The sequence below is a fragment of the Carassius gibelio genome, chromosome B25, assembly GCF_023724105.1.
Source record: "Carassius gibelio isolate Cgi1373 ecotype wild population from Czech Republic chromosome B25, carGib1.2-hapl.c, whole genome shotgun sequence".
Taxonomy (NCBI): Eukaryota; Metazoa; Chordata; class Actinopteri; order Cypriniformes; family Cyprinidae; genus Carassius; species Carassius gibelio.
This window is the reverse complement of record NC_068420.1, coordinates 20880367-21024545: the sequence shown is the minus strand read 5'-3', so window position 1 is coordinate 21024545 and position 144179 is coordinate 20880367. Positions and strand designations below refer to the sequence as shown.

At 39.4% G+C, this 144179-nt stretch overlaps 11 protein-coding genes and 3 long non-coding RNA genes across 19 annotated transcripts; 8 read left to right on the top strand and 6 right to left on the bottom strand.

The window, feature by feature from the left end:
• Nucleotides 1-8620: 8620 nt before the first annotated feature.
• On the bottom strand, nt 8621-34157 carry ankrd27 (ankyrin repeat domain 27 (VPS9 domain)). The gene is made up of 29 exons (XM_052598018.1): nt 34006-34157; nt 30307-30429; nt 28054-28164; nt 27800-27956; nt 27517-27671; nt 27258-27317; nt 27122-27175; nt 26978-27043; nt 26776-26852; nt 26545-26672; nt 25564-25645; nt 25320-25452; nt 21475-21555; nt 21086-21210; nt 19953-20035; nt 19737-19852; nt 19546-19638; nt 19117-19314; nt 18932-19012; nt 18780-18881; nt 18334-18378; nt 18112-18231; nt 16771-16965; nt 15531-15650; nt 15246-15419; nt 12861-12957; nt 12642-12708; nt 12266-12317; nt 8621-10051 (listed from the first exon to the last, which is right to left on the bottom strand). The coding sequence occupies exons 2-29, from the start codon at nt 30406-30408 to the stop codon at nt 9839-9841; spliced, it is 3087 nt and encodes a 1028-aa protein (XP_052453978.1). The 5' UTR covers nt 30409-30429; nt 34006-34157; the 3' UTR covers nt 8621-9838.
• Nucleotides 10893-12250, top strand: LOC128014442 (uncharacterized). 6 transcript variants are annotated; one of them, XR_008183549.1, is made up of 5 exons: nt 10893-11028; nt 11309-11369; nt 11555-11679; nt 11745-11979; nt 12039-12250. It is a non-coding gene; the product is annotated as an uncharacterized LOC128014442 (long non-coding RNA). The 6 variants fall into 6 exon arrangements; XR_008183547.1 differs by having other exon boundaries at nt 11309-11429; XR_008183550.1 differs by lacking the exons at nt 10893-11028; nt 11309-11369 and adding an exon at nt 11095-11149.
• Nucleotides 34158-45650: 11493 nt separating the features above from the next.
• On the top strand, nt 45651-50251 carry LOC128014437 (uncharacterized). The gene is made up of 7 exons (XR_008183541.1): nt 45651-45689; nt 45988-46040; nt 47395-47464; nt 47879-47938; nt 48056-48115; nt 49041-49234; nt 49865-50251. It is a non-coding gene; the product is annotated as an uncharacterized LOC128014437 (long non-coding RNA).
• Nucleotides 50252-66829: 16578 nt separating this feature from the next.
• LOC128014422 (histone H4) lies at nt 66830-67228 on the top strand. Its single transcript, XM_052598008.1, has one exon. The coding sequence runs from the start codon at nt 66870-66872 to the stop codon at nt 67179-67181; it is 312 nt and encodes a 103-aa protein (XP_052453968.1). The 5' UTR covers nt 66830-66869; the 3' UTR covers nt 67182-67228.
• A 5883-nt stretch (nt 67229-73111) lies between these two features.
• LOC128014392 (histone H3-like) lies at nt 73112-73540 on the bottom strand. The gene has a single exon (XM_052597975.1). The coding sequence runs from the start codon at nt 73522-73524 to the stop codon at nt 73114-73116; it is 411 nt and encodes a 136-aa protein (XP_052453935.1). The 5' UTR covers nt 73525-73540; the 3' UTR covers nt 73112-73113.
• Nucleotides 73541-75460: 1920 nt separating this feature from the next.
• Nucleotides 75461-75973, bottom strand: LOC128014398 (histone H2A-like). Its single transcript, XM_052597982.1, has one exon. The coding sequence runs from the start codon at nt 75920-75922 to the stop codon at nt 75536-75538; it is 387 nt and encodes a 128-aa protein (XP_052453942.1). The 5' UTR covers nt 75923-75973; the 3' UTR covers nt 75461-75535.
• Nucleotides 75974-77387: 1414 nt separating this feature from the next.
• Nucleotides 77388-77845, bottom strand: LOC128014413 (histone H2B). The gene has a single exon (XM_052597998.1). It carries the CDS (start codon nt 77805-77807, stop codon nt 77433-77435), a length of 375 nt encoding a protein of 124 aa, XP_052453958.1. The 5' UTR covers nt 77808-77845; the 3' UTR covers nt 77388-77432.
• Nucleotides 77846-78717: 872 nt separating this feature from the next.
• Nucleotides 78718-79100, bottom strand: LOC128014429 (histone H4). Its single transcript, XM_052598016.1, has one exon. The coding sequence runs from the start codon at nt 79041-79043 to the stop codon at nt 78732-78734; it is 312 nt and encodes a 103-aa protein (XP_052453976.1). The 5' UTR covers nt 79044-79100; the 3' UTR covers nt 78718-78731.
• Nucleotides 79101-79556: 456 nt separating this feature from the next.
• Nucleotides 79557-82304, bottom strand: LOC128014443 (uncharacterized). The gene is made up of 2 exons (XR_008183553.1): nt 82191-82304; nt 79557-79863 (listed from the first exon to the last, which is right to left on the bottom strand). It is a non-coding gene; the product is annotated as an uncharacterized LOC128014443 (long non-coding RNA).
• A 4481-nt stretch (nt 82305-86785) lies between these two features.
• LOC128014420 (histone H4) lies at nt 86786-87166 on the top strand. The gene has a single exon (XM_052598006.1). It carries the CDS (start codon nt 86841-86843, stop codon nt 87150-87152), a length of 312 nt encoding a protein of 103 aa, XP_052453966.1. The 5' UTR covers nt 86786-86840; the 3' UTR covers nt 87153-87166.
• An 869-nt stretch (nt 87167-88035) lies between these two features.
• Nucleotides 88036-88496, top strand: LOC128014414 (histone H2B). The gene has a single exon (XM_052597999.1). The coding sequence runs from the start codon at nt 88077-88079 to the stop codon at nt 88449-88451; it is 375 nt and encodes a 124-aa protein (XP_052453959.1). The 5' UTR covers nt 88036-88076; the 3' UTR covers nt 88452-88496.
• Nucleotides 88497-89918: 1422 nt separating this feature from the next.
• Nucleotides 89919-90428, top strand: LOC128014397 (histone H2A-like). The gene has a single exon (XM_052597981.1). The coding sequence runs from the start codon at nt 89967-89969 to the stop codon at nt 90351-90353; it is 387 nt and encodes a 128-aa protein (XP_052453941.1). The 5' UTR covers nt 89919-89966; the 3' UTR covers nt 90354-90428.
• Nucleotides 90429-91184: 756 nt separating this feature from the next.
• Nucleotides 91185-91865, top strand: LOC128014388 (histone H3-like). The gene has a single exon (XM_052597970.1). It carries the CDS (start codon nt 91335-91337, stop codon nt 91743-91745), a length of 411 nt encoding a protein of 136 aa, XP_052453930.1. The 5' UTR covers nt 91185-91334; the 3' UTR covers nt 91746-91865.
• Nucleotides 91866-103996: 12131 nt separating this feature from the next.
• On the top strand, nt 103997-112964 carry LOC128014350 (piggyBac transposable element-derived protein 4-like). The gene is made up of 3 exons (XM_052597860.1): nt 103997-104433; nt 109207-109293; nt 109461-112964. Exons 1-3 carry the CDS (start codon nt 104210-104212, stop codon nt 111028-111030), a joined length of 1881 nt encoding a protein of 626 aa, XP_052453820.1. The 5' UTR covers nt 103997-104209; the 3' UTR covers nt 111031-112964.
• Nucleotides 112965-144179: the final 31215 nt, after the last annotated feature.

The window sequence follows — 144179 nt, the reverse complement described above, 5'->3', positions numbered from 1 at the left end:
AACCATAAACCATAACCATATTTCATGTTGGATCAATTTAACACATACTTGCTAAATAAAATTAATTTAAACCAATAATAATAATAATGATAATAAACAAACAAACAAAATATTACTGACCCCAAACTTATTCTGATCAAATGACCAAAATTGACAAACATACCAAAATATAAGTCATTATTCAGAAACTTCTGGTGCGTTGTACTGCTCAAATCTCACCTACACTTGCACATATTCAGAGATCTTGTGCCACATATGCAAACATCATTGGTTCTTAAGTATCTAATTCTCTTGTCAGATATGGAAAATTTCACCAAATTCCTATGGTGCTTTTTTGGTCTCTTTTAGAGACAGTCTCTGGCCATTATGCCTTACATGGAAAAGATTAGCATGAACACTCTGTGAAATACCTCCTTTTGTGTTTCACAAAATTAGGTAAGTCGAATGCTTTTGAGAAACATCAGGGTGAGAAAATACAAATGTGTGTACATTTTTCCATGTGTGCAATTTATTTATTTATTTTTTGGCTATTCCTTTCCAGCCATTTAAATGTCACATAGCCCCCATGTTTATGTGGAAAAAGCCCAGAAAGTTAGCTGGTGTGTTGAAACGACCCTGACACTAAAACACACACGCTGGGCTGCAGAGGTTCATGCTGTCCTGTCTGCCCTCATGAGTGTGTACACAGCCTTGTATTCTTGTGTATGTGCCCCCCGGCAGAATGCCATGGCTGGCACTAAATTAGTGATTAGGGACCCTCTCCTCCCTCTCCCGCCTCTCTCCAGAGACGCCCCTAGACTGGACATCTGGATGCATCAAGAACTGTCACCTTGTCAGGGAAAGTTTTCTCTCCATCCGCCAAAACTTTCGTCAGTCCGTCAGCTGGTCGTGAGGGGCCGTGTGCTGCTTCCAGTTAAAGCACGGTCATGACGGATGCGGGGCGGGAGGGGGGCCGGATCCGCAGCGGATGACATTTCTGACGGCTCCCCCTCAAATGAGCATCTCTGCTGCTGTCAGTGCAAGCCTCGCCCCCCGGCAATGACTGTCAAACGACATGCTCACAGCCGCACAGAGAGGTAGCCTATCACGGAGACATGGGCCACACACACACACACACAGACACAATGGTTTTGTTGATGGCTTCTGTGGTCAAATGTTTATGCGAGCAGGCTTTACGTTACAAGGCTAATCATGTGATCTGTTGCAAATGCTTTATCCCTGATGAAACAGTGTTTGAGGTACTTTCACAAGGTGTTAAATCCACACTTCTCTTCTCCTCTCCAAAGTTTTCCTTTTGGAAACATTTCCTTCTTGTGTGAAGATATTTCAAGAGTGAAACTGACAGCTAAAAATGTGTGCATGGAATGGGGAAAAGGAACTTAAAGGAACAGTTCAACCCATCGAGTCCATCGTAACGAAAAAAAAAGACTCTGGGTCCGTCGTAACAGCAAGACTCTGGGTCCGTCGTAACAGCAAGACTCTGGGTCCGTCGTAACAGCAAGACTCTGGGTCCGTCGTAACAACAAGACTCTGACTCCATCGTAACAGCAAGACTCTGGGTCCATCGTAACAGCAAGACTCTGGGTCCGTCGTAACAACAAGACTCTGAGTCCGTCGTAACAGCAAGACTCTGGGTCCGTCGTAACAGCAAGACTCTGAGTCCGTCGTAACAGCAAGACTCTGGGTCCGTCGTAACAACAAGACTCTGACTCCATCGTAACAACAAGACTCTGAGTCCATCGTAACAACAAGACTCTGAGTCCATCGTAACAACAAGACTCTGAGTCCATCGTAACAACAAGACTCTGAGTCCGTCGTAACAACAAGACTCTGAGTCCATCGTAACAGCAAGACTCTGAGTCCATCGTAACAACAAGACTCTGAGTCCGTCGTAACAGCTAGACTCTGGGTCCGTCGTAACAGCGAGACTCTGAGTCCATCGTAACAACAAGACTCTGAGTCCGTCGTAACAACAAGACTCTGAGTCCGTCGTAACAACAAGACTCTGAGTCCATCGTAACAACAAGACTCTGAGTCCATCGTAACAACAAGACTCTGAGTCCACCGTAACAACAAGACTCTGAGTCCGTCGTAACAACAAGACTCTGAGTCCATCGTAACAGCAAGACTCTGAGTCCATCGTAACAACAAGACTCTGAGTCCGTCGTAACAACAAGACTCTGAGTCCGTCGTAACAACAAGACTCTGGGTCCGTCGTAACAACAAGACTCTGAGTCCGTCGTAACAGCAAGACTCTGAGTCCATCGTAACAACAAGACTCTGAGTCCGTCGTAACAACAAGACTCTGAGTCCGTCGTAACAGCAAGACTCTGAGTCCGTCGTAACAGCAAGACTCTGGGTCCGTCGTAACAACAAGACTCTGAGTCCATCGTAACAACAAGACTCTGAGTCCGTCGTAACAGCAAGACTCTGAGTCCGTCGTAACAGCAAGACTCTGAGTCCGTCGTAACAGCAAGACTCTGAGTCCGTCGTAACAGCAAGACTCTGGGTCCGTCGTAACAACAAGACTCTGAGTCCGTCGTAACAGCAAGACTCTGAGTCCGTCGTAACAACAAGACTCTGAGTCCGTCGTAACAACAAGACTCTGGGTCCGTCGTAACAGCAAGACTCTGAGTCCGTCGTAACAACAAGACTCTGAGTCCGTCGTAACAACAAGACTCTGAGTCCATCGTAACAACAAGACTCTGAGTCCGTCGTAACAACAAGACTCTGAGTCCATCGTAACAACAAGACTCTGAGTCCATCGTAACAACAAGACTCTGAGTCCATCGTAACAACAAGACTCTGAGTCCGTCGTAACAACAAGACTCTGAGTCCGTCGTAACAGCAAAACTCTGAGTCCATCGTAACAACAAGACTCTGAGTCCGTCGTAACAGCAAGACTCTGGGTCCGTCGTAACAGCGAGACTCTGAGTCCATCGTAACAGCAAGACTCTGAGTCCATCGTAACAACAAGACTCTGAGTCCGTCGTAACAGCAAGACTCTGGGTCCGTCGTAACAGCGAGACTCTGAGTCCATCGTAACAACAAGACTCTGAGTCCGTCGTAACAACAAGACTCTGAGTCCGTCGTAACAACAAGACTCTGAGTCCATCGTAACAACAAGACTCTGAGTCCATCGTAACAACAAGACTCTGAGTCCACCGTAACAACAAGACTCTGAGTCCGTCGTAACAACAAGACTCTGAGTCCATCGTAACAGCAAGACTCTGAGTCCGTCGTAACAACAAGACTCTGAGTCCGTCGTAACAACAAGACTCTGAGTCCATCGTAACAACAAGACTCTGGGTCCGTCGTAACAACAAGACTCTGAGTCCGTCGTAACAGCAAGACTCTGAGTCCATCGTAACAACAAGACTCTGAGTCCGTCGTAACAACAAGACTCTGAGTCCGTCGTAACAGCAAGACTCTGAGTCCGTCGTAACAGCAAGACTCTGAGTCCATCGTAACAGCAAGACTCTGGGTCCGTCGTAACAACAAGACTCTGAGTCCGTCGTAACAACAAGACTCTGAGTCCGTCGTAACAACAAGACTCTGAGTCCGTCGTAACAGCAAGACTCTGAGTCCGTCGTAACAGCAAGACTCTGAGTCCATCGTAACAGCAAGACTCTGGGTCCGTCGTAACAACAAGACTCTGAGTCCATCGTAACAGCAAGACTCTGAGTCCGTCGTAACAACAAGACTCTGAGTCCGTCGTAACAACAAGACTCTGGGTCCGTCGTAACAGCAAGACTCTGGGTCCATCGTAACAACAAGACTCTGGGTCCGTCGTAACAGCAAGACTCTGGGTCCGTCGTAACAGCAAGACTCTGGGTCCGTCGTAACAGCAAGACTCTGGGTCCGTCGTAACAGCGAGGCTCTGGGTCCGTCGTAACAGCAATACTCTGGGTCCGTCGTAACAGCAAGACTCTGAGTCCGTCGTAACAACAAGACTCTGGGTCCATCGTAACAACAAGACTCTGGGTCCGTCGTAACAGCAAGACTCTGGGTCCGTCGTAACAGCAATACTCTGGGTCCGTCGTAACAGCAAGACTCTGAGTCCGTCGTAACAGCAAGACTCTGGGTCCGTCGTAACAGCAAGACTCTGGGTCCGTCGTAACAGCAAGACTCTGGGTCCGTCGTAACAGCAAGACTCTGGGTCCGTCGTAACAGCAAGACTCTGGGTCCGTCGTAACAGCAAGACTCTGGGTCCGTCGTAACAGCAATACTCTGGGTCCGTCGTAACAGCAAGACTCTGGGTCCGTCGTAACAGCAAGACTCTGGGTCCATCGTAACAACAAGACTCTGGGTCCGTCGTAACAGCAAGACTCTGGGTCCGTCGTAACAGCGAGGCTCTGGGTCCGTCGTAACAGCAAGACTCTGGGTCCATCGTAACAACAAGACTCTGGGTCCGTCGTAACAGCAAGACTCTGAGTCCGTCGTAACAGCAAGACTCTGGGTCCATCGTAACAACAAGACTCTGGGTCCGTCGTAACAGCAAGACTCTGAGTCCGTCGTAACAGCAAGACTCTGGGTCCGACGTAACAGCAAGACTCTGAGTCCGTCGTAACAGCAAGACTTTGAGTCCGTTTTAACAACAAGTCTCTGATACATCGTAACAACAACGCAAGGCACGGCAAGTTTATTTTTATAGCACATTTCGTACACAATGGTAATTCAAAGTGCTTTACATAAAAGAAAGTAAAATAATAATGAAGAAAAAATAATTACAAAAATAAAACAAGCAATTTTAAAACTTTTAAAATGATTAAAACATTTACTTAAAATGAATTTAAAAACAGTTAGAAAATGATTTTACATTAAAAGAAAGAAAGAAAAACAGTGAAAATATAGTGCATTCACTCAATTCTATGATCATTTCCTTACACTTGTGTTGTTCCAAACCTATACGACTTTCTTTTATGGAACAACATTTCTGAAGAATGTTGGTATTCAAATCTAATTTTATGAGCCATATAAAATCTTCTTAAACTGCACTGACAAGAACAACCAACACATTGATCACAATATCTCCTTTATAAACCCGTATATGCCTGGAATGACTTAAAACCAAGCAGATTTTCTATGACAGTCAACATTATGTGACAAATGCTGTCAAAAGGGAATCTTGAATATATTCAATCTGGAAAATTCTTAAAAAAAAATAATACATTAATTTGGATTAGATACAAAATAAAAACTAATATTCTTACAGCCCATAACTGAACATATTTAAATTCATACTGAACTGATATGGAATTCTGCAAAAGTCTAAGATGGATTTTCCAAAGCCTGAGATGAATTTGACATTTAACTGTTGAAATTAGCATAACGTCAAGCATAACACACTGTGACTTAGATAAGATTTAACTAAATTCCCCTATATGTCTTCTCAAAGTTCCTCAACAAATAACATGCAGAAGTTCCAAATTAACCATAAATAATAGTGAAATGTTTTATTTTTCTAAAATGTCTTTACATGTCAATTCAGCTCCGACCCAATCAGAGCCCCAAGGGTTTCAAACTTCCCCCATTATAACTGAGCTAAACCCGATAAACTTCACTGGATCTATGTGTCTCTGTCATGTTTGCTGGGGTAAACACGGATGGGACACATGCCTTGAGACCGGACGAGCTGCCAATACTCCGGTCATGTGACAGTGACTGGTGTCTCTGCACTGAGATCTTGTCAATATGTTGACATGTTGACATGCTCTGCTCATTTCCCTACATGAGGCGGGTAATTGTCACGTAATTGTTCTTCTTTGCTGCAGTGTTTTTCAAAAGGTATGCTGCTGCACTTCCATTTCCCATAAGAATTAACACACACACACACACAAATGTATATGCATTTATCCGAAATGACTTTTTATCTAATTTATTTTTCATTTCAAATGCATGCACATGTTTGTTTATTTATTTTTATTTATTTGATGTTCATGACTTATTTATATTTTGTTCTGTCTTTCTTTAGATTTCAACGTAATATTCAACAATTCAGATGTAATGTAGTTAAATAATAATGCTATTAATTACTAGTGTTGTTTTATTATAAATGGGTGTATATATCAATTCACATGTATGTTTTGGTAAAAATGCTTAAAATCGTCTATTAAAAAAATAATAATAATTAAAATATTATGAATGATTTATTGTGATATGCTCTCTATGCTGTGATAACTGAGTTCAACTTTATAAGTATCCAGGTTGCTCTTTTAGTCAACAGCACACAAGGCTCTTGTGTTTTCACTGAATTGTAAAGTGCGTGTGTGTGTGTGTGTGTGTGTGTGTGTGTGTGTGTGTGTGTGTGTGTGTGTGTGTGTGTGTGTTGCTGCAATGTAATACTGCCCTCCAGTGGCTGTTTACTGAGCTTATACATGTTTTCTGAAATATAAAATAAGGTCTATCCTATTTTCACTGTTTAGGACATGGAAATATATGTTAGGACACATATATATATATATATGTGTGTGTGTGTGTTACGAGAATCCAAAATTATAATTTGAAATTGTGACTCTTTTCAATAGACAGATAGATAGATATCTATTGTGTATATGGTAGGCTATTTGTCATTCATTATTATTAAATTAAATCACCATTTTTTCTCCAAACATTTGTTATAATCAAATAATTCAAATAATTATTTGATTAAAAAAAATACGCCTTTACCAGAGAATCGAAACTTGACTTACATTTAAATATTAGACATTCAATATCAATCAAAACACATTTAGGTTAATGCACAATTGTAAAACAAGTCTTATAATAAGCCACCGATACTACAGAGGTGTTTCTCTGCTCGTGAGTTTCTCTTGTGACTCACTTCATCTGATATCTGCTCAGTGTGTTAACTGATGAGATATTACTCACCTGCTCTCCATATTCAGATAAACACACTCCCCATTTCACCGTTCCTCCACCTGAAGATCACCCGAAGCGTCGCGAGCCAACACCTTTTCTGTTTAGTGTAAGTCTCTGTGCTGTTGATGGATGGCTGCCTGTGAAGCCGCTCCGCGATTAATAATGTTAATGACTACACTTCCCTACATGTCTTTCATTAAATCAAGCGGCCTGTAGTTCCCCATCAGCAGCAGCACGAGCCGGACACACCGGCGCCGTTTTGGCACGAGACGAAAGTTTTATATGTGTAAAGGAGCGATCCATTACTGCTGCAACAGGAACACTGTCCCCCCGAGAGACAGATCACAACCGGAAGGAGATTCACGACTTCAAGAGTTTTTGAACATTTTGAAGACTCTGCAACTTGAACTGTAGGCTACTTCTGTTATATACAGCACACTGTAGCAGGGCCGCGGGAAGTAATTTTGAACAGGGGGTGCTGTGAATTTATTTTTTTATTTTTTTTGACAAAAAACCTATGAGCCTATAGGCCTAATTAAAATACATTTTAAAAATAAATACATTTAGATTTACTACTTTATTGTCATATACACTTCAGTGCACAGCCAGCCAGGGTCTGAAACACACAGACATCAGTTCTCAGATATGCGCAATGCGCTATTAATCTGAAGCAGAAGCAGAATCAGAAATAAAAGTTTAATAATCGAAAGAAAACGAAATAATTACTTTCATTACAATTTCAGATAGCCTATCCGTACATGCAACTTATTTAGATACAACAAATAATATTACAACAAAATATAATATTAATCAAACTTATAACGCTATAACTTATAACACAATAACGCTAAAACAATGCAATCGATTTGGTCAGCTGGCTTGAGTCACTGCACGTTTATGTCACACGCAACTCTATTAACTCCAAAATCTTTTTACGCACACCACAAGGAAATAATCTCTGACTATTTAAGCAATTTGTTTATTGAACAGTTCTCCACGTCCACTACGCAAAGAACACACGCACAGTATAAAGCTTTCTGTCTCCATCTCCAACCTTTTTACACAAACCACAAGGAAATAATCTCCGACTATTTAAACGTTATTTAACAGTTCTCCACAACCATTACGCAAAGAACACACGAACGAAATAATACTCTCCATCTCCATCCCCACCACCTTACAAAAATACTATAGTGTACTACTTACAATTGCTTGGCTAGTCAAAGCTGATCCCACACTTGTTGCCAAAAAAATAAATGTTACAATCGCGGCAGCACAATGCTCTTACCTGAGCTACATGCAGGCGGGGTGCCCTGGTTACAGGTGTACAAATGTCGAGGTGCGCTGTATTATATAAAGATGGATGTATTCTGCATGGAACGAGCGGGAAACCTCGTTACTCGGCGACCAAACCTGCCTGCCTGCCTGACGTTGACAACATAACTTCCGAACCCGTGTTGATTAGGCCTCAAAATATGAAATTAAAATCCAAAATATACGTAATAGCCTACGTGTGTCAAAATCATTTTCTAAAATATTCATAAGGAATTTAAAAATTGTGCAAAATATTTTAATAGGCCTACATTGTTTTTTAATCTCCCTCTCGTCACTAGGGGGTGCTGCAGCACCCCCAGCACCCCCACTTCCCGCGGCCATGCACTGTAGTATGCTATTATTACATCGTGGACACAGTAAAGATGTATAGACAGACAGACTGATTGATAGATTAAAAAAAAGGTTAGTTTGTGTCCTGTTGATGTCAGCTTTAATACATTTCTTTATTGTTATGTGGTTTTATTACATTATGTTGGCACAAATTAAATAAGGCACATTCACTGCAATGTTACACAAAAACGGTTATGGAAACATACAAAAATAATTGCTCTCTAGTTCTTCAGATTGCCACAAAGAACTGTTACATTCAAAGACACATCAAATCACAAACTAGCTCTGTTTTATTTCATGGTCAGTTTGTGTGAAGATAATATTTAATGACGTCCTGCCCAGCATTAATTCTGTCCCCACTAACACACTCCTGCAGCAGAAAATGCATTTACACCCGCCACTCAAAATGCAATCAATCAGGCTTCATGAGCTCAGCTCCTAAAACCAAACCAACAGAAAACCTGCGAGGGAATAAAGTGCATGATTTAAACAGAGCCGTGGTCCGTAATACTGCCCTCCGCTGACCCCCACACACATCAGATTTATTCCTAACTCTGTATGCTTACACAAATGCAACCTTTTCAGCATATGCGAAGACAATTGTCCAAAAAAAAATAAAAAAATAAAAAATAACTTGGAAATAGGAAAGACACTAAGAGGGTGAAAAGAAAAAGAAAACAAAAACTGCCATCTGACTTTAAGAACAGCATCTAATGTTGTGAAAAAAAAAGAAGGGTTTCCATTACTAGTTGCCTACACACAGAGATGTAACAACTTACGTTTTGGAAAAAATATGAGGAAAACTAATATCTTGCTACACAATTGTATCCTTAATTATCCCTTTTTATAATGTGACATTCTGAAAATTAGAAAGTGCTCAAAAAAAAAAAAAAAAAAAAACTTTCTGTAGTTTTTGTAAACGTCTCCCTTTAACCTACATGCTATAAATGAAGCAAGTTTCCGAAGTCTCTTCAGACAGCTCAAATATCGACTGCCGTTTCACCCACCAGTGCTGACACATGCTAACTTTTTCTATTTTGTGATTTAAGAGCATCATTTTTAAGTGGAATATTAAAAGCAACTTCCTCTTTCTGATTTCCACATTCAGACCCTTAAAACCTCTAAAACTGCATAAACCACAAGCATGAGAAAATGTTGAAAAACCTTGAAAAACAATGACAGTTCTTGCATATTCAAGTCAATAAAGTTTAGATCGTTCAACACTGAAATACAATAAAGACCAGGATGAGGTGGCGGAGCTGATTTAGTAATGATGGATTTATATTTAGTCTATTAAACCGGTTGACCACCATCACAACACAACATTGTCCATTTCTGTGGCAGCGGTCTCCCCATCGTCTTCCTCCTCCCCGTTGGGCTCCTGCAGCGAGCGCTGGGTCAGGTCCTGGCTGATGGTGTGGCAGCGGGTCATGCTCCTGCTTTGGGCGCGAGGCGACTGAGGCCCGCTGCTGTCCACCGTCTCTCCTCTCACCAGTCTGCGTCTGTCACTCTGACCCTCCTCTGTCTGAGATCAACACGCCAATCAGCGCTCAGGTGAGCAGGAGTTTTACAGAAGACTAAACTAAACTAAAAACAAAACCCTGCTATTGAAAGACCAAATCATTTTCACATTTTATTATCCAAATATTTACTATGGTTGGAAATGATTATTGTGGCTTGAGAATTAAGTCATGTTTAGGGCTGGTCCGAATACCATTTTTTGAGCTTCAAAGCTTCAGCTGTCTAACCATGCTGAGAATGGGTTTTAATCGTGCAGCACCTTACCAGGCTCACATGGAAATACTGTGGAAACTGTAACCATACCTGACAGTCGTTAGAACCGTTCGGCCCGATAGTAAAACAACAGCTATATTCAAGTGCAAATGAAGACCATTTTACAGGGGATGACAGGTGTAAAAAATTAAATAAAAAATATTAAACATGTTATTTGACTGCCTTTATTTTCGAATGCCAACCCACTCAACGAATATTCAAATAATCAAATATTCTGGTCCAGCCCTAGTTACGTTTTATTAAGTTAAGTTTTAAGTTAAGTTAGGGTAAGATATGTTAAGTTAATTTAAGGTACATTAGGTTGAGGTAAGGTTAGGTTAGATTGAGGTACACTAGGTTAAGGAAAGGAAAGGAAGGCTAGGTTAGGTAAGGTCAAATAGGTTAAGTTAAGATACGTTTGATTAAGTAAAGTTAGGTTAAGTTAAGTTAAGTTAGGTTAGGTTCAGGTAAGGTAAGATAGGTTAAGTAAAGATACGTTCGATTAAGTTAAGTTAGGTTCAGGTAAGATAAGATAGGTAAGGTGAGATGAGGTAGGTTAAGTAAAGATAAGTTAAGGTGAGGTAGGCTAGGTAGGTTAAGGTATGTTAGGGTAAGGTAAAATAGGTTAGGTGAGGTACGTAAGATTAAGGTAAGGTAAGGTAGGTTAGGTTCAGGTAAATTAAAATTAAGTTAAGATGCATTAGATTAGGGTAAAGTAAGGTAAAGTAGGTTCGGTTCAGGTAAGTTAAGTTAAGATGCATTAGATTAGGGTAAAGTAGGTTAGGTTCAGGTAAATTAAGTTAAGATGCATTAGATTAGGGTAAAGTAAGGTAAAGTAGGTTAGGTTCAGGTAAGTTAAGTTAGGATGCATTAGATTAGGGTAAGGTAAGGTAAAGTAGGTTAGGTTCAGGTAAGTTAAGTTAAGATGCATTAGATTAGGGTAAAGTAGGTTAGGTTCAGGTAAGTTAAGTTAAGATGCATTAGATTAGGGTAAAGTAAGGTAAAGTAGGTTAGGTTCAAGTAAGTTAATTTAAGATGCATTAGATTAGGGTAAAGTAGGTTAGGTTCAGGTAAGTTAAGTTAAGATGCATTAGATTAGGGTAAAGTAAGGTAAAGTAGGTTAGGTTCAGGTAAGTTAAATTAGGATGCATTAGATTAGGGTAAGGTAAGGTAAAGTAGGTTAGGTTCAGGTAAGTTAAGTTAAGATGCATTAGATTAGGGTAAAGTAAGGTAAAGTAGGTTAGGTTCAGGTAAGTTAAGTTAAGTTAAGTTAAGATGCATTAGATTAGGGTAAAGTAAGGTAAAGTAGGTTAGGTTCAGGTAAGTTAAGTTAAGATGCATTAGATTAGGGTAAGGTAAGGTAAAGTAGGTTAGGTTCAGGTAAATTAAGTTTAGTTAAGATGCATTAGATTAGGGTAAAGTAAGGTAAAGTAGGTTAGGTTCAGGTAAGTTAAGTTAAGATGCATTAGATTAGGGTAAAGTAAGGTAAAGTAGGTTAGGTTCAGGTAAGTTAAGTTAAGTTAAGTTAAGTTAAGATGCATTAGATTAGGGTAAAGTAAGGTAAAGTAGGTTAGGTTCAGGTAAGTTAAGTTAAGATGCATTAGATTAGGGTAAAGTAAGGTAAAGTAGGTTAGGTTCAGGTAAGTTAAATTAAGATGCATTAGATTAGGGTAAAGTAAGGTAACTAGGTTAGGTTCAGGCAAGTTAAGTTAAGATGCATTAGATTAGGGTAAAGTAAGGTAAAGTAGGTTAGGTTCAGGTAAGTTAAGTTAAGATGCATTAGATTAGGGTAAAGTAAGGTAACTAGGTTAGGTTCAGGTAAATGAAGTTAAGATACATTAGATTAGGGTAAAGTAAGGTAAGGTAAAGTAAGGTAAGGTAAATTTAGTTCAGTTAGTACACAAGTAAATAAATAAATAAATAAAGTAAACAGATAAATATATAAGAATTATCTGGAGAATGGTACCTGGTCTAATACTCCTATCGTGGTCACTGCTCTGTCAGTCCTCTTCAGACTCCTGTTAAGAGCAAAAGCTTCTCATAAACATTTTGAAATGATATTGAGGAAACTTAAACTTAATCAGAAAATGAATGATCACAATTATTGTTATATATAATTTAACTTGTATTAAGGAATTATGCATCAAATTACAATACAGTAATTTATGATAATATTTCACAATATTACAGTTTTCACTGTGTTTTTGATCAAATAAATGTAGCCTCAAAAGAAGAAGAAAAAAAACATTACAAAATCTTTCAGACCAAACTTTTGAAATGAAGAGAAGATATTTTTTTCTCTATGTTATGTTAATAAAGTCATTAATTGACAGTAAATGTACCTGTGTTTTGTGTGGTCTGTGTCTTTTCTGCCACTGCTGGGACTCTCATGCGGTTTTACTCTTTGAACTATTGATTATGTTGTTGGAGAAATAACAGAGCTCAGTTTAATTATGCAACATAAATTCATAATGCAATGCATATCATATACTATGTTCATCATAGCCTGCTAGATCCTTGAGATGAAATAAAACTACAAATATCAAATATCGGATTCTTACCCACAATGCCATCTGTTCCTCTGGAGTGTGGTTTAACTGGATGAATGTCCGGAGCATCAGCAAAGACTTTCTGCAGGAGTCTCTGAATTTCTGTATTCTGAGGAAACATAAAAATACAGACAAATCTTTTATTTTTTCTCTCAAAATGTAGCACATATTTTAACACTATTGTAGTGTTAAACTGATCAAAATACAGGTTAAACTATTTATTTCTTCTTGAAGTTTTGTGAATATGTTTCATTTAGGGTAATGCATGTCACTGTAAAGTTTCAAAGGCTGTACAGGGCTTGCCATGACTTTTGTGTTGGGGTCAAACTGACCCTCCAGTGGTTTCCCTGCAATATGTCGAAAATCAACACTTTGAAAAACACTAGAGTCAAAAAAAAAAAAAAAAAAAAAAAAAAAAAAATACATGAGACATTTAAAATATTTAACTCAATCTAGTTGAGGTTCACAGTATATATATATATATATATATATATTAGGGGTGTAACGATACGTGTTATTCGTATTGAACCATTCGGTACGAGGCTTTCGGTTCGGTACGCGGTACGCATTATGTACCGAACGGTTCGTTGGACTAATTCATTATATTTGGAAAATAAATTAAAAATTGTGAAAAATATAATGATATGCATTCAACAAGGTAGCCCAATAACCCAAACGACGTAACAGGCAACGCCCCTGACACCCCCGAAGAAGAAAAAAAACACCAACATATATGTTTATGTCAGGCTACTCAGTCAGGCACCTGCTCACTCAGTACGCGCTGAAGGCTCGTTGAAAAATGGCCAATGCGTTTAACAGACCAGAAATAGAATATCCTCCAGTAACCAACAGGTCTGGTGTTTGGGTGTACTTTACCAATCGATCGGGGCATCAAAACAAGCACGGGAATCAAAATGGACTAGTACTGTACTGTGTCTGAATTTCCTGAGCAGTACGATACAATTAACAGGCCTGCACGTTATTAGATAGAAGAACTGTTATAAATAGAACGTATGCACGGGCAGTTTTGAAAACACCACCTACTTTGCTCTTGGCATGGTGCAGCGCAAATCGGGTTGTATCTGAAGGGCAACACTGAGCCCACGGTCCAGCGCCGCGCATACCGCATCCTGTGTGAAAGACCCTTTAGCCATTTTGCAACGAGCCTTCAGCGCGTACTGAGTGAGCGAGCGCATTACTCTGTAGTGTAAAACGCAGGTTTTAAGAACATGCTTAATATTATTAGCCTTGTTACAATATTCCTTCATGAGCCCATTTCAGCCAGACCGTAATTCCTGCTTTGTTCCAAAAAACATAAGCCCTATAGTGAACCGATTGAGTAAAAACACACTCAATATAAAGAGTTAGAGTTCCATATAAAAATACATACGAAATATGTCAAAATATCCACCTTGGAAATTATGCTTCGAAAAAACTGTCAGTTATTTCTTAAGTGAAAGTAAACAGTTGAGGAAAAAAATGGGTTATGTATTATATTGGATGCGTTCATCTTCTCTTAAAGTGACCGCGACTAATTTAGCTGCTGGCTGCTGTAATGTTAATCCAAGAAAATGAAAATGAAAATCACTCACTGCTCTTGACTACTTTGTAGTTTTAACAGTCAAACCAACAATTATTTAGACACCAGATATATTTTTTGATATATATATAGCAAAACTGTAATAATGTGAGAAATGTTGAAGGTGTCTGAATAAATGTAGGTTTGATTGTATATTTCATTTTTACATTGAAGACTATCCAGTGCTATTTTACATTAATTATTTAGTTTCTGTACCTTGACACCTACAAACTTGAAAAAACCTTAAACATTGTGTAAATAGCATAAATAAATAAAAATAAACGAACATACAATTTCAAACAGGGCCCACTGGTAAAACCTTCACCGGGTCCCCGCTTGTGCAATGTGGAAGTAGTTTACAGCTTTTTCAAGCACTTTGTGATGCATTTTGGAAACAGGAGATGTACATTTCTAATGCACCACCTAGCTTGATAAACCCCTTCTCAAAGACTTACTGTTTGTCAATTTTATTTGGGTAACACACATATTCTGAATGCTTTCGGCAGAATTTGAATGAGCCATTTTAATCTAGATTAATTTCAAGATCACAGTGAGATTAATCTAGATTAAAAAAATAATAATCTATGCCCACCTCTAATATATATAAAATATTGTTTTCGGTTGCTCGTTTTTTGGGAAACACAAATACTACTTATGCACTTAATTTAAATTTTCTAAATTATTCATTAGAAAAGTTTGTATTCAGCATTTACTGATAAGCAAGAGTCCAGCTACAGGATTGTTATCATAAATAAATGTGTATAAGGTTTGCAGCTGCGCGCACACACACACACACACACACACACACACACACACACCTGCCCGGCGGTCTCGTGTGCACAGTCGAGGGCGGTCCGCTGTCTCTTGTTGCGCATGTGCACTAAAGCCCCTCTGTGCAGCAGGAGCTCCACCAGCTGGACGTGTCCCCCTCTCACCGCCTCATGCAGACCGCTGTTACCCTGATTATTAGCCAGATTCACCAGCGCACCGCTCTGATCCACATCACGAACGATGCAATATGGATGGAAATAACAAAAATACAAATTACATTTCTGTACATTAGAAATATATATGTCAAATATATATATAATGTAATATAACACCTCAAGCAAAATGGTGGCTATGTCCAGATTTCCCTTCAGACAGGCAAGAATCAGCGGAGTGTTTCCATACTGGTCTTTCTTGTTCAGTTTGGCATTACACTCCAGCAGAGCAGACACCACCTGTAACACACACACACCCTGTTTTTTCACCCTGATATTTAACTGTTGACTTTATGCAGTGTTGACTATACTAACAGCATAAGAGAGCTATCAATTTTAACAAGTATAATATTTTCAAAAACAACAACTTATTTAAGTTAACTTTAAAACCATCTTCACCTCAACACATTATAATAAAGGTCTTATTTACCTGTGACCTTCAGCAAGTAGGAAATATACAGAAATTGAATAAAGATATCATATCGTATTTTAGCTGCTATTACTTTAAAAGCTGCTGATGAACATGACACAAATCATGTTTTCTCCCAACCTTTAACATATAATTGTGCTTTAATGTGAAATGATATAGAGCATTTGTGCATGTAACCGAAGAGCACGTGCTACGAGCACAGCTGACAAGACTGATATATGGCCTGACAACATCTCATCTGATTTGATGCGGTCATAAAGACGCTCTGTTACTAAATAAATTCAATTCTTGTCAAGAAAGAAAGAGACAGAAGCAGCCGCTGTGAGTGGGTTGGCCAGCCCTAGCTCCGCCCCTGTGTTAACTGCGCTAAATATTTCTTACGCCGTAAATCACACTCGTTTTGACAGCACTATATAGATGGATGGATGAATAGATGGAGAAACAGGGTTTGTACAGATTCCAGGACTTCAAGGACTATTTTTTGTTTTGTTTTTTGTTTTAAATCGGAGATCTCACTTCTCAAACAATATTTCTATCTTTCAAATTCTAATAAACAAACTAATAAAACTAAACTGTACAAACAAAGTGCAGCAAAAGAAAAGCATGTAACGACTGTGGCCACTATAACATTTAAAAGGATCCTACGACAAAGTTATCGTTTTTCTTATTGAACCTGATTTTATTTCATGAAAAACATGATTGACCTGAAGAATGAAAGCTGTATAATACACTTGAAAAATTATGAAAAAGTCAAATTCAAGTACTTCAAAAACCTTGTACCAACCCTGGATAAAGTCTTAGTCTTATTGACCCCAAACTTTTAACTGAAGTGCACTTACACAAATTAATCTGCACGATGAGCGATTAGATATTAGCAAGCTAGTGATGTTGTCATGAGAGCTGGTCTGTGATTGGTCAGGACTTGCGCACCTGTATCTGGCTGTTCTGGCAGGCCAGGTGGAGCGGGGTGGCGCTCTGATTGTTGCGAGCGTTGATGTTGGCCCCGTGGCGGGTGAAGAGAGACACCAGAGCTGTGTGTCCGTGCAGCGCCGCCACATGGAGCGGAGTGAAGCCGTCAGCACTGCTGTTCACACCCACACCGTCCGGCTGCAGGCGGGCCGCTTTCTGAACACACACACACACACACACACACACACGCACACGCACACACACACACACACACACACACACACACAACTACAACAAGATGCTTCTAACATTCATATGAACCTACTTTTGTAGATTATATTAGAAACCGACTGCCTGTGCCCCCAGGGCTGTCAGAATGGCTGAAAACTAAATTACAATTTTGTGTTTAAATGTTATCAATATTCAAATTCTATACAAATTTGAAAGGCATAATTTAATTGGGGGGTGGGGTTGTCTTTTGGCTTCCCTCCTAAGGCCACAAGAGGGCGCATCGAGCAACATATTACTAATGCACATACAATAACACAACTAGCTTTAAAAAAGTGCATAAAGTTTAAATAATGTTTATAAACCATATATAATTACTTCAGTTGCTTAAACAATTAGAAACTAAACAGCATCATGTATGCATGCATAGTTTAATACAAAGGTCCAAAAATCATTTTCATTTAAAAATGTGATTGTAGTTGGATGGGGTAAAAAAAAAAAAGTTGAACAGATTTTTTTTTTAGTTGAACTTGCATTAATTTTACATGGCTTTCTAGACATGCGTGCAATGCTGATAGAGGTCAGTCTAGAAAATATGCGTTCTGTGTGAACAACATCTCATAAACAGGATCTTCACCGCACTGATGTTCTCTTTTCCCCCAAAATGTTGAATAACGCAGCAGCGCCACACCTAGTGGCTTCAACTGGACAGGCTGACAAAAAGCATTAAAATGAATTGTCCCTTACATTGTCATCGCATCTTATGTGCCACTGATAAGGCAGCCTGACGCACACCTAAAACTCAAATGCAACGTTTCTGCATTTGAATGTATATTTTTATTCTAAATTTGACAAATATTCTATTTTTAATTCTATTTTTTATTTGATGGCCCTCCTGGGCGCTAAGCCAAAACATTCTTCTATTACATTAATTTTGTTGAGAACTTAATTTAGTGTGTATAATCCAGCTAGGATTTATCTGTTCTGCATTTTATTAATATCGTAATAATAAGTAATGTTTTAATGTCATGTAATTTTTTATAATGTAATAAAAAATAAATAAAAAAACCTGAAGGCTATAGTTTTGATTTATTATTTATTAATAAATCAAGTGTTAAATGAGTGTGTTGAGACCTTCTGTGCAGGTTCACAGCTGGGGCACTGACACAGAGGATGGCACAACACTGTCTTCACTGGCACTGAAGCTTCCTCGTCCTCTGGCTCCTCATCCAGCCAATCCAACAGATAACGCACCTACAGCACACACACACACACACACAGTCATTCTGTGTTCTTCTTCTTAAAGCAAGACAGAATCCTCTCTAAACAGGTTTATATGACCTGAAATGAGCTCACCATCTGCACATCTCCATCAGCCACAGCTCTCAACAACTTCTCCACCTGTTCACCAAACACAGCACAGAGAAAACATTACACCGCTGTAAAAATGACAATTTTCTCCAGGTACGTTAACTGTTACATGCTTATATGATGATAAAACGTCAATTTAACTTTCGTTTTCAGTCATTCTTGGTGCTGAATTTCCCTCCGAGCAAAGCTTGAGAGTTAAAGACATAAATATTAGCATTGCAACCTTTAGTACGAAAAGAAATTGTAATGACCACATATTTGTTTTTCTATTATTTTCGCTATTTATAATAAGACTTAAAACATAAAAATACGTGTTTGAGATGCCACTTTTGCAGTCATTTGTTGTGGTGCTTGATTTCTTATTTGATTTCATCTTGTGTTGTAACAGCAGAAGTGTGATGCTACAATCTGTCCTCCAGGTGGCGCTGTACCTCTTTGTGTCGTGTGCGCTCGGCGTCCGGTGGTGTGGCCTCCACACTGAGAGAAGACATACTGGACGCAGTCCAGGCCAGCACAAAATCATCCACCCTTCTCTGTTGCTCAAGATGTTTTGCAGCTCGTCGGAATGGCTTCAAAATCTGACTGCCAAGATATCTGAACTCACCTCGAATCCACTTTCCCTTTTACTGGAGTCATTGTGTCCGCGCTCCAACAACGACAGAATCTGTAGCACAGATAATACAACATCATTCACTAAATTACTTCCTGCTGACACTAAAACGAACCGTTTGCGTGTGCGAGATGCCGTTCAAGGCACGTGACTCTTACCTTGGAGTTGAGGGCACAGTGTAACGGCGTCTCCTTGGCTTTGTTGTGGATGAGGGTTGATGCCCCGTTCTCCAGGAGCACCTCCATGATGCCCTCGTAGCCCCAGCGAGCGGCGATGTGCAGCGGCGTGTCTCCCTTATCGTTCTGAACGTTCAGTCGACAGGAGTGCAGGTCGAAGTACAGCAGCGCCTTCACACACTGAGATCAACAACCAAATAACCACAGTCCATCACTATTTTTAAGACGCAAAATAACCCACTTGTAAGCTAAATGTTCACAAAATGTACTGATTTCTATTAAAGGAGTCATGAACTGAGAAACCAGAATTCCCTTGATCTTTTTTGACACCGTATGATTTTATAGTACACTGAACTCTCATATGAGTTTCAGAATGAAACACTTTGTTGTTCGAAAGAAAGAAAGGCTTACATCTTCGTGGCCGTACATGCAGGCCAGGTGTAGAGGGGTGTTTCCATTGTTATCCTGAGCATCTGTGTTTGCCTTGTAATGCAAGAGCAGCAGCTACAAGAGCAATCAAACACCAATTGAGGGACAATGTAATAAGATTACAGTTTTAATTATGCGATAAGAAATAGCGCAGACTGAGGTGAAGATCTGACCGTGACGCCCTGGAAGCCCTTCTGGCAGGAGAGGTGCAGCGGTGTGAGCGCGTGATAATCGGTGGCGTTCACCACAGCTCCCTTCGACACCAGCAAATCAATCAGCAGGGACTGACCTGATCACAGGCACAACACCAGAGCCACAACAGTTACTCATCGACTCCGTGTTATAGCTACAGAAACTACAGACAAGAATATAATGAAGTCAATGCGCACCACAAATAGCAGCAACATGTAGAGGAGTGTAGCCTCTGTCATCCCGAGAGAATGGAGTGACGATGGACGGGTCGTTTAACCTCCTAAACCAAGAAAGACAAGCAAAGCAAAACTTTAATAAACATTGCGGAAACTAGGCCTACGTTCAAACTGCACGCTTTCTAATGTATTCAGCCTGTGGTGGTTATCAGCCCAACACAACAATTTTATTACTGTATCAAAAAGGGCTGCACGATGTATCGTTCAAGCATCGATATCGCGATGTACGAATCCACGATAGTCACATCGCAGGATGTGCGATGTAGGCTATCGTAGTTTAACTGTTATTCATTAACTGTACGGGCGAGAGAAGAGAAGCGCGAGAGAGAGAGAGAGAGAGAGAGAGAGAGAGAGAGAGAGAGAGAGAATGCGCGCATATTAATCAATTGACACAATGGTGTCGATGTTTAAATCATTTAAAATGAGAATGTAAATCTGCTCACCCCATTTTTATTTGTAAGAAAAAATGTTATTCGATTTCGTATCGCAATATATATCGCAGAAAAATAAAATATCGCAATGTCATTTTTTCCCAATATCGTGCAGCCCTAGTATCAAACTAAATTGGACAGCAAAGTTGAAGAGATGTACAGCTGTGATAAAGCCTGTCCTTTACTACTATGTGATTGCATTTAAATTGATTATTTGATACAATGCACTACTGTGCATTTACATGTTTTGACATTTGAAAAATTTTTTTTTAGATAAATCTGTAAATAGACTAAAGCCTGTCCTTTACTACTATGTGATTGCATTTAAATTGATTATTTGATACAATGCACTACTGTGCATTTACATGTTTTGACATTTGAAAAATTTTTTTTTAGATAAATCTGTAAATAGACTTTTAACCTTTCCTCAAGACCTTAAACCTAACTATACCAATCAAACCTGACCCTAATCTTAACCGGATCCCTCCTCAATAGCAGTGAAAGTCTATTGCAATTTAACATGAACACAATGGGCACAATGTACCTAACAACTCATTATTTTATTAAGTACGTAGTATTCACCCAAGCTAGCTATTAGTCTCCTGATATGAAGTGGGACCCAGTTGAAAAGCGATAATGTTTATGATGTTTGTCAGCACTGACCCTGAGATGTGGCGGTCGCAGGCGTCACAGGAACAGAGTGGGTGACATAACTTCCTCCCGTCCTCCTCATTCTCACTCTCGCTTAGCAAACGCTTCACCTCGGCCTCATTTCCACTCACAATGTGCTGCCCATAGACACACACACATACTTCGTATCAATTGAATGATTTATATACTTAATATATATACAATCAGGAACCAATTTTGAGACAATTTAGTTTTTCTTAACTAGTATAAGCTCTTAGCTCAGATAAGGCAATGGTGTCTCAGTGAACAATTATGAGAAACAGCCTTTGGTTTCGCAGGAAAGCTTTTACTATTAGCACTAAATATAATATTCACAGGAAGTTGAAACTGGTTACACAAAGAGGCATTGCAGAAGTGCTCACCTCAAACAGCTGGTCTATAGGTGTGGCATTCTGGGACAGCAGGTCCACCTTGTGTCTGAAGGACAGTCGATCTCCTGACCCCTACGGACCAAAGCGCACATTCACAAACAACAGATATGCAGCACTGGGAGGCGTGTGTAGTACAGTATGTGTCAGTTTTGCCATTCATTTGAATAATAATCTAGTGAGATTTCTGAATGCACAAGCAGCCGGTGCTCCACGCAGAGATCTGATCTCACCATCATCCAATCTGTCTGTTGTTACATGAAGAAACTGATGAAACTAGGGTTGTGCCGATAGACGATAATATCGTGTATCGACGATCTCACGGGCTGATGATATGATGATTTGATAAATGACCATATCGCCCAACACTAGATGAAACTGAGACAAACTGAATCCATTATTACAATTAAATGGCAAAATTAATGTTTGGAAATGTAAACTGATATTTACTACTGACACACTACAGAAAAAAATATAAATAACTGGCTTAAAACCTCTTTTTGGGGTGAAAATACTAATGTATAATACTAGCTTTTTTCCTCTCTTTTTTGTTGTACAAATAAATGCATCTTTGCTGATTTTTTTCATGCAGAAAGCTGAGCTCATACGTCATTCCCTGTGAGCGCAAGCTAGATTCAAGCGATCATTACGTTTTGATTATGGATATTTTTCTTAAACACATCAGTTCACTACAGGAGGACCTTGTTCACCCCCCGGAGCAGTGGGAGGCACTTTTTATTATGGATGGATGCACTTTATTTCACTTCTTTGGACTGATGCACTGCAAGACCTGCTGAATGCCATTGAACAGCTTAAAAGATCAAAGACAAATTTTAATATAATTCTGACAGGATCCGTCATAGTCAGATATGACTAGGATGTCTTGAAGGTGAATGATTTATGGGCTAATTTTCATTCTTGGGTGAACTAACCCTTTAAGATCTCACCTGAAAATAAAATGCATAATAAAAAATAAATAAAAAATAATAATAAAAAAAAGGGAACAACAGAAAATTTATTCAAATTAATTGCCCTATTTTACAGACTCTTCATAAAGTATAACCTACTAACTAGCAATACACTGCTTAAAAATATATTTGTTCAGAATTGAGTTTTACTAGTTAAAAAGAACATGTATAAAATTTAACTGTTAAAAAAAAATGGTGTAAATGTTCAATGAAATCAATGCTTTATTTAAAAATAAATATATTTTAACATTAGACATTTTTTTTTAGTTTACTATCAAATCTAAATGACCATTTCAAGTCATATTCACAATCATTTTTTGTTGAGATGGTCCGAGTGTGTATTCTATGCAGTTTTGCGTTGTGATTACATAATGACGTCATTGTGCAATGACATCACAACGTTATTTAGCAACTTACAGCAACAAACTGTCCTGCCTTTAGCAACAGAAGTAGTTGGCAACACTGGGAGGAAACCCCCAGGGAGACCTCAGTGCTTCTTTTCCTTGACAGTAGCAGATTTATAAATGATCCTTCATTACGAATGTGGGAAGATGTTTGTCGCACATATCACACTGCTACATGTCTTGTAAAAACTCATAAAAATGTTAAAGAACAACTGACAAGTAACACTGTTTCAGTGCAGATATTCCTCTCAGTTTGAACTTTGAACCCTGGCTAACGAGCTTGTGGCTCATTATTAGAAAGCAATGTTCTGTAGTTTATTCAGTTCTCAGGTCCTTATAACGGCTTGCAGTTAAATTTAGGATTGATTTTAAAGTACTTTTACTCGTTTATAAATCACTCAATGGCCTAGAACCTAAATACATAGCAGATGTGTCTGTTCACTGAATATAAACCTAACAGAGCACCAGTGTTGGGAGTAACGCGTTACAAAAGTAATGCATTACAGTAATTTATGACTTTTTCTTGTAACGCAGTAGTGTAAGGCATTGCTAATTAATTTTCAGTAATATTTTACTCGGTACATTAAAAGCGTGCATTACAAAAAAAAAAAAAAAAAACCTTTGCGAGACCGCGAGATTTCATTAATCTCCCTCTTGTTGGTGTAACTTTGTTATTGCGTGACATAGTCCAGTGAAGGCGGGTTTTACAGGAGTGGCGCGAGGGATGATTTCTGCCCCTGCTGTGCTCGCGAGTCGCGCTTGCCAGTGGAAAAGCGGCTAATGAAGATGGCAGAAGACGACTGTACATTCACGAGGTGGTAAGCAGTTAGGCTATGTTTAGCCTATATGTTCAGTTCTGTGGACTAAAATGACTGAGGCTAAGTGGTTGGTCCACCAATTGCACTTTATACTAAGCACAGCCTAAGCTATGTTCATCATGTGCACTTTGTACATGACAGTTTTGTGTTGTGAACCTCTTGAATTCAAAGAGAATAAAGTAAAACAAATGTGCATCTTGTCATGGCATTAGAGTTTACTTATGTTGTGTCTAATATTAATAGACCCAAGCTATTCACGGATATTGCCAGATAATAATTTTACCTCTACCATACTTTTAACAGACTTTAATTATTTGTGATTTTGTCTGTCATCCTTTTTTTGTCTTGAGCCTTCACTTTGCCAATTATATTGCTATATAGTTAGTAGCCTGGATAGCCCACAGTCATTATGGAACATCAAATTGCCTTCTACTGGATGTACAATGCTCTGTATTACATTTTGTCATTTTAGAATTTTAAGTTCTACCTTGTAGTTATTTTCGTGAAAGTAACTCAAAAGTAATACAGGAGTAATGTAATGTATTACAATTCTGAGACAGTAATATTGTAAGGTAAAGTATTACATTTAAATAACAGTAATAAGTAATCTATAATGTATTACAGTTTGGAAGTAACTTGCACAACACTGCAGAGCACTCAGATCAAGTCAGTTAGAAATACCAAGGGTTCACACAAAACAAGGGGAGTCCTCCTTTAGTTACTATGCCTCCCGCAGCTGGAATCAGCTTCCAGAAGAGATCAGATGTGCTAAAACACTAGTCACATTTAAATCTAGACTTAAAACTCATCTGTTTAGCTGTGCATTTATTGAATGAGCACTGTGTGATGTCCAAACCGGTTTAAACCTTTTAAATCCATCTTAAATCATTTCTAAAGTTTATAAATTCCATGTTTTAATGCTAACACTTAACACTTTGAATTACGATTGTGTATGGAATGTGCTATATAAATAATCCTGTCTTTCCTACAGTAACCAGCAACAAGCTCCCTCCTCTGCTCATCGAAGACATCTTCTGCAGCACTAAACGGTCTCTCGCTGTCAGTGCTTGTAATGATTTCTGCGTCTTTCTCTGACCGTTTTAAATGCCTCCACACTGTTGAGTGTACTGTATTATAAAAAGTGTGTTATCTCTCACTCTTCGCTGGTAGCTATTTGATTGTCATGTCATTGTTCAGGACAACTTATTCAGTGTTTTTTTTTCTTCTTATATTTTTATATTCATATTCATGAATTTATTTAATACACAAGTTTCACAATTTGAGTTGAATTACTGAAATGAACTTTTCCACAACATTCTGATTCATTGAGAAGCGCCTGTAAGCTGTATTCTATATATAGTACCAGTCACATATTTGGACACATGAATGGGAAAGTGTCCAAACTTTTGACTGATACTGCACTATTATATACGCAAAGAATATGGGCCGATATATCGGTATCTGCCTTTTCTTTTACTCCCTAATATCGGTAATTATGCATCATTTATTGTTACTTTAATACTAAGCATATGTAACGTGCAACAAGGACACCTTAAAATAAAGTGTTTTCATTGATCCTTTAACCTCTTGTTGCTGTATTTTGAGGAGGATTCAGTCCAAACCGTGACGGTCTCAGCCATATCTCTTACCAGAGCGCTCGGGGTGAGGTTTCCCTGGCTGATGTACTCCACCGCAGCCTCAAACGAGGTGAGACAGTAACTCAGCTCATCCTTACTGGACTTACGGAAGCGGAAGTTCTTTATGTAGCTCAGATTGGCCATCCTGAAGAAAACATGAGGATATTAGCAGTCTGCATACAGCTCTAAACAGAGACTGTTAAAGATATTTCATTAATAAGTCACGGTGCTGCAGAAAACACAGCACTCGACTCACCAGTTAGGGATTTCTGTTTTGATTAGCAGATAGAGAATGACTAGCAGGAGATCGTCAGCACACATGGCCTCGATGCTCACCGCTGGAAGAGACACACAGACGGTGGTTTTGGTTTAATTAATGAAGCAACTAATTCTTTATTGTTTGAGCATCTAACAATTTTATTGCACAGTGAATGTTTAACCAATAAAACAAAAAGTGAAAACAAACAAGCAGATAAATCCTCTGCAAGTAGCCATTTTTAGCTTTATCTACATTGGGTGAATCTCTCGCAAACGATGTATTCATTCATTTATTTTCTGTAAAGAAGATGAGCCTTTTTCAGGAATAAAGAGATTGTTTACATTACTATCATGACAATTAGCCCTTAATAAAATGATTATTTTAAATTAAATTCTGCATAAATAAAATACAGTACAACCATTCTTCTTCACTTCATATTATTATTATTATTATTATTATTATTGTAGTGATAAGTAAAATTATTTATATTATGGTATTGATGATAATAATAATAATAAAAAAAAAAATAATAATTAAAATAAATAAATAAATAAATAAATAAATAAATAAATAAAATAAAAAATGTCTGGACATGTTACCAACATTTGTCAACAAGGCTAAACAAGGCATAATGTATGGCCTTAGTAAAATATTTCCTGAGGAAAACAAGCACTGAACAACATAAAAATGAAAGGTTTTTCTGTTTTCCTTCAGTGCCTTGTTTTGGCAAAATTGGGGAAATGACTAAACAAGCTGTTTGACAAACAGACATTAGGAGAGCATTCCTCTAGTTTACACATACTGCCCGTGTTGTTGTTCTGTCTTCTGAAAACTGAACACTGGGCTGAAACAGAGGCCTAACTCTTCCTAATCCAGTTACAGGAGCTGTGCAGAAGCAGTCCACTTAACATGAGGTGGTTTAGACAAACACAAACACACACACACACAGATAGAAAGGAAGGTTTGCGGTCACAGCACCTGTATCTCTGCGTCTGGTTGACTGCATGATGGTTAAAATAACCTTCCTTATGCAGAGCAGTTTCTGCTGGGGAGACGTACAGCTGTTCAGCTGACTCAACTCCCGCTTAGCACGAGGAATGTTTATACTATGAGAGAGAGAGAGGTCACAGATCATTTAGTGATATTCTGGACTCAGGTCCCTCACACGCTGTTAGTCTACAGCTCTCTAATAACTCAGAAATAACCCACCTGAATTCTGACTTCACACCAAGCTCCTTCTGCTGCAGATCCTGCAAGGAGCGCGTCGTTTTGTTGAACGCCGCATCCTGTCGAGACAAACAGTACATTAATAAAGGGAAGTATTGCATCACCGTGTGATCCCCGGCTTTTACAACAGCCATACAGGGAATTATGAGATTTCATTTAAATAAACAAACAAACAAACAAGTACCCGACTTGCTTCAAGACTCCCCACATAACTAAAGAGTAGATCATGGATGCCATGATGGATGTACATCTGAAAATGGAAGAAAGAAGTGATAAAAAACCAAATTGGGCAAAGTTATACATTTTAAAAGGTCATTTTTTAACTGACCTCCACTGCTTGTTTGAGTAGAGTCATCTGTATCTCCTGTCTGGCCAAAATCTTCTGAAATCGAGACGTTTTACATGATAAGCTTCAGTAAAGAATCAGTTTTTATTTAAGTATTGAAGTTCATAAAGCTGCGTACCAGTCGAGAGTCCCTCAACAGCAGCTGAAGACATTTTGTGTAAAGGGTATTTACAGAGTCCTGAAGGATTGGGGGAGAAAAATAAATCAATGATAAAATACAAAGTGATGTATGCAGTGTGATTTCCCCCCCCCCTGGTTATAACTGTTATTATAATTATACAATAAGCTGTATCTGGCTTTTAAATCAAATGCAAAGGCTCTGATCAACACTAACGTGGATAAAATAATAATGATGTAATGTGAAGAGTTTCCCTCACTATTTGATGTCGGAGGCCCTTCCTCTCTTGTTCTTTAAAGGAGTGGGAGAAGGCGGCCACAAGCTTGTCCAGTTTTTCAGCATGGCGGCCCAGAAACTCCCTCACATCCTCGATACTCTTCAGACAGTACGGAGCAGAAACACTACTCAACTCCTCTAAAAAAGGTGAAACAAATCATTAGTCAAGCAAACAATACATTTACATGATTCCACCTCTTCCTAACCAGGCATGTCACATCAATAAATCACTAGTCAATCAGTTTTTGATCAGTCTATTCGGTCACCAGGGCTGTGGTCGGCGTCGAAGGGCCGTGCGATGCACAGTATGCTGTAGGCCTGCTCTTTCTCATTGTAGAAGGTCTCCTCGAACAGGATGGGGACAGAGGTGGGATTGGGAAACCCTGCACCCAGCCGGACCTGGTTATTGTCTATAGACACTTCCTGGAAGATACGTCACAAAAAACAGCTGTTGGGTTACAGACGGCATCCGGACGATTCAGGGAGAACTTCTGTGAGCCTGAAGGTGGGATTTACACACCTTTCCATCCAGCGTCTGGTAACCCTGTTCGGCAGGCTGGAGCACGTACCCCTCGAACTGAGATGCTGGGAAAGAGCCCGCTGGTAAACTTCCACAACACGGCACCAGAATCTAAAACAAACATCACACAATGAATAACAAAACCAGCTAACGAAGTACGAGGATGCATTCTACACACAGCCGTTGTTCACTGAGAAGCTGTGCGAAACCACGATCATATTTTGCGCTGCTTTTCAGTGAACAACGGCTCTGTGTAGTTAATGCTGCTCCATGTGAAAGCGCGCAGGTGATGGAGATTTACCGCTGATTACACACCTGCTTTACTTACAAGATGTGCATTAAATAATGCATGTGATTTATCATGAAGCCCTAGTCAGAAAGCTCTCGGATTTCATCAAAGATATCTTCATTTGTGTTCTGAAGATGAACCGAGGTCTTATGGGACGCCAATGTTCAATAAATAGCAATATTTGTATATAAAACACAAATGGACATATGATTATGACGATATATATTCTACATATGTTTTTATGCAGCTCGTGGTATTGGTAACAACAAAGGATGTTTATGACGAATGCCTATTATAGAATCAAAATCCATTTAAATCACAATCAGAAGTTAATATAAACACTTGACGATGATTTAAAGTGGGGTTTGGGCAAAAACATTAATAATTACATACATTTGGAAATGTAGTTTGATGCTAGTTGTCCCTCATCTAATTATATTTTCAGATGTATTCTTGTGAACAATTAGGATAGTCTGTGTTTCTGATGAAGAACCAAAAGTTATTTATCTTAATTTAATGCTGCATATTGAGCAGTGAACAATGTAAAAGCCATATACGAGACATGGGCTACATAAGGTTAATATGCATTGCTGGTCGGCGCCACCTAGCATGAGAGCGTGAATTAGCAGAAATCAGTCAAACGTTTCTGTGTGCTGTATGGGCAAACAATGGTTATTCCTGCTTTGGCTTTGTTCAAATCTATTTTTATAGAGTCCTGAATTGAATCCTAAAACCTGGAAATGAGCAGCTTGGTATTTCCGGTTCCATTAACCCAACCTATTCTTATTTTTTATTTTTTTTTGGTTAAGAGTCTATAAGGATAAGGTCAACTGAACACAAGCTCAATGTGTTTTGTTCTAAAACATAAAATACACAACTTATACCACACTTTTGAGCTTTTACATTTCTCAAAAACAAAAAAATGTTGAGACGTAAATTTTTGTCATGGCATTTTTGTCACTAGTGTGCTTTTATAGTCATTGTGCTCATACTCACATGTCTGTATTCTAACTAATTTTCTAATTAGTAGATTTTGAATAAAGATTGAAAGAGTTGTCAGAAGCTTAGGTTGGCAATACAGAAGTTTGTTTATGGTTTAATTTGAGTTTTTAACTTCTGGCAATTATTTTTAGACTTCAAAACTCAAACTTCTGGGCAAAGAGCATTTTTGCTTCAAATCAAAAAAAAAAAATCCTATTGGCTTTTTGTCGAGGTAACCAGGATGTTGCCAATTCCAGGTTGGCACTCGAAAATATGCCATAACTGCTGCACTTCGTTAGTGTAGCAAAACAAAAAAAGTTACTTCAACTTGTAAACATAAAAATTAGGGCTGTGCAAAAAATCGAATGCGATTTTCATGCAAATGGGCAGGATTTGTTGTGAAAACCTGGCAACCCTGATCTGAACGCACGTGCTGGAGATATACTTCTAATTACAGAGGCATCTTTACTAATGAGATGTGCATGAAAATCACATTCAATTTTTTGCACAGCCCTAATAAAAATTTAATTTGCTAAAAAATTTACTTGCAGATTATTGATGCATAAAAGCAATATCACAAACAATTGTGCTGATATCCAGAACAACAGAACATGTTATATGGTGATATTTTAGGTCAAGTTTAAACACTGATTTAAAATGTAGTTAAATCCGAGAGTTTTAGAATAAACCCCAAGCATAATATTGTTATCATTACTTGGTTAACAGAACCTCTAACGTCTCCTAACATAAAACAATCAGTTCATACACACACAATCTCTTTCTGACCACATGTGAACAGACCACAGTCACATGAATGAATACATGACTAATTATGTTCCACAAATAAATCTGCTCATCGTTTCAGTCGCCAAACAAACAAACAGCATTCACTTTTGCTGTCTGAAAGCTGGAAATGTGAAGGAGTTGAAACAGTATTGCCGTTAAAAAGATATCAAACGTGGAAATGTGGAAGTGAGACTCACAATGCCATGGAGTTCTGCCACCCTGCTGCACAGATCCGGCCGGTGTTTTTCCAGGGCCTGGTAAAAAGGGTTCTTCAGGATATTCTCATCATACACAGCCATATGTGTCCCGCACTCCAGTGCCTTAGAGAGACGACAAAAAGAAATGCATCAAGAGAAAGAAAGACCTGAAAACATGGCGAAAAGGAATTTTAGACAAGTCAAAGGTTGTGGGGGATGAACTAAAGTGGATTAGCATTTCTAACCATTTTTGCCCAGCTTACGTTTTCTCTCCTGATTGTATTTTGAACTCTAAAAAGCGGTTTTATTTGTCCGTTACAATCTAAATTGAATTTAATCCAAATATTGAATGGCGTTTGTCAAAACAAGCGTGACTTTGACTTATGATCGTTAATACTTAAAGCATAGTGATTTGAACAGAGCCCTATCCATAAGTATTAATGCCAAGATGAATATTCAGAACAAAAAATGTGGTGCAATAAAGACATTAGAATAATAAGTTTTTTTTATCTTAATTTAAGTTTTATCAGAGGTGTTCTACTCTTTATGCAAGTAATAGAGTCCAGTTATGGGAAGACAAAAAATAGACTCTTACAATTGCGACTTTAAATCTCGCAATTCGGACTTTTTCAATTGCGAGATACAAACTCGTCAGAACTGTGATTTTATAACATGCAATTCTGAAAAAATAACAACAACAAAAAAACAAAAACAACTGCAAGATGTAAAGACGCAACTGCGGGTAATTTTTTTTTTTCTATTGCACTGGAAAGCAAACAGGCCAACCAGTAAGTTTACACTAAGTCACATGATCAGAGCTGCTAGGGTTACGTACACCTTCGTAATGACACCAGCATTGTGCCAGTCAGTTTTTGAGAGACAAGCAGCCCTTCTCACAGGTTATCGTGACACATTTCTCTACAAACAGAGAGATTAAACAAGGCTCCTTCCTCGCCCTCTCTTCTTTCACTCGCTGGCCCATCAGATGAATTTCAGCTGAACTCATTATGGCATCCTGAACATTGAATTAACTTCAAAACACGTACAGTAAACATGACCGTATCCATGAGGAGGCCGAGCACACCACAATAAACTTTATTCAGGCCGATGATGAGGAAGAAGACATTCACATTTAAAGCCACACGTTTCCACCACAGTTTGAAATTAGTCTTCATTTCGCTCACAGCTGCATTTCTGAGCTAGTCTTGGTTTAGCATCTCACTGCAGGAATTCCCCACGGTGTTGTGAGTGGGAAATAATACACAGTCTATTCTGCTCACTTCCTTAAAATGCAGCTTGCGCATTACGAACAAACAGACTGTAGACTTAATATCACAAAACACGTTGAGAATACGTCCAAGACATCAAAAAAAAAAAAAAAAAAAAAAAAAAAAAAAAAAAAAAAGCATTATTAACAGATGAAATTTAAGTTATAATCAAACAATAGGTAAAAACATAATAGCTGCCAAAGAGTCTGCCAAAGTCTTACTCACATATTTATGGTGGTTAAAGAGAGTTCGCGACACCAGGAATAATTTTATCTTTAAACCCTTCAAATGACGGATAAGGAAGAGGAGAGCCATGAAGCTGGAGAGGCTTAGGGTGTCCAGACGAAGATTAAAGAATCACATGGCCGCTCTGAGAGGTCAAGGCCAAAAGTCTGATAATATTCCACCCTCCACCCTCATTCTGGGAATCATGGGAAGATATCCCAGATGACTGTCTGCTGAAACCCTGAAGAATGTGAAATTTGCCATGTGATCTGCTCCTCCAGGCCATAACAAACTGGGTTGAGGGGGAACCACACTCCTTACAGGGAGTTCAGACACAAAATTGTTTTCCGCTCAACATTAAACTGGGCCATGGCTCCCAGGTATTCAATACACTGGCAACTAGACATGCTTTTTCATATAAAATGATTAATATATTAGCTTGACCCAACGCCAAGCCACAAATGATCCAAACCGAACCATTTATTTAATTTAAAATGACAAAACTGAAATCAGTAACTACCGTAACATTATATGACATGTGATTTTGCTGCTCTCAAAGGTCATTTGGCTGCACTGCAACAAACACAGATTGTTCAAATGGATTTATGTATTTGCATTTTTAAGTAAAACGCGGAAATTGTTGTCAAAATTCTGTCAATAATTGAATCAATCCTCTTGTCGTTTCAACGCTGTATGACTTTATTGCATCTGTGTAATGTAAAAGAAGCCTAATGTGAGAAAAGTCGCAGTGCTTTGTCCATAGAAGGCGACTGTAATCAAAATGTACAATGCATCGCAACATCTCCTTTGTGTTCTACAGAGTGTCATGCAAGTTTTGAATGACACACGGGGGGAATAAATGACAGACTTTTCATGTCTGGGTGAACTATCCCTTTAACATAGGCTGCCAAAATTGTGTAAACCTCAAATGGCATGCAGAGTCCCACAGGGCTCTATCTTAGGACCCATCTAGTTCCATGTCTACATGCACCTAAAACAAACAAAGTTTAGGCACATGACACTCCAATCAACCTTTATCTCAGTTCCCAAGTGACTACAGTCCCATAGACTCTACTGAACAAGTCCCTCTATGGAGCAGATCTTAAATAAATACAACCTAATGGACCTCATAGATCACATGTGTCAAACTTAGCTCTTGGAGGTCCACTGATCTGGAGTGTGTGGCTCCGACACACTTGCCTGGAAGTTTCTAGCACTCCAAAAGAAATTGATTAGCTGGTTCAGTAGCATTTGATTATGGTTGGAGCTGAAATTTTGCAGGACAGTGGGCCTCCAGGAGCGGAGTTTGATATCCCTGTTGTACACCATCAAGTCAAAAAAAAAAAGAAAAAAAAAAAAAAAAAAATCCAAACATGCTGAGAACAGACCAGTTAAGACTCATTAAAATATGTTCTCATATACAGATTTATATAACTATCCACATTAACACCCTGTATATTTCTTAGATAATTTTCACTCAAAACTTAAAATGTTTTATTATGATAAATAATGTTGTTTCACAGTAATAAAGCAAGCTGAAAATATCAGAAGCTGTTTCAGTTCATAACAATCAAGTGCAAATAAATACGACTAACGTAATATTACAACCTTATGTTCATATTGTTCAATCATAAATACTGTATTAATCATAAACACTAATATTAGTTAAAATCCATATTCTAGAAATTCTGATAATATTTTATACAACATAACACAATTAAATAAAACAATAACATCAGAAGATCGTCAAACAAGAGCATTTGTTTAGTACCTACGTTTACATATTTATGTATTTGACAGGTTCAGTCTGAAACCCTCATCTGAGGCTAACGCTGATTCATATCACATATAATTGGTCTTTTAACCCTAACGTTACGTGTGATAAAACATGCTATATTTCATGACAAACTATGGAAATAGCAACCGAAGCTAACTAGCCATATACGCAAATCCTATTAAAACAAAAACAGCATGGGATAAATGATTACACAAGAAAGATATGTGTTTATATGTGATTATTTGTGTATACATACACGTTTCGATGATGCGGAATATAAATATTTACGATATGAGTGCTAGCATTAGGACTCATTTTCTGTCAGTGCCCGAGACCTGCTATTGCTAACAGCTGTGAAACAAGAAAACAGGCACACTGAAGATTTAACCATATAACGCCGTCATGAAAAAGAGAGGAGATTAAGCTTACCTCATTTAATTGTGTACAGGGTGGTAAAGTGGTAAACAGAGCATTTACTGGAGTTTGTCAGCGATCCCAGGAACATTTCAGACAACTTATCGTCAGCAGCACAAACTGATGATTACGCTGAAATGAGATCAGCCAATCAGGGATGATCTTGGTGACGCGTTAACCAATCACAAAGCGTCTTTCAGTTTGCAAGCGTGATACAGGAAAGCGTTTTGTTTAGGTTGTGACAAATCTTTTAAAAATTATTTCAACTAGTGAACGGACGCACATACCTAAAACGACTGAATTGTGATGATAAAAACTACAAATACATCAATACATAAAATCGCTGGGGAACAGTACTTGAATGGCTTGGCATGAACGCACACACACAGCAGCTCACTCTAGTGGCAAACCTTAAAACCTGCGCATATTATTAAAAATATTATCATTTATTTAAGAACTACTCAAATAAATCCCTTTTCTTTGTAATCATGACGAAAATGCATAATTTCTATTATGGAGTAAAAACAAACGTAACTGTCTTTATTTAATATATATTTTTCTTTATTATTTTATATTTTATTATTTATATATATATATATATATATATATATATATATATATATATATATATATATATATATATATATATATATATATATATATATATATATATATATATATATATATATATATGTTCTTTCATTACATTGTTTATTTATTGCATTATAACTTTATATGCATACACAAAGACACACTCAAAATACAACTGAATTGACTTGCTCTTAAGTAACATACTTTCTGTTTCAGATTTAATTGAACCCAAAGGAAAAGAGGCAGTGGTCTGATGCAAACCAGATTTAGAAAACCTGAACCGCTGGAGCACGTCTTAATGCCATCAGACTTTTGAAAGTGATGTTAAAGATTGTAATGCGTTTGTCCTGTTTGCCCCACTTTGTTTACCTGTCAAATAAAATAAATTGAATCAGCTGCTGGGAAAAGTGTCAACATTGCTCAGAAATTTTAAATCTTGTTTCCATATTACCTTAGTACATCATATAACATTATTTTATACTGACAAATCAGTTTCAGTTTTTTGTTTCAACAACAATGATTAAGAACCTACAACACATTAAGATTGATTAAATGATATTACCAATGGACGATTTTTGTTGTTGTTGTTGTTAATTCCAATATTGATTCTGTAGGGAAATGTAAAGTTAAAACCCAAGGACCAGATATGATGAATGAAGACCAGAATTGATTCTTTCAGTTTCAGTATGGTTTGTTACTCACACACTATGAAGTCATCATCTTAGAGAATAGAAGTGCAGCATAAAGCAGGACTCTTTAACATCTTATAAGCACATATATGTTTACACATTCCACTCTTGCCATAACTTGATTAATAGTCAAACAAGAAATAATGTAATAATGGCAACTCGGCATCCACTCCTTCAGTCCCCCGTTTTAGACCAATGTGGGGTCCGATACCCCACGTCTGGTCTAATAAATGAGGTCAGGTGTAATAATGCAGGCTGTTGGTCAACTTAAGCAGGTGCATATACTCAACATCTCTGGTATACTGTCTGACATTTCTAGTAATAAACATTATTTTGTACAAAATACTTCCTATATACATTAATCTACTTACTTAATCCCACTATTTCTGCACTTGCACTAGTCTTTCTTCACATCTTCATGCAGTGAATCATTCTGTGTGTCCTTCTACCTGAAAAAGTGTCCTTCATCCATGCTTTCATCGACATACCATACGTCTCTTTCTTCTTCCAGCTATTTCACACTTACCCTCTAAAACAAAACATTTATCCAAAGGCCTTGAGACTAAATTTGCATATTCATTAACCAGATTCAACAAATCATTAAAGAAAACCTCATGCACAGTAACTAATTCATTTTCATGACCCTTTAGAAATAAATTTGCCTTATTTGTTTTCTTTTTACATGTCTTATACAACTATGATGAATTTTGGTTAATTTGGTAAAATAAACTCATTACATAAACTCATCAAATACAGACATTGTTTATAACCTAAAGATACCCCTATTTTATGAAAATCTATCTTTTCGATCCATGGTGCAATGAGAGGGATTGAAAATCCAATATACACTGTCACTCCCCCCTTAAAGACCATTTTGGTGTTAAAAAAACACAATGGTGATCTAACCAAAAATAAAAAAATAAACACTGTTTCTCTGCCGTCAAGTCTAAAATATTTACATTTACCATTTAAATAACAAAGTGTTAACTTGTTAAAATGTAGATGAATGTAGAATTTAGGCATGGATTTTAAACCCATTATGGACGGCAATCTTAAATTTCACAAATCCAAATCATATAAACACTCTTAAACATATTAATCCAGAGAGTGATTCAAATCAGCGTTATAAAAGACGAAAGAAGTCATTATTACCCGTAGCAGACAGAGCTGGATAACCCATCCTCTTAAAGCTCGTCCCATGTTCGGCATTGTCTTTTCATTAGTTTCACTCAGAATTATCGACTTCTTTAAATTAATTTCACTTAACACATCTGTAACAATAAAAAACTCATTCCAGAGGTTAGTGACTCAATATACACGAAACAGAAACAGAAGTGTCCCCCAAAATATACAGTCATCCTCATGCGTGCACACACTTAACACATACATTGAAAACAGCTCCTATTCAAGGGTTGGGTTTGGTGTTAAATCGGAAGGATTTTAACTTACAACATTTCTGTAGGTTTTACCTTTTCTGTACCTAGTCTCTTATCTAATCTCAAAGTTTGCCTGTTCATTAATGATTTTTATTTAGAGAAAAACCAGCTGGTTGTTTTGGTCTTAAAATCATTGCTCTGTTTTGGTTACTCTTGCTTAGCAGGCCGATAAGAGAAGCAGAGCACCATCCCTGCCTCCACTCAAGCAGTCTCTCTCTTACTGTGCAAAATATGATTTATTATTATTTATTTATGATAGTTTTCACCAAACTTTAATTTAGACTATAATATCAAATTCATGACAACATATAACCCTTAATCATTCAAATAGGTTAAAAATGTCAAAGTTTTTTATATCTTAAATCTCAGTTTAGACTGCCTCTTTTTCCTCAGGGTGTGATCTCCTGGCATAGTTGCATCAAGTTGTGGACACTGGTCACAACAAGTCATCAAGGAATGCGGTTGCTGGTGATCAGGTCTGGAGGAGCTCACATTTTGGAGGCAGATTGCTGTACTTCCTACAGTTCCCCAGTGGCGATGACCCCTTGCCTTAGGTTGTCCCCTATTGGCCATAAGAGGATCTTACCCGTCATTGAGAAATCATCTCATGAACACTGGTAACCGCTCTTTCCCTTTGCAACATCCTCGACAGTCTTCTTCCAAAATCCAGTATTTCCTGCAGCTTAAGAAATGTGCACTCAAGAACCACGAGAGCCATTGACACAACCTACTAGTGTTAAAACATTGAAACAGGTTAATCAAACTAATATTTAATCACTAAAATAAATTGGATATCTTCAAACTATCGTGCTGAGATTACTCAGTGAAATTATTTTTCACACCGGTCCATTCAGTGTAATGTTCTGTTGCTTCTGTAGCTGCAGCCATCAGGCCCTGTGTGATGGGGGAGACTAAAAATAAAACACATAAGTTAATGGTCATAGAACAGATAACAAATACAACTGTTTAACTATTTAAATTTATTACATATATAGCTCTTGGTCTGTATTATGATTTTAAAGACCCCATGTCTCTTCAATTGCTCCTTAAATGTTATTTATTATAATTTTTTTCTTAAAGGGGGGGGGGGGGGGGGGTGAAATTAGTTTTTTACACTGTTAAAGAGTTGGATTCCCATGCTAAACATGGACAAAGTTTCAAAAATTAAGTTGTACGTTTGAAGGAGTATTTCTGTTCCAAAAATACTCCTTCTGGTTTGTCACAAGTTTCGGAAAGTTTTTTTCGAGTATGGCTCTGTGTGACGTTAGATGGAGCGGAATTTCCTTATATGGGTCCTGAGGCACTTCTCCCGGAAGAACGCGCTCCCGTATAGCAGAGCACTGAGAGCACAGACATTCACTGATCAGAGCGAGAGCGTCGCAAAATGTCACAAAAGGAGTGTGTTTTTGGTTGCCAGGGCAAGACAACCCTGCACAGATTACCAAAAGAGAAACAGCATTAAGGGACCAGTGGATGGAGTTTATTTTTACAGAGCATCAACGGAGTTGTGCAAGTGTTTTTGTTTGTTCCCTGCATTTCGAAAATGCTTGTTTTACAAACAAGGTCCAGTTTGACGCCGGATTTGCGTATCGTTTATTTCTTAAGGATGATGCAGTCCCAACGAAAAAGGGTCACGATCATGTGTTGGAACCGCACGTCCTGATTTTGCCAAGTCCTCGTTGTCCTGAGACCAATATTTTTTTATGATGACCCTGGGACAACAACTGCCTCAGCCAATCAAAGTTTATGACGTCATCACTATGTGCGCAGTGCAGAGTCCGCCAAAATAACAGTAACGCCCCTCTTACAAATTCAAAGAAAAGAAAAACTGTCCTGTATCTGCAAGAACCGTGATACCAGAGAAGATAGCAAGTAAAAAGGTAAGACCACAACTTTTTAATTTCTCCTATAAATTTATATCAGTATATTAATGATAGTACAATTCATATTTCTTTTTAGATTATTTTTACCACCGAAGTTTTAACGTTAGTTTGCATTGGAAAGTTAGCCTAAATAAAACAGTCTGATAAATGTTGTTTTTACATTTATTTCATTTTTTTTATTTTGTCCCAAACTATAAAAAGGCTGCGATTAAATAGTGGCCGTATTGCGATCTTATTTTCTGCCGGTTTAGCGCTCGGACTGCCGCCACCACAAATTTTCTTAATATTTCTCTCGTTAACATGTAAAGTTACTTCACTGTGCCATTGTCCATTTCCGTTTCGTTGCGTCCAGTAGCATTCAAAGACAAACGTCCGAAATGCAGAACAAAACAGCGCTAGTTTGCTCGCCACACGAACCATTCAGCTCGGTCCACCATCAGACAGTACTGCAATTCGCTGCGAGATCCAGGTAGAAGCGATTTATTACTGATCTATTACTGTAATAATCCGTGATCACTGATTTATTCTGTTACATATGAATATGATGACCTCAAGTCATTACTGATTTATTCTGTTACATATGAATATGATGACCTCAAGTCATTACTGATTTATTCTGTCACATATGAATATGATGACCTCAAGTCATCACTGATTTATTCTGTTACATATGAATATGATGACCTCAAGTCATTACTGATTTATTCTGTCACATATGAATATGATGACCTCAAGTCATCACTGATTTATTCTGTCACATATGAATATGATGACCTCAAGTCATCACTGATTTATTCTGTCACATATGAATATGATGACCTCAAGTCATCACTGATTTATTCTGTCACATATGAATATGATGACCTCAAGTCATCACTGATTTATTCTGTCACATATGAATATGATGACCTCAAGTCATCACTGATTTATTCTGTCACATATGAATATGATGACCTCAAGTCATCACTGATTTATTCTGTCACATATGAATATGATGACCTCAAGTCATCACTGATTTATTCTGTCACATATGAATATGATGACCTCAAGTCATCACTGATTTATTCTGTCACATATGAATATGATGACCTCAAGTCATCACTGATTTATTCTGTCACATATGAATATGATGACCTCAAGTCATCACTGATTTATTCTGTTACATATGAATATGATGACCTCAAGTCATCACTGATTTATTCTGTCACATATGAATATGATGACCTCAAGTCATTACTGATTTATTGTTACATATGAATATGATGACCTCAAGTCATCACTGATTTATTCTGTCACATATGAATATGATGACCTCAAGTCATTACTGATTTATTCTGTCACATATGAATATGAATATCTCAAGTCATCACTCATTTATTCTGTCACATATGAATATGAATATCTCAAGTCATTACTGATTTATTCTGTTACATATGAATATGATGACCTCAAGTCATCACTGATTTATTCTGTCACATATGAATATGATGACCTCAAGTCATCTCTGATTTATTCTGTCACATATGAATATGATGACCTCAAGTCATCACTGATTTATTGTTACATATGAATATGATGACCTCAAGTCATTACTGATTTATTCTGTCACATATGAATATGATGACCTCAAGTCATTACTGATTTATTCTGTTACATATGAATATGATGACCTCAAGTCATCACTGATTTATTCTGTCACATATGAATATGATGACCTCAAGTCATCACTGATTTATTGTTACATATGAATATGATGACCTCAAGTCATTACTGATTTATTCTGTCACATATGAATATGATGACCTCAAGTCATTACTGATTTATTCTGTCACATATGAATATGATGACCTCAAGTCATCACTGATTTATTCTGTCACATATGAATATGATGACCTCAAGTCATCACTGATTTATTCTGTCACATATGAATATGATGACCTCAAGTCATCACTGATTTATTCTGTCACATATGAATATGATGACCTCAAGTCATCACTGATTTATTCTGTTACATATGAATATGATGACCTCAAGTCATTACTGATTTATTCTGTCACATATGAATATGATGACCTCAAGTCATCACTGATTTATTCTGTCACATATGAATATGATGACCTCAAGTCATCACTGATTTATTCTGTCACATATGAATATGATGACCTCAAGTCATCACTGATTTATTGTTACATATGAATATGATGACCTCAAGTCATTACTGATTTATTCTGTCACATATGAATATGATGACCTCAAGTCATCACTGATTTATTGTTACATATGAATATGATGACCTCAAGTCATCACTGATTTATTCTGTCACATATGAATATGATGACCTCAAGTCATCACTGATTTATTCTGTCACATATGAATATGAATATCTCAAGTCATCACTCATTTATTCTGTCACATATGAATATGATGACCTCAAGTCATTACTGATTTATTCTGTTACATATGAATATGATGACCTCAAGTCATTACTGATTTATTCTGTTACATATGAATATGATGACCTCAAGTCATTACTGATTTATTCTGTTACATATGAATATGATGACCTCAAGTCATCACTGATTTATTGTTACATATGAATATGATGACCTCAAGTCATCACTGATTTATTCTGTCACATATGAATATGATGACCTCAAGTCATCACTGATTTATTGTTATATATGAATATGATGACCTCAAGTCATCACTGATTTATTCTGTCACATATGAATATGATGACCTCAAGTCATTACTGATTTATTCTGTCACATATGAATATGATGACCTCAAGTCATCACTGATTTATTGTTACATATGAATATGATGACCTCAAGTCATCACTGATTTATTCTGTCACATATGAATATGATGACCTCAAGTCATCACTGATTTATTCTGTCACATATGAATATGATGACCTCAAGTCATCACTGATTTATTCTGTCACATATGAATATGATGACCTCAAGTCATCACTGATTTATTCTGTCACATATGAATATGATGACCTCAAGTCATCACTGATTTATTCTGTCACATATGAATATGATGACCTCAAGTCATCACTGATTTATTCTGTCACATATGAATATGATGACCTCAAGTCATTACTGATTTATTCTGTCACATATGAATATGATGACCTCAAGTCATTACTGATTTATTCTGTCACATATGAATATGAATATCTCAAGTCATCACTCATTTATTCTGTCACATATGAATATGAATATCTCAAGTCATTACTGATTTATTCTGTTACATATGAATATGATGACCTCAAGTCATCACTGATTTATTCTGTCACATATGAATATGATGACCTCAAGTCATCACTGATTTATTGTTACATATGAATATGATGACCTCAAGTCATTACTGATTTATTCTGTCACATATGAATATGATGACCTCAAGTCATCACTGATTTATTCTGTTACATATGAATATGATGACCTCAAGTCATCACTGATTTATTCTGTTACATATGAATATGATGACCTCAAGTCATCACTGATTTATTCTGTCACATATGAATATGATGACCTCAAGTCATTACTGATTTATTGTTACATATGAATATGATGACCTCAAGTCATCACTGATTTATTCTGTTACATATGAATATGATGACCTCAAGTCATTACTGATTTATTTTAGACTGCTTCGGGGATACCGCGGCGGAGTAACCCAGTACCTTTGTGATTCTTCATAGACATAAACAGAGAGAAGTAGTTCCAGCTACAATGTTCTTCCGCACGATGCAAGCAGTTCTGTTTATTAACCGCTAGAGCGTCAAAAGTTCCCTACTGCAGCTTTAAATGTATTTCAACTTTCAGTTCAATGTAACATCTTGGAATCCAAAATTCCAGATGGATCTAAGATATTACAGTTTGCTCAAAAAAACTTTTCCTCATGATTATATACTGACCTATACAATATAATGAGATAAGATCTATCATTAAAAACTGTCTGTTACTTCTGTATTTAAAGGGCACCAAGTGACCAAGAGCACACAATGGAAGGTATGATTTCACTTAAGGGGGATTGCTTCTCCATAACCTACATGATAAGGAACTTATTTTACAGCATGTTGTTATAAAAATACCTTTACAATGTATTCAGATCTGCATTTCCCATATTTATTGTTAATGAAAATTAGTGTGGTTGCAAAATGTGTCATTTATTAATTATTATTCATCTGCGTAGATAAGGCATTAAGGTGTCTCCAAAACAAGAGCCCAATATTCACATTAGGAAGTGTGGGGCCATATGACATTCAAGTGAACAGTTTGAACACTTTAATGAGGGATGAGCAAGTTTCTGACGAGGTAAATTATTATCCGTTATAAATTCTTACACTTATTTTCTGTCACGTATTTCCTACCACCAAAACAAGCCACCATGGCCTACTTCTAGAATTTAGCCTTCAAACATGTTTTCTGTTCTACTCGTCCACTGGAGTTCTGTATATTTTTAACTAAATATTTTTTTACAAAATGTATTTGCTTGCCGGGTTAGTTTTTTTTTCTACATAGTTAAAGAGTATGAAAAAGGACTAGTGATATAAATGATTCACAACATTTCTGTGTGACAAAAAAATAGAGCAGTTATTTTTTTTACTTATTTATTTTAAATCTCACATTTGTCCTTGAAATATTCAGGTCATGAATTCCATATGTGATATCCTTAGCAAGGTAAGTGAAATTTTATCAGCAATTTCTTGAAGAGTACACCTAAATAATGATAATATTAATAATAAAATAGAAATTAATGATACACATACGAATATAATTTTAAAGCTGTACAGTTAAGCTTGATTTGTAACGTTAATATATTCAACTCTGTTGAAATGGAAAACAATATTTTGTTTTGCCTTAAAACAGGATCGCCCAGGTGTTGTACATATCAATTGTCAGGCCCTCACGAAAATACTGGATGGATCTAAAAGGGCAAAGAGCCACTATTTTCTCAAGGTATATCACTGTTATTTATTTATTTATTTATTTATTCTTTTTTAGGTATTATATTAATGAATAGCTTCTAGGCTAATCAAAGCATCCTGATTCTGTAGATGATTGTCACATGCACTTCTCTAAATCAACAGAACAACATTTTGGAAAGGGCAACAGAGGTGTTTGGAGTGTATCTCGAGAATGGCAATCATTGGAGCTTTTTTGTGAGTCAAACCTTTTTGAGGATAAAACATTTTTGCATGTGGATTCTATTTTATTCTTGCCTAAAAAAAAAGACATATAGCCCCCATATAGGATCACTTATTTTAATAGATATGTCTACCTCTGCTAGCATAGAGCATAGACATAATGTGCAACATAGTTCAGGTATATTCAGTGTTTCCCACAGCCTTACACTCTATTCGTGGCGGCACTCCGCAAATTCATTTTCTGCCAACAGGACACGCTTTAATAGCAGGAGAGGTAGAAGTTTCACCGGTAACGGCTCCAGTAACAGCAGCTCTGAGCTCACAAATGCTGCGGGAAACCCTGAAATTTCTAAACTTTCAACAAAAAACAAAAAAAACTAATATATATTATTACATGTTCAAATTATGAATAAAATGTTTCATATTATTATAAGCTACACCACACATTAATCCTTTTGTTCCCCTTAAATGTTCCTGGTAATAAAAATTACTAGGTCAGTTTAGCCCCCCTTGGCTTCAAACTCTTAAGGCAGGGTCTTCAATTGGTCTGGGAGGGTCACTTACCTGCTGAGTTTACCAACACACCTGATTAAAATTTTCTTGTATGCCTAGTGAGACCTTAATTAGCAGGTTCTTGTGTATTTAATTGTCCAAACATGCAGTCCTGAAATGCTCAAAGTTCCATGCTCCAACATACAATTAAACTCACAAGAACCAGGTGCATTATTTCATGTTATCTATATCAAATGTCTATATCATATCTATTCAAATGAGAGATCCTATATGGGGGCTATAAAATGTTTGTCATTCTTTGGTTTGCCACTGAATTTCAGAGGGCTGGTGGCTTCATTACCTCCTTCCAGTGCCCTGTAATACAACAAGAAAGAATGCGCCTGGTTCTTGTGAGTTTTATTGTATGTTAGAGCTAAACTTTGCAGGAAAGCGGTTCCTTTGGAGACCTCTGCTCTTAGGTGTTAGGATCATATAAACTGGTGCAATTTCCTGCTGGTGTGAGTTGTTGGAGCATGGCACTTTGAGCATGTCAGGACTACATGTTTTGCCATAAGGCAGAGTGAATGGTATTGCATTAATTGTCTTATGGTTATTATAACTTCATATATTTCTGTTTTAGCATTGCAATGTTGACAGAAGGTGCATCACCTACTTTAATTCACTTGGAGAGACAGAGTGGCAATGCCAAGCAATTGCTCAGCACTGGTCGTAAGTATTCATTGTTTTGTTTAAAAGTCTACTTTAAGTGCCAATTTATCTAAAATGGCAGTACCTGCTAGTACTATAATTAATTTTCCAGCTGACCCGATTTCTAATCAAATGCCTCACATCCACAACTCGCATAGTATCCAGTATACAGTCCCACTGGTGCACAATTAGTTCCCGTGACTAGCACAAGTACTCCTCACTGTATCTTAAGTTTGTTATTAGGACACACAAAAAAGAGTAGATTATGACAAAATGTTTATTTTGAAATTAATTGTTGGAATTGTATGCTAGTGGCAATTGTGATTTTGTTGATTACAGTGCATTTGCAGCCTCAAGGGGAGTAAAAGGAGAGTGGGACCTCAAAACCACAAAACATAATTTGCAAACCGATTCAGTGTCATGTGGTATCCACACACTTGCAGTAAGTTATCAAGCGTAGATCATTGCATGCATGTTTTTTAAACAAATTAAATTTAAACTTATTATCATACATAATCTTCCTTTGTACATGGTTTTATTAAAGTGCCAATAATTGTCAGATTCTGTAGTGACAGATAGGTTTCTCTCTATCTTATTTTTATTCTTTAAAAATGTTTGTCTTCCTTTAAGTTTGCCACTGAATTTCTGAAGGCTGGTGGCTTTATAACCTCCTTCCAGTGCCCTGTAATATAACAGGAAAGAATGCGCCTGTCCTCACTTTTGTTTGAATCTTTAGGTATGTGCCTTATTGATGGAAATGTTTTAAATGGGTATTATTATACATTTAAAAGTTCAGAGATTTGGCCCCTTGCCATATTTATTGCTCATTTAAAACTGTTGTTGAAGGATACTGGGTAATCAGATCCTCCATGGTCAGTCAAATAAGTAAAGTAACAGGCCACTGTTGAATAAGTAAATGTATATTTATTCAATCAAAATAAATTAATAAAAATCTATAAACCAAAGTGCATATGCAAGCAAAAAAAAAAAAAAAAAAAAAATTAATAAACACTTTTTTTTGTATATGTTTACAGATCGAACCAAAAAATGTGGAATTTGTGCCAAAAATATTTCAGGAAGAAAGAAAGTAAGTGCATTTATGTATGTATATGTATATATAAGTTATTTATTTTTTGTATATTTTTGCTGTCGTTTTAGGGCCACAAATCTACTTATAACTTTGCTACATTTGTTTGCCATTTATACCTTCATTACCTCGATTAACTGAATTGAACTCATCAAAGCTGTAGTTTTGCACAGTTATGTGGGATAGCTTTAAATAGTCTCTCTTATGGCACTAGGACACATATATCTCAAACTTTACGAAAATCAGGCAAATACATTTTTAAGTTAAGGTTCCGTATTTCTGCTGATGTAAGTTGAATAAAAAAATCATAATATGCTTCTGGTAGCTGTGCTGTAAATAAGTACAGTCAGGTCCATAAATATTGGGACATCGACACAATTCTAATCTTTTTGGCTCTATACACCACCACAATGGATTTGAAATGAAACAAACAAGATGTGCTTTAACTGCAGACTTTCAGCTTTAATTTTAGGGTATTTACGTATTTAAGAGATTTTTAAGGGAAAGAAGTGGAATGTTATGCAATGGCCAAGTCAATCACCTGACCTAAATCCGATTGAGCATGCATTTCACTTGCTGAAGACAAAACTGAAGGGAAAATGCCCCAAGAACAAGCAGGAACTGAAGACAGTTGCAGTAGAGGCCTGGCAGAGCATCACCAGGGATGAAACCCAGCGTACGCTGATGTCTAATTGATCTCCAGACTTCAGGCTGTAATTGACTGCAAAGGATTTGCAACCAAGTATTAAAAAATGAAAGTTTGATTTATGATTGTTAATCTGTCCCATTACTTTTGGGATGTACATATACAAACTGTTGTAATTCCTACACTGTTCACCTGATTTGGATGTAAATACCCTCAAATTAAAGCTGAAAGTCTGCAGTTAAAGCACATCTTGTTTGTTTCATTTCAAATCCATTGTGGTGGTGTATAGAGCCAAAAAGATTAGAATTGTGTCTATGTCCCAATATTTATGGACCTGACTGTATATTACACATAACCCTTTCACAAGCTCGCCTTCCGAAAATTGGACCCTTGACATATTTCTTGCTCATTTAATACTATTACTTTCCATTATTTATGAATTACATGTGTATTTACTGTATGCATATGGATTCACACTGTATGAAAGTTTAAAGTCAGATGATCAGTGGGTTGAGTTAAGTGTATTGACTGGGTAATTTGGGTCAATGTATAGAATATAATTTTTTTAAGCATTTACTGTATTAAAACCTTATCAACAGATTGTTAAAATAATCTATTTTAGCAGCCTTATATATATATATGAGACTTGTATACATGAGGTTCACATCCCTATTGTATATGTGATTTCACTGTATTTTGTTTTAACAGATGGCATGTACCTGTGGGGCAGTGCTGCATGTACTGTGTGCAGCCACACCCATGTGCTACATATGTCAAGGTAAAACTGTATTTGAATTGTCTCATCAAGCATGCACATACGGTACATTAAGCAATCTCCTTTGTCCTGTTATCAATGCACATACAATGAGGGTATACATGGTTCCCTAACAAGTGGCAAATGTGGTTTGATTGTCTGTTTAATGAGTAAATCTAAGAAGTAATGTCATAACAGAAGTGAACTCTACTGCATGGCTCTTTTATCTCAACAAATGAAAATGTAACGCAAAAATGCAATTAGTATTTTTTATTCACATTCACATGCTCATTCACTCATTCCAGTAACATTAAACACCAAAAAGGTTTTGCACTCATCTTGTTTTCTTTATGACTGTAGTGATGTTTTTATGCACTAGTCATAAGCACATTTGTTGTAGGTGATGTCACAAAATTTTGTGTATAACTTTCTATACAGAAGACAGCAACCCATTGGCCCAAATCTCTTTGCCTGCATCAGATACTGCAGCACACTCAGGTAATTATATATTATATTAATGACTTTTTTGTTATTGACTGGTTGGATCTCTTGCACCAGTTGTTATGAAGTCTCATTTAGATTATCTCTCACATTTATGTATTCTGTTTAACACAGCTGACCCAGACGTGTTAGTTGAGACCTCTGGATCTGATGAAGGCTCTGCACTACAACAGGGTAACTTTTCTAATTCTTGCATTTGACTGACCTAACTGAACTTTGGCTAAACATCATTTGCACTATTACAGTCACTTCACCTGGGATAGCCATTTTCCAAATTAGTTTTCAATTCATATTCGATGAGTCAGTGTAAACACTATGCACATTTGCAGGCCAAAACAAGGCCCTAGTTCTCATATATGGTCTGTTTGTTGTTATTTTCTCTAGTGGTCAACCGATATATCAGTCGATATTTGTCATTTTTCATATCAGAAATCATGTCAGAAAAGGAGTGTCTGAGTTTAGTTTGTTTGTGTTAGACACAAGTATTGTTTGTTTAGAAACAGGTGTTGTTAGCTAGTAATCACACATATTCTGACATATTTTTGAACAGAAGAGAAAGTTATATCCATGTTGGAGGCCATAGGTAAACCTGTGGCCTGTTGCAGCGAGGAAGAGATGGAGGAAACCAAGGAGGAAGAGAGGCATAAGCACAATGGAGAAAGACATAGGGAACACGAGGGAGTGCAGGAAAAAGAAAAGAAAGTGTATAAAGTTTTAGGAAGGCTAACAGCACAAGGAAAGACCTACCAGGTAGATGAAGATGAGCTGAAGAGAAGAGTCAAAGGAGAAAACATGTCCACAAACATGTTCAGAGCGTTAATAAGGGTTTGTATTGCCTACATTTACGTATAAAAGCACAAAAGTAGTTATAAGATGTAGTGGCCAAATAAAATAGTTTAAGGGCTGCAAGTTAATAAGAAGCATAAATATCACTGTTTTTTAAACGCAAGGTGCATCATCTTGGATTATTAGTGGTCACAAATCATACACAGTTTGCCACATTGCCTCTTATGGCTATTTATAGAATACATGAGTGATATTTAGAAAGCTCTCTGCTCACATGCTTTGCATCTGTGACATTGTACTTGTTTATACATAGGTTGGCAAAAAAGATGTTCCACCCAATGTGCTGCAGCAGCCTAGAAAGGCAAAGACAAAGGTGACGATATTCAGCACTTTAACAGAGGGAGAGGCGGAAGACCTTGCCAAGGGGTTTGGAATGGCACTGACCAAACATGTGCCAAAAGACCAACTACTTTCTGGGATACCTGAAGAGGACATCCCAGCAACACTGTAAGTATGTCTGTGTAAGCTCTCTTTCTTCCTCTGTTTGGTATCATGTCTTATAATATATTGGTGGCTGCACCTTTATTTATTGGCTATGAGGAAAACATCCAGGAGTGAGTTAAGATGTGACACTGTATATCAGTATTTATTTTCCCAAAGAAATAAGAATTATTTATTGTATTCAGCCTGACATCCTTTTTGAAAAATAATGATTTTTAAACTTATGTCTGCTTTGCTGAACATTTAAATACATTTTAAGGATTGGGCATCTTGAATGTTGTTTTAATGTACGACCAATGGCAAAAGTTCCTTGGTTTTAAGGGCCATATTTACTAAGGGTTTAGCGCAAACCCTCTTTTGGCATTAAAATCTTACTGAATTTAAGTTTTTATTAGCACACAGTGAAAAAATAGCACTTTTTGTAGATGTTTTAGTTGTTTGTTAAAATTAACTGGCCTAATGTGCATTTTATTCTTACATTACCATTGTACAAACCTTTTTAGCCTGTCAACTAGTCCCTGTATCAAGAAGTCAGTTAATCAACTAGAGCAAAAAATTTAATGTCTTTTGTGATTTATAACAAAAAACTGATGATAGCAGCTCAAGTAACATGTACATTTAAATATTGTTTTGCAGGAGGACCATTGAACAAATGAAGCTTAATGTGCAAAACCTTGGCCCTGAATCAGAGCTGGATTTGGCCACTCACCGCTTTGGACCTACAGCAGCTGATTTTTTCTTTTCCTTTTTAGAGGACTGTATGAAAAAAACTCAGCACCCATAAGGGGCACACATATACTAATGTGGAAGTCACATCATACAAATCAGTTCAGATTTGTAAATAAAAACAGGAAAGTTCAGATTACTTGATCATAATTTGATTTTTATTTCATTCTAGACAAATACAAAATACAAAGTTTTATTTTTGTGGTCAGTTTTATAGTAAATATATATTGGATTACTGAAGGTAACAGAGATGTATTAGATAACAAATACAAAGTTTGATAAAAATGGCAAAAATATGCACTTGAATAAAACATTTCTTTTAAACTTTATTTGAATTACTTTTTTGGCCCACTGTTTGCTCTGCGTTTTCTTCTTGACTTAACAGGAAAACTTGATGTGACAGATGTCCTTGTTTTTGAGTTTGTTTCTCTGTCTGTCTTTCTTTTTCTTGTTGCAAACAGTGGATGTATTTTACGTGACATGTCCGCATCACAAAGTCTCCCAAATCCATTAATGTTCATACTTTCTTCTTTTGTTTGCACTTCTAGTTCATTCACTTTATGGGCAATATCCTCTGGAATTCTCTCCCATGTCTGTAGAATCTTCAGTACGCTTTCCAGTTTCCTGATAGTTGTACGACGCATATCTTCATATGCACTTTCATTCTCAATTTCATTTTGTATCGGCTCTACTGAATTGTTCATAGAACTTCTTGATTTTGTCTCAATCACCTCATTCAAAAGTCCCTTTGCAAGCAGTAGACAAGCACATTTTTTATGGTATGAGAAAGTACAGCAGTCACATATACTTGTCACAATACACGGTTTTGATGCTGCTCTTCCAAATATTTCAACCTCTATTGTTTTTTTGAGGCTTTGCAGTAATGCTATACTTATTTGTTCGAATCAAGTTATTGGCATGGGCCTGCAGTTGTGTGTCCATGTCTGGAAAATTCTCAGGACCACAGCAAGTGAGAAGACTTAATAAAAAGAGATGCTTACACGTATGTGCCCTTTTACCAGCTTCACAACTGCAGAACTGTTCTGCAGGACACACACAGTAAACTACATGTGGATTATTCTCAGATGGAACATTGTATACATATGTTTCTTTTGAAGCTATGGTAATTTTCATGGCCCATCCATTCTCTAGCATCCTCTCAGCAGATTGCTTTATTTCTTCCATTTTGCATTTCAAAGGGTTACTGACCCTCCCAACAGACTGCAAATCCTGTATTATATTGAAGTACTTGTCAGTCTTGTTCAGCAGCACAGCAATCAAATGATCCAATCTACGATTGCGGATGCCACAGAGGAATTGGTATTTTAAACGGTGGAAGAAACTATAAGGGGGAAAATTTGATCAGAATGAAGTGCAGCAACAGGTTGGAATTATTACAATGTACACTTTTGAACAAATTAATAAATACTCAAAACACTACACTAGCTTCCAAAATACACTAGCAAGTCCAAAAATACATAATGCAGTAAACATGCATAAAAATTATAAATACCGTTCTATTAGATTGTTTGTGTCAGAGTCTCCATGCTTATAACATCTTCCGAAGTTAGACCACAGATGACCAATTGTCTCCCAGTGGTTCCTGAAGTACTTGCAGACATCTTTTAAGTTCTTAAACTGGCAGTGAAACATCTCAGATTTCTTCTTAAATTCATGTTCCTGTAAAAATGGACAAGGAAAATCATGTTTGACGTTATTAGTATAAGAACTGCAGACCTATACCCAAGTGTATATATATATGCCTTATGTTTTATACTTTGTTGTTTACCATCTTTAGAAGTTACTAACCAAACCAATTTGTACTGTAACATCTACCAAGTAGCAAGTTTGGTCTAAATATGCTAAACCATTGCAGAAATATAGCCTTGAGTCCAAGTTTGCATGCCCTTCTTCGAATTTGTTTGCATGTTATTCAAGAATCGTTGGGTTTATCAAAAAGCTTCTGATAACTTTTTTTTTACCAGCATAGTCTGAAGATTATCTGATTTGATTTTCTAGAAAATTGGAGCAACCATTTAAGGGAAGATTAGTTGTTGTTGTTTTTTTTGGGTGGGAAAAATTACCGGGAAAAAAATTATTTTATGGAAAAGGACATAGATAATTGCACAATTACATGATGGCACCAACTGAATTGTACTGAGCCAAGGAATCAGGGAAACAAATAATTTTGTTAAGAATTTATATTTAGCATAAACATGAATTTGTACATGTGGTGGCACTGTAAAGTTTGGAGACATTTACTGCAGTTAATGGTGAAACTGTCCTCTATCAGTGTGGCAAATTTCATAACTTTCCCACAAGCAGTTCTATGGGTGACCATAGACTCAAAATCGGTGCTTGACTCCTAATTACACAATCTGTGTAATACATATAGCCATGTGTTTTTAGACATCCTGTGCAGAGGATACACTTTGCTGTGCACTAGATTAAATATGGTACATTAATTGCAGTTGCTATGTACTCATTCAGGTGATCTTTGGTTGAACTGACCCTTTAAGAAACTGAGTATACCCAAAACAGTATTGAAACATTTATTGTATATATTAAAAAAACTATATTAAACATTTTAATTTAATTTATTCATTTCTGTTTGTATTTACCTCGGAGGTACAGGAAATGTTGGTTTCAGTTCTTCCAGTGCCAAATGAAGTGTCTCTTGCTTTTCATTCCCCAAGATGATATAGGTAACAGGGATTCCATGACCATGACTGTCCCTGACAAGTAATGTAAATAAAGGAAAACCGTACTGGTTGACACCATGTGTCGCATCCATAAAAACAATATCTCTTCCATATTCTTGAAGGTTGTCTCTCATGGACAGTGTTTGCAGAACTATGACAAGATCTGTTTGAGGACTATAAGGCTGATAAAAAATAACATAGTCTTTAAAAGGGCCCTCCAGAAGGCGTGAGGTACTAGTGGCATCATCTTTGTGTTGCTGATTTTTTCGCATCATACATGTGCGAATATTTTCAATATCTTTTGGGGTAACAAAATAAGCTCGGTTGTTGAGATCAGTATGTCCTTGTTCTTTTGACCACTCATGTGATTTTAGGAGAATTGTGTCTGGTTTAACAACAAGAGATATTAAATCCTGAATATGCTTGACTAGCTCTTGACTAATGTTTTCTAAGTGGCCCTCAGAAGAACTTGATGGGTCATGTCCTGAATGAATGGTGTAAAGCCTTTCGACTATAACCAGTTTGTTGAGCCAGTCTGTCCTCTTTTTAAAGGAAACATAGGCCTTGCATCCTTTGGCACGTCGACTTCGTTGCGTGCATGCTCCAGACCGTTTGCATGAAAACAAGAAATATCCATTTTTTTGATTTTGCAAACTTGCAGAATTCACAGTCCTGAAGTTGGCATCGTTGGAGGTGTTTATAGTAGTGAGTCTTTGCTGTATAAATGCACAGGCATCTAAATCCTTTTCTAAAACATGGACTGTTATATCAGTCTCTTTTTTGTTTCCTTTAAAGCGCTCCTCTTTGTAGACCGTTGTTTTTATGAATTCCTCCATCTCTGATGTCGAAATCTAAAAAGCAAAGGGACCCGAACAATTAGACTAAACATCAATAATGTCAAGTTAAAATCCATGATAATCTCAAGAAAACAATGCAATGCTTACTGTAACTTCTTCTAAACAGATTTAAAACCGTAATAATACATTAGCATTCATATGATGACTTTAGGTCATATTCATATGTAACAATAAATCAGTGATGACTTGAGGTCATCATATTCATATGTGACAGAATAAATCAGTGATGACTTGAGGTCATCATATTCATATGTAACAATAAATCAGTGATGACTTGAGGTCATCATATTCATATGTGACAGAATAAATCAGTGATGACTTGAGGTCATCATATTCATATGTGACAGAATAAATCAGTAATGACTTGAGGTCATCATATTCATATGTAACAATAAATCAGTGATGACTTGAGGTCATCATATTCATATGTGACAGAATAAATCAGTGATGACTTGAGGTCATCATATTCATATGTGACAGAATAAATCAGTGATGACTTGAGGTCATCATATTCATATGTGACAGAATAAATCAGTAATGACTTGAGGTCATCATATTCATATGTAACAATAAATCAGTGATGACTTGAGGTCATCATATTCATATGTGACAGAATAAATCAGTGATGACTTGAGGTCATCATATTCATATGTGACAGAATAAATCAGTAATGACTTGAGGTCATCATATTCATATGTGACAGAATAAATCAGTAATGACTTGAGGTCATCATATTCATATGTGACAGAATAAATCAGTGATGACTTGAGGTCATCATATTCATATGTGACAGAATAAATCAGTGATGACTTGAGGTCATCATATTCATATGTGACAGAATAAATCAGTAATGACTTGAGGTCATCATATTCATATGTGACAATAAATCAGTGATGACTTGAGGTCATCATATTCATATGTGACAGAATAAATCAGTGATGACTTGAGGTCATCATATTCATATGTGACAGAATAAATCAGTAATGACTTGAGGTCATCATATTCATATGTGACAATAAATCAGTGATGACTTGAGGTCATCATATTCATATGTGACAGAATAAATCAGTGGTGACTTGAGGTCATCATATTCATATGTTACAGAATAAATCAGTAATGACTTGAGGTCATCATATTCATATGTGACAGAATAAATCAGTAATGACTTGAGGTCATCATATTCATATGTGACAGAATAAATCAGTAATGACTTGAGGTCATCATATTCATATGTAACAATAAATCAGTGATGACTTGAGGTCATCATATTCATATGTGACAGAATAAATCAGTGATGACTTGAGGTCATCATATTCATATGTAACAATAAATCAGTGATGACTTGAGGTCATCATATTCATATGTAACAATAAATCAGTGATGACTTGAGGTCATCATATTCATATGTAACAGAATAAATCAGTAATGACTTGAGGTCATCATATTCATATGTAACAGAATAAATCAGTAATGACTTGAGGTCATCATATTCATATGTAACAGAATAAATCAGTGATGACTTGAGGTCATCATATTCATATGTAACAGAATAAATCAGTGATGACTTGAGGTCATCATATTCATATGTAACAATAAATCAGTAATGACTTGAGGTCATCATATTCATATGTAACAATAAATCAGTGATGACTTGAGGTCATCATATTCATATGTAACAGAATAAATCAGTAATGACTTGAGGTCATCATATTCATATGTAACAGAATAAATCAGTAATGACTTGAGGTCATCATATTCATATGTAACAATAAATCAGTGATGACTTGAGGTCATCATATTCATATGTGACAGAATAAATCAGTGATGACTTGAGGTCATCATATTCATATGTGACAGAATAAATCAGTAATGACTTGAGGTCATCATATTCATATGTGACAGAATAAATCAGTAATGACTTGAGGTCATCATATTCATATGTGACAGAATAAATCAGTGATGACTTGAGGTCATCATATTCATATGTGACAGAATAAATCAGTAATGACTTGAGGTCATCATATTCATATGTTACAGAATAAATCAGTAATGACTTGAGGTCATCATATTCATATGTAACAAAAAATCAGTGATGACTTGAGATATTCATATTCATATGTGACAGAATAAATCAGTGATGACTTGAGGTCATCATATTCATATGTAACAGAATAAATCAGTGATCACGGATTATTACAGTAATAGATCAGTAATAAATCGCTTCTACCTGGATCTCGCAGCGAATTGCAGTACTGTCTGATGGTGGACCGAGCTGAATGGTTCGTGTGGCGAGCAAACTAGCGCTGTTTTGTTCTGCATTTCGGACGTTTGTCTTTGAATGCTACTGGACGCAACGAAACGGAAATGGACAATGGCACAGTGAAGTAACTTTACATGTTAACGAGAGAAATATTAAGAAAATTTGTGGTGGCGGCAGTCCGAGCGCTAAACCGGCAGAAAATAAGATCGCAATACGGCCACTATTTAATCGCAGCCTTTTTATAGTTTGGGACAAAATAAAAAAAATGAAATAAATGTAAAAACAACATTTATCAGACTGTTTTATTTAGGCTAACTTTCCAATGCAAACTAACGTTAAAACTTCGGTGGTAAAAATAATCTAAAAAGAAATATGAATTGTACTATCATTAATATACTGATATAAATTTATAGGACAATTTAAAAAGTTGTGGTCTTACCTTTTTACTTGCTATCTTCTCTGGTATCACGGTGCTTGCAGATACAGGACAGTTTTTCTTTTCTTTGAATTTGTAAGAGGGGCGTTACTGTTATTTTGGCGGACTCTGCACTGCGCACATAGTGATGACGTCATAAACTTTGATTGGCTGAGGCAGTTGTTGTCCCAGGGTCATCATAAAAAAATATTGGTCTCAGGACAACGAGGACTTGGCAAAATCAGGACGTGCGTTGGAACCACATGCGGTGAGTAAAACTGCTTCAAATATCTCTGTGTTGTTAACTTAGCTATCGGCGCGTAAGCACATCAAGTAAACAACATGCGATGTTGTCATCAAACTGCACTTTCCACATGTACAGCTTAAAAAAAAAGAAAAAAAGACGACATTAAGTGTAACTTAGTCATTTTCCAAAACCGCTAAGCAAATATATACAGTTTCAGTACATACCACATAGAGACGCCGTTGCTGATGCTGCTCTTGTTAAATTTCATCCTCTGGATCTGATTCTGGATCATAAATGTACGCTGAATCTGACTGTTAGCCATGGTTTGTTTTGGATGATGGTTTTTTCCTCACGGTAATGTCACAGCTTCCAAACGCTCTCAATGCAAAAGCCTACTGGCGCTCGTGATTCTTTAGCTCCGCCCACATGTCACGCCTCTAGGCGCTCGTGTTTTTCCGGGAAAAAACGGTACAGACTATCTTTCTCTTATAAATATAATAAAACTAAAGACTTTTTGGAGTTATGAAGGATGCAGTACTACTCTATAGGTACTCAAGATTAAGAGGAGATTGAAAAAAAAATGAGCATTTCACCCCCCCTTTAAATGCATTGGGCAGTTGAACATTTAAATACCAATTGCCCTCTTAATGCATTAAATCTGAACTCCTTGTATCATGTCTGTTAACATTTCAGTGTCCATGATTTGACTGAAACACTGTGCTTTTCTATAAATAGCTTATCACTTAAAGGGTTAGTTCAGCCAAATACGCAGAAAACTTATCAGAACTTCAAGGCCGCCTAGCCCTTGCTAGAATTTTATCAAAGATGAAGAGATGAAACTCGGGACTTACTAAAAACCACTCTCAAGTCATTGTAAGCCTCCGGTACACCCGACAGGTTCACTGGCTCCTCCTGCAACAAAGAACGAGACATAACGGGTTGAATGCAGCACCCAGATATTAAGCTAAATGAAAAGAGTTTCAGGTTAAAACAGAGTTAAGAGCCCATTCAGTCTGAGGAGTATGTTTGACTAGCCAGTAGGGGTGTGACGAGACACTTATCCCACGAGACAAGACGAGACACAAGACTGGGTTCGAAAGAACCAGACTAGATGAGATTTTTAGACTTAAAAAAAAAAAAAAAATCCTCAATGATGAAATAGGGGAATGTAGGTGTATTTTTAAACAAACTTGTACTTATTTAAAGTACAATTTTAAATAAACAAAATTAAACATCTATTTTAATAATTTTTATGTAGTAATAAACAACATGAAACACGCCAGAAGGTTTTGCCACAAACTCAACTGACAGGCAAGTAATTGCACAGAAATTATAAATAGTAAATACAAATATATAATAAACCACACACATATCCTTTTAAAATGAAAGTGAAGAAGTCTGTCAAGTTTATTATTTAGTAAATTAATTTCCACTCGTGTCTGTGCCATTCATTAACACAGAGACAAGCAGAGCATGCAGGATTCATTTTAAATCAACTTTTGTGGCTTTATATTTACATGTAAGGTACATATTGTGATTTGATTTAAGTGTAATGACCTAGTTTTGGATAGATTAATCAATAAAAAATTTGACAAATTACGCGACATTCCAAGTTAAACTGTGAATTCTGTTTTTATAGGTGGATAAAGACTACACTGCGTAATTTTCCCGCATATCATGCGTACGCTTGCCTGAAGGGGACAAAAAATATCTTACATACCACCACTGGTGAAAGAGCAAGTGTAATGCAAATATATTTGAAAGGTCTGGGCAAGGGTATCATAATGTTCTTTGCGAGACCAGTCAGATCCCGTGAAACAAATTAGATGTCGTGAGATCTTGTCACACCCCTACTAGTCAGGTGTGCCCCAAAACCACTTGAGTGGTTGGTGAGTGAATGAGAAGAAAAACAGATCTCTTCGACATGGTTGCTGGAGAGTGTGAGTTTAATAAACTTAGGAGTGTTGGTAATCCTGGAAAGAAAGGTACCACAAAGAGTTCTAGCCAATTAAGGCTCAGCCAAAGCAGTAGAGGGGATCCCCAAGTGCCTGGCCAGCCTGGCATCCATGAAATTGCCCTATGCTTTAAAAAGAATCAATGCAGACACACAGATGAGCAGCCCCCTTCATCAGCAAAGAGGCTTGAAACTCAGACTGACCACCAGAGGGCAGTTGAGCTCTAGTAATCCTCACCTCCGAGAACATTCAAGGGCAGGATCTAAGATCATTCAGATCCTACCTGTCAGATTGCTACCATTTTGTTTATTTAAATGGGGAGTCATCTCATTTATCATCAGTAAAATATGGAGTGTCACAAGGATCTGTCCTAGGTCCTCTTCTATTTTCAACATACATGTTGCCCCTTGGTAATATTATTAGAAAATACAGGATAAGTTTCCACTGTTATACTGATGATACTCAGCTATATATCTCACAAGACCAGATGAAACTTCTAAATAGTCTAAGCTAACAAAGTGTGTTAAAAATGTAAAAGATTGATGACCAATAATTTTCTCCTATTAAATTAGAATAAGACAGAGATATTACTTATTGGACCAAAAAACTGTTACTGTTACTTCCTCTACAGTCAGAAATCTGGGTGTTATATTAGACAGCAACTTGTCTTTTGAAAACATATTTCCCATGTTAAAAAACTGCATTCTTCCATCTTAGAAGCATTGCCAAGCTAAATAATATGCCACCTTTTTCTGTTGCAGAAAAGCCAGTTCATGCATTCATGACCTCTAGACTGGACTATTGTAACACACTTCTAAGTGGTTGTCCTGCTTCGTCAATAAACAAGCTACGGTAGTCCAAAATGCAGCAGCTAGAGTCCTTACCAGGTCAAGAAAATATGATCATATTACCCCAATTTTACAGTCTCTGCACTGGCTACCTATTAAGTTCCGTATCAGTTACAAATTATTACTACTTACCTATAAAACCCTAAATGGTTTAGCTCCTGCATACCTAAATAACCTTATACCATGCTAAAATCCATCACACTCCCTAAGGTAACAAAACCCTGGACTTTTGGTAGTTCCTAGGATAGCAAAGTCCACTAAAGGAGGTAGAGCTTTTCTCTCATTTGTTTCCCAAACTCTGGAATAGCCTTCCTTATAATGTTCGGGGTTCAGACACACTCTCTCTGTTTAAATCTAGATTAAAAACACACCTCCTTCGCCTCCATTTATAATGGCGCCGCTCAATGGCGACTCTGTACTTTGTTTAGTTTGTTTGGTGTTGTCCTCCACGTTCCTAGAACCCAGCCTTAGTATTGTTCAGTATGACAGATCTGCATTACTTCTTATTCGGGACAGCATGCCCGTTTTCCTGCCCGATCTACCGCCGGTTTGCCAACTACATAAGGAGCGGCTTAAACAATGCTGGAAGCAGGGCTTGACATTTTTTTGCTCACTAGCCAATGTGGCAATAGTGATTTTCCAAAGTTACTAGCAACACAGCATTTTTTACTAGACACATTTTTGTTGTTGTGAAATTTCCTGATAAAAGTTGAATATGGCTTGCTAATATTTACTTGAACTAGATTTACCAGCATTACCAGCATGTGCTGGAGATGTACTTATAATCACAGGAGCGTTTTTACTGACGAGATGCGCATGAAAATCACATTTGATTTTTTTGCACAGCCCTACCATCTAGTTAACAAAGCTAAACAGCGTTGCCCTATGTGTAGTAAGTTACAGAAACTGTTAAACGCACCAACTTAAATAATAAAATAAACTTACCGTTTGTGGTCCATAAATAACACCTTCTCCAGACAAAGAGGGAACTGCTCCATCTTTCAGGAATAATCTTTGTGCGAATCCGGCATTAAACTGATTGAGATTGAGGAAGCTGTCCTCAGAAAAATGTTCTGCACATAGTTTTACATGTGGATTATAATTTTCGGGAACCGAGTTAAACATAAATTGAAACCATTAATCTCCAAGTACTGTCAGGGTTTGGCAAAGGAGGAACTCAAGTGTAGACAGGATTCTCAACACGAAGGGTTTATTAACAAAAAGGGGAAAACAAAACCCACGAGGGGGAAAACACTGACTAAAGTAGCTACAAAATAACCAAACAGGACTGGGCTGACAAGATAAAGAGGACTCTAAACACAAACTATAAACAAACACTCACGGTAATACAAACACTTCTTCAGGAACATGTAGGAACAATCACAAATGTGGAAGAAATCGCAATGGAACACATATGAGGTACAATGAACCGACGAAAGACAGAGCACACTAGGAGACCTAAATAGGGGAAATAATTGAGACACGACAGGTGGCACAGATAGGACAATCACGACAAGACTAGGATAACAAGGGGGCGGGGCAAGGGAACGAGACAACACAAGCACATGGCCCAAAGACAAAGCCATGTGCTTGTACACAAAACACGGGTCTGTCATGATCCTGCCTCTAGACTAGAGAAAAGTAAGCCCTAATGGCAGAACCATGACAGAACCCCTCCCTTAAGGAGCAGCTTCCAGACGCTCCCTAAGGGAACATCAAACGCGGGACATGACTGACTGGGACAGAGACAAAAACCAACACGACATGACAAATAGTAATAACGGCAAACATGAAAACACAACTATAGGGTTAGGGTGGCATATCAAAAAAAAACAAACAGGGAAGGGGAGGAGGCGGGACCACAAAGTTCATGGGGGAAAGACCAGGGTGGGTGGGTGGGGCAGGAATCTTAGGAGGACGGGACGAAGGCTGACGACGAGGGGTCCGGGCAGGTCTGGGTGGTGAGGGGTGGGGAGAGGTCTCTGGACAACTGACAGAGGACATGACAGGAGCAGACACAGGACATGGGGCAACATCGACTGGACGAGGGGCTATATCGACTGGACACGGGGCGACGACAGCTGGACACGGGGCGACAGCTGGACACGGGGCGACATTCACGGGACACGGGGCAACATTCACGGGACACGGGGCAACATTCACAGGACACGGGGCAACATCACTGGGACACGGGACTACATCAACAGGACACATGACAACATCAGCTGGACACGGGGCAACACTTACGGGACACGGGGCAACAACAGGGGAGACTGAAACTGGGTCAGGAACTGCGCTAACTACGGCGGGCTCAGGATTTCTGGGGACAGGGTCTGGGGACAGGACAGGACTGGTAGGGACTTGCAGGATCTGGACAAGATGAGACAAATAATCAGACAAGGCTTTAGCGGCAATAATAACCGGCATCTCCTTACGAGATGAGACAGACTGTATTAGAGTTTCTGCTGCAGAGTCGGCCGCGGCTCTCTCCTCCGCCCTCACGACTGCAGACTTGAAAACAGTTCTCTTATTCGCCGGTTCGGGTCCAAGGGTCACCGCTGCTGGCTCGGGCACGCCAGCGCTCACCGCTGCTGGCTCGGGCACGCTCACCGCTGCTGGCTCGGGCACGCTCACTGCTGCTGGCTCGGGCACGCCAGCACTCACTGCTGCTGGCTCGGGCACGCCAGCGCTCACTGCTGCTGGCTCGGGCATACCAGCGCTCACTGCTGCTGGCTCAGGCACGCCAGCGCTCACTGCTGCAGGAGGAGTCAGAGTCGCAGGACCGGAAGACCCCTTCTTCTTCCTCTTCCTCCTTGGCCGTGGTGCAGAAGTCACAGCTGGAACCGAGACGGGTTGGGGGAGTTTGGCCTCAGGCCGGGCAGACTCTGACGCCGACGACTTTGAAGCTGACTCCCACAACAATCGTCTCCCTCGCTTCCTGGGGAGACTGCTGGCTGTGGAAGGCGCCTCAGGACTCTGGGGGGGATCTGCCTGTTCCCCCAGTGTTGTGATGGCCAGGAGACGACCCTCTGGGATCATTGGCAGCTGGGTAGGTGGGGGGGACCTCTGCGGCTCCTCCTGGGAGAGACTCTCCCACAGCCGGGCATAGTTGCGGAGGATCCACTCCCCCTCGGGCGAGTATGGGAGGGTGACCCCCTTCCTGTCGGTGGGGGATGACGTCCAGCATTGCCTCCGAAACTCCGCCTGTCGCTGAAGCTCGGAGAGGCCCTCCTGCCTGCTGAGTTCCTTGGTGGTCGGTTCATTCTGGCAGGGTTTGGCAAAGGAGGACCTCAAGTGCAGACAGGATTCTCAACACAAAGGATTTATTAACAAAAAGGGGAAAACAAAACCCACGAGGGGGAAAACACTGACTAAAGTAGCTACAAAATAACCAAACAGGACTGGGCTGACAAGATAAAGAGGACTCTAAACACAAACTATAAACAAACACTCACGGTAATACAAACACTTCTTCAGGAACATGTAGGAACAATCACAAATGTGGAAGAAATCGCAATGGAACACATATGAGGTACAATGAACCGACGAAAGACAGAGCACACTAGGAGATCTAAATAGGGGAACTAATTAAGACACGACAGGTGGCACAGATAGGACAATCACGACACGACTAGGTTAACAAGGGAGCGGGGCAAGGGAACGAGACAACACAAGCACATGGCCCAAAGACAAGGCCATGTGCTTGTACACAAAACACGGGTCTGTCATGATCCTGCCTCTAGACTAGAGAAAAGTCAGGACATGATGGCAGAACCATGACAAGTACAGTGTCCCTGGGAAGCCCAAACAAAGATGATTGGACTCCGAGATGAAAATAACAGTGTTTCGACAACATGGCGACAAACGCAACTCTTCTTCTTCTCCGTCGGAGCGCAACAAGACCACGCCCCCCTTTTTGTGTATTCCTGAGGGCAGATGTAGGTCTAAAAATGGTTTAGTGACGTCATTACTGCAGGAACTAGAGGGATGTAGTCCAAACGGGTTGTTTTTTGTAAGCAAATTTTGTTAAATAAAATATCTCGCTTGGCATTGAACTTTGAGCTTTATTTAAAGGATTGCAGCAAAAGGATCAGGCTGATTCTGTAGCCAGAAAGCCCGTAGTGTGGTGTATCTCTTCATTTCATATGTATCTTCTAAGGTCAGGTATGAATATTTTACTTTTAGATTAATCTTTAAAAGTTTGATGTTTTGTATTGATATGATTTGATATGTTTGAATTGGACATGTAATTGGCAGAATACATATTTACCTGACTGATAATAAATTGTTACATTTGATTTTATTCTGTTTTACTCTGTAACTATTGACTCTAGTAGTTTATGTTGCATCCTTGCAAAATGAGCAATTGAATGAAGGAGTTAATATAAAAGTAGGAGTTAACTAGAATAACCAAATGTCAGAAGAATACTAATAAAAAAGGCATACAACCAATTTGCATTTGAACGTAAATTCAAGGTAATACTAAAATGGAGTCAGATTTGAGTTTTACCTAAATTGAATAACTCTACGCACTGAAAGACCGAACACGTAGGAAACCCTCATCCAGCACCGGATACCTTCCTTGGGCCGAGTGCCTGGTCCTTACAGTGCTCCCCCTCTATCTCCTGGGACAGGACTGCACCCAACCCCCTTCCAATGCGTCCGTCTGCAACACAAAAGGGAGAGGAAAATCAGGAGAGTGTAACAATGGCCTGCCACATAGAGCAGCCTTCAACTAGGTAAAGACCTGCTGACACAGCTCCGTCCACTGGACCGAATCTGGTGCCTCCTTTTTAGTAAAATCAGTCAAAGGGCTGGTGAGGTCCGAATAATTAGTTACAAACCTTCTGTAATAGCCCGCCAGCCACAGGGACTGTCTCACCTCCTTTTTGGTCTCCATGCCCCAAGTGGAAGCCCAGATACCTTACTTCCACACACCCAATCGCACACTTCTTCAAGTTGGCCGTAAGTCCGGCTCCCCTCAGTGATCTCAAGACAGCCCTCAGATGCTGCATATGCCGCTGCCAGTACTAAATATAATTATATCATCTAAATAGATAGAATCTTATTCATGAGACGCTGGAAGGTGGCCAGTGCCCCGAATAGCCCGAAAAGAAGGGTAACAAATTGGTGTAATCCGAATGTTGTTGTGAAAGCTGTCTTTTCCTTGGACAATGGAGACAAGGGGATCTGACAATATCCCTTTGTTAAGTCGAATAAAAATGAGCTGTAACGAGCCGATCAAGCAGTTCATCAACCCATCAATCCATTGGATACGTGTCGAACTTCACCACAGCATTCACCAGCATGGGCATACTTGTTCCCATAGCGTTTCGAAGCAGTTCCTGAACAGGAACGTCTCAGAATATGCATGTAACCTTGGTTCCCTGAGGGAACGAGATGCTATATCTCAGTGCCATACTTCTGGCATCCCTGCAAGCACTTACTTAAAGGGGTCATATAATGCTTTCTTAAAGATCATTATCTTATGTATTTGCTGTAACAGAATATGTTGACATGCTTCAATGTTCAAAAACCACATTATTTCTCAAATCCTCATAGATCCTCTATGCCCTGCATCTCTCAGACCATTGTTTTCTACAAAGTCCTTCTTCCAATAAGTGCAGTCTGCTTTGATTGGCCAACTGACCCAGTGCATTGTGACTGGCCGAACACTTCAAGCACTCGTCAGAAACTGAACGCCCCTTTCCATAATTGCAAGCTTCTTCTTTTAAATTAATGTAAAGACAGCTAATAATGTCCTTAGACTCCAGTCATGTAACAGACACTTTTTTTTTATTCCAAGTAGTCGTCTGATTGACTGTTACCTATTAAAAACAATGTTTTGTTTAATCCTGTGCGGTCAAACATCATGGTTAAAACTTCTCTCTTCTTTTTTTCCTTCTATTTACACCGTGTGCATTAACTGATTTCTGTACACTGTACACTTTCTGCACTCTTCATTATCCACATCCCGCCTTTACATTTCTTCAGTATTTCTTTTTTGATCATTGCCTTAGTTTTTTATTTAACAAAGAATATTACATCTCTCGTCCTGGTTGATATTTTTGCCAGTTTATCTGCTCTCTCATTCCCTTTTATATTTACATGAGCAGGTATGTTCGTGCATCATTTAACTAGCATTACACTTTAGCATTTAGGTATCTAAATAAGCTTTGATGAATTTCTAGCTTTACATTTTTGTTAGATTTCAGTTTTTAAATACTGAAAAGAACTGCTACAGAGTCAACATAACAAACTACTCTGTCTGAAATCCTACTGCAATCCTACTAATAATCACCATCATCTCAGCCATGAAAACTGGCAACTGATCAGATAAACTAGACAGCAGCTGTGTGTGTGTGTGTGTGTGTGTGTGTGTGAGAGAGAGAGAGAGCAGGTGAATGTGTGTGTGTGTGTGTGAGAGAGAGAGAGAGGGAGAGAGCAGGTGAATGTGTGTGTGTGTGTGTGTGTGTGTGAGAGAGAGAGGGAGAGAGAGAGAGAGAGAGAGCAGGTGAATGTGTGTGTGAGAGAGCAGCTGTGTGTGTGTGCGTGTGTGTGTGTGTGTGTGAGAGAGAGGGAGAGAGAGCAGGTGAATGTGTGTGTGTGTGTGTGTGTGTGAGAGCAGCTGTGTGTGTGTGTGTGTGTGTGTGTGTGTGTGTGTGTGTGAGAGAGAGAGAGAGAGAGAGAGAGAGAGAGAGAGAGAGAGCAGGTGAATGTGTGTGTGTGAGAGAGAGCAGCTGTGTGTGTGTGTGTGTGAGAGAGAGAGAGAGAGCAGGTGAATGTGTGTGTGAGAGAGCAGCTGTGTGTGTGTGTGTGTGTGTGTGTGTGAGAGAGAGAGAGAGAGAGAGAGAGCAGGTGAATGTGTGTGTGTGTGTGTGTGTGTGTGTGTGAGAGAGCAGCTGTGTGTGTGTGTGTGTGTGTGAGAGAGAGAGAGAGAGAGAGAGAGAGAGAGAGAGAGCAGGTGAATGTGTGTGTGTGAGAGAGAGAGACAGCAGGTGAATGTGTGTGTGTGTGTGTGTGTGTTTGAGAGAGAGAGAGAGAGAGAGAGAGAGAAAGAGAGAGAGACTAATTACTCTCACTAATTCACTTTGCACTACATGGTTAATACTTTTTATATATTTTATTATTAATATTATTCTTTTTCTTTATGTAAATACATATGTGCACTATTTGTAAGCAGCCCAGCTGCAACTGCTTTGGCAATACAAATGTACAGTTTTTGTCATGCCAATAAAGCACACCTAAATTGAAATTGAAATTGAGACTGAGACAGCAGGTGAATGTGTGTGTTGTGTCTGACCTCAGTGTGTTACTCAGCTGGTCCACCAGTGATCCAGAGTGATTCTTAATATTTATGTATTTCTATAAGTTAAAGTACAATCATATGTTCACACTTTCTAAATTGTTACAATTTAATACTTCTATCTATGGTAGTGTATCATTTACAGTCATATTTATAAAGCAAATTTGAATTGAACTGAGAGCGAGAGAGGGAGAGCAGAGCATATAGCTCCGCCTTCGAGTGTTTCAACTAGGTCCTGTAGACTACTCTAAAGCTCTTCTCGAGGACCGTCTTTCTACTTTTACATGTTCTGTTCATCAGCGTAGCAGCTTGGAGATCTGTATTAATGTCTGGAAGAGGTAAGGGAGGTAAAGGGCTCGGGAAAGGAGGCGCTAAGCGTCACCGTAAAGTTCTGCGGGATAACATCCAGGGCATCACCAAACCCGCCATCCGTCGTCTCGCTCGCCGCGGCGGAGTCAAGCGTATCTCCGGTCTGATCTACGAGGAGACCCGCGGTGTGCTGAAGGTGTTCCTGGAGAACGTGATCCGCGATGCCGTTACTTACACCGAGCACGCCAAGAGAAAGACCGTCACCGCCATGGACGTCGTGTACGCGCTGAAGCGACAGGGACGCACTCTGTACGGCTTCGGAGGATAAACGCGTCCGTGTTAGCAGAAGACCACAAAGGCTCTTTTAAGAGCCACCCACGTCTTCAAAAAGAGTACGTTTCATAATATTTACTAAGATAATGATACCTTCCTTGGGCCGAGTGCCTGGACCTTACAAAGTCTACTAGATAGAAGTACTCGCACTGTCCGATCAAGGACTCTTCTCTGAGCAGTGAGGTCAAAATATACATTTAATGCTGGATCTAGGGGAAAAAAAGAAGCAAAATAAATGAGAAAAAAGCTCAAAGAAAATACCAGTAAAATGTGTTAACCAAGATATGACAAAATATTTTCGATACACATCATCTTCGAGGTGTCTGGTATTAATATTTATTCACATATATTCAGTTTTGTTTGAGTATGGTCACAGAATGAGTGAACATCTTGATGGTCAGAATAGTGACCGCTCGGATAACGTTTACCAAGCCTCAGTTTCCCTGATAATTTATCCTGGTCTGTGGAGTGAGCGCTTACACCTCCGATCAATTTAAAAATGTCACTTTCACTTTTTAAAAAGTCACTGGAGGCTCACCTGCAGATCATAAATGGATCTGCAAATTAAACGTGGAGAAAACAATCTTTTTCACTAAGGAAATGTTAACATTAACCAAGCATCAGTGGTGACACACACACACACACACACACACACACTTATCAGATTCTGCGAGCTATGAAACTTGTCTATGCGGGTTTGTTACACTTCAGGAGTAATTACTCACCTATCATACTTGCAAAAATCCACTGTTTTCCTCCGGTAGTTCTGTAATCCGGTATAATATTGACGAACATTCACCTCAGACACAACCCACCATTCACCAAAACAAGACGCTTAACTTCCTATTTTGAAGTTCGTTCCAGTTTTTTTATTTATTTTTTTAAACAAGTTGTTCAAATTTGTTAAATACAGTCAGCACAAAAATATCAAAAAGCAAATTAAGTTCAGGATTGGGTCAAAAGAAAATGTTTAAACAAAAAATACAGACACTAAACTGACTCCCTTACTGGCCAAAAACTAGAGAAAACGTAATGTGTTTGTGTCTGAGTTTGTGTGTGTGTATGTGAGAGAGAGAGAGAGACCATACACAACATGTCTCACCATAACTATGTATTATAATATTATCGAAGGTGATGGTTTCCCTCCGTACAGTGGCGACCCAAGCCATCTGACGCCTCTTGGTGATTTCAGACACCTAGTGTTTTTTTTCCAAGTAGGAAAATGTTGAAAACTAATATGATTCACGAGGCGTTTGCCCTGTCGATCATGAAACCGATTACAGCAGTTCACAATACAGCAATACTGAACCATTTTACAAAAAATAATCAAAATTAATGACCAAATGACCAACGTTACCTAATGCCTACTATACAGTACATCTACTTCTGTACTGCGATTCCCACAATGCATTGGGACGTGACGCAACGATCCCGACCTCTATAGACTTGTGCGATATATTTCGGTGATTAATATGCACAATATTGTTATTAGATTAGATTAGATTAGATTCAACTTTATTGTCACTGCACATGTAGGTACAAGGCAACGAAATGCAGTTATCATCTAACCAGAAGTGCAATAAGCAGTAAGTACAGAATAAAGGTCTATAATATGTACAATAACTATACAGGTAAGTATTATGGACATAATTTACAGATATTAAATACTATAAGCACGATATACAGATAGGTGTACTATGAACATACTATACAGATGGGCTATGTAAAAGTGTATGTACACTATAGGCAGAACTATGAACATAATTTACAGTATTGCAATGGACAGTAAAGTGCATAGAAAAAAAATATTTCAATGTGCAAATGGATTATACAGTGTTCCTGGGTGAACAGGCAGTAGTGCAAGTAATAACAAGTTACTTTTTGCTTGTTGTGAGTAAATAAATCAGAGTGTTGAAGAGGGGGAGGAGTCTATGTGTGGTGTGGGGGGTGTTGAGGGGTGTCAGAGGGCAGAGTTCAGCAAGGAGACAGCTTTAGGGAAAAAGCTGTTCCTGAATCTTGTGGTCCTTGTCCGGAGGCTCCTGAAACGCCTTCCGGAGGGGAGGAGGTTAAACAGTTCGTGGTCAGGGTGAGAGGAGTCCTTGAGAATGCTGCGAGCTCGACGTAGACAGCGTTTCTTCTTTTCGTGGGCCCTTCTAAATACCATGATTAAATATACATCACAAATTATTCAGAATTTGGAATGCACTTTAAGAATAGTATTCCCATCAGCTTCTTAAAATGCACAACATCGCTGTATGCTGCTTGAAAGAGCACATGAGCTCCGATGTAAACAAGCATGCATGAGTAGCACATGGAGGAACACGTGAGAGACACTGAATGAAAGCACATTCACTCTCCAACAGCAGATGGCGCTAAAATGCAGCTCTTACCCTGTAAACACAGTAAATAAAGCAGCTGTTACTTTCTAAACCATATTTAAATAATCTTAAATTATTGTATATAATATAAATAACCATTCAGATTTGTGTTTTCCCTATGGTGTTTATTACACAGCCAACTACTGAAATATTTAGACTTAATAAGCTATTTATCTTCAAACATTCATTTTTTTTTTTTTTTTCATCTGGACAACAAATGCCCTAGATGTTGTTTGAAAGTGTTTTGATCTTTTATTGTTCATTCACATTTTACATTGGACCTTCATTAGTTTAACATAAACTGCCAATGAAAAAAATTATACTGAACATTCATTAATCTTAGGTATTCCAATATTTAATAACACATTGTTAAAATTGAAAGTTGCAACTATGTTATTTAATGACCTAACATGAACTAAGACTTGTATTTTTTTTAAAGGGGGTGAAATGCTCGTTTTCACTCAATATCCTGTTAATCTTGAGTACATATAGAGTAGTAGCTACTGCATCATTCATAAATCCAAAAAGTCTTAAGTTTTATTATATTCATAAGAGAAAGATAGTCTGTACCGATTTTTCCCGGAAAAACACGACCGACTGAAGGAGTGACGTGTGGGCGGAGCTAAAGAATCACGAGCGCCAGTAGGCTTTTGCGTTGAGAGCATGTGGAAACTGACATTACCGTGAGGGAAAACCCATCATCCAAAACAAACCATGGCTTACAGTCAGATTCAGCCGTTTATTTATGATCCAGAATCAGATCCAGAGGCTGAAACTGAACGAAAGCAGCAGCAGCAACGACTCGCTCCGAGCTGGGCTCGAACCCGGGTCTCTGGCATGGGAGGGGACGCACTAACTAGGAGGCAGAGATATTTTAAGCAGTTTTACTCACCACCTGTGGTTCCAACACACGATCGTGACCCTTTTTCCTTGGGATTGCATCATCCTTAAGAAATAAACGATACGCAAATCCGGCGTCAAACTGGGCCTTGTTTGTAAAACAAGCATCTTCGAAATGCAGGGAACAAACACAAACACTTGCACAACTCCGTTGATGCTCTGTAAAAATAAACTCCATCCACTGGTCCCTTAATGCTGTTTCTCTTTTGGTAATCTGTGCAGGGTTGTCTTGCCCTGGCAACCAAAAACACACTTCTTTTGTGACATTTCACGACGCTCTCGCTCTGATCAGTGAAGTCTGTTGTGCTCTCTCTGCTCTGCTATACGGGAGCGCGCTCTTCCGGCAGAAGTGCCTCAGGACCCATAGAAGGAAATTCCGCTCCATCTAACGTCACACAGAGCCATACTCGAAAAAAACTTTCCGAAACTTGTGACAAACCGGAAGGAGTATTTTGGGAACAAAAATACTCCTTCAAACATACAACTTAATTTTTGAAACTTTGTCCATGTTTAGCATGGGAATCCAACTCTTTAACAGTGTAAAAAACTCAGTATGCATGAAATAGCATTTCACCCCCCCTTTAACAAAGATTAATAACATCTATAGCAAATGTAGCTATTGCTCATTGTTTAGCTGTGCATTTATTGAATGAGCACTATGCGATGTCCGAACTGATTACACTATATATTGTGTATTGCACTGTATTTTATGTAAAATCATTTTCTATTTTAAGACTTTCTTAAAATTCGTTTTAAGTCAATTTTTAAATAAATTTTATTTTCAAGTTCTTAAATTGCTTGTTTTATTTTTGTGATTATTTTTCTTCATGATTTTTTTATTTTTACTTTCTTTTTGAATTATCATTGTGTTCGAAATGTGCTATATAAATAAACTTGCCTTGCCTTGAATGTTAATGCATTAACTAAGGTTAACTAATGAGGTCTTATTGTAAAGTGATACCTATTGGTTTTTTAGTTCTTTTGCACTTTAATGTGTAAAATATTTAACTTTTATATATTTTTTTTCTGTATTGCTTTATTGTTGTTAAGGTTTAGTTATTTTTGTTTTAAGAAAAAAAAGTTATTTAACCCGTTATACTGTATTATGAACACTTTTTAAAACAAAATTGCAATACCGTGATAATACCATATACCGTGATAAAAGCATTATCAATTAACCGCAACAAGAAAATTTGATACCGGCATATCCCTAGTTGTGTGTGTGTGTGTGTGTGTATATATATATATTAGAGGTGGGCATAGATTTTTTTTTTTTTTTATCTAGATTAATCTCACTGTGATCTTGAAATTAATCTATGGCCCTTCAACTGTCCTGAGCATCTTTTTAGGCTGGCCTCAGCCAGTCGGTTATATAAGATATCAAGGTGAAAGTAATCATAGCTTGCTTAATATAGACCCAGCTCCCAACCCAACTTTGAGAACAGATTAACGACGATATTTGTTTTATCGCCTGATAAGAGTCTTGCGTTAACGCAGCACGTTATAATGGAGTGACTCACAAAGAGTTCATGGAGGAGCTTATTGCAGAGCTCTGTGGCGTGTCACAGAAAGCAGCACCAAAACAGTCCAACACAGAACATGTGCCAATCCCAGGAGCTGAGCTGACTTCAGATCTCATAAGAAATGCTACTGTCGGTCGCCGGATCTGTGTGCATTGCAAAGCAGTGCATGGAAAGAGGTCACAAACACCTTGGAAATGCCAGGCTTGTGACGTTCATTTTTGTCTTCAGTTGAACAGAAACTGTTTCCAGGAATGGCACAAAGGTGTATTCAAATCTGGGAGCTGAAAAATGTGCTGTTTTCTCCAATTTCCATAAAAGTGTGCAGCTAAAATAAAATGTTAGAAGATTAATTTCCATATTGGCAGATCCATTGGGAAGCAGGTCATTATCTTTAATAATAAATGTGGAGTATAGAGACAGATCTCCTCCAAAGACCTGGTCACCAAGGCCATCACGACAAGACCACAGGAACCAAATGACTCCTCTGCACAGCCTGACTCCATAGCAGACTAGAATTAAACTGCCAGCTTTGTCCAGCCAGAGGAGAACCATATACTAGTTCAACACACTTTTTCCCAGTTTAATTCTGTAAATATGCTTTGAAACTATGTGCATTGTAAAAAGTGCTATATAAATAATGGTGACTTTATTATCTGAAAAGTAAACTAATGTGGTGAATTAGTAATATTAAAAATCACATGTATTTTTATTAGTGCTGGACTACGATTATTTTTTTTCTTCTAAATTGCGATTAATAGCATTATTGTCTATTATTGATCACATTAGTAAATCTCAATTTATAACATTAATGCAATTAAATCTAAAACAAGCCATTTTTCACTTTCATATATATATATATAGTGAGAGATTTCATCATATGAGTCAGTTGCTTCTCTCAGGAAAGATCGGGGCAATTCCTGTAAAATGACTATAGAAGGTAATGTAGTAAATAAGACAAGTATTGATAAATTTGAGATTAATACAGTTGAAAAATCTAAACTAGAGGATACAAAAAGTGTGCACCGAGCATGTTATGAAAAGAATTCAGGTAATTGCTTTTTGTTAAACAAATTGAAGTGGCTCTGAAAAGAGCCTTTGTGGTTTCAAGACTTGTGAAGTCAGGCGTTTAGGCGCGCTCTCCACGGATGCGGCGGGCCAGCTGGATGTCTTTGGGCATGATGGTGACTCTCTTGGCGTGGATGGCGCACAGGTTGGTGTCCTCGAACAGACCGACCAGATAAGCCTCGCTGGACTCCTGCAGGGCCATGACGGCGGAGCTCTGGAAGCGCAGGTCCGTCTTGAAGTCCTGAGCGATCTCTCGCACCAGACGCTGGAAGGGCAGCTTGCGGATCAGCAGCTCGGTGGACTTCTGGTAGCGACGGATCTCTCGCAGAGCCACGGTGCCGGGCCTGTAGCGGTGAGGCTTCTTGACGCCGCCGGTGGCCGGAGCGCTCTTACGGGCGGCTTTGGTGGCGAGCTGCTTCCTCGGGGCTTTACCTCCGGTGGATTTACGGGCGGTTTGCTTGGTTCTTGCCATTTTCTCGAGTTTCCTGTGTTGTAGAGTTGTGACGTTCGCGAACGAACCGATTCTTTTGAACGGCTCATAAACATGAACGATGGGAGCCGAGTCGCGACTGGAGAGGAGCCGTTCTTTCTATCGTTCTTTTTTCCTATGCGTGTTCATACAAATGAGCTCCGCCAGGAGACAGAACAGTTATAGGGGGAGGGGCGCACCCAGCGCAGGCCAACCCTTTATAACGTGATGATATTAGTTATTAGTTGTGCATGCATTTACATTGCATTTTGTGTTCATTTAAAACTTATTTTAAAATCATTAAAAATGTTCTTTTGTGATACTGTACTTGTATAGAAATGTTTCACTAAAAGCTGTTTTCCACAGACATTCATTGCAGCCCACTTTGTTATTGTTCATTGACTTGAAGGGGCTGATGTCCTATTTGCAAAGTTTACAGTAGTAATAGTATGTAGACATTTCCATTTTATTTATTCTAATTTTATCTACTTAAAAAAAAAATTAGTTTTCTATCAAAATGTTCTTGTGTGATAACAATGTTCTTGTGTGGAAGTGTTTGTAGTAAAAGCTGTTTTGCACAGAAATTCATTGCAGCCGGCTTTGTTTTTTATGTTTATTTGTGAGTAGGTATTGTATGAATAACATAAGTCAACGTAGTTTTACACACACACACACACACACACACACACACACACTTTGTACTAAAGGTAAATCAAAATAATGATGTCACTGTCTAAGCAGAGGGATTTGTGCAACCCTATGGAATATAGTCGACACATGAGAAATGAGGTAATAATCAATATTTCAGAATAATTCAAACTCAGATATTGGTGTGTGATATCTGAGCTTTAATTATTTGACTACAAATCTCACCTCATAATACCTCATAATATTTCCAGGATAAACTGAGATGCTCCCAAGCTGGCTTCTTAAAACTGACTAAATATTTAAAAAGAGCCAAAAGAGCCATTCTTTTGAACGGCTCTTTGAAAGGAACGGATCGCGAAGATCCGGATCCCCTCAAAGAGCCATAAATCCCATCACTACTGTGTTGATCTCTTCAACAGAATGATCAGACGCTTTTGCAGGGGATTTTTAATATCTCCTGCAGCATTGGGCGGTGCGTCCCCGGCGGCATTGGATTGGCTATTGTGTTTACGTCACAGCGCGAGGCGGCCAATGACAGTGCGTTTCCTGTTTTCGAACAGACAGCAACAGTCTGGGTTTCCCGCTCAAAAGTTCTCCAGTCCCTCATGACCCTTTTTTGTTTCCTTTTACAAATATGATCATCAAAAGGCCGATGTTAGTCAGATGTAATTTACACTACACGTGACAGTGGGGTGAAGAATGTTACCATAAATGTTTTAAAATGGTCAATTATCTTCCTTATTGCAGTGACACGTTTTTTTTGTTTTTTTGTTTTCATTTGAGGATCATTTTGTGTTGCTCCACTAACACTTGAATTGAGTACACAGTACAAAATAATAAAAAATCTAAAAACACATCTCTTCCGTCTTTATGTTACCTTCTATTCTAACTCTATTCTTAAAAATATATACAAAATCTAACTAGCTTTCTAATCTTTTTGTATTGTTTTCATTTATTAAACAATCACCAAAGGCAAAAAAGACCTCGAACACTAGCTTGCTCTATTCTTTTTCCATTCTGTCCGTTGCTACAGCAAACATATGTGCTTCATTAATATAACCGAAACTCGTCATAGCACTTGTGCATCATTGCGCTTTTGATTACTTCCATAGTCTTTATTTGTGAGTCGCTTTAGCATGAGATAAACGCGTGCCAGATGTGGGCCGGTTCTGGGACGAAACTGCTTGCTGTATGGGTCCGCTACAGGACTGAATATAAACCGTATCAATTCGCTCAACACTCGTGTGTTCTTTAGATACACATGTAAAAGAAATAAAGAGGTACACATGTATATTGTCAAGCTGCTCTTTAAGGGGAAGTGTGTGGCTCTGAAAAGAGCCTTTGTGAGTGTTGTGTTCTCTCGTGTTCACTTGGTTTTGGCGGGTTTCTCGGTCTTCTTGGGCAGCAGCACGGCCTGGATGTTGGGCAGCACGCCGCCCTGAGCGATGGTCACTCCGCCCAGGAGTTTGTTGAGCTCCTCGTCGTTGCGCACCGCCAGCTGCAGGTGACGGGGGATGATGCGGGTCTTCTTGTTGTCCCGAGCGGCGTTTCCGGCCAGCTCCAGGATCTCAGCCGTCAGATACTCGAGCACAGCGGCCAGATACACCGGAGCACCGGCACCGACGCGCTCGCCGTAATTCCCTTTGCGGAGAAGTCTGTGAACACGACCGACGGGGAACTGCAGACCTGCTCTGGAGGAGCGAGTCTTAGCCTTCGCCCTGGCCTTCCCGCCGGTTTTACCTCTGCCGCTCATTATTCAACTATTGTTGTATAAACTGCAAATCAACGCAGACATGTTGGAGTCGTGGTTTGCCGATCGGTTTATAAGAGACTGCGATCGTCGTCTATTGGTCAGAATCTGTCACAGCTGTAAACCAATCACTGAAAGCCCCTCAAAACTCCAAGCCCCGCCCCTCTCTACCACGCTTTCCTTTTAATGTTGTAAAAAATAAAAATATTATACACGCAGAAAACGAATATGCATTTATTTGCAAATAAAACACGTGATTAAGTACAACATATGATAAAATAACGGCAAGATAACAAATGTATAAGATCACACGTTCACAAAGTTTGATAAAAACGGTTGCTCTTGATGTTCCTTTCAAATCAAGTCTGTATTGAATAGCACTCCTTTCAATAATGTTTAATCGGAAATTTTATCCAGCAATCTGTTCAGTGCTTTAAGTGGGTCGGTAATCAGTACCGCAACTTCCAAATATAGCGCTTGAGCGTACCGCCACCTCTCCGTGCGCCCAAAACGTGCTTTTAGCGTACCGGTACGCTCATTTGGACATCTGTTTTAATAGAGGTTTTATTCCTTTGCCTGCGCTGCCGGTTTTCAGAGCGCCCTTCACAATTCACGTCCCACCGAGAGCAGAGACTACCCCTACAGCCTTGAGTTTTACAAGTGAAAAGCGCGTGCATCGCTTTCGCCGTGTGAAACGCGCTCACTCGGCTCGGTAAAAATACAAATACAGTGAATAACACTTGATATGCTCTCCTGGCTCAGAGTACTAAAAGAACACGGTCAGAATCAGATGACTCGCTGGCTGACACCCCACCAAGCCTGAATGATATCGCTGCAGGTCAGACGCAAGCTAATGAAGTATTGCAGTAGCTCTTTCTAGGGGTATTTTTTCAAAATCCTTTTGCACATTTTATTTATGTTCAGTAGCTCTTTCTAGCGCTGCTCAAGCAAATCCAAAAACTAATAAAAGGATTTTTTTTTTTTTTTTTTTTTTATAAGGTCGTCTGTTGGCTGCTGGATGTAAAACCCCTTCAATATAGTATGTTGTTACCTCGGGATGGGATCAAATATATACACACACACACACACACACTTAAAGCACTGAATCTGTAATCACGACGCAATCAATGGAAACTTTTAATATACCGTACATTTATTTTAGACTCCATTGTGTTAAATAAAAAAAAAAAAAAAAAAAACACTTTATATACTCTTAAATGCCCAAAAAGCATTGAAATCAAAGTCATCAGAATCATAGAATTACACAGAAGAACAAATCAAGCCCATTGGTCACATACAGAGTTCAAACCCCAAATTACCTTAGTCTTTTACAGAACTATCTCAAAAACCGTTACCACCGTGATATAGGACTGCGGTGTAGAACAACGGGTCTTATCGGCCAAATATGCATACTTTAGATATAGCCAATGACTATTATATACTGTAAGCTCTTTAAGTGATGAGATGGGTGGCTCTTAAAAGAGCCTTTGGGTCTCGGAGTCGGATCGGAGATCTACTTGGAGCTGGTGTACTTGGTGACGGCCTTGGTGCCCTCAGACACGGCGTGTTTGGCCAGCTCTCCGGGCAGCAGCAGACGCACGGCGGTCTGGATCTCTCTCGAGGTGATGGTGGAGCGCTTGTTGTAGTGAGCGAGACGAGACGACTCACCGGCGATGCGCTCGAAGATGTCGTTGACGAAAGAGTTCATGATCCCCATCGCCTTCGAAGAGATGCCGGTGTCAGGATGGACCTGCTTCAGCACTTTGTACACGTAGATAGCGTAGCTCTCCTTCCTGGACTTTCTGCGCTTCTTTCCTCCTTTAGCGGCGGTCTTGGTGACGGCCTTCTTGGAGCCCTTCTTAGGAGCGGACTTCGCTGGTTCAGGCATGTTAGTTCAAGGTAAGTAGAACAACACAATAAGTGTTTAAAATCATTGACCCGGGATTTATGGAATGCTCATGCTAATTTAAGAGGGCTGGCTGCTGTTCCCTGATTGGGTCTTTCGCACAATGAATAACAGAAACATATTTCATTGGTTAGAAATCGGCGGGCTGGACAGTAACATCAACCAATCACAGCCTTCTAAATCTGACTGCTTCCGGTCTCCTCCCACACACGCTTCTTTGTCTCACTTTCCCGCTCAAAACGTGTGATAAACACAACGATTAAGGAGATAAATTAAATATTTTCATTGTTTTGCACAATAAATTAACACGACTTCCATTTAATATTAACCTGTTTAATCCCCAAAAAATCTGTCAAAAAATGTCATATATAATAGATCAGTGGTCTGAATTAGTTTCCAGCTCAAGATGTCTGTGATAAGCACGCAAATTAAGAACAAAAATAACCATTTTCGATGTTTTGTACATTACATTAACACGGCTTTCATTTAATATTAACTCGTTTAATCACAAATTTGTTCCCATATATCAACACATCCAAATTATAAGTAACCCCTTGAAATATTTTCTTTATGGAATGTCACAACTGTGACCAGTGAGAAAACGTTTGTACTGAATTAACACATTTCTGCAGTCATTAAAATGTTATGTATCTTAGCCCAGCTGTTTTAAACTGTTCTGTCACATCATAGGTTTGTCATTATGCATGATAATCCTTATATAACAAAATCACACGGGTTAAAAGCAGTTAAAACACCAATAAAATTATCTCAAATCGATATATTTAACAGTTGGCTCAGATGATGTGTGTGTATAATCGTTAGTTTGCAAGATATTAATGTACTCTCTTTGAAGACGTGGGTGGCTCTTAAAAGAGCCTTTGTGGTTTTCTGCTAACACGGACGCGTTTATCCTCCGAAGCCGTACAGAGTGCGTCCCTGTCGCTTCAGCGCGTACACGACGTCCATGGCGGTGACGGTCTTTCTCTTGGCGTGCTCGGTGTAGGTCACGGCATCGCGGATCACGTTCTCCAGGAACACCTTCAGCACACCGCGGGTCTCCTCGTAGATCAGACCGGAGATACGCTTGACCCCGCCGCGGCGAGCGAGACGACGGATGGCGGGTTTGGTGATGCCCTGGATGTTATCCCGCAGAACTTTACGGTGACGCTTAGCGCCTCCTTTCCCGAGCCCTTTACCTCCTTTGCCTCTTCCGGACATTACTACAGATCTCCAAGCTGCTACGTTGTACGATAGAACGTGTAAAAGCGGACAGTGCGCGAGAAGAACTTTGGAGTAGTCTACAGGACCTAGTTGAAGCACACGAAGGCGGAGTTATTGCTTTCTCTTTCTCCCTGAAAGAGAAAGCAATAGGATACAAACGTCTCTTAACAGGGTTAGCCGCACTTGCTTAAGTTAAAGTCACTTAAAGTCAGCTGTATTTGTCAACATTAGTGTACTAACAAGAACAAATAACCTACAACTGTATTTTTATTAACTAACAAAGTTTAATAAAAACCGTATCAAATGTATTGCTCATAGTTAATGTTAGTTAATACATCAGTCAACAAATCAAACTTTATTGTAAAGTGTTACACTAGAAAACTAGGTTTTGCCTGATAGAGGAATATTTGTAAAAAAAAAAAAAAAAAACTAATGAATTAAAATTTTTTTTAGAAGAGTTTAGTAACCTTGTTTTAAGCGACATTAACCAATTAAGCAAACAGACACAGCTTTATCCACTAAAACATTTATTTAGCTTTCAGTTTCATTCACCAATTCAAGTAAAAAGATAGATAGATAGATAGATAGATAGATAGATAGATAGATAGATAGATAGATAAACCACTCATTCATTCATTCATTCTGTAGTAGCAGTCCATAGAACAGAATCCAGCAAACTCTTCGTCTGAATAGAAAGCTGTGAAGATCCCTTCTTTCCAAGACCACAGTATCTACAGCATCACACATCTGCTGAGCTCCAGCTCCACTCTGTGTGTCTTCCTCACATCTGGACTGACAGACTTCCAGTCAACCATACCTACACGAGAGAAAAACAAATGTTGAGAGGTTCAAAAAAGAAGTAACCAATAAGTAGAATAAAATATCCAATAAAAAAAGGAGCGCAAGTGTCAGAGAGTGCAAGTCTGCAGCCAGACCCTTCTCCATTATATTATAATACAACTGTACTACTGACTCTTCACTGAGTAACAAAAGTACATATGCTTCCTGTGCATGTTTCATAAAAGAATGGAATAAAAAAAAAAAAGTTGAGTGGCACTCATCTATACCACAGGTTATACTAATATTTACATTTACATTTATTCATTTAGCAGACGCTTTTATTCAAATCGACTTACAAATGAGGACAATGGAAGCAATCAAAAACAACAAAAAGAGCAATGATATATAAGAGCTATAACAAGTCTCAGTTAGCTTAACACAGTACACGTAGCAAGGGCTTTTTAAATAATATAATAAATAAATATTATTATTTATTTATTAAATAATTTATTGCCATTTCTCCTGCAGTTATACATGCACTCACTCACATCATCAACACTTCCCTCCACACTGGTGTTTTCCCCTCATCATTTAGACAGGCACGTATAACTCCACTACTTAAGAAACCCAACCCCATCCCATCTCTTTTAGAGAACTACAGACCAGTTTCTCTTCTTCCTTTCATTGCAAAAACACTTGAAAGAGCTGTGTTCAAACAAGTCTCTACATTTCTCACACACAACAATCTCCTTGACAGCAACCAATCTGGCTTCAGAAGTGGACATTCAACTGAGACGGCCTTGCTCTCAGTTGTTGAAGCACTAAGACTGGCAAGAGCACAATCCAAATCTTCAGTACTTATCCTGCTTGATCTGTCCGCTGCTTTTGACACGGTTAACCACCAGATCCTCCTATCAACCCTACTGGTAAAAGGCATCTCAGGAACCACACTTCAATGGTTTGAGTCTTACCTATCAGATAGGTCCTTCAAAGTATCTTGGAGAGGTGAGGTGTCCAAGTCTCAACATCTAACTACTGGGGTGCCTCAGGGCTCAGTTCTTGGACCTCTTCTCTTCTCTGTCTACATCGCATCATTAGGTTCTGTCATTCAGAAACATGGCTTTTCATACCACTGCTATGCTGATGACACTCAACTCTACCTCTCATTCCATCCTGATGATCCGACGGTTGCTATTCGCATCTCAGCTTGTCTAACAGACATTTCTTCCTCGATGATGGACCATCACCTTCAACTCAACCTTGCCAAGAAAGAACTGCTTGTGATTCCAGCAAACCCATCGTTCCATCACAATTTCACCATCAAGTTAGGCACTTCAACCATAACTCCTTCAAAAACAGCTAGAAGCCTTGGAGTTATGATTGATGATCAGCTGACTTTCTCAGACCACAATGCTAAAACTGTCAGATCCTTCAGATTTGCTTTATTCAACATCAATTTGCACTGGCTTCCAATAGCTGCTCGCATAAAATTCAAGGCATTGATGTTTGCCTACAAAACTACCACTGGCTCTGCACCCATTTACCTAAATTTGTTACTTCAGACTTATATGCCCTCTAGAAGCTTGCGTTCTTTAAGTGAACGTCGCTTGATTGTGCCATCCCAAAGAAGCACAAAGTCACTTTTACAGACTTTTAAATTAAATGTTTCCTCCTGGTAGAATGACCGCCCCAACTCAATCCGAGCAGCTGAGTCCTTAGCCATCTTCAAGAGTCGGATTAAAACACATCTCTTCCATCTTTATTTGACCCTCTAACTTTAACACTCACAATTCAAATTCTATTCTTAAAAAATCTAACTACCTTTCTAATCTTTTCGTATTTTATTTTTCTTTTAATTTATTATGCAATTATGCATATATATATATATATATATATATATATATATATATATATATATATATATATATATATATATATATATATATATATATATATATGTGTGTGTGTGTGTGTGTGTGTGTGTGTGTTTATGTGTAACTAGCTTGCTCTATTCTTTTTTTATTCTATCTGTTTTCTTTTTATTTATTATATTATTTAAAATCCCATGCTACGTGTACTGTTAATCTAACTGAGACTTGTTATAGCACTTACATATCATTGCTCTTTTTGTTGTTTTTGATTGCTTCCACTGTCTTCATCTGTAAGCGTCTGTTAAATGAATAAATGTAAATGTAAATGTAAATAGAAAACAGATAGAATAGAAAAAGAATAGAGCAAGTGATTTGGTTAATGTGCATTAACTTCGAAACAGTGAATGTCCTTCGAGTGCACTTTGGGCAATGGTACAGTCAATGCATGATGATCTAATAAAAGAGGCTAATGATTCAAAGTAAAGTTACTGACAGTGCTTGTCTCCATCTTCTAATGTTGATAATGTCCCTCTGAAGGAAAGTCAGTGTCTTTCTCATGTGTGGTGGATATGCAATGTTGAAAGCAGAATACATCCACAAGGCTGTTATGAAGGCTTTATCAAGGCTGGTGCACTGACAAACATCTGTTCCATCTTCTGTCACCACACTGAGTGAGCCCTCGAACTATGATTGACATTTTACAGTCAGTATCCATCAGGTGCACGGTAGGAAAGGTGTAGCCGGGTCCCCCTTTCATAAAATAAATCAATAAAAATAATAATAATAAGAAAATAAGAAAAAAAGTTTGTTGAGACAAACTTTAAGTTGGCTTGAGAAAGCCTGACCAGAAAGTTTGAAGAAGTTTAAAGAAGTTAGAAGTTTATAATTTAAAGTTAGATTGATAGATTAGTTGAAAGAAAGAAAGATATATTAGTTAGAAAGAATGACACATAGATTAGTTAGAAAGAATGATATAGATTAGTTTAAAAGAAAAAATTATAGATAGATTAGTTTGACAGAAAGAATGCATGCAACTAACATGTTTCTAGCATGATTAGCAAGTTACTAGCACGTTGTTAGCATAACTAGCATGTCGCTAGCATGTTTCTAGCATGATTAACATGCTGCTAGCATGTTGCTAGCATGTTTCTAGCATGATTAGCAAGTTACTAGCATTTTGTTAGAATGACTAGCATGTTGCTAGCATGTTTCTAGCATGACTAGCATGTTTCTAGCATGATTAGCATGTTGATAACATATTGTTATCATGACTAACATGTTGCTAGTATATTTCTAGCATGATTAGCATTTGACTAAAATGTCGCTAGCATGTTTCTAACATGTTGTAAACATGTTTCTAGCATGATTAGCATGCGACTAGCATGTTGCTAGCATGATTACCTTGTCGCTAGCATGTCGCTAGCATGTTTCTAGCATGATTAACATGCAACTAGCATGTTGCTAGCATGATTTTACCATGATTAGCATTCCTAGCATTATTAGCATATTGCTAGCATTTTTCTAGCATGACTAGCATGCGACTATTATGTTGCTAGCATGATTAGCATGTTGTTAACATTGTTTCTAACATGATTACCATGGGACTAGCATGTTGCTAGCATTATTTTACCATGATTAGCATGTTGCTAGCATGTTTCTAGCATGATTAGCATAGCATTGCTTTGCTAGCATGATTAGCATGTTGTTAGCATTGTTTCTAACATTATTAGCATGGGACTAGCATGTTGCTAGCATGATTTTACCATGATTAGCATGTTGCTAGCATGTTTCTAGCATGATTATCATATTGTTAGCATGTCGCTAGAATTTTGTTAGCATGTTTCTAGCATGATTAGCATGCGACTAACATGTTGCTAGCATGATTAGCGTGTTGTTAACATGTTTCTAACATGATTAGCATGGGACAAGCATGTTGCTAGCATGATTTTACCATGATTAGGATGTTGCTAGCATGTTTCTAGCATGATTAACATGTTGCTAGCATGTCGCTAACATGTTTCTAGCATGATTAACATGTTTCTAGCATGAGACTAGCATGCGACTAGCATGTTGCTAACATGATTAGCATGTTGCTAGGATGTTTCTAGCATGACTAGCATGCGACTAGCATGTTGCTAGCTATAGTAAACCACAATTTACCATGTTCAAGTATGATTTAATGATTCTAGTCTGATTTAGCATAGTTTACCACGATTTACCGTAATTTACCATGATTTACTACAGTATACCACAATTTACCATGTTCAAATAAGATTTACTGATTCTAGCCTGATTTAGCATAGTTTACCACGATTTACCATAGTTTACCATGATTTACCATAGTTTACCATTATTTACCACGATTTACCATAGTTTCCCATGATTTACTATAGTATACCACGATTTACCATGTTCAAGTATGATTTACTGATTCTAGCATGATTTACCATAGTTTAGCATGATATAGTTTACCATGATTTTCCATGATTTACCATAGTTTACCATGATTTACTATAGTATACCACGATTTACCATGTTCAAGAATGATTTACTGATTCTAGCATGATTTATCATAGTTTACCATGATTTATGATCTATGATAGATAGATAGATAGATAGATAGATAGATAGATAGATAGATAGATAGATAGATAGATAGATAGATAGATAGATAGATAGATAGATAACTCAAACCAGTCTGAAAAGATATAGCACACCAAGTCAGAACAGTATGAAGGTCTGACCCGAGTTTGGAGTATGTAGCTTAGACGGTCTAGGAGGAGTTAGTGTCCAAATATTTTCTGGCCAGATTCTGTTGCATTCTCTTTGGCTCAGACGGTGTAGCTACATACACTGCAAAACTGCAGAAACAATCAGAAGCTAATGTAATGTGATATAGGTTTTTTTTTTTTTTTTTTACTATACTCACTCCAGCAGGTGTCCTTAAGTATGTGTATTTTTTGAGTACATCCTCCACAGACATTCCTTCAGGAGAATGGTCCTGCCGTGTGGTCTTTGACTGTATGAAGATCAATGCACAATCTGTAGACGATTAGACAAAATAAAAAAACTCTAATTTGGAGTTTGTTTCTACCTTTCTGCTAGGTATCCAACTAGGTATCCGAAATGTCTGTTAGACAAGCTGAGATGCGAATAGCAACCGTCGGATCATCAGGATGGAATGAGAGGTAGAGTTGAGTGTCATCAGCATAGCAGTGGTATGAAAAGCCATGTTTCTGAATGACAGAACCTAATGATGCGATGTAGACAGAGAAGAGAAGAGGTCCAAGAACTGAGCCCTGAGGCACCCCAGTAGTTAGATGTTGAGACTTGGACACCTCACCTCTCCAAGATACTTTGAAGGACCTATCTGATAGGTAAGACTCAAACCATTGAAGTGTGGTTCCTGAGATGCCTTTTACCAGTAGGGTTGATAGGAGGATCTGGTGGTTAACCGTGTCAAAAGCAGCGGACAGATCAAGCAGGATAAGTACTGAAGATTTGGATTGTGCTCTTGCCAGTCTTAGTGCTTCAACAACTGAGAGCAAGGCCGTCTCAGTTGAATGTCCACTTCTGAAGCCAGATTGGTTGCTGTCAAGGAGATTGTTGTGTGTGAGAAATGTAGAGACTTGTTTGAACACAGCTCTTTCAAGTGTTTTTGCAATGAAAGGAAGAAGAGAAACTGGTCTGTAGTTCTCTAAAAGAGATGGGATGGGGTTGGGTTTCTTAAGTAGTGGAGTTATACGTGCCTGTCTAAATGATGAGGGGAAAACACCAGTGTGGAGGGAAGTGTTGATGATGTGAGTGAGTGCATGTATAACTGCAGGAGAAATGGCAATAAATTATTTAATAAATAAATAATAATATTTATTTATTATATTATTTAAAAAGCCCTTGCTACGTGTACTGTGTTAAGCTAACTGAGACTTGTTATAGCTCTTATATATCATTGCTCTTTTTGTTGTTTTTGATTGCTTCCATTGTCCTCATTTGTAAGTCGATTTGAATAAAAGCGTCTGCTAAATGAATAAATGTAAATGTAAATATTAGTATAACCTGTGGTATAGATGAGTGCCACTCAACTTTTTTTTTTTTATTCCATTCTTTTATGAAACATGCACAGGAAGCATATGTACTTTTGTTACTCAGTGAAGAGTCAGTAGTACAGTTGTATTATAATATAATGGAGAAGGGTCTGGCTGCAGACTTGCACTCTCTGACACTTGCGCTCCTTTTTTTATTGGATATTTTATTCTACTTATTGGTTACTTCTTTTTTGAACCTCTCAACATTTGTTTTTCTCTCGTGTAGGTATGGTTGACTGGAAGTCTGTCAGTCCAGATGTGAGGAAGACACACAGAGTGGAGCTGGAGCTCAGCAGATGTGTGATGCTGTAGATACTGTGGTCTTGGAAAGAAGGGATCTTCACAGCTTTCTATTCAGACGAAGAGTTTGCTGGATTCTGTTCTATGGACTGCTACTACAGAATGAATGAATGAATGAGTGGTTTATCTATCTATCTATCTATCTATCTATCTATCTATCTATCTATCTATCTATCTATCTATCTATCTTTTTACTTGAATTGGTGAATGAAACTGAAAGCTAAATAAATGTTTTAGTGGATAAAGCTGTGTCTGTTTGCTTAATTGGTTAATGTCGCTTAAAACAAGGTTACTAAACTCTTCTAAAAAAAATTTTAATTCATTAGTTTTTTTTTTTTTTTTTTACAAATATTCCTCTATCAGGCAAAACCTAGTTTTCTAGTGTAACACTTTACAATAAAGTTTGATTTGTTGACTGATGTATTAACTAACATTAACTATGAGCAATACATTTGATACGGTTTTTATTAAACTTTGTTAGTTAATAAAAATACAGTTGTAGGTTATTTGTTCTTGTTAGTACACTAATGTTGACAAATACAGCTGACTTTAAGTGACTTTAACTTAAGCAAGTGCGGCTAACCCTGTTAAGAGACGTTTGTATCCTATTGCTTTCTCTTTCAGGGAGAAAGAGAAAGCAATAACTCCGCCTTCGTGTGCTTCAACTAGGTCCTGTAGACTACTCCAAAGTTCTTCTCGCGCACTGTCCGCTTTTACACGTTCTATCGTACAACGTAGCAGCTTGGAGATCTGTAGTAATGTCCGGAAGAGGCAAAGGAGGTAAAGGGCTCGGGAAAGGAGGCGCTAAGCGTCACCGTAAAGTTCTGCGGGATAACATCCAGGGCATCACCAAACCCGCCATCCGTCGTCTCGCTCGCCGCGGCGGGGTCAAGCGTATCTCCGGTCTGATCTACGAGGAGACCCGCGGTGTGCTGAAGGTGTTCCTGGAGAACGTGATCCGCGATGCCGTGACCTACACCGAGCACGCCAAGAGAAAGACCGTCACCGCCATGGACGTCGTGTACGCGCTGAAGCGACAGGGACGCACTCTGTACGGCTTCGGAGGATAAACGCGTCCGTGTTAGCAGAAAACCACAAAGGCTCTTTTAAGAGCCACCCACGTCTTCAAAGAGAGTACATTAATATCTTGCAAACTAACGATTATACACACACATCATCTGAGCCAACTGTTAAATATATCGATTTGAGATAATTTTATTGGTGTTTTAACTGCTTTTAACCCGTGTGATTTTGTTATATAAGGATTATCATGCATAATGACAAACCTATGATGTGACAGAACAGTTTAAAACAGCTGGGCTAAGATACATAACATTTTAATGACTGCAGAAATGTGTTAATTCAGTACAAACGTTTTCTCACTGGTCACAGTTGTGACATTCCATAAAGAAAATATTTCAAGGGGTTACTTATAATTTGGATGTGTTGATATATGGGAACAAATTTGTGATTAAACGAGTTAATATTAAATGAAAGCCGTGTTAATGTAATGTACAAAACATCGAAAATGGTTATTTTTGTTCTTAATTTGCGTGCTTATCACAGACATCTTGAGCTGGAAACTAATTCAGACCACTGATCTATTATATATGACATTTTTTGACAGATTTTTTGGGGATTAAACAGGTTAATATTAAATGGAAGTCGTGTTAATTTATTGTGCAAAACAATGAAAATATTTAATTTATCTCCTTAATCGTTGTGTTTATCACACGTTTTGAGCGGGAAAGTGAGACAAAGAAGCGTGTGTGGGAGGAGACCGGAAGCAGTCAGATTTAGAAGGCTGTGATTGGTTGATGTTACTGTCCAGCCCGCCGATTTCTAACCAATGAAATATGTTTCTGTTATTCATTGTGCGAAAGACCCAATCAGGGAACAGCAGCCAGCCCTCTGAAATTAGCATGAGCATTCCATAAATCCCGGGTCAATGATTTTAAACACTTATTGTGTTGTTCTACTTACCTTGAACTAACATGCCTGAACCAGCGAAGTCCGCTCCTAAGAAGGGCTCCAAGAAGGCCGTCACCAAGACCGCCGCTAAAGGAGGAAAGAAGCGCAGAAAGTCCAGGAAGGAGAGCTACGCTATCTACGTGTACAAAGTGCTGAAGCAGGTCCATCCTGACACCGGCATCTCTTCGAAGGCGATGGGGATCATGAACTCTTTCGTCAACGACATCTTCGAGCGCATCGCCGGTGAGTCGTCTCGTCTCGCTCACTACAACAAGCGCTCCACCATCACCTCGAGAGAGATCCAGACCGCCGTGCGTCTGCTGCTGCCCGGAGAGCTGGCCAAACACGCCGTGTCTGAGGGCACCAAGGCCGTCACCAAGTACACCAGCTCCAAGTAGATCTCCGATCCGACTCCGAGACCCAAAGGCTCTTTTAAGAGCCACCCATCTCATCACTTAAAGAGCTTACAGTATATAATAGTCATTGGCTATATCTAAAGTATGCATATTTGGCCGATAAGACCCGTTGTTCTACACCGCAGTCCTATATCACGGTGGTAACGGTTTTTGAGATAGTTCTGTAAAAGACTAAGGTAATTTGGGGTTTGAACTCTGTATGTGACCAATGGGCTTGATTTGTTCTTCTGTGTAATTCTATGATTCTGATGACTTTGATTTCAATGCTTTTTGGGCATTTAAGAGTATATAAAGTGTTTTTTTTTTTTTTTTTTTTGTATTTAACACAATGGAGTCTAAAATAAATGTACGGTATATTAAAAGTTTCCATTGATTGCGTCGTGATTACAGATTCAGTGCTTTAAGTGTGTGTGTGTGTGTGTGTGTATATATTTGATCCCATCCCGAGGTAACAACATACTATATTGAAGGGGTTTTACATCCAGCAGCCAACAGACGACCTTATAAAAAAAAAAAAAAAAAAAAAAATCCTTTTATTAGTTTTTGGATTTGCTTGAGCAGCGCTAGAAAGAGCTACTGAACATAAATAAAATGTGCAAAAGGATTTTGAAAAAATACCCCTAGAAAGAGCTACTGCAATACTTCATTAGCTTGCGTCTGACCTGCAGCGATATCATTCAGGCTTGGTGGGGTGTCAGCCAGCGAGTCATCTGATTCTGACCGTGTTCTTTTAGTACTCTGAGCCAGGAGAGCATATCAAGTGTTATTCACTGTATTTGTATTTTTACCGAGCCGAGTGAGCGCGTTTCACACGGCGAAAGCGATGCACGCGCTTTTCACTTGTAAAACTCAAGGCTGTAGGGGTAGTCTCTGCTCTCGGTGGGACGTGAATTGTGAAGGGCGCTCTGAAAACCGGCAGCGCAGGCAAAGGAATAAAACCTCTATTAAAACAGATGTCCAAATGAGCGTACCGGTACGCTAAAAGCACGTTTTGGGCGCACGGAGAGGTGGCGGTACGCTCAAGCGCTATATTTGGAAGTTGCGGTACTGATTACCGACCCACTTAAAGCACTGAACAGATTGCTGGATAAAATTTCCGATTAAACATTATTGAAAGGAGTGCTATTCAATACAGACTTGATTTGAAAGGAACATCAAGAGCAACCGTTTTTATCAAACTTTGTGAACGTGTGATCTTATACATTTGTTATCTTGCCGTTATTTTATCATCTGTTGTACTTAATCACGTGTTTTATTTGCAAATAAATGCATATTCGTTTTCTGCGTGTATAATATTTTTATTTTTTACAACATTAAAAGGAAAGCGTGGTAGAGAGGGGCGGGGCTTGGAGTTTTGAGGGGCTTTCAGTGATTGGTTTACAGCTGTGACAGATTCTGACCAATAGACGACGATCGCAGTCTCTTATAAACCGATCGGCAAACCACGACTCCAACATGTCTGCGTTGATTTGCAGTTTATACAACAATAGTTGAATAATGAGCGGCAGAGGTAAAACCGGCGGGAAGGCCAGGGCGAAGGCTAAGACTCGCTCCTCCAGAGCAGGTCTGCAGTTCCCCGTCGGTCGTGTTCACAGACTTCTCCGCAAAGGGAATTACGGCGAGCGCGTCGGTGCCGGTGCTCCGGTGTATCTGGCCGCTGTGCTCGAGTATCTGACGGCTGAGATCCTGGAGCTGGCCGGAAACGCCGCTCGGGACAACAAGAAGACCCGCATCATCCCCCGTCACCTGCAGCTGGCGGTGCGCAACGACGAGGAGCTCAACAAACTCCTGGGCGGAGTGACCATCGCTCAGGGCGGCGTGCTGCCCAACATCCAGGCCGTGCTGCTGCCCAAGAAGACCGAGAAACCCGCCAAAACCAAGTGAACACGAGAGAACACAACACTCACAAAGGCTCTTTTCAGAGCCACACACTTCCCCTTAAAGAGCAGCTTGACAATATACATGTGTACCTCTTTATTTCTTTTACATGTGTATCTAAAGAACACACGAGTGTTGAGCGAATTGATACGGTTTATATTCAGTCCTGTAGCGGACCCATACAGCAAGCAGTTTCGTCCCAGAACCGGCCCACATCTGGCACGCGTTTATCTCATGCTAAAGCGACTCACAAATAAAGACTATGGAAGTAATCAAAAGCGCAATGATGCACAAGTGCTATGACGAGTTTCGGTTATATTAATGAAGCACATATGTTTGCTGTAGCAACGGACAGAATGGAAAAAGAATAGAGCAAGCTAGTGTTCGAGGTCTTTTTTGCCTTTGGTGATTGTTTAATAAATGAAAACAATACAAAAAGATTAGAAAGCTAGTTAGATTTTGTATATATTTTTAAGAATAGAGTTAGAATAGAAGGTAACATAAAGACGGAAGAGATGTGTTTTTAGATTTTTTATTATTTTGTACTGTGTACTCAATTCAAGTGTTAGTGGAGCAACACAAAATGATCCTCAAATGAAAACAAAAAAACAAAAAAAACGTGTCACTGCAATAAGGAAGATAATTGACCATTTTAAAACATTTATGGTAACATTCTTCACCCCACTGTCACGTGTAGTGTAAATTACATCTGACTAACATCGGCCTTTTGATGATCATATTTGTAAAAGGAAACAAAAAAGGGTCATGAGGGACTGGAGAACTTTTGAGCGGGAAACCCAGACTGTTGCTGTCTGTTCGAAAACAGGAAACGCACTGTCATTGGCCGCCTCGCGCTGTGACGTAAACACAATAGCCAATCCAATGCCGCCGGGGACGCACCGCCCAATGCTGCAGGAGATATTAAAAATCCCCTGCAAAAGCGTCTGATCATTCTGTTGAAGAGATCAACACAGGAAACTCGAGAAAATGGCAAGAACCAAGCAAACCGCCCGTAAATCCACCGGAGGTAAAGCCCCGAGGAAGCAGCTCGCCACCAAAGCCGCCCGTAAGAGCGCTCCGGCCACCGGCGGCGTCAAGAAGCCTCACCGCTACAGGCCCGGCACCGTGGCTCTGCGAGAGATCCGTCGCTACCAGAAGTCCACCGAGCTGCTGATCCGCAAGCTGCCCTTCCAGCGTCTGGTGCGAGAGATCGCTCAGGACTTCAAGACGGACCTGCGCTTCCAGAGCTCCGCCGTCATGGCCCTGCAGGAGTCCAGCGAGGCTTATCTGGTCGGTCTGTTCGAGGACACCAACCTGTGCGCCATCCACGCCAAGAGAGTCACCATCATGCCCAAAGACATCCAGCTGGCCCGCCGCATCCGTGGAGAGCGCGCTTAAACGCACCCCTCCTCCTAAACACAAAGGCTCTTTTAAGAGCCGCCTCAATTTGTCTAACAAAGAGCAGTTATCTGAATTTCTGTAAAACAAGCTGTGTACAATGTACATAAACTTATTTTTTTTTTTAATGTTTATTCTGTAATTTAAAATTTTCAATTAAAATAATCGCAAACTTATCAAAATGTGTCATTCTAACGTTACCTTCCACATCATTTTACAAGAATTGCCCCGTTTGATCTTTCCTGAGGGCAGCCACTGGCTCATGCAGATGACATCTCTCACAATAATGCTACAGCGACGACACCTCAGGGAAGCAGAATATATATACAGGTGCTGGTCATATAGTTAGAATATCATCAAAAAGTTAATTCCACTAATTACATTCAAAAAGTGAAACTTGTGTATTGTATTCATTCATTACACACAGACCAATATATTTAAATTGTTTATTTTTTATTTTTTTTTGATGATTATAACTGACAACTAAGAAAAAAACAAATTCAGTATCTCAGGAAATTAGAGTATTACTTAAGGCCAAAACAAAGAAAGGATTTTTTAGAAATCTTGGGCAACTAAAAAGTATGAGCATGTACAGCACTCAATACTTGGTTTGGGCTCCTTCTGTCTGTATGACTGCAGTAATGCGGCGTGGCATGGAGTGGATCAGTCTGTGGCACTGCTCAGGTGTTATGAGAGCCCAGGTTGCTCTGATAGTGGCCTTCAGCTCTTCTGTATTCTTTGGTCTGGTATATTGAATCTTCCTCTTCACAATACCCAACAGATTTTGTATGGGGTTGAGGTCAGGCGAGTTTGGTGACCAATTGGTGACCACAAGAACGAGATAATTTCTGCCGCAGTGCTGAGTATAACAACAAGAGTAACACTACGTTTAATTTTTTACGGCTCCCATCGTTTCAAAAGAATCGGTTCGTTCGCGAACGTAACAACTCTAGTGGCAAAAATAAAATGAGTAAAATAAAAAATATTTAAGACACATTTTACGGCAGACTACATGAAAGTGTACCCCTGTCTTGTAAGTGTCAAACATAATGACAGTCTTGCTCGCTGCACTATCTGTAACTGCGACTTCAGCAGTGCCCATGGCGGGTTAAATGATTGCAAAAGGCAAGTTGAGGGGAGTTGACAAGTTTCATTTCATGTGCATATTATTCAGGCTAGTTGCAAAGACATGAAAACAACATATTCCTTAGACCTGTTTAAAGTTGCAATGGAAAATAAATAAAGGCAGTTGACATAAATAGTATAAGCACCTTATATAAATAGTAAATGTAAATTAGCATATGCTAATTTTTTGAGATAGGAATTTGGGGTTTTCATGAGCTGTATGCCAAAATCATCAGTATTAAAACAATAAAAGACCTGAAATATTTCAGTTGGTATGCAATTAATCTTAAATATATGAAAGTTTAATATTTATTATTACATTATGGAAAATAATGAACTTTTATCACAATATGCTAATTTTTTTAGAAGGACCTGTATCTCAGTTCTTCCATTCAGATAGGCAAAGTCACACTGAGAAGGTGACTACAGCTGAGATGCATTTCACATCTTTTATTGTGGAACATAACCTGCCATTCCATGCGTGTAGGCACACAGGAAAGTTATTTAAGAAAATATTTCCTGACTCTGAGATTGCAAAAAATTATGCCTGCTCTTCCACTAAGACGGCAGCTATGATGAACCTGGCTCTGGAACCTGAGTGTTTAGAGGATTTGTACAAGTTAATTGTACAAGCTATTTGTACACCGGCAGTGAAGGATTCAAGAAGGTGTAACTATTGTGTTGTGTTTGTGGAAGAGGAAAAAATAAATCTACAAGTTTTTCAACTTTTGTTTGTGACTTCAAATTTACTGGTACCCATGTGTGGCTATTCTCTACAACTACAAATTCCACTGTCCCAGACGCACAGTTGCTGTGTGGATCGAGTGGCCCATGGTGAGGGTGGGGTTACGGTATGGGCAAGCGTATGTTATGGACAATGAACACAGCTGCATTTCATTGATTTTGAATGTACAGAGATACTGTGATGAGATCCTGAGGCCCATTGTTGTGCCATTCATTCACGACCATCACCTCATGTTGCAGCATGATAAAGCATGACCCCATGTTGCAAGGATCTGTACACAATTCCTGGAAGCTGAAAACATCTCAGTTCTTGCATGGCCAGCATACTCACTGGACATGTCACCCATTGAGCATGTTTGGGATGCTTTGGATTGGTGTATACAACAGCGTGTTCCGGTTCCAAACATTATACAGCAACTTCGCACAACCATTGAAGAGGAGTGGACCAACCAACATTCCACAGGCCACAATCACACCAGATACACGCTGGTTTTCAGAGCTAAAAACACCACTAATTGTTTTTGCTTAGCTACATGAACTGATTATTTCATGTGTTATAGCTTTATGAGAGATATCTTTAGATCGGACCAATGGATTAGAGTTTGGGCTATTTTTAATCTGGAGAATATTCTGCAAATAATGATATATGCATGTTTCAGGAAGTTTCAAGCAAAATCGCCACATGGAAGCTACATTAAATTTTTGGGCTAAACTTCATGCTGCCTGTGCATATTCTGATTTTGGACTCTGATATTTTTGACATCAAGTTTGAGATATTATTTGACATTGTGCACATGGCACAAAACAAACAAACAAACAAACAACAACAAAAAAAAACATTGTAAATTATGGTTATTATTGTTTTTATTATTATTATTTGTCATTTATCAGCAAATAACTTGGGACTGCTTTTGGAGTTAATCAAAGTGGCGGTCATTGTAAAGCTCTGACTCCGAGCTTTCAAATGTTATCCATTTTTTGTTGATCAAGACAGAGGTTGGAAAAATTGGATTTAATAATATTGTCGCCCATGGTACGCATCAGTTTAGGGGACTGCTCAGTGCTCGTAAAGAGTTGATAAAAAAAATTACATTCATTAAAAGGTGAGATTCTACGCTTTAAAATGATACCTATTTTGAGTTGTGCAGTACTTTCCAGTTGTGTTTTTTAATCTGATCAAGTGTTTACATGTTTTCTCGCTCAGATTACAAAAGGATTAAACCTCCCCTCTCAATCAGAAATTTGAGTCGGATCTGGCCAATTCAATCCAATTGACATGTTTACAAGTGACTTATTTATTCAGATTGGGCTTCTAGTCCTATTATGATCGGATTAGTGGGGTCCATGTAAATCTGAATTGTCAACAACACTGGTTACTCCAACTCCGTTATCAACAGAATTACCCATTACAACTTCAACTTGGCCTTCATCAGGTAAGTTACTTCATGGAGTTCACATGGAGCACTGACAGGAATGTTGTCACCAGAAACCCACATCGCAAACGGACTTGGCCCACATGTGGCCTCAAGCTGGTACTGCTGGCCTAATGTCAGCAATGGCATGTACCCTTTCAGCCAGAGCTGGGCCATGTGTGGCAATCACAGCACGGCGGGGATCCGGCAAACAGTATCTGTGCCGATTGTTGATGGGAGGAGTGTCGCCCAGATCAGTCCAGTAATATCTGGCCCAAATTAGGCTAAGATTTGGCAGCATATTATGTGACCCATGATAAACAAGATGAATACAATATTGCATGATAATGGTTAAATGATCACAGACATTTTAATGAAGTGTAGTATTGTTAAAATGAAGTCTTTGAAATGGCAAGTCAAAACACAATGATACATTATCATTTCAAAATTAAACAAATCAGTCAAGTGTATTAAACATCACTTAATTATAATTTTAATACATTTTATATTATATTATATTTATATTATTCATGGTATGAATACTCGTAGAATCCTTGCATGAAAATAGGGAGAGAGAGATCATTCTGTGATATGTTTCTCCTTCCTCTGTGGCTATGGTAACAATTAAAAAATGTGCCATTAAAAAGTTTTACAACAAGTTTTACGGCAGCGATATCAAACGCTCATTGGCTCGCACTGGTTTCGCTATAGATTGCGACATGCCGTGTTTCTGGTGATGCATGTTTTGAATGAGAAACACACTCAAACACACTCACTCTTTATTGGTTGATTTGTTCTTTATAAAAATAAACATAAAAATCAATGCAATACATTTTAATATTGCACAGTTATATGATGTGTGGGTTTTAAGTCAGATTTTCTATTCAGTTTAATGTACTTTATTGGCATAGTTTGTGTGTACATTCCCAGACAGCAAGCAGTGTCATTCCAGATCTGGCCCACATGTAGCCCGCATGGATTTCAAGCAGGCCAGATGTGGGCCAACACTATGTTGCTGTCTGGTTTACCAAAGCATGTTGCAAAATTAATAATTGCGATTATAGTAATATAAAGGGCAATAATATGAAACATTAAGATTCTGTATTGGGTCTGGACTATATAAGGCTCAGGTGTGGCTCAGATTTGATAATTCTGGTTTACTTAAAGGGTTAGTTCATAGAAAAATGAAAATTAGGTCATTAATGACTCACCCTCATGTTGTTCCAAACCAGTAAGACCTCTGTTTATCTTTGGAACACAGTTTAAGATATTTTATATTTAGTCTGAGAGCTTTCTGTCCCTACATTTAAACTGTGTGTATGGTGTCCATGTCCAGAAAGGTGATAAAAACATATTTGAAGTAGTCCATGTGACATCAGGTCCATTAGACTTTGGAACACAGACACACAGAGTGTATGAAGCGAACTGATTCTTTTGATGATTGACTTTGAACTGATTCTGTGCTAATGTTATGAGCGCTGGTAAACCGAAGGCTTGAATCAAGGGCAATCATCGCCAATGATGTCATTACTTCGAGCGCAAAAGAACCGGTGAACCATTTTCTTCAACAGGTTTATTGAATCGAACTGTCCGGAAGAACCAGTTTGTGGAAAAGAACCGAACAACCCATCACTACTGGTGATCTGAAAACCGATGCAACCGGTTCTTGACGATGTATGTATCAGGCGTCTTGAGAGGCAACATACATTGAGACGACGTATATATCAGGCATCTTGTGAGGCCGCATACATTGAGACGATGTATGTATCATGCGTTGTGAGAGGCGACTTACATTGAGATGACGTATATATCAGGCATCTTGTGAGGCCGCATACATTGAGACGATGTATACATGAGGCGTCTTGAGAGACGACGTACATTGAGACGACGTATATATCAGGCGTCTTGTGAGGCCGTATACATTGAGACAATGTATGTATCATGCGTCGTGAGAGGCGACTTACATTGAGATGACGTATATATCAGGTGTCTTGTGAGGCCGCATACATTGAGACCATGCATATATGAGGCGTCTTGTGAGGTAACGTACATTGAGACGACGTATATATGAGGCATCTTGAGGGGCGATGTACATTGAGACGACGTATATATCAGGGGTTTGTGAGGCAAAAAACATTGAGACGACGTATATATCAGGCGTGTTGTGAGGCAGCATACATTGAGACGATGTATGTATCATGCGTCTTGAGAGGTGACGTACATTGAGACGACGTATATATCAGATGTCTTATGAGGCCGCATACATTGAGACCATGCATATATGAGGCGTCTTGTGAGGCAACGTACATTGAGACAACGTATATATCAGGCGTCTTGTGAGACGACGTACATTGAGACGATGTATACATCAGGCGTCTTGTGATGAGACGTACATTGATACAACGTATACATCAGGCGTCTTGTGAGACGACGTACATTGAGACGATGTATACATCAGGCGTCTTGTGAGACGACGTACATTGAGACGATGTATACATCAGGCGTCTTGTGATGAGACGTACATTGATACAACGTATACATCAGGCGTCTTGTGATGAGACGTACATTGAGACAACGTATATATCAGGCGTCTTGTGATGAGACGTACATTGAGACAACGTATATATCAGGCGTCTTGTGAGACGACGTACATTGAGACGACGTATATATCAGGCATCTTGTGAGGCGACGTACATTGAGACGATGTACATATCTGGCGTCTTGTGAGACGACGTACATTGAGACGACGTATATATCAGGCATCTTGTGAGGCGACGTACCTCGTTCAGACGTACTTAGGACACATACTATTTTTGATACATTTCTTATGTATGCCATCGTCACGTCGCCGCCTATGATGGGTTCCAACAGTGACGTGACCGTGACGTCGCCGCAGGTCTGTCGTCTGCCCTCCCTATCAATCCCATTCAAAAATGGACATGGACTGACGGCGATGGAACGGTCGACTGCTCCTTCTCCTGCTAAGCATTTGATCTGTCACTCCTCATACTCCCCAAGATTACATTTTATACTATATGGATACATTGCAGTAAGGAAAGACAGAAGCGGAGGTGGGGGAAGAGGGTGTGCTACATTTATAAACAGGGAATACCATATAGAATAATAGATGATAGGAATAAACAGGAATATATAACAGTGAAGGTATGGATGAAGAAGGCAGTATGCCAGAAAGCTGGAAAGAAGCGATAATTGTACCAATAGAGAAACCTGGTAAGGATGACAGCAAACCAGAAAACTATAGGCCTATAGCACTGACATCGCACATTGGTAAGATAATTGAATGAATGATAAATGAAAGATTAATACATTTTCTGGAAGCTAAGAGCTTAATAACTTTGTGCCAATGTAGTTTTAGGAAAGAAAGGTGCACGATGGACGCAATAATATGCTTTGAGGATGAAGTGAGAAAAGCCCAAATAAACAAGGAAGCAGTGGTGGGTGTATTTTTTGATGTTGAGAAGGCTTATTACATGCTCTGGAGGGAGGGCCTCTTAAAGAAAATGCATTTATTGGGCAGTGACGGATCTAGATTTTTTCCTGGGATGGCAAACGGGTAGCATTAGGTTTCAGGAGGAGGGGTCATGGACATTATCCATAATTTAAAATGTTACAGTTTTCATTGATTGTGTTTTGTTCTCTACACTATATTACATGGAGTGGAAGTCAAATCAGAGATGTAGCTGGGTTTTTGAATGGTGTGGGTCTTAATTTGTGAATTGTGGACCCCTTCTCTGTGTAATCAGTGAGCTAGACTAGGCAAGGCAAGTTTATTTATATAGCACATTTCGTACACAATGGTAATTCAAAGTGCTTAACATAAAGTAAAATAATCATGAAGAAAAATAATAACAAACATAAAAACAAGCTATTTTAAAACTTTGGAAATGATTTAAAAATTGACTTATTTAAAATAAATTTAAAACAGTTAAAAACAGAAAATGATTTTACATAAAATTCAGTGAATACGTAAAATACAGTGCAATCGGTTCGGACATTGCACAGTGCTCATTCAATAGATGCACAGCTAAATGTTAAATTTAAATGTGACTAGTGTTTTAGCACATCTGATCTCTTCTGGAAGCTGATTCCAACTGCGGGAGGCATAATAACTAAAGGCAGACTCCCCTTGTTTTGTGTGAACCCTTGGTATTTGTAACTGACTCGATCCTTATGATCTGAGTGCTCTGTTAGGTTTATATTCAGTGAACATATCTGCAATATATTTAGGTCCTAGGTCATTGAGTGATTTATAAATGAGCAAAAGTACTTTAAAATCAATCCTAAATGTAACTGGAAGCCAGTGTAAGGACCTGAGGACTGGTGTGATATGCTCAGATTTTCTGGTTCTAGTCAGAATCTTGGCAGCAGCGTTCTGGATGAGCTGCAGCTGTCTAATGGTCTTTTTGGGAAGGCCGGTGAGGAGCCCATTACAATAGTCCACCCTGCTGGTGATAAAGGCTAAAAAAAGTTTCTCCAAGTCTTGACTGGAAACAAATATCTAATTCTTGCAATGTTTTTAGATGACAGTATGCTGTTTTAGTTACTGCTTTGACTACTGAAACTAAGGTCTGTCTCCAGAATCACACCACGATTCCTGAACTGATTTTTAGTTGTTTGACCCCTAGAGTCAAGGTATGCATTCACCATGAAAACTTCATCTTTGTTTCAAAATGAAATAACTTTTTTTCCTTGTTTAATTGAACAATGTTCTGGCACATCCAACTATTAATTTCACCAATACATTGGCAGTGGGCTGTATCAATGGGGCTGTAGTCATTTGGAGACAACGCTAGGTAAATCTGGGTATCATCAGCTGTGATAGGCAATTTGGTTCTTTCTCATTATTTGACTTAATGGAAGCATATACAGGCTAAACAAGAGCGGTGCAAGAATTGACCCTTGTGGGACTCCGCATGTCATGGACGTCCACTTAGACTTATTGCTCTCCTAGACTCACATAATAGCCTCTCCCTTCTAAGTATGATCTGAACCATTTGAGTACCATCCCAGAAAGCCTGACCCAGTTTTCCAGTCTCTCTAGTAGTATGTTATGATCGACATTGTCAAACGCAGCACTGAGATCTAGCAATACCAGCACCGATATTTTGCCAGAGTCACAATTTAAGCGAATATCATTTATTATATTAATGAGTGCCATTTCTGTGCTGTGATGCGGTTGGAAACCAGATTGAAAATTGTTCAGGTATCCATTTGAGTTTAAGGGTGCTTTCACACTTGGTTCACTTGCCTGGTCCGAACCCGAGTTCGGTTTCTCCTCCCTCCCCCTGCCCCCGCTGGACTGTGTTCATATTATAATATTTGAGTCCGAACCGCAGTTCGCTTGCGTCATCAAGCCAGCAGCTGTTTACCCCGCTGCTTGGTAAGGACAGCGCAGGAGAAGGCACAAATGCATAACATTACTCTCTGCACTCTTATGTTTTACGTTTTTGAACTGTTCGTTTTGTTGATAAAGCTACGGTACATAACGGCACTTGTGTCTGTCTTACGAATTTACTGAAAATACTCTAAAGAATGTTGAAGGCGAACATAAATGAGATGTACAGCTCTCTGCTTGCAGCGCGTCAGTCACGCTTATCAGGAAAGTGAGTGAAACACACACACAAACACATATTCTCATAAAAGTAATTTGTCATTAAAAGCAGTTCACTTCTGCAATTTGGTACGATTGCATTCACATAAGGAGCGAACCGTACCAGAGTTCAAATTAAGTATACCCCAGACCCCCGTTTTTAAGCGGACACGGGTACGGTTCGCGGTTGAGCATCCGAGTACGGAAGACAGCGTTCACATCATCCAAACGAACCAAATTCTGACGTCAATCGACCCCGGGTGAGCACCAAAAGTGCTAGTGTGAAAGCACCCTAACCCTACCTTTTCTATAATTTTGCCTATAAAAGGAAGATATTGGTCTATAATTGCTCAAAATGGTGTTACCAAGATGTTCTTTTTCAGGAGGGGCTTAACAACTGCAGTTTTCAGGGAGTTTTGAAATGTCCCAGAAAGAAGTGATTTCTAAGAGATCTGCTTCTAAACAATTAAGCACATTTTTGAAAAAAGATGTGGGAAGTGTGTCAAGATAGCAGGTTGACAATTTTAGGTGATTCTATTCTATTTCTTCCTAAATTTTGCTATCAATTGCTTCCAAAGTAGACATAGTACCTTTTTGATATTGTGGCCAAATCTGTTTGACCTCTGCATTACTTGAGGATGTGCCAATAGCCTTCCTGATATTGATGATCTTCTCAGAAAAGAAGGAAGCAAACTCATTGCATTTTCTGTCTGAGAGCATTTCACTGGGAATCTGACTTGGGGGATTTGTCAGCCTCTCAACAGTGGCAAAAAGAGTACGAGTGCTTTTTAAGTTAATGTTTATAAGGTTTTAGAAGATATTCTGTCTAGTTTTGTCTATTTTCACATTAAAAGCATGAAAGCTGTCTTTATAGATGTTATAGTGAATTTCAAGTTTCGTCTTCCTCCACATCCGCTCTGCTTTTCTGCATTGTCTTTTCATAGTCTGAACTGCTGTTGATCTTCTCCAAACTGATTTCTGTCTGTTTGTTTTCTTACTGACTATTATTGTTGCAATATCATCAATAACATTCTTAACTTTTGAGTTAAAGGAATCAAGGAGAATATCAACAGAGTCTGCAGAAATGCTTGGTGTTAAAGATATAGCCTCCGTAAATAGTACACTTGTGTTCTCGTTTATGCATCTCCTTCTGACAGAGACAGATCTAGATTCAGTAATAGCAGACGATGAAATGTACAGACCCCTACTGATGATTAGTGTGTCCACCTTTGTGTGTGGGTCCATGCACATGCTGAATCAGGTCAAAAGTGTTTAGAACCGTTATCATTTCTTTTGTAGTTTTGTTTTCTGCATTATCTATTTAAATGTTAAAATCCCCTGCAATAGCAAAACAGTCAAACTCTGAAGAAATCAATGATAATATTTCTGTGACCTGTGAGTTTCTGTGAATATTTCGGAGGCTTGTAAATAAACAAATAAACAGAATGCATGGAGCACCTTTGAGCACAATCCCTATTCAAAAAAAAAAAAAAAAAAAAACCGGTACTGACCAAATGACACTTGCTTGCATTGATAGACATCTTTAAATAGAGCAGCTACACCCCCACCTCTCCTAACAGTCCTGCAAACACTCATGTAAGTGAAGTTAGGAGGGGCTGCTTCATTTAGGATTGTTGCACTGCAGCTGTCTTCTAGCCATGTTTCATTTAGAAACATAAAATCCAGATTGATGCTAATTTGATGGCAGTGCTTTGTGTCTTTACATCAATCTTAGTGTGATGCATAATAGGCCGCAGATTAGATGAGTTTGCCCTTCGGCTTGAGAAGGCCTTAGACTTTCTATCAAGTGATAAAACTGAAATAGAGAAAGCTACAGGCACACTGGGTTCCCGCTTGTTCAGTAAGCATTTGTGAATGTTGCTGTTATTATGGCGCGGACCCGACACATATCACTGAGAGCTGCTATCAGTTGTTTTTGGTTCACCTTCAGCAGATAAAGGGTTTGGGCCCTGGCGTTGTGGCAGTGGTCGGAGAGCTCTCACAGGAGCAGGGCCCCCAGGATTTGGTTGGGGGACCCACTGTTTTTGTTGATATCTGTGGGCTGCAGATTTACATTAGACCTTTATCTGACCTGACAATCTTAGAAAAATTTGATGAGACAACAAAGTATTGCGCATGTAAATAACGTAACAACCTGGTTGTTGCAGGGTTAACTGTCTGCTTATGGACTTTTTCGACTTGGTGTCTAAACTCACTGCTAACTGCTTATCAACCTCTCTTCTCCGGGACACTGCGTACAGCAGACAGATGCACTGTGCAGCCTGCTCAGGCTGCCCTGCTGCCACTGACTGGTGAAATTTCACGGGGGTCGCTGCCGTGATGATGATGGGTGAAACCATTGTGACTGTGAGGGGGAGGGGATTCTAAATCGGTGATTTCTGTTTGAGAGGAGTTTGGTGCGGGTTTCCGAAAATATGGGACAAACCCCGACCCGTATTGATTCAAAACAGGACACGCTGTTTTATTCTCAAATACGGGACGATTCCATATTTTAAGGGATGGGTGGCAACCATAGCCGAAACCAACTAGCAGCTATCTACTGGATCAACTTAAGAGGAAATAGGGACAGCCACCCCCCCCCCCCCCCCCCCCAAAAAAAAGGTTTTGCAAGCAAGCTGGGAGAAGGAGAAAGTATATAGGGAGAGCTTTGGATGGACAGGAGATAAAATAGCAACAGATATGGGAATAAATAACAAAAAAATTGAGGAAACTAATATATGAACAAATAGGCCAGTTTGGATATTAGAATAACCAAAAGTAGATAAAGAATTACCGAATACTAGAGACTAGAGAGAGTGATAAGTCATCTGACAAAGTAGCAGACTATTATAGAAGAAGGGAGTGCATGTGTAAGGAGTATATTAAGATTTTTACAGATGGATCAAAAGAATGAAATGCAACGGGTCTAGGAATGACTGTGCCTATGCACAAGATAGAAATGAGTAAAATAACATCTGACTATTTAAGTATATATGCAGTAGAAATATGTGCCATCGTGATGGCAGTACAGTGGATTGTAGAAAATGCTAACCAAAATTGTATAGTATGTAGTGATTCTGTATCAGCACTTATGAGCATTGAAGCTGTTTTTGTCTAAGGCTTCCTATCATAGAGTAATAAAATATATGTTTGAATTTGTAAAGCACACCGGACTCAATGATATAATATATATATATATATATATTTATTTATTTATTTTTTTTTTTTTTTTGTAGGTTACAGGTGACATTATTTCCAAAGATAAGATAGGCCATAGTGATGATCAGGCACAATTTATCTGGAGGGTGGCAGTAGTGCGCTAAGTTAGTCCGCATCCGCTGTTAAGCAGCCAGAGAAGAAGAAGAAGAAGAAGAAACGCAACAAACTGGGTGCCAGCTGCAGTAAAACACCAAAGAAGAAGAACTGAACCCCAGACATTTCACAAGAGAATGGGCGCCAAAGAGGGAGTTTGGCCATTTTTGTGAAGGAAAGACGAAGTGTGAGGAAGAGGGAAGAGCTGGTCTGACTCTACACAACCGAGAAGCGCTTTATTCATGTGTTAATGACCTGGTATGAGCCACAGAAACACATTAACGCTCCACGATAAAAAGGCAGCACATTTGTATCTTTATTGTCATTTCTTCACGATGGCAAACACACGCGAGGAAGCTCTGCAGACGATCACAGACAGTGAGGAAGAGTTCACATGTTCTTCAGACGACGACGAAGATTTGGAGGACGAAAGCTTTCATTTAAAGAAACAATCTGAAACAACAAAGGGCCCAATTTATAATGAGTAAGTTGTTTATTCTTTCGTATAATATTTGTTATAAAAAAACGCTCATCTGTCTTAGGTCTGTTTTAGACTGAAATACGTTTGTAATGTTATGAATAAAATGTGCTGTTCTGTAGAGTTTTCATAGCATTTAACGATCTTACAAAACGTGTAACTGTAAATGTTCTGTATCGTGACTAAATAATAATAACAATATTTTGAGACCTTATCAGTGGCCTACAGTTTTGGATATACTTAAGGCCATTGTTTAACCCTGTAAGAACATAATTAAAAATGAAAATAATTATAATTAAACATGTATATTTAGATGTGTGGATGTGTGTGTATATTGAGAGTGAGGAGTCACGTGACACACACACACACACACACACAAAAAAAACGTATTCCATTGTTCCTATGTTTTCCACATGTATCGTGTGAAGTACTGCAGCAGTTTTTAACACAGCAGTAACTTCCAGGCATGGTAAATCAGTGCGGAATTGAAAAAACCTCCTCTAATACCGAGTTAACAACACATGTAAACAATCCTGTTTCGCCGCTGGTGTCCTGCCAACATGGCGGAGACTGTGATATCAACCCAACTTTGACGACAACTCCTCACTCTCAATACATACATGCATACAGTAGTCAACATTTCAGCAGTCAAATGTTGACTACTGTGTATTAGGAGTTGAACGACCACTGATTTTTTTTTTTAAAGTCGTCTTTAATGTGTTGAAAGTCCAGTCGAAGTCGACTAGTCGCTGTTGATGTCATTAATGGACAAATAATTCTGGAGCTGTGAAAACACCCTGTGCACAGCTTTGGTATTGAGAGTGAGGAGTTGTCGTCATGGTACAGAGCCCCTCCTCCTGCATTCACACTGTTAATGGCTTTATTCTAACCAGGACATTTACATCTTGTAATCACGCATTTAACTACCCTAGCTCACCCAGAACTGGTTTGTCCACTTTGCAGCCCCCAACACCCAACATAAAAACCTCTTATAGTATGTGTCACTGAACATCTTGTTACAATCTAGTGTTTACGAAACAGTCGCAGTTAATTACTTTGTCATTTTGGTCAAGAAAGTATCTGCTAAATGCAGTGTAATTACAACACACTAAAACGCATGTGAATAAACTTACTTTGGCTAGTACAATGCTGTTTTCACCACCTGGAGGCTTGTAGATGGACCCAGCCACAGCAGAAAGCCTCGTTACTTTCCAAAGACTTGTGGCTTTTAAACTGAACTGTGTAGTAGCTTGCACCAAAATCAAGATAATTCACAATATCCATATATGTGCATGGAGGTATATGGTGCAGGTCTCTGTGCTGCTGCAGGGAGCTCGTATGGGTCAATATTTTGGATGCTTGAGAGCTTCTCCAAATAGCGCTGTTTTGCGTTTGGTGTGAGCTAGGGCTGGGATAAACGATTCGTTTTAAACGATTAATCTAGTGATTATTTTTTCGATGCATCGATTAATCTAACGATTAATTTTTTCAGACCGATTTGACTTCGATTACCTCCCAATTAAAGCTGCGGTAGGTAACTTTTGACGCTCTAGCGGTTAATAAACAGAACTGCTTGCGTCTTGCGGAAGAACATCGTAGCCGGAACTACTTCTCTCTGTTTATGTCTATGAAGAATCACAAAGGTACTGTGTTACTCCGCCGTGGTACCCCCGAAGCAATCTAAAATAGTCCGAATATAAACACTTATTATAGGTGTACCCTAGTGATTCAGGACAAGCTAAAAACACGGTTTGGAAAATGGATTCATGGTGTACTCGCTTATTATATAAATTTTTCTACATTTTGAACACAAACAAAGTTACGGACCGCAGCTCTGATTGGTTGTTTTTTAACGTGAGCGATGTATTTTCTGCAAATGGCAATAGGACACTGGGAGGAGCCAGAGGAGCTTGATTCTTTCACAGATTATCTGTCTCATATTCTACTGTCAGGACATAATGACAGGTTTAAAATATATGTAAAAAAATATATTTTTACAAAATTTACCTACTGCAGCTTTAATTGACTACTAACAATTTATACATGTTGATTTGCATATCTGAATGAAAAAAACATGAATTCCTTAACATTGCAATATGTTTATTGCTCTTAAAATTACAAAATAAAAGACTGAATAAGAATGCATTACTTTGCACTTGTATAGAGATAGCATTCAATAAAATCTTGAAGCCTTGAAAAACACATAGCTTACTAAAACAAGCTTCCTGAACACATAGGGCCTAGCTTCCTGAAAAAAAGTTCTTCTTTCAGATGAAAATAACAACTTGATGTCTAGCATTCAATAAAAAAGGTGGCATTCAATGTCAGTTCTATATGCTGTAAAACTTCAATTAAAATGAATAATATTTGTTTCGATCACTGAATGAAGCCTGCTATATTTGGGACAACAGTCACAACCTTAAATTGCTTGCACAAAAATGTGTTTGTTCATTTAAACCATTATGCGCAGAGAACATTGAGGGTGAGAGAGCGTGAGGTCTGCAGTCTTGGCCATTAGTTGATTTCCTTGTTTTTGTGTAGGTAATACGTTGTCATATATGTTGAAACTTAAATAGACTACCTATACAAGTAGTAATGTCTCTTTGTATTATTTTGGCCTGTTATTGACGTAATGCACGTCATTGACAACATGCACAACCAGATGTTCGAATAGTTCGAATATTCGTGTATTTTTTAGAGGGAATATTCAAACGTCATTTATGAGCAATTTTGACAGCCCTATCTCAAAGTCTATGTTCCCATTTTGGATGCTGTCAATGACAACAACATAAAATTATGACCTTTCTGAAATATATTTTCAAGCCTAAAGGTATTTCCTACACACACCAGGTTTTCTCCCAGCTCTTTACAATTATTTCGGACTTTATAAAAAGTTTGAGTTCGTGTTTCAAAAAAATAACTGCATATTTTGACAATTGTGTGTGAGTTTTTGTCGTTTAAGTGCTACTGGCATGCTTGTCTGAAGCGGCTAGCCAGCATACATCCAGCTGAACACGCAGACTTTCAAACTATACTGCATTTGATAATCACCTTCATCCAGTTTGTGCTATTTCTGCGTTTTGACCGATAACAAGTCTTTATACTCATTTTAAACTACAATTGTGGATATCTCATAACTCCCTCACACAAGCTCTTGTCAACACTGCCATCTATTGATGTAGCGTTCTCCGGTAGATTGCAGTTGTTGCCAGGTTTTCACAGGAAAACCCGTCCAACGCTACTCAAAACCAGCCTAAAACTAGACCAATCTTTTTCGAGGGGGTCCCCAGTAAAAAAAAATAATAATAATTGGTGGCAAAGCGTTATAAGCGTTTTGAAAAATGGGGACATGGGTTATTTCCTCATAAAGCAGAGTTCAGACTTTACGATTTTCAAAGTAGTTGGGTCACTGTTCTTTTCACACTGCCTGACTATCTTGGCCAGCATTCAGTCACTGCTGTGTTCACACTGCACGATGGATCGGCGACAGAAGGTTTCACACTGCATGACTTTACAATAGGAAGAATCGCAGACAGCTCTGTCTGGCACACAATCTACGTTTCACAACCAAACACGTGTGAGATGTGACAAGAAAACAACGCGATATCACGCGTGCAAGACTGGAGTTATCTTGTGAGACTGGGATTATTAAAAATGGTAGCCCGCAAGAAGCTTGCAGTAAGAATTGCCTGTGCACTAATTTGCAGTGAAAACAAGAAAAAGAAAAGAAAATGGTTGGGGAGATGCGAGGAACAAGGATTGTGTGTTCTTATATCATGCTTACTGATATTGTGGTCTATAACTCTTCCCCGAACTCCCCGCTCTGTATCTTTCTCTCTCATTGGCTGTCGGTCATCGCCAATGTAGTTGCCGACTTGTCCGATGGTAAAAGTTATAATGAAATATAAAAAAAAAAATAATAATAAATTAGAATAATGAAATTAAAGTGGTCTCCCTATATTGTTTGGGTCACGCCGAGAACATTGATACCAATTATGCCAAAATTGGCCATACTTCCTGTCCGCCATTTTGATGTTGAAAAAATACTTTTTCAAACTCCTAGACTGTTAGTCCAATTTTCACCAAATTTGACTCTGATCATCTTCAGACCCCACTGGCCAAAAGTTATGGATTTCATGTTGATATATGAAACTATTCTCATTTAACGCATTAATTAAATTTGCTGGAAATATGCCAAAATGCATTCTAGGCTGTATCTCTGCAAAGCTTTGACATTTGCACCAAAGTTTGTATGTGCCATTGTCACCTCACACTGACCATGCCACACCAATTTAGTAACAGCGCCACCTATTGGTCAAGTGTTATAAACCAATCATTAACCATTAGTAATTACACTTATAAAAATGCTAATAACTTTTTATTGCATTAACCTATTGCAATGAAACTGGCTAATGTCTCTAAAATGTAAAAAAGCTCTTTGCTGTTGCACCGTACACATACTATAAAAATCTGAGTTCGTAAGTGCTTATATGGGCTCCTAATATAATTTGGTGTCCTTTTGGAGTTTCTAAGTGTCCTTTTTTGGAAAGACATCCAAATTTTTATATATATATATATATATATATATATATATATATATATATATATATTTGAATTTGAGAATCAACCTTCAATATTTATGCTGGATATAGAAAATTATGACAAAATATTTGAAACCAGATAAATGGCCTATGCTTAATTTCATGAAGTGTGTGATGAATCTAATATGCTACCCTTGACAATCAGACAAATTGTTTTTTTTTTTTTTTTTTTTTATAGGAGTGTTGCATTACCTTCAGGTGCATATCACACAAGGGCAGCAAGCAAGCGTCATTCATTTTTCTGCACTGAAGACAATCTTAACCAGTAAGTGTGCTTTATTTATTTTGGAACCGGATAGTCAACTTTTGATTACATGCTTTTAAATAATATACAAATTATATTTGTAAATTGTTTCTTTTAATGAGTGGTTTGTACACTAGATTAATTATGCTGTTGTCAGCATGTTCATATTATGCTTGCTCTTTTTGCAGATGTGAGAGTGACAGTGACCAGATGCCTGCTGCAAAGAGAGCCAGGACTCTTTCATGGAAAGAAGAGACTGATGTTGACCAGGTTCCTCAGACTCTGAGATTCCTGCCTGCTCGGGAACCAGGACCACAGTTGTCTGATGCTGAATCACATTCTCCCATGAGTCTTTTCAAACTGTTTTTCACAGAGAGCGCCGTGGAAAACCTGTGCCACAACACAAATGCTCAGGCTGCCAGGGCAATTGCAAAGGGCTGCAAGTACAAATGGACAGATGTCGGTGTTGATGAGCTGTATCGCTACATCGGACTCGTATTTTACATGGCTGTGGTGAAGATGAGCTCCATCGCTGACTACTGGGGGGAGGACAGTCTTTTCTCTCTGCCTTTTCCTGCCACAGTTATGTCAAGGGACAGATACCGCACCATTTCCTGGAATCTACACATGAGTCACCCAGACGCAGACGAGGAAAACGACAGAAAGAGGGGCACAGACCAACATGACCGTCTGTTCAGGATCAAACCCCTCATGAACATTATTCGTCTTGCGTGCAAAGCCTTCTATCATCCTAGAAGAAATCTAGCTGTGAAGGAGAGATTGGTGGCATGCAGAGCAAATATAGGAATGACGGCGTACATGAAAGCCAAGCTGACAAAGTTCAAGTTTTTTGTCCTTTCAGACTCCTCAAATGGATATACTGTGGACTTTTCCGTCTACACGGGCAATAATAGTTTTCCAACAGACCGTGGGCTTTCATATGATGCTGTGATGTCTCTCCTGGACCGTAAAGTTTTGGGCTCTGGGTACCATGTGTACATGGACGATTTCTACACCAGTCCAAAGCTCTTCACAGACTTGTTTACTCTGAAGTTTGGTGCTTGTGGGACGTACAGAGAGCAGAGGAAGGGCTTCCCAAAGTCTGCAGCTAATTCACTGAGCAGAAGCTCCAGCAGGGGATCCATCAGGTGGATTCGGGACGGGCCTCTTGTGTGTGTGAAGTGGATGGACACGCAAGTGGTGTCTGTTTGTTCCACCATACATGCTGCCTATACAGGAGAGCGTGTACAAAGAAAAATCAAAGCACAACATACATGGAAAACAAAGTCTTTTCCATGTCCTGCACCTGTGACTGCATACAGCCAGCACATGGGGGGTGTTGACCTGTCCGATCAACTGTTGCAATACTACTCTGCACAACACAAAACCATGAAGTGGTACAGAAAAATCTTCCTACACTTCTTGGACATTGCTGCCAACAACGCTTTCATATTGCACAAAGAGCTGCACGGCAACATGACTCACGATCAGTTCATGGAGGAGCTTATTGCAGAGCTCTGTGGTGTGTCACAGAAAGCAGCACCAAAACAGTTTAGCACAGACCATGTGCCAATCCCAGGAGCTGAGCTGACTTCAGATGTCAGAAGAATTGCTACTGTCGGTCGCCGGATCTGTGTGCATTGCAAAGTAGTGCACAGAAAAAAGCAACAAACACCTTGGAAATGCCAGGCTTGTGACGTTCATTTGTGTCTTCAGTTGAACAGAAACTGTTTCCAGGAATGGCACAAAAGTCTGTGATTGTGTTAAAATTGGGTCTCCAAAAAATGCCATGAAAGATGTAAAACATTTTGAAAAAAATAATTTTGGCAAACCTCAGGCAAATAGGTATAGTTAAAAAAAAATGTATGTTTATCTGCTTGCGCCCAGGGCATCGAAAATGTAGGTCATTTTGTTTCTTCATTAGAACACAGAAGATTTTTAACTCAAACCATTCCAGTATTTCAGTCTTATAATAGAAGTGAATGGAAATCATGGCTTTGAGGGTCAAAAAAACATACACAGACAAAACCAAATTAAACCCTGTAGCTCGTGACCATACATTGATGTGTAAAGACACAAAACAATCGGTCTGTGCAAGAAAGCGAACCATATTTATATAGTTTTTTTTTTTTTACATCAATTTCACCGCAATGTCTGAACTGTCCTAAGCACATTTTCAACAGTCAGTGTTTGATAAGCCTTCTACTTGCTTTCCAGCACATAGCAGAATTATAAGTGCATTACCGCCACCTATCTCTCAAATGGACCATTGACATTCCTAATTGAGATTGTAGATATTGTTTCAATGGTCCATTTGAGAGATGGGTGGCGTCAATGCACTTCTAAGGTTGCAATCTGCTGTAAAGCAAGAAGACGTGTCGAACAACGACTGAAGAATACGAAAACCCGTAAATCCCATAAAGATCCCGTAAAGATCCTGTAAAAGACACATGAAATTACGATGACACATTTTGTTTCACTTAGCTAGCGAATGATCTCAACTTCAGCCCAGATAGTGAGGAGCTAACTAGTGTTAGGCGATATGGTCATTTTTCATATCGTCAGCCCGTGAGATCGACGATACACAATATTATCGTGCATGGGTGGAGCGAGAGAGAGACTCTCTGTTCTTGTCATAGCATAACTATTCAGTGTTTTAAACCACGCAGGTGCGCGAGAGAGAGCCTGTGGAATCCCCAATATACTAAAAAATATACTTTCAAACATACTGATAAACTAACGTTAAATATAAAAAATAATGAATTTAAAACAGCTAGTTCATATATAGTCTGACGGAATGTCATATCTTGCGTCCTATGACAAATCTGCCGCATCTGTGCATGGAAGTTATCAGTCTAAATGTTCAGCAAAATCAGTCAACTGTGAAAATCAATAGTAGATTTCATTTAAAGTTCAGCAGTTTAAAACTAATGTTGGACATAAACGAGCATGTTAAATATAAATTATTCAAAACAGGTAAGTTCATATATTTGGAGTACAGTTGAATTGAACTGATGCATCAGTCATACAGCGCTCCAGACCGCGTGCCTCATGACGAGACCGATGCAGCGCCACAGAAACAAGAATGAGATGCATTCTAACATAACTGTAAAATTTAACTCAGTTAGTGAGGGCTCGTTTAAAATTATGCTCATATATAGGCCATTCAGATTAGTTGTTAAAGTGCAATGCTACAGGCTCTAATTCTCATTTGTGTGTGTGCGTGCGTGTGAAATGCGGTGCTAAAGTGAAATAGCTGGGCAGTTTAAGCTGAATTGTAATAGGCCACCTAATAAAAATAATAATAATTTTAAATACAAATAATAAATTTCTGGGACCAACGTGCAGTGTGAAAGGAGCTAAAGTCACTTAGATCTTGGTTGCGCTGGGGGTAAGCAGATAAACAGAAAATGTTAATTTTTGTGTGAACCATCCCTGTAAGTGTTCATTAAAAAATCTATGAAATGGAAGGCCAAAATGTTCAGAAATGGACTAATTAACAACAATTTAAAACGACTTAAAGGAGGAAAAAATAAAAACAATGCTCATAAATTAAAAATTAAAAAAAAAACTTTTTTCCTTTTTCTTTTTGAAAACTTGTTTCTTTTTTCTGATACAAAAGATGTTTTGTTTACTTTTTAAAGCTGTAGGCTACATTATTAATACTCCAATAAAGTTGAATTGAAATTAAATTATTATTAGTTGTTGTTGTTTTTTTTTTTTTTTTTCTGACATTATGGAATGTTAATTTAAAAGGTTGTACAAAATTATAACCGGATGGACAAAATTACTTTGGTTTGACTGTATTTATTGTGTATATAAGTGTTAATTTCGTTTACTAAAACAAGACGATAACAAAGAATTTCAATTGACTTTTTTTTCACATGACTTAAGAGAAGACAAAGACCAGATGACAATAAGGTCAATAAACGATGACTGTGACTATATTAGCATGCAATTTAGTTGTCCAAATAAGATGAGACTAAAATGTATTCAAGAAAATGAAAACTTAAACAAAAAACATCTTTTAGTTTCTCAAAAATAAAAATAGACAACATTTTATTGCAGACTGCTCTACAAGTGCTACGCAAGCTTTCATCAGTGTGGTTGCTAGATATCAAGAGTTCTAATCCCTGTATCGGAGCTTCTCCTTTACAATAATACATTTTCTGCCCAGTGATTTGCTTATTTTAAGCAATCTGGCAACCATTAGCACCTGCTCACTCTTCAATGGGAAGTGCTGCTGCCGATTACCTGAAACACAGACAAACAAGCTGGAGTTTAGCCATCAAAATAAAAGCATCATTCAGCAGGTCTGTGTTCTGTCATGAGCGCTCCACTGTATTGTTTGCAATTGTGGTTGCTGTAGAAGTGCACTTACTTGACCGCTGTTGTTTTAATAGATAAATAGGCAATTGCAATTTGGAATTATAGTGGAACTGCTTGAAATTTCACTGTATGATCAGTATGATTATACATTTTAGCAAACATTTTTATCAGTTTATATCATTATACAGTATGCTGAAAATGTGACTAAGTATTGACTAAAACCTTCCTAAAATGGACAATCAATCAGTATGATAACTAAAATGTACATCTGACTAAGACTTAACAAAGAGTGGCTGACAAAATTAATACTGTTGTACGGTTAATAAAAATCTTATTCTTAAAATGTAAAGTTTTCATTGACAAACTATATTAAAATATTGTAGAGTCTCTTTGACTAAAACTAAATAAGATTAGGTTGACTTAATTTGATTAATTAACAATTAACAAGGACATCTAACACTGGACTGAGACTAATAGCTAACAAAATTAACACTATTTATGAAATGTTAAGGAGATTAAATAGCCCTCACTTCAAATTTATTGTATGTATGCCCTGTCTTTTCTTTGAATACTTCTGATTATACACATTGTTTATCTAAAGGGATTTCAGAAGTTATAAAAACAGTTTCAGCCCAAGTTCAGGCCAATATTTTAGGATTTTCAAAATTGGTTTCAGATGGCCACATTGTGGACAGAATTTTACAGTGTGCTCCTATCTTAAATTACAATTTCAGGAAAGTTGCTCATTTATAAAATGCTGCACAGAAATGATCCTAAATTTGACTTTACGATTATCTTACGATTATCTCTCAAATATGTGTGATTCATGAACATACATACAGTACACACAGAAAACACACGTCTCTCTTTCAGATGTGAAATCTATAAATTATAAATTCTTAAACTTGTGCACAGCTGAATGGTTTCAGCTGTCTACTTTGTAAACAACTAATTAATGTCATTACCATATAAAAGATCACCAGTCATTAGCTGCGTTTACATGGAACCTACTAATCCAATCGTAATGGGACTAGAACAGGGGTCGGCAACCTACGGCACGCGTGCCAACAGTGGCACGCAGAGGGATAATCACTGGCACTCAAGCAACAGGGAAAACTGCATACTGATGTACATGTTGACTTAACTTCTCATAGTCACACAGCCTGTTAGAAGTGTGTGAATTAACTTGCGTTAGTCTATGGATGTGCGTGCGCGCTGCACATACTGGGCGCTTCAGATCAAAGCATCAGCTGTCTAACAGTGTTGTCAATGTCAAAATGATGGCCAATCAGATGGCCAATCAAATCAAAGTAGGTGGGGTATACGCAAGGGGCAAGGAACTCGACCGGAAGTTGAAGTCGGGTGGGGGCTGCCATCTTTTAGCAGAACTTCACTTGCGTTAGCATTCCCATTGACTCCCATTCATTTTGGCGTCACTTTGACAGCGAATAACTTTACATCTGAGGCGTTTAAAGACTCTGTTTGTCCATTATTTATTTCTAAAGATACACGACAATATATAAAGGGCTCCATTACCTTCTATGTTACATTATGGCCCCGTATAAACAGTTTTTGTAAAAAATAGGCTAACGATTGCGTCATAACCACTCGGCTCTCTGTCGCATTACCGTATACAGACAGGAGGAGAAGCTCGCAGGCAATTAACTTATTATGGCGAACTGGCGTTACATTTTAAAATACTATACAAAATAATTAATCAGAATACTTACTCCTGATCACTCACGACTATGGAACTCCCCGATCAAGCTCGCCGTCTCTGCAAGATTAACGATGGCAGTTTGCACGCACAGCTACTAGAAGATTTACATCTGTCAGACAGGTTGCTGACGTCGTCAAGCTTCGTTTGAGTCTGCGCGTCAGAAACGGAAGTGCTAAAAAACGCTAAAACTGGGCTTCATTTGTCTCAATTGAGTTCCAATGGAGTCGCTGTGTCCATTTCTTTTACTGTCTATGGGTATACGGTTCACACAAGCAGAGCGTGAAGTGTCAGTTTAATGTTATAGAGATTAAGGTAAGATGAAGCTGCGAATCATTTAACATTAGTCAACTTTTAATAATATGCTTTACAATAGAAATATTAAGTGACAGCTATATCCAGTGATTACAATTTTTCTGAAATATGGCCATTTTGAGAGAGAGGGAGAGAGATGTGTAAATTGTCTTCGTCTGTCTCTCTCTAGGAACTATGAAGCGATTTTGCACAGGTTCCTAACTGATGACGAAGAATTGGTAGGGCAGTCTGAGCCATTAAGTCTTAGGTTATTACATCAGTCCCTCCAGAAAAACGCGATTATGCGATTGCCTGATTTAATGCATAATCAGCCAAAGGCCACATATTTATGCGGTGTCGTATTTTTTTCAAATACGCCGCTCTTTTGCCGCATAAATTGCCGATTTCAGAAAGCAAAATATGCGGGGCTAGCATGATTTCATAATCCCTATATTTTTCATTTAAAAAAACTACATATTAGCAGAAAGTTGAAAAATGTTGCGTTTACTTCACACAAGTAAAGCGCCATTTTCCCCCTATTTTCATGGGAACCTTATGAAGTGACGTAATTACGTGACGTGAACATCATCTGCAAACCCCGCGGTGAAACTTGCAGTGCGTAAATCATTATTGTTTGCCAACAAAAATAAGCGCGAAGCAGTTTCCTGATTTGTTACATGAAAGTGGAGCCAAATTATATTGCGGGAACTTGCGAAAACTGCGGTTTGATGAAATAGAGAAAAAAAGGTGATTCCCCCAACACCCCCTTCTTCTCACTAGGCTACTAACACTGTTGTCGTTTCATTCAGAAGTTGATGCAACTTTACAATTGTAAGATTGCGCTTTTTTGTTACAGAACAGTACCAAAAACTTACTGTTGTAATTATATTAGTAGTATGTAAAATAATTTACGTTGCAGTAAGAGATTGCAACTTAAATATTCTGTGATTTAGTATGCTCGCTTATCATAGGAACTAATAAGAAATTACTCTTTACATTAAGGTAATACCCTAGTGAGAAAAAGTTGTTGGGGGAATCACCTTTTTTTTTCTCTTTTTCATCAAACCACAGTTTTTGCAAGTTCATGCAAAAATGTCCCAAAATTCAATCGCATTTTTTAAGAAAATGTGCCGCAAAATAAATGATTTTTGCCCGCAACAATCACAAAAAAAATCCGCGTTTTTCTGGAGGGACTGATTACATGCAGAGTTTTTAGGTCCTATAATTAACATCTCTGTTTTTTTTTTATTTTATTTTTTTATTTTTTTTCAGAATTTAGCAGTAAGAAATACTCCTCATCCAGGATTATATATCGACTATGCATTCCATAAATTCTTCTAATTGGTACGTTTCTCCGGGCCTCAAATAAATATACAGCTTAGTATCATCAGCATAACAGTGTAAGCTAACAATGTGCTTCCTGATTAACAGGGAAACATGTAAAGTGTGAACAGTAATGGCCCTAATATTGAGCCTTGAGGTACTCCATACTGCACTTGTGATTTTATATGATGCTTCTTCATTCACTGCAACAAATTGTTGGTGGGCAGAAAAATACAAATTGAACCATGCTAATGCACTTCCAATAATGCCAGCAAAGTTTTCTAGTCCATTCAAGATGTTGTGGTTAATAGTGTCAAATGCAACACTTAGGATCCAATGGCATCAATAGAGAGATACAAGCACGATCAGATGATAAGAGCAGGTCACTTGTAACTCTAAGGAGAGCAGTCTCAGTACAATGATATGGTCTAAATACCTTTTCTAGTATCTTGGACAGAAAAGTAAGATTCCATATCAGTCTGTAATTAACTAGTTCTTTGGAGTGTAAGGTGTGTGTTTGAAGGTTTTGGGGACTTATCCTAATGACAATGACTGATCACCAGGGTGTAATGGCCAAGTAATCAGGAGAAAGACTTTTACGAAAGACGTATCAAGCAGAGGCTGGGGAGCCATATGTGATGGCTGGGGAGCCATATGCGATGGCAGACCAGCCTTTGGGACATGTTCAGAAACAGAGGAGTTGTGGCACACAAACTGTCTGGAGCTCTGTGCTGTACACCTAGTGCACGAGCAGTGTTTTCTCCTGGACGTTGTCCACCATGTTCTAATCTGAATGGACAGGTTAAATGTGGTAGCGTTTATAAATCACCAAGGGTGTGCGAGATGTTTTTCATGTATGTGGGTTGAAATGACCCAAAGGACATGATATTTAGCCCTTGGAATGTGACTTTTGCCGGGGAACCCCACCAAGACTCAGATTCAAAGAACACCGGATAAGATGTTACTATCCTTTGTGCAAGCATTTCCAACAGTTCATGAACAGAGAGCCTGAAGATATTTGGGAACACATCATCAGTAGTGTACCTTTTGGTTCCTAGGGTGTTTCTGCCTTTCACACTATACACCCTCCCCACAGGCGGCCAGCGACAGGGTGATCAATCCTACGCTTGCGTCCCATACCCAATTAGTCATAGGAGTTGCCTCATTGTTGATAGCCAACATCCCATGGGACTATGCATGGCAGGGGCGTCCTCCTCCCTGAGTCAAGCATTCTTGAGCGCATACCTCCTGACCCTCTCACTTCGGGGCCCAGCTGGGGTCTTTCCTCTTCATACAGAGCCACTGACTGCTGCCTTCTGCCACCTCCGATACAGCTCTGATTGCCGAACGCTGGCTCTGGCCCTTAATTCCCAGGTCTCTAAGCAGTCTGGTCGTAGATGTTGCCACAAAACCTCTGCAGCCCACCTCCACTGGTCGGACTTCTGTGTTCCAGCCATGATGCCGTGCTTCGGCAGCTAGATCGGCATAGCGCAGATGTTTTCGCTCATAAGCCTCATCTACCGAGTCCTCCCAGGGTACTGTGAGCTCAATAATGAAGACCTTCTTTAACGAACGGGACCAGAGCACCATGTCAGGTCTTAGGGTGGTGGTTTTGATCTCCGGAGGAAACACAAGTTGCCGACCAATGTCAGCTAGCATTTTCCAATCGCGGTCCAAGCGCAGCTGGTCTCGCTCTGATGGTGTAGAGCTGCTCTTCTGTGGTTTTTCCCCTTCGTTGACAAAAGTCGTCCGTAAGCGGTGTGATGCTGCTGGGGGTGGTAGGGAGTTGGTGGGAGCTCGCTTGTCCTCCAGGGCAGACGCAAGGTTTTTTAAGACTTAGTTGTAACTCCAAGTGTAGCGTCCTTGGGTGAGGCTTGTTTTAAACGCTGTGAGAATGTGCCTGAGGTTAGCTGGCATGGAACAGAGGGTACATTCCGGATCTTCACCATACCATTGGTAAAGATAATCTGGTGTTGTAAGGACATCATATGTTGCTCTGATGGAAAAGCTCAACCGCTTCGCTTCCATGGCCCACAGATCCTTCCAGCTGATCTTCCTCTTTTCCACACTGTCCCATCGAGTCCACTGTCCCTGTTTGCCAAGAGAGACTGCCTTGGCCCACCTTGCAGCCTCCTCCTGATGGCGTACTTCCTGCACTACCATCATCCACCGCTCTGGTGCAGTGGCCTTACTCCAAACAGCACGGCTCTCACAAACTCTAGGGGTATTCTCGTATGTTGCCTTTCTGTAGCTAAAGCGGGTGTTTCCAACATACTGCGAAGCATGGGAAACTACAGAAATGGGAAGCTTGCCCATGACTGTCCCAATGGGGTCTATTCCCTCCTGTCAGCCGTCTCTCCGTGCCGCCACAAGGACTTTCCCTTGTCAGCTGATCTTTCTCAGTAGTCACTAGACAAGTCCAGATATTCAGATTCAAAGAACACAGGATAAGATGTTACTATCCTTTGTGCAAGCATTTCCAAGAGTTCATGAGCAGCGAGCCTGAAGAAATTTGGGAACACATCATCAGTAGTGTACCTTTGGTTCCTAGGGTGTTTCGGCCTTTCACACTATACACCCTCCCCACAGGCGGCCAGCGACAGGGTGATCAATCCTACGCTTGCGTCCCATACCCAATTAGTCATAGGAGTTGCCTCGTTGTTGATAGCCAACATCCCATGGGACTATGCATGGCAGGGGCGTCCTCCTCCCTGAGTCAAGCATTCTTGAGCGCATACCTCCTGACCCTCTCACTTCGGGGCCTAGCTGGGGTCTTTCCTCTTCATCCAGAGCCACTGACTGCTGCTTTCTGCCGCCTCCGATACAGCTCTGATTTCCGAACGCTGGCTCTGGCCCTTAATTCCCAGGTCTCTAAGCAGTCTGGTCGTAGATGTTGCCAAAAAATAAAATACAAATGTTTTCCCCCTGGAACTCTACTTTTACCAGGTGATTGCCCCTGAAATAGCAATTGGGCTAAGTTTTGAGTATAGAAATTAGGTGGGGTTTGCTGTGAAAACCTGGCAACCCTGTTTACACTCCTAAGTAGTGTTTTTGGGGATATATATATATATATATATATATATATATATATATATATATATATATATATATATATATATATATTTTCCCATAATTTATGGAAAATGTTTTGGTGCCATGTACTCTAATACACTCACCTAAAGGATTATAAGGAATACCATACTAATACTTTGTTTGACCCCCTTTCGCCTGCAGAACTGCCTTTATTCTACGTGGCATTGATTCAACAAGGTGCTGAAAGCATTCTTTAGAAATGTTGACCCATATTGATAGGATAGCATCTTGCAGTTGATGGAGATTGGTGGGATGCACATCCAGGACACGAAGCTCCCGTTCCACCACATCCCAAAGATACTCTATTGGGCTGAAATCTGGTGACTGTGGGGGCCTTTTTAGTACAGTGAACTTATTGTCATGTTCAAGAAACCAATTTGAAAGGATTTGAGCTTTGTGACCTGGTGCAATATCCTGCTGGAAGTAGCCGTCAGAGGATGGGTACATGGTGGTCATAAAGGAATGGACATGGTCAGAAACAATCCTCAGGTAGGCCATGGCTTTTTTAACCAATGCCCAATTGGCACTAAGGGGCCTGAAGTGTGTCAAGAAAACATCCCCCACACCATTACACCACCACCACCAGCAGCCTGCACAGTGGTAACAAGGCATGATGGATCCATGTTCTCATTCTGTTTATACCAAATTTAGACTCTGCCATCTGAATGTCTCAACAGAAATCGAGACTCATCAGACCAGACAACATTTTTCCAGTCTTCAACTGTCCAATTTTGGTGAGCTTGTGCAAATTGTAGCCTCTTTTTCCTATTTGTAATGGAGATGAGTGGTACCTGGTGGGGTCTTCTGCTGTTGTAGCCCATCCACCTCAAGCTTGTGTGTACTGTGGCTTCACAACTGCCTTGCAGCATACCTCAGTTGTAACGAGTGATTATTTCAGTTAAAGTTGCTCTTCTATCATCTTGAAGCAGTCGGCCCATTCTCCTCTAACCTCTAGCATCAACAAGGCATTTTCACCCACAGGACTGCCGTATACTGGATGTTTTCCCCTTTTCACACCATTCTTTGTAAACCCTAGAAATGGTTTTATGTGAAAATCCCAGTAACTGAGCAGAATGTGAAATACTCAGACCGGCCCGTCTGGCACCAACAACCATGCCACACTCAAAATTGCTTAAATCACCTTTCTTTCCCATTCTGACATTCAGTTTGGAGTTCAGGATATTGTCTTGACCAGGACCACACCCCTAAATGCATTGAAGCAACTGCCATGTGATTGGTTGATTTAAATAATTGCATTATTGAGAAATAGAACAGGTGTTCCTAATAATCCTTTAGGTCAGTGTATGTCAAAAACATCATACAGCTCAGATAGTCATGCACCATATGTCATTTGATAGGTCTCATTGAGTAGACTGAAACCAATATATGTGTTATATAAGGGCTAAGAGAAGGGTGCATCAGGTGCGTGATTTCACATAGAGCAGCTGTTACTACACAGAACCGTTGTTAATAGAGAAGATGCGCAAATCCACTTCATTTTCAGCGTTTTTTGGCGCATCTTCTCAGTTAACAACGGCTCTGTGTAGTAACAGCTGCTCTATGTGAAATCACGCACCTGATGGAATTAACCGCTGATTAGAAAACCGGCTTTACTGACGAGATGCGCATTAACGATCGGCCGATCGTGATCGGAGCACCTCTAAGAAGGGCTACCTTAGTTCCAAAGGCTGCAACTTTTGATTACTTCATGATAACACCTCAAAATTGTATTCACATACAGCACACGTTCGGGAACTTAAAACAAAAAACAAAGTAATAATAATTTTGTCCTACCTTATTTTTTCATGAGATATTGAACATCAAATAAGAATATGGAAAATATCCCTTGTCCACACAAATTTTTCTTACATTTTATCATCAATTTCTTAGAATAAGAATATTCAAATACAAAGATATATCCACCCCAACTCCGCCCCTTAAAAATATAGACAAAATTATATCAGACGATACTTTTTACGCTCTCTCTCTCCATCAATGCCTTCCTTGCATTGGCATCTATGTTTAATGTGTGTATGTTTGTGTCTAGTCAGATGTTGCATGTTCCCTGCAGTGTAAGAAATATTTTGCTCATTTATTTCAATGAAAAATCTTATCTAAAGATTTGAATTGCTTTAATTGAACTGATTCCAAATTTAATTATTTTATACTTCATCGACGATCGTCCATCGAACATAAAAACTGAAAACTGAAAAGGATGATAAAGGATTTGCATGAAGTCCCAGGAGTAAGTTATTCATTAGATCGCACCAAGAAAATAATAAATGCAGAGATGTCTTATCTTTACTGCTTAAGATCAATTTGCCTGTATTTCAGCTAGAAATTAAGTTTGTTTGTTTTACTTGCATTTGTGCTGAACAGAAGTGTTGGATATTCGCTTGTTGCCTCGTCTCAGGGGTGCATTGGATTCGTTGCAGACCTGTCGGTTGGATGACATCTTTTGGGAAAAACCCTCCTGGTGATTGGTTGGTTTGCATGTTTACGTAGAACTTCTGAGAGTTTTGTTGTTTAAAAAAACTTAGAAGATTCTTGGCAGTCACAAGGTTTCAATTGAGTGTTTTGAGTTCTGGATGAGAAAAACGCTAGCAGCGTGTTGAAGTAGGTTCAAGCTAGAGCCCTGCGCGGGACTGTTTTCTTCATCCCGATCCCGCCCGCTCCCGCCGAATTTCTGACCATTACCGCCTGCCGCAACGTATGTGTTACACTCCTGCCCGCTCCCGCTATATGTATGTCCACTCCCGCCCGCACCCACAAAACTCTGACAATTTATTCCCGCACAATAATAGAGATGCATTGATTTTGTGTCTTCTCCTGTCCCGCAGGGGGAAAAAAGCACATATTTGTATTGATATTATTAAAGAGATTCATGGGGTTGTTTGTTTCGTTTCCCTGGCCTGCATGTAAAAAAAAAAAAAAAAAAAAGACAAAACACAATACATTCAAATATAATTTTTTATAACTTTGCACATAAAAATAGACTGCTTTGCAAAAAAACAATATATACATATGATAAACTAGACTACATGAAAAACAGTTTTACAATTATTAGCCAAATGTTGCAGGTATTCTGTTTGAAAAATACAAATAAGAATAAAAACATTCAAACTTAGGCAGTGCTCAATAACACTGGCATCATCACACCTCTTGACCTAATTAACAAATGGCAACGAGGGGCTGTGCTCAAAAAAAAACAACACTAATAAATAACATTAGGTTCTTTTCTACATCATCTATTGACATCTTCTCCATCATGTCGCTAGGCAACCTCCCTATCCTGCGGTGAGTTTTTTTTAGCCGCCCATTCCCGCCCACAGCAAAATTCAAACCGCCCACTCCCGCGAGATTTGTGTTGGGTCCCGCGGGACCCAGCGGGACTCTTTCCTATGCAGCCCTCTAGTTCAAGCCATGGCGAAGATGGAAAAGCAGCGCATTAGGTCAGGCATTGAGATTTTATTCAAGCAGATTTGGTCCATCTCACGATCTTCCACATGACCATGCGATCTTCCAATGGGATTGTAAGGTATCAGGACCATGGAGCTGAATTCCTCAGAAAGGCAACAGGATGTTGTATATCAATTTCTATTGCCACAAGTCAGAAGCAAGTCCACTAACCAGCCAACTTTTTCACAGAACAGCTTTCAACATTAACACCATTTGAACAATTATTGACAATTTCAATTCAGAGAAGAGATTGCCAAATTTAGGGCAAGTAATCAAGATTGATGGTCAAAGAGATGCACAGGCGATCATCACATGTAAATCCATGAGAGTAAACAAGATCCTTGGATTCACTTCCCCCACCTAGAAGAACCAGACTGAAATTCCTAAGGGAACCTTTTAACCTCTGTGCCCGGTTGCATGAAACTCCTTAAGCTAAAACAAATCCATTAGATTTAAGGTTAAGGGTACCCTTAGTGAAACTTGGGTTGCAAGAAAAAACCCTAAGGGCTTCCTTAAGGCTGTTATTAAGTTTTTCCCATTAATAATCTAAGTGTTCCCTTAAGCATTGCTACAAAGTCCTTAGTGACCATTTCACCTTAATTTGTAGGGACAGCCTGGTGAGTGGTCAAGTCACCTTTATTTATATAGCACTTTAAACAAAATACACTGCGTCAAAGCAACTGAAAAACATTCATTAGGAAAACAGTGTTTCAATAATGCAAAATTATAGTTAAAGGCAGTTCATCATTGAATTCAGTGATGCCATCTCTGGTCAGTTAAATAGTGTCTGTGCATTTATTTGGAATCAAGTCAACAATATTGCTGTAGATGAAGTGACCCCAACTAAGCAAGCCAGAGGCGACAGCGGCAAGAAACCGAAACTCCATCGGTGACAGAATGGAGAAAAAAACCTTGGGAGAAACCAGGCTCAGTTGGGGGGCCAGTTCTCCTCTGACCAGACGAAACCAGTAGTTCAATTCCAGGCTGCAGCAAAGTCAGATTGGGCAGAAAATCGTCTGTTTTCTCTGGTCTTGTCCTGGTGGTCATCTGAGACAAGGTCTTTACAGGGGATCTGTATCTGGGGCTTTAGTTGTCCTGGTCTCCGTTGTCTTTCAGGGCAGTAGAGGTCCTTTCTAGGTGCTGATCCACCATCTGGTCTGGATACGTACTTGATCCAGGTGACTGCAGTGACCCTCTGATCTGGAAACAGCTTGGCATTGAATTTGTTTATCACCTCTTTCTCTCTTTTCTTCTTCCTCATTAGAGTATAAAAGTCTTCACATCTCTAGTCTACTGAGACACCCTGAGACCAACACAGTCATCACCACACTTCACTAGTTGTTCACAATCACTGACACAAGACTTAGTTGTTCAAGCACACATAGGCTTCTATTCCACACAGATCTGTGTCAGTCTCTATCTAGTAGCCAGGTGGTGAAGACAAGAAAAAAGAAACTAACTTACAATCTCACTTGCAATCACCACAATCGCTACCTGTGACGTCACTTGCAGTCAACACAAATCGTGCATGTTGCCAATGGAGACAAGACGCTCTAGTGGTGATTAAATGATTAAAACTAAATTAGTAGGCCTACTACTATAATTAAGTAATCACCCAACTTCTTGTCCAAGCTGTTGTTCTCTCCAGACTGGACTACTCTGCAATTGATCCAGAATGCAGCAGCGAGGGTTGTCTTCAATGAGCCAAAAAAAGCTCATGTTACTCCTCTCCTCATCAGGTTACACTGGCTACCAGTAGCCGCTCGCATCAAACTCAAGGTATTGATGCTTGCCTACAAGACAACCACTGGCACGGCACCAACATACCTAAACTCACTGGTTAAATCTCATGTGACCTCCAGATGTTTGCGCTCTGCAAGTGAACGACGCCTTGTGGTGCCATCCCAAAGACGTTCAAAATCACTTTAACAATCCTTCTCCTGGACTTTGCCAAGCTGGTGGAATGACCTCCCAATCTCAATTCGTACAGCTGAGTCTTTAGATGTTTCTTGAAAATGAGTAAAGACTCCTCTTTTTCGCCAGCACTTAATCAACTAATACTAGCACTTTTCCTTCTTTTCTTGTCTTTTCCTTGAAAAAAAATAAAATAAAAATAATCTGGCTATGCATTCTCTACTAGACTAACTGAGACTTGTCGTGGCACTTGTATACTGTTGTTGTCCTCTTGTTGATCTGACTGCTTCTATTGTTCTCATTTGTAAGTCACTTTGGATAAAAGAGTTTGCTAAATGATTAAAGAGCCACACAGATGGGAAATAAAAAATTACCTGTATTACAGTATATGATGTAGCTGTCCATCTGTGTAAACAATGTGCAAATAATTAAACCAAAAAGTACACGATTTATAAAGTTATTGGCTTCTAAAGTAAGGAGTCGACTCTGAATCGCTGAAACGAGTCGTTATAGATTTCAAATCTTTTGCCCATCTCTATGTACGTCACTAGGAGCACTTTGCTTAATAATCTCCTCCTACCGTGTTGGGAGAAACGGAACTCTGACCTTCCCCACCCCCACACATATGCTCTGGTTGGTGTGAGAGCATCATGTCGAGGAGACCGTTTGTTTTATTTTCACTGCTAAAGAATGAAGATCAGAAGAACCAATGGCTAAAATTCATTTTCACCACAAAACCAGAGCAGTACAACAAATCCCTTTTGTTGTGTTCACAACATTTCACTGATGACTGTTTTTCTAATCTCGGTGAGTACAGCGGGATTTTCAAAGCATTTGGCCATAAAAGATGGTTCATTACCAACTTTATTTAGAACAATGAGCATCTCCGAATCATAACACGAAGTATGATTATGAAGTTATGTGTCTGTTTTCTCCCGGCCGTCTTATCAGTATGTGTGCTGTCTGCAGCCTTTGTTTGTGCTGATCGTCATGTACAAACACGTCATTAAAATTAAGTGTATCTCCGTGAATACTCAAGGAAGAGACATGAGAGAGATATCTATAGAAAGCTTGACATGTCTACTTTAAAACTAAACAAGTGCTGCTAACAGATATTCTGTGATAAAGTAATCCATATGAAAACAACGCAATGTCTGTTTTTCATGTCACGTTATATCTAATGTGACCACGCCCCCACGCTGAACGCGCTATTCAGATTCAAAGCGTGCGGCTTACGTACACCCACACAGAAGAAAAAGCAGCGAGACTGTTCAAGTTTTTTATTTTACTGTTTGCTTCGCGATGAGAGGAATAAGACCTAATTCGCTCAAAACAGATGCTAACGCATAGTTTACCGTGGAGGTGTGTGCGGAACAACCAATCAAACCTGACTATGTCAGTTAACCAATCAGAACACAGTATGCTACCGAAAGGTGGGGTTTAAGGAAACTGAATCTTTTGAACAGCTTCGCGCGAACCGTTTGGGGATCTCTGAGAATTGAGGTAATTTTAAAATGATATTTTGACAAAATGACAATGTTTTTTTTTTTTTTTTACCTTGGATGGATTTAAACCTAATGTACAGGACTTATAAACAGTGATAGGAAGCTTAGAATTTTCATCTTACTGGCTCTTTAAATGTAAATTTACAGGGACCTGCAAGAAAAAGACAAGACTGGCAAATCCGTGGCCACAGAACAGCGGAATATGAACGCAATACACAGTCTTTCGTTAAGCGTTTTCCTCTTGTAGAAAAAACAAACACTTAATATGGCATAATGTATTAAGATACATTAAGTTCAATTAAAAGACCAAATTCGATATATAGTTATTATTTAATGTACTACAAGGCAAGCAGATGGCTATGAGCACAATGCGCAAACTTTGTCCTCCCATACAACAAAACTCTTAATGTGGCCTAATAACAGACTTTTGACAGAAGATGATAAAGACAATTCAGTAGGCCTAGCCTATATGTCTTGTTGTTGACTCAATATATATACAGACCAGCAAATATGAACGTGCATTATGAAATGCATTAAGTGATTTTAAAAAGATCAACTCTGTACAGTGCGTTAAATTGTACATTAAACGTTTTCCTCCTATAGAAAATCATTATAAATAAAACACGTAATGTAGCTTAATGGACAAAGACAGTGATGGGCTATAAACGAGTTGTAGACAGATTATTCTATATGGAAAAATGCTTAACGTGTTGTGGTGAGTGGGGCGGGGCCGAGAGGCGTGGGAACGAGGAGTGAGGCCAGGTGTAGTGATTGGAGATGAGCTACACCTGTGCCCCACCGCCGGTATCGAGTCCCACGTAGGAGATGGAAGGATATAAAACTGGAGCGACTATAGTGAAGGACGAGAGAGGACCAGGACTGGGCCATATTTTATGTTTTTGCTTTTAATTTTTGCACACCAGTAGTCCGTGAGGGGCTGGTGTGCTGTTTTGTGTTTATTTTTGAATTATTAAAATGTTTTGATTGTGCGCCGGTTCCCGTCTCCTTCTTCCCGATGATTATGGAGTTTTTATTATTACAGTGGTGCCGAAGACCGGGAGAAGGAGGGACGCATGGCTGAAGATCCCTCGCCGCTGTGGTGAATCCGCGGTGCCATCGAGCTGGCGAGGAGTGTGCCGCCATGGACGCTCGAGGCGGTGGGCTGGAGCGAGTTGCCAGGGACGGGCGAGCTCGCTGCCGGCCGCCCACAATGTGGAGGGGCGGCTGCCGTCCGTGAGGGAGTGGAGGAGTCGGCTCCGTTCCCCAGGGGGCCGGAGCCTGCTGCCTCTGTGAAGGAATCCGGAGGGGCAGGGAACGGGGGACTCCTGCCGGCTCCCCAAAACCGGAGGAGCCGTCGCCGTCCACCGGGCGGCGGAGGAGTGTCGTGCCGTCCGCCAAGGGCCGTCCAGTGCCACCGCCAGGCACCGCGGAGGAGATCCCCCAGCTGGTGGAGGGCCGAGCAGCAGTGTGTCTGGGAACCAGAATTTTTTTATATTTCCCTCTCTCCCCTCTCTCGTCTCTGTCGCTCCTCCTTCCGTCTCCTTTTCTCTCGCCTCGTCTGTCCTACCCCCAGGTTCCTGTGAGCGGTCCCCCCCGGAGGGAAGGGGGGGGGGGGGTAGAGCGCAGTCTTGGGAGTACCCCCCGGCCTGTGAGGGGCGATGGGGGTATCTGGCGAGTGGGGCGGGGCCGAGAGGCATGGGAACGAGGAGTGAGGCCAGGTGTAGTGATTGGAGATGAGCTACACCTGCGCCCCACCGCCGGTATCGAGTCCCACGTAGGAGATGGAAGGATATAAAACTGGAGCGACTGTAGTGAAGGACGAGAGAGGACCAGGCTTGGACAATATTTTGTGTTTGGTTTTTATTTTGTGCGCACCAGTCGTCCGTGAGGGGCTGGTGCGCTGTTTTGTGTTTATTTTTGTTATTAAAGTTTCATTTTGATTGTGCGCTTGTTCCCGCCTCCTCCTTCCGGATGAATAGGAAGTTTTTATTATTACACGTGTATCTTTGCATGTTGAGTTAATTCTGGGCTCACCTGCTTGCCTGCACATATTAGTTATGTATTTTAATAATGTAGAGGAGCATATTGAGTTTGGCCTTTATCATATTAGTCCATTATGCCACATTTTGCGGTATGTGAGGAAAATACTATATACATATTCATTCAAATAATAAACTGTACATTTAATTTGATATTTTAATAGCATCTTAATACATTAAGCCATGTTAAGTGTTTGTTTTTCTACGGGAGGAAAACGCTTAGTGAGAGACTTTATGCAAACGTTCATATTCTGGTGTTTTGGCCACAGATTTGCCGGTCTTATCTTTTTCTTGCTTGTCTTTCTTTCTTTGTTTAATCATTTAATCACCACCACAGCGTATTGTCTCCATTAGCAGCATGCACGATTTGTGTCTATTGTAAGTTTTGCAGGTAGCAGAGAGCACAAGTAGCGATTGCAAGTTACATTGTAGTTTCTTTTTTCTTGTTTTCATCACCTGGCTACTGTTATAAAGTGTTGGGAAATTTAAACAAAAAGTAATAAAAAATTCAACAAAATAAATAATAAAGACTGAAAGTGATGTCACTAGCGGAAGTGCAAGTGTCTGAGAGTGCAAGTCTGAGAATGCAATCTGAGAGTGCAAGTGCAAGTCTCCAGCAAGATCCTCTTGGTCCTCTGAGAAATCATGAAAATGTTGTTATAAATTGAAGCAACACCTCCCCCTTTGCCTTTTAGACGCGGCTCATGTTTATAACAGTAATCTTGGGGGCTGGACTCATTTAAAATAATGTATTCATCAGGTTTTAGCCAGGTTTCTGTCAAACAGCACATCTATATTATGATTAGTGATCATATTATTTACAAAAAGGGTTTTCGTAGAAAGGGATCTGATATTCAATAAGCCAAGTTTTATTATTTCTTTATCTGTATTGAATCTGTTTTTTATTTGTTGAACCTCAATTCAATTGTTGCTCTTAACTTGGTTTGGATGATTTTTGTATTTTATGCTTCATTGAACAGACACAGTCTCTATAGTGTGATATCCAGGTGGAAGAGTCTCTATGTGCTGAGAATTAACTGATCTCTGTGACGTGAGGCAGCTAGCAGACGGTCGATTTAGCCAGTCTGTCTGCTTCCTGACCTGGGCCCCAGTTAGTCAAGTATAAACACCAAGACTATTTGCCATAATTCTAGAGCGAAGAGCAGCGCCACCCCAGGAGGGATGAAGACCATTTCTTTTCAACAGGTCAGGTGTGCCCCAAAAGCTTGTCCAATTGTCTATGAAACATATGTTATTCTGTGGGCACCACTTAGACATCCAGCCACTGAGTGATGACATCTGCTATGCATCTCATCACCACGGTAAGCAGGGAGGGGACCAGAGCATATTACAGTGTCTGACACCATGCTTGTAAGTGCACTGAGTGGGGAGAACCTGTTTATTGTTTTGATTGGAACAGAAGAACACTGTTTTGACCTATGCTGCCACACTGTCACCTAGTTTCCCTGCTGCAGGGGCTCTGTTGCCAGAACCGAACAATGTACAGGAATCCCTGAGCTAGATGTATCTAGAGCCCTAACATTATTACTGTCCTCAATTAAAGTTTGGATTTGTGTCTCTAATTCTGAAATCTTCTCTGTCAGCCTAACTATTTCCCTGCATTTATCACATGTGAATCCCTCATCTGCGGCAGAGATAGATAAACTGTACATGTGACAAGTGGTGCAAATAACAATAGCAGGAGAAGCCATTACTCACCGTGCTTGATGAAATATTCTAAACACAGTTGTTTGATGAACTTGTGAAAAACTGGAGCGAGAGAGAGGAGAGGAGAAAAGAAAACAGCGTTAGGTTTGAATGAAAATGGTAATGACAAGCTAACTAGTGCTAATTCAAATATTTTCAAGTGCACCGCAACACTCCGACTGCTTCACATTGTGTTTGTTACATCGTTGGTGCAATTGTTTATTAATACAATTGTTATGCAGCCCCTAACTGAGCATATAATACTTTATATATTTGTGTTTTGTTATCTAGCCACTAGCTTAGGTACATAAGGTCCCTCAGCCGGAAGATGACAAAATGAATACAATGGCGGCACCATTGTTGCCATGGAAAATAAGGTGAATACTATAACCTTCTGTATAGACTAAGTTAGGTTTGCCCCTCCTCACATATGTTGGTTCTGTTTGTGTTATTTTTTTATTATTTATTTTTTTACCTTATTCTACCTCTCTATGATTTAATTTCATTCATTTATTTTTTAGCTTGAAGGTACAGATTCAGCTAAGCTGATTTTAATTAAATATGAGATTTAATTAAATCAATTTGTTTATTATTTCTTTTAATCTCCTAAAGCTATTAGGACATTTTCATTTTAACTTTACCTTATTTTATTTATTTGACCATCACCATCTTCCCCTTCGGTATAGGTTAGAGCAGGTCTAGCAACTGTTGTACCCATAATGAGTGGTACAGGTTTTAGTAGCCCAATTCCTGTCTGTAATCTTCCTTACACCAGGCCCCTGTGCAGACTAGAAACGTATATATTCCTATTGTTTCTGTTTATTATCTTGAGGTGTTTGATCTGTCCCTGCTAGTGCAGCTAACAGCCTCCCTAGGTTTTATGAACATGCTGCATTACTTTAACAAGTGATACATGCTTTATCATATCTCCTAATCTAAATAAGGAAAGCTATTCCTTCTTCATCTGTCTCTTCCTGATTCTATTTCAGTTTGTTTAGTTGATACCTTCATAGTCATTGAACCTTTCCGAACCGTCAGAGAATACTTGGTATTAATGTTGATAAACCGATAAGTCTAAGTCATTAAATGACCCCCTAGGTTGTCACCCATCAACAGTGTTACTCATAATTTCCAGGTGCTCACTCAGAACAATTATCCACTCCCACCTTATCAGCCACATTATCTATATGTTTAGTGTGCATCACTAAATGATCATACCAGTTAACCAAGCAACACAAAGCCCAAACATTTTAGCTTACTAAATCTGTACATACTTGCATTGGCTTTGTGTTTTTCCCTATCCACCTGTCTTACAGACCAGTCCCTTCCAGAGGATCACTGGAGACCGGACACTATATGGACCCACATACCCCAACAAGCTGGCCAGATACATTAAAACTGTCACCCTAAATACTGCAAAAGGCAACAGTACTTGCCTACTTGTTAAACAGTGACTTTTATGCTTTAAATCTACCAATGTGACCACACAAGACAGACTATCTGCTCAGGATCACACAACATCCTGTACCAGCAGACTGAAACTGTCAAAGCGGATTACAAAAACTACAAGTCTACAACAGCAATGGGTCTTCAGCAGATGACAGAACAGGCAACAAGGGAGGAAGGTTGCAGCTCCAGAACTTTTCTTCCAACCAAAATCTGCAGTACATTGGCCTACAGAGAACACAGCACTGTCTATCCTGCCTATCTCTGCACAGTACCAGAAGTGACTCTGGAGAGCACATGGGCCAGCATGAAAGTATCCTGAGGACATTAAAGGAACTGATCCTGAGAGTGGCCTCACCAGCAGGACAAACAGGATCAGATCAAGAGACTCCTTTTAACTACGAGCAGCATGAGAAAACGATAACCTACCAGAATGCCCTCCTACTAAAAGAAATGCCAAGATTTTGGCCAACAGTCTCTCACCACAGATATATCCATCCTAAAACCAGACGGTCATGGCACCCAGACAGCACATCAGCAGACGGCTGACACCCACACCAAAAACACACATGGCCAACTCCCCTGCTTCTGACCATCAGCTCCATGAGAATGTACACCACGTGTACACAACACAAATGGACACATGCCATCTTTTCACCAACATAAATTTGCTGTATTGTTCTGAGCCCCAATGTACTTGAAGCATTCATAGAATTGGGCTCAAGTGCAGGAATGTTCACCTTTCCAGCCAGCCAACTCATCTGAAGTGCACTGCCAGGTCACAAAGATCAGGCTTGACATCTCAGGTAGTCGCGAAAACCCAGTCTCAAAGTCAGACCAGCCCATGACCCAGATCCTTGCTAACCAGCTACTGACCACAGGGCCAGCCATTCCATCACCAAGCAATGGCATCACCCAGCCATTTCAGCTGATGGCTGCACATCCAGGATGATTCAACACCTGTCAACATACCGGTCACCACACAAACCCGGTATCAAGACTCCGGAGGAACCTATTCAAAAAGGGGGGCAACCAGGAAACCGCATGTTGGAAAACAAGGTGAGACTTGGAGCTCCAGTGACACTGAAGTAAACCCAACTTTTATGTCACCTCTAACTGTTTGATGGACCCCACGATGAAGCTCAGAAACCAAACTTAGCTCTCAAGGCCACAAAGTTGTGCACTGACCATACAGTCATGCATGCATACCACCTTCTCATTGATAAGGAGCTGTTGGATCACATTGACCCTTTGCTGAACTTGATACAGCCGAAACTCAAGGCTGAAGTGCAAACCCCTGCCACTTCAGCCAAACAGTTCACCCAGACAGACAGTCAGGTCACCGAGGTCATGAGAAAATCTCACAGCCAGCCATGAGAAGATGGCCTTGAGCCTGACACTCTTCAAAGCACGCATCAAGCACACACCAGACCTGCCTTCACAAGCAAGTGTATGAGCTTCCGTATGAGGTCTTGTTGTCAACCATGGTGACTGCCAAGGACACCTGTGATTTAACCTGAGGTAAAATAACCAAAAATAACCAATCTGCTGCTTCCGATTTCTCGCAGATATCGCAACCCCCTAGAGAAGCCCTGTCAATTGCGAGAACTTTCTGCCAAGACCTTACCAGACATTTACTCTTGTGAATATATAAGACTGCAGTCCCAGCATATACAAAAAGGGTCACATTTTAGCTCAACAGGTAGCATGGCCAAACCCTCAGCCACACACCTTCCAGGGAATGGAGGGAACCTAGCCCCACTTTGAGCAACACTCCCTTTTCTGAAGAGACAACTACCAATGCTAAAGCTGCTCTTCACAAGAGGCAATGACGCATAGCTAATGCTAACTATGTGGTCTGACTCAAGACCATCAAGTAATATCAAACTCAAATGGCATCTGCACTTTTTGCCATGCCTGATTTACCGTCATCCCAAGGAGTTTAATTTGACAACTGGATTCACCAAACTACTGCCTAAGTGCTGGTCTACACCAACAACATGGCCAGAACTAAAGGGAGTGCACACTTCAACGGAACACTGCTCCCACCAGAGCACAAACTACTCCGATGACAAAAGAGAGCTTGCTCTGCACTTCCTGAACCATCCAGCGATTCTCCAGTCACAACGGAACTTGGAAAGTGATCACAGAGATGTGCCTCCAAACTTTAATGGCCCTCAACAGCCAACATATCCATACAGAGGACCAATGCTGGTCAATGGCCCTTTAAGCATGCAATGTTGAGGCATGGTGTGCCCAGAGCAGGTGTTTTTTGGGTTAACCGCAAACCTCTCCCACAACAACACTGCAAGCTGGACTTCCAGTCATCAAAGTACAAGTGACAGTCATCCCGATCGTCCTCCAAATCACATTGACTCACAAAAAGTGCATCAGAAACACAAAGAATGCGAGGAAGGTGAGTTTTTTTTTTATTTATTATTATTTGTAATGGTAAATTAATAATGTTGCAATTTATTGCATTTTAGCCAATTTGACTGTGCTTTGCAAATGTAATACAACACCACAAGTTTTTCCCTCGTTAATTCACTGTTTTCCAGAGCCTCAAACGCTAAAATAGTTATATCACTTTGATTCACGCTGCTTATATTTTAGTTGGTCTTCGACCTGACGTCTGCTGGTATTATTATTGTGACAAGCACTCCCAGAGGAATCAGCGTTGCCCTGGAAACCGAAGCAAAACACCTGCATGTGCTTGTCACCAGCTGATCGGTCACAGCTGCTCCCCTTCAGCCAGCCACTCAAAAGGAGCACATGCTGCACTCTGAAGACGATCTCGAACCAAATGCAACGCTGGTCTAATCCCTCTTCCATTTCTTCGCAGAAAGCAGCGAGTGACCGACAGCCCACACACTTTGGAGCATGTCAGGAAACCCACTTTCACCTTGATTGGCACCGAAGAGCATGGAGAGCACACGGCACACAGCCTTGGGCACAAGCCATCCGCCTGTTACCCAAGATGACAGCCGATGACGATGTGGAGGCCTTCCTTCAGGTCTTCGAAAACACTGCCCACCGTGAGGTATGGCCCGAGGACGAGTGGGCACGTGCACTGGCACCCCTCCTCACCGGTGAAGCACAGAGGGCTTACTTCTTGCTCCCCCTGGCGAGTGCCGACAAATAAATCGAAGTTAAGCGAGAGATCCTGGCGAGGCTGGGCCTCTCCCCTGTGAGCGCCGCCCAGCAGTTCCACGAGTGGGAATACAAGCCCCGGGTGCCAGCCCGTGCCCAGGCGGCCGAACTCAGCCGCATCGCCCCAGCACTGGCTGATGGAAGGAAACCCCACCCCAACACAGGTAGCGGAACGAGTGGTGGTCGATCGACTCCTGCGCGCACTACCTCGCGCCCACCGACAGGCCGTCGGTATGAGGAACCCACGTGACGTCCGGGAACTGGTGGCATAAGCCTGGAGGCGGTCGAGCTGGCAGATGCTGTCCATCACAGCGGGGCAGGGGACCGGCTGCCGCCATTCCCCCGGAGGGTGGTCCAGGAACGATGCTCGCTCGAAGGCACCGCGCGACCAGTCAGCAGGCCTACACGGGGCCCCGCGACGTTCCAGCGGATGATGGACATCCTCCTGTGGCCCCACCAGGCTTATGCCCCTGCCTATCTGGATGACGTCTTGGTCCACTCCGAAGCGTGGGAGGAACATCTGGATCGTCTGCGGAGGGTGCTTTTGGAGCTCCGGCGGGCTGGACTTACTGCCAACCCCCGAAAATGCCACCTAGCCCTCTCTGAGGCCAAGTACCTGTGCTACCCAGTCGGCCGAGGACTCATCCGGCCGCAAGAAAAAAAAAAGTTGAAGCCATCCACGCTGCCCCACGACCCCAGACGAAGACCCAGGTACAGGCCTTCTTGGGGTTGGTGGGTAATTACCGTTGTTTTATCCCCAATATCTCCTCCGCACCCCAGACTTTAGCTGCCCCTTCCTGCTGCAGACGGATGCCTCCGACACAGGACTGGGAGCGGTCCTCTCCCAAATTCAAGAAGGTGAGGAGCATCCGATCATTTACATCAGCAGGAAGCTGTCCCCCACCGAGAGGAAGTACGCCGCCGTGGAGAAGGAAGCTCTGGCCATCAGGTGGGCAGTCCTGGAGCTCCGGTACTACCTCCGGAACCGACCACGCGCCCCTACAGTGGATGGCCCACGCCAAGGACACCAACGCCAGGGTGACTCGCTGGTTCCTAGCGCTCCAGGACTTCCACTTTGAAGTCCGCCATCGAGCTGGGGCCGCCAACGCGAACACCGATGGCCTCTCCTGGATCTGGGGCAATATAAGGACACAGGGTTTTCCCTCGCTAATTTTACAGTTTACTAAAGCGTCAAATGCTAAAATAGCTTAATATTTCACTTCAGTTTTCAATGTTTATATTTTAGTTACTTTAATACGTTTCTGACAGCTGTTTGTCTAAATACTTTTTCACTCCATTACAGCTCTTACTCTTCAGAGTTATTGTCACTTCAAGATATAAGGTTGTCACCCTGCAGAGTTTTCAAGAAGCTGATTTTAAGGACATTCATGTTACAATGAGGTAGTTTTTTTTTTGTTTTGTTTTTTAAATTTTTTGCTTTATCTGGAATCTCAAATGCTGAATGTTGGTCAAGATTTTACTTTAAGGAAAAACCTTTGAGCATTTATTGGAAATAGACCAATTTCACATGTGTTCTTATTGCTTTTAGTGAGCGTTTACTATATGAGTATTGTTCAACACAGTCAATAACCATGTATTGTGCAAATCATTCAAACGTCAGAAAGCTACATGTACTTGTTTATATAGAGAACACTTAAAGGTGCTGTATGGAACTTTTGTAAAAAAAAATTTTTTTTACATATTTATTAAACCTATCATTATGTCCTGACAGTAGAATATGAGACAGATAATCTGTGAAAAAAAATCAAGCTCCTCTGGCTCCTCCCAGTGCTCCTATTGCCATTTGCAGAAACTCCATCGCTCCTGTTAAAAAATAACGAATCAGAGCTGCAGTCCGTAACTTTGTGTTCAAAATGTAGAAAAATTTATATAATAAGCGAATACACCATGAATCCATTTTCCAAACCGCATTTTTAGCTTGTCCTGAATCACTAGGGTGCACCTGTGTTTATATTCGGACTATTTTAGATTTCTTCGGGGATACCGCAGCGGAGTAACCCAGTACCTTTGTGATTCTTCATAGACATAAACAGAGAGAAGTAGTTCCGGCTACGATGTTCTTTCGCAAGATGCAAGCAGTTCTGTTTATTAACCGCTAGAGCGTCAAAAGTTCCCTACCGCAGCTTTAAAACCTTTAAAGTGATTGATGAGCCGTTATTTTGTATCATTACACACAGCCTGCCACTCCTCATTTTTCCCCAATTCATGCCCCCCCCCCCCCAGTTATATTTTCTATACCTCTTTTATACCACTTTCTTCTAGTTCTGTATATTATTAGAGAAACTTTGATGTTTTGATGAAATGGATGTTTAAGCACTTGTGTTCTTAAATGGCTTTTTAAAACTTGTTTCCTTACAATAATTTGTATTATCAAACCAATGTTAAAGCTTGTACAACATTACTTGAATTTTTGAATATTTCAATATTTTTTTTTTTTTTTTACTTTTTTTAGGCAGATTTGTAAAATTGTAAAACTTAACTTCTTGAGTTGAAACAAAGAGTATCTGTAAGCTGAGTTAACTCACATTCTTAAGGCAGCAGGTGAACTTTCGTTTATAAGGTTTACCAACGTGAAATGTTTTACAGTGCAGTGTTGGATTTTGGCAAGGAAACACTCACTTCAGGATACACACACCAGTTATCGTAGCCTACCACGACAGTAACCCACAGTTATACCTGGCCCCAAATCTGTGTATGTGTACTCTGACCAAAGACATTCATTATTTCTGCCCCAGCAAGCCCTTCCTTAGAGACAATACTGAAGGAATCTGTCGGTTACAAACCATACAAAGAGAGACCCTCTGTCAGGCTGAGGGACAATCCTCGCACACAAGTCACAAAAATGCAATCAGAGATTATGGGAAATCAGTGGCTCGTTAACACGCCCATCCATACCGCCACACTGACCTATGACCCATGTCAGCCTGCCCAACCAGATCATGTGGATTCAAGTGCCAAAGGTGACCTGGCGCTGTATCACCTTTCAAGTGAAGTGTACCAATCCGAGGTAGAAATTCCAGCATTCTACAAAGACCACAGTCTCACTCTGGAACCTGAATGGGAACTGAGCATTGAGAAAGGGGGTCCCAAGCGATTGACATCACCCCAATCGACACAGCCCTCCTAGCACTGTCGCGGCTGCCTGTCCAGACCGCCTTTCCCTTTGCCCGATTCTGGTCCTCCACGAATACAGCAATCGGGTACACCCTAACTCTCGGCTTTGCCTTTGCCCTGTTTAACAGAGTCAACAGGGTGCAAAAGTCCATGAACAGGTGCATAGCTGCCCTTCCTCTAACCTTCAAATGGAGCCACCGGAAAAGAGGGACCCAGACTGGGAAAATGCTGAACCTGACCAAGGTTAACACCCGAGCTGATGTTCTAAAGGATGAGGAAAATTGGAATCCACCTACCATCTGACAATCAGGATGTACCTGCCATCTGATCATCATGATCCACCTGCTGTCTGATCATCATGACAACTGTTGTCTGACGATAATTTACAGGTGAACTTCGTCAGCCAAAAGGGGAGATTCTGTAGCATCTGCTTTGGATCTTGTAAGATTGTTGCGGCTTTATATCTTAGAGATCCCTTTAGCCTTTTGACATTTGCATTTAAAAAATTACAGAAATCTGGCCCCATGGTATACATTTATATGAGTGCTTAATGGCAATGTTTACCTCCATTATCTGGAAGAAACTGAACAGACCAACTCTCTGGTCTTCCCATCTGACTTCAAACACATTTCAAATAAATAGATATCCCTCGATGCCAGACACCAAATGGGCCTGGCTGACCAGCCAACTCACATTCTCACAATACGCAACAGACACACTTTTATTCATTTAGACTATAATTAATCATATACAAATTTATCTGGTTTCACTTTTGTAGTAGCCTAGTTACAATTCTTTATTTGTATTAGTTAGACTCTCAATGCTGATATTCAGGTATATGAGTGATTCTCTGCTTTAAGATCTTCTACATGTTTCATCCTTGGAATCAAAATGATCTGATTTTTATTCATCAAACAATTATGTACACCATGTGATCCTAAAATGCATCATACTATTTGTACCATCGTTTGAGTTCCCAGTTAACCAGTTAATCACGCCAGTCATAAAACATGCAAATAAGGTGTTACTGGGACAAAGAAACACTTTCCCGCTGAAACTATATGCCTTGTTTATAGGGTCAATCCAACCAAAGAAGGTGTTACCAGATAAGACCTCTCCTACACCCGAAAAGGAGTTTCTCTTAGCTTGCGGTTACCTCGAGACACCCATCACCTTGGAAACCTTGCAACTCCCGTTCCGGTGGAGTCCGATCGTCTGGCAGTTTTCAACAACTTTGTTAATTCACTTTGAAGCAGTCAACCAATGGATGAAATGACAAATGTTTTACTCCTAACAGGATTCAATGGCATTATATATGCATTGGGACACTTTACTCAGGAACTACAGAACCAATGCAAGTAACCGCTTTATAACTATTTAGATGAGGTTATAGGCTTTGACCCCTTCTAATTAAGGTGATGCTATTCTTTGATGGTTCTTAACAGGTTGTGATTTAGTTTGAGTAAATACTGCCATGACTCTTCACTCCCTTGCATATGAGCCCTTGCTCTCCCGCTCTCTCTCTCTCTCTCTCTCTCTCTCTCTCTCTCTCTCTCTCTCTCTATCCATGCCTTCCTTGCGTTGGCATCTAGTTTAATGTCTGTATGTTTGTGTTTAGTCAGATGTTGCATGTTCCCCTGTTTAGTTCAATAAACATCCATATGTATTCACACTTGGTTGTCTGTGTTTGCTGCTCACGGGACGAGGTCACTTTAATGTTCCGGTTTTGTTACATGCTCTGGGAGCAATTTATTAGTAAGGCAAGGCAAGGCAAGTTTATTTATATAGCACATTTCGTACACAATGGTAATTCAAAGTGCTTTACATAAAATAAAGTAAAATAATCATGAAGAAAAATAATAACAAAAATAAAACAAGCAATTTTAAAACTTTTAAAATGATTAAAACATTTAAAAACAGTTAGAAAATGATTTTACATAATAATAATAATAATAAAACAGTGAAAATATAGTGCAATCAGTTCGGACATTGCACAGCGCTCATTCAACAAATGCACAGCAAAAAAGATGCGTTTTGAGTCTAGATTTAAATGTGACTAGTGTTTTAGCACATCTGATCTCTTCTGGAAGCTGATTCCAACTGTGGGAGGCATAATAACTAAAGGCAGACTCCCTTGTTTTGTGTGAACCCTTGGTATTTCTAACTGACTCGATCCTTATGATCTGAGTGCTCTGTTAGGTTTATATTCAGTGAACATATCTGCAATATATTTCGGTCCTAGGTCATTTAGTGACTTATATACCAGTAAAAGTACTTTAAAATCAATCCTAAATGTAACTGGAAGCCAGTGTAAGGACCTGAGGACTGATGTGATATGCTCAGATTTTCTGGTTCTAGTCAGAATCTTGGCAGCAGCGTTCTGGATGAGCTGCAGCTGTCTAATGGTCTTTTTGGGAAGGCCAGTGAGGAGCCCATTACAATAGTCCACCCTGCTGGTGATAAAGGCATGAACAAGTTTCTCCAAGTCTTGACTGGAAACAAAACATCTAATTCTTGCGATGTTTTTTAAATGATAGTATGCTGATTTAGTTACTGCTTTGACATGACTACTGAAACTAAGGTCTGTCTCCAGAATCACACCAAGATTCCTGACTTGATTTTTAGTTGTTTGAGCCCTAGAGTCAAGGTATGCATTCACCTTGACCACTTCATCTTTGTTTTCCAAATGCAATGACTTCAGTTTTTCCTTGTTTAACTGAAGAAAGTTCTGGCACATCCAACTATTAATTTCATCAATGCATTGGCAGAGGGAGTCAATGGGGCTGTAGTCATTTGGAGATAAGACTAGGTAAATCTGGGTATCATCAGTATAGCTGTGATAGGCTATTTGGTTCTTTCTCATTATTTGACTTAATGGAAGCATATACAGGCTAAACAAGAGTTGTGCAAGAATTGACCCTTGTGGGGCACCGCATGTCATGGACGTCCACTTAGACTTATTGCTCTCCTAGACTCACATAATAGCCTCTCCCTTCTAAGTATGATCTGAACCATTTATATACCATCCCAGAAAGCCCGACCCAGTTTTCCAGTCTCTCTAGTAGTATGTTATGATCGACAGTGTCAAACACAGCACTGAGATCTAGCAATACCAGCACCGATATTTTGCCAGAGTCACAATTTAAGCGAATATCATTTATTATCTTAATGAGTGATGTCTCTGTGCTGTGATGTGGTCGGAAACCAAATTGAATATTGTCCAGGTATCCATTTGAGTTTAAGTATTTGTTCAGCTGATTAAAAACTACCTTTTCTATAATTTTGCCTATAAAAGGAAGATTAGATATTGGTCTAAAATTGCTCAAAATTGTGTTATCAAGATTGGTCTTTTTCAGGAGGGGCTTTAAAACTGCAGTTTTTAGGGAGTTTGGAAATGTCCCAGAAAGAAGTGAGGCATTCACCACTTCTAAGAGATCTGCTTTTAAGCAGTCAAGCACACTTTTGAAAAAAGATGTGGGAAGTGTGTCAAGACAACAGGTTGATGATTTTAGTTGCTGCACTATGTCTTCCAGAATTTTGCTATCAAAAATAGACATAGTATCTTTTGATATTTTGGCCGAATCTGTCTGACCTCTGCATTACTTGAGGATGTGCTAATCGCCTTCCTGATATTGATGATCTTCTCAGAAAAGAAAGAAGCAAACTCATTGCATTTGCTGTCTGATAGCATTTCACTGGGAATCTGACTTGGGGAGTTTGTCAGTCTCTCAACAGTGACAAAAAGAGTATGAGTGTTATTTAAGTTACTGTTTATAAGGTTTGAGAAGAAATTCTGTCTAGCTGTGGCTAGTTTCACATTAAAAGCATGAAGGATGTCTTTATAGATGTTATAGTGAATTTCAAGTTTCGTCTTCCTCCACATCCGCTCTGCTTTTCTGCATTGTCTTTTCATAGTCTGAACTGCTGTTGATCTTCTCCAAACTGATTTCTGTCTGTTTGTTTTCTTACTGACTATTATTGGTGCAATATCATCAATAACATTCTTAACTTTTGAGTTGAAGGAATCAAGGAGAATATCAACAGAGTCTGCAGAAATGCTTGGTGTTAAAGATATAGCCTCCATAAATAGTACACTTGTGTTCTCGTTTATGAATCTCCTTCTGACAGAGACAGATCTAGATTCAGTGGTAGCAGAGATCAATATATCAAAGAAAATACAGAAGTGATCAGATAGTGCTACGTCCTTAATAACAATGGATGAAATGTTTAGACCCCTACTGATGATTAGATCCAGAGTGTGTCCACCTTTGTGTGTGGGTCCATGCACATGCTGAATCAGGTCAAAGGTGTTTAGAACCGTTATCATTTCTTTTGTAGTTTTGTTTTCTGCATTATCTATGTGAATATTAAAATCCTTGCAATTGCTAAACAGTCAAACTCTGAGGAAATTATTGATAACATTTCTGTGACCTCTTCAACAAAGGCTGGAGAGTATTTTGGAGGCCTGTAAATAATAATAAACAGAATGTGTGGAGCACCTTTCAGCACAATCCCTAGATATTCAAAAGACAAGTACTGACCAAATGACACTTGCTTGCATTGATAGACATCTTTAAATAGAGCAGCTACACCCCCACCTCTCCTAACAGTCCTGCAAACACTCATGTAAGTGAAGTTAGGAGGGGCTGCTTCATATAGGATATTTGCACTGCAGCTGTCTTCTAGCCATGTTTCATTTAGAAACATAAAATCCAGATTGTTTGTGGTTATAAAGTCATTGATTAGAAATGATTTATTTTTTAGTGAGCGAATGTTTAAAAGTGCTAACTTGATGGCAGTGCTTGGTGTCTTTACATCAATCTTAGTGTGATGCATAATAGGCCGCAGATTAGATGAGTTTGCCCTTCGGCTTGAGAAGGCCTTAGACTTTCTATCATGTGATAAAACTGAAATAGAGAAAGCTACAGGCATACTGGGTTCCCGCTTGTTCAGTAAGCATTTGTGAATGTTGCTGCTATAATAGCGGGGACCCGACACATATCACTGAGAGCTGCTATCAGTTGTTTTTGGTTCACCTTCAGCAGATAGAGGGTTTGGGCCCTGGCGTTGTGGCAGTGGTCGGAGAGCTCTCATAGGAACAGGGCCCACAGGCTTTGGTGGTTGGGGGGCCCTCCGTTTTTTAGTTGATATCTGCGGGCTAGCAGCGAATGAGTGGGAGAGTTTAGTCCCAACATACACCAATTCCTCCATTTTCTGTGAGAAGCACAGAAGTGGAGATGCTGGAGAGAGGGATAATGTGTTTGGTGAGGTGGGCTGTGTCTCTGGTGTTTCCGGTGGCTCTGATCTGTTGTCCTGGCTTCCCTGGCTGTTTTCCAGAAAGTCGTACTCGGGTGGTGAATCTTGTAGCTGTTTTGATACATCACAGTCAGTCTGTGAGGAGCTCTGTGGGCAGGGCTCAGCAGGGATAGTGTCTATCAGCAGTGCTTGTTTTGTCTGTATGGTGTTATCAGTGTCCTTGTGGGATATGTCAACCACATGATGACTCGGACCCGGTGTGTGTGTGCTGAATATATTGACACACTCTGCTGAAGGATGACGAAGGGAGAAGAAGATATTGTCCTTAAACACTCTTGCACCAAGTTTGTTTGGGTGGAGGCCATCCGGTTTAAACAATTGTCTATGGCCCCAGAAAAGATTGAAGTTGTCGATGAAATTTACTCCTTTTATATTACAAGATCTTTGTAGCCATGTGTTGAGCCCAAGCAACCGTGAAAACATATTTGTTCCCCTTGCTGGAGTGGTCCACTGATGAACGACTGAACTTTGAGTCTTTGA

Coding starts and splice junctions, on each gene's coding strand:
- ankrd27 (XM_052598018.1), bottom strand. CDS start 30,408: ATGGCTGTGTATGATGAGAATATCCTGAAGAACCCTTTTTACCAGGCC. Junction 27,957..28,053: donor ACCAGACGCTGGATGGAAAG/GTGTGTAAATCC, acceptor CGTATCTTCCAG/GAAGTGTCTATAGACAATAA. Junction 25,646..26,544: donor AACCAGACGCAGAGATACAG/GTGCTGTGACCG, acceptor TGTCTCTTCCAG/CGGTGAGCATCGAGGCCATG.
- LOC128014422 (XM_052598008.1), top strand. CDS start 66,870: ATGTCTGGAAGAGGTAAGGGAGGTAAAGGGCTCGGGAAAGGAGGCGCT.
- LOC128014392 (XM_052597975.1), bottom strand. CDS start 73,524: ATGGCAAGAACCAAGCAAACCGCCCGTAAATCCACCGGAGGTAAAGCC.
- LOC128014398 (XM_052597982.1), bottom strand. CDS start 75,922: ATGAGCGGCAGAGGTAAAACCGGCGGGAAGGCCAGGGCGAAGGCTAAG.
- LOC128014413 (XM_052597998.1), bottom strand. CDS start 77,807: ATGCCTGAACCAGCGAAGTCCGCTCCTAAGAAGGGCTCCAAGAAGGCC.
- LOC128014429 (XM_052598016.1), bottom strand. CDS start 79,043: ATGTCCGGAAGAGGCAAAGGAGGTAAAGGGCTCGGGAAAGGAGGCGCT.
- LOC128014420 (XM_052598006.1), top strand. CDS start 86,841: ATGTCCGGAAGAGGCAAAGGAGGTAAAGGGCTCGGGAAAGGAGGCGCT.
- LOC128014414 (XM_052597999.1), top strand. CDS start 88,077: ATGCCTGAACCAGCGAAGTCCGCTCCTAAGAAGGGCTCCAAGAAGGCC.
- LOC128014397 (XM_052597981.1), top strand. CDS start 89,967: ATGAGCGGCAGAGGTAAAACCGGCGGGAAGGCCAGGGCGAAGGCTAAG.
- LOC128014388 (XM_052597970.1), top strand. CDS start 91,335: ATGGCAAGAACCAAGCAAACCGCCCGTAAATCCACCGGAGGTAAAGCC.
- LOC128014350 (XM_052597860.1), top strand. CDS start 104,210: ATGAGCCACAGAAACACATTAACGCTCCACGATAAAAAGGCAGCACAT. Junction 104,434..109,206: donor AAGGGCCCAATTTATAATGA/GTAAGTTGTTTA, acceptor TTTTTTTTATAG/GAGTGTTGCATTACCTTCAG. Junction 109,294..109,460: donor ACTGAAGACAATCTTAACCA/GTAAGTGTGCTT, acceptor CTCTTTTTGCAG/ATGTGAGAGTGACAGTGACC.